The sequence below is a fragment of the Chelonia mydas genome, chromosome 2, assembly GCF_015237465.2.
Source record: "Chelonia mydas isolate rCheMyd1 chromosome 2, rCheMyd1.pri.v2, whole genome shotgun sequence".
NCBI lineage: Eukaryota > Metazoa > Chordata > Testudines > Cheloniidae > Chelonia > Chelonia mydas.
The window spans coordinates 63682586-63826764 of NC_057850.1; the positions used below are offsets into that span (position 1 = coordinate 63682586).

At 42.5% G+C, this 144179-nt stretch overlaps 2 protein-coding genes across 3 annotated transcripts; both read right to left on the reverse strand.

Moving 5' to 3' along the window:
- Nucleotides 1-5002: 5002 nt before the first annotated feature.
- Nucleotides 5003-87626, reverse strand: RAB2A (RAB2A, member RAS oncogene family). Of its 2 annotated transcripts, none has more exons than XM_007059461.4 (8): nt 83043-87626; nt 65670-65741; nt 58040-58107; nt 37056-37138; nt 33420-33512; nt 26624-26735; nt 13130-13198; nt 5003-6619 (listed from the first exon to the last, which is right to left on the reverse strand). In XM_007059461.4, exons 1-8 carry the CDS (start codon nt 83086-83088, stop codon nt 6524-6526), a joined length of 639 nt encoding a protein of 212 aa, XP_007059523.1. In that variant the 5' UTR covers nt 83089-87626; the 3' UTR covers nt 5003-6523. The 2 variants fall into 2 exon arrangements, with proteins under 2 accessions (XP_007059523.1, XP_043395521.1); XM_043539586.1 differs by lacking the exon at nt 5003-6619 and adding an exon at nt 11752-12069.
- On the reverse strand, nt 58072-65650 carry LOC122464464. The gene is made up of 2 exons (XM_043539585.1): nt 62546-65650; nt 58072-61478 (listed from the first exon to the last, which is right to left on the reverse strand). Exon 2 carries the CDS (start codon nt 61392-61394, stop codon nt 60147-60149), a length of 1248 nt encoding a protein of 415 aa, XP_043395520.1. The 5' UTR covers nt 61395-61478; nt 62546-65650; the 3' UTR covers nt 58072-60146.
- Nucleotides 87627-144179: the final 56553 nt, after the last annotated feature.

The following is a 144179-nucleotide window of genomic DNA, read 5'->3' on the forward strand; positions in this document are numbered from 1 at the left end:
TAGACCATCATCGTAGTAAATGATTTTATGAAGTTGTACCATGAAATGACTGTCATAGAAAGCAGGGGTACTGGAACGAGGGGGGCCATGTCCCCTCCTTTAAAATGTGGGAGGGCCATACCTACACAATTTTTAATATGGGCATAGTTTGAGGGCACAGGCCCACATTGCCACCACAAACTGCAAACTTCAGGCAGGCACAGAGCACCAGTGGCAGCCCCCACCCCAGTGCCAACCTCTTCCCGGTGGTTGCGGGGTGAAGTGGGCCTTATCCTCTCCATGCCATGAGGCCAAGCTCCTCTCAGTAGCCCTGCCCCTCCTCTTCCACTCAAGGCCATGCACGAAGCTGGAGCTGTGCAGTGGTAAGAGCTGCCCAGGGAGCCCAGGACCCTCCAGCTGCCCTGGGTGGTGCGCCCTAGGGGGCCATCCCCCCTCAGAGCAGGTGGAGGGTCCAGGGCTCCCCACAGCAGCCCAGGCTCTCTGGGCGGCTCTTACCACAGAGCAGCTCTAGCTTGCTCAGGGCCTGGGGGAGGGAGGAAGAGGAGGAGCAGAGGGTGGGGCCATGGAGACTAGCAGGGCCTCATGGCCCCCCCTTCGATCAACATTCCAGCAGGCCTGATAGAAAGCCTATATGTACGTAGATCAACCTTGAGTTAGCAGGATTGCATCATGATTCTGCCAGGCCAGAGCCAATGTTGAATGATCAGCATTCAACAATGGCTCATTCAAGGTAAACCATTTTGGCACAATGGGTTTGCTGCAGCTGGAAGGAGACACTTCCTCCTCTTAACTGAAAGGAGGTGTGGAACGGAATGGAAAGTTAGCAGGTGACCACAACAGGAGTCTATAAAGGGACTCAGAGGTGAACGGGAGTGAGGGGAGAAGAGCCATTATGCACCAGATTAAGATGAGGGAGGCTAGCGCAGGGGCAGAATAAGCAAGGGAACTGACAACCCTGTCAGCCCCTCATAACACAGATGGATGCCCCAAGGAAAGGGTGGACTATGGAAGGGGATTGTAGTTCTGAATGTTTGTTTTCTATTATCTGTACTCTCCTGCGCTTTCCAGGATTAAATATAACAGAGTATGAAGACTGGACGAGGTGCACACCTGTGTTGACTGTTTCACACGTACTATATGCTCCTGCCAGTTACACTGTAAATTAGAAGCTTCACACCACTGGTTGGAGTTCTGGGCAGTATGTGTAAGTAACCAGGGAGTCTGTGCCCAGAGGGCTTATGGAGCTAGACAGTGGGTTCCAGCAACTGGAAGGGTCCGTGGCAGAGATTGTGCCTAGGGCCCCTGAGATTGGGGCAGTGGCTGGACTCCAATCAGGCTCGAGGACCTTGAAACAGCCCTGGGACTCCAGAGCACAGCAGCTTCGATTCCCCTCACAGCAAACCCAGGGGATGGCCAAGAAGCAGCTGAGACAGAATGGTGATGAGGAAAATTCAAAAAATGTAAGTCCCTTCCCCCGCTTTTAAAAAATAACTGTTGTGGGGTAGGTACACCCTGTCGCAGTGTGTCAGATCACATACAGTCAAAAACAAGTGAGCCTGATTATAAAGCGGCATAGTATGGTCTAGTGACCAGAGTCCCTTGGTCTGCCTTCACTCTCAGGGCAGAGTGGCCTGATATGGTGGCCCAAGTCAATAGGCGGTCCTTTCTTCCAGGCCTGAGTGGCCCAATGGCCAGAGTCATTAAAGCAGTCCATCCTCACAGGGCTGCGTTGGCCTATTGGCTGGAGTCACTAAAGTTGCCTATTTCTGTGAGACTGTGTGGCCTACTGGCCCGTCAGGGAAGTGGACACCACCTAGAGAGTTGTGGCATATGGGGGAGGGAGACTCGGGCCCTCCCTGCTTCTATGACTCCCAGCCCAGGGCCCTGGCAGTGGCGAGGGTACTCATCAATGAGTCAGTGGTGATCCCCTGAAACATGCTGACCTATTTCCTAGTTCTATAACCAGAACAATGTCTAAGTCCCCTGGGCTGCTTCCTACCCTGTCTTCTGCTGCAGTGGTCCGCAGCTCCTGACTCTCGTTTCCCTCTCTGGGTTCTGCAGGCAGGCTAGGATTTGTCTGGAGCTAGGCCTGCCTTGGTTCTGTAGTCCAGAGGCTGTATCAGCTCCTAGGAAAGTGTGTGTAATCTACATGTTTCCCCTTCAGCAGACTACCTGGGCTGCTTCCTTTTATATCCTAGCTCCAGCCTGAGCATGCCCAGCAGGGGTGGAGGGGTGTGGCCTCCTCAGCCTGCAATGTACAGTTAACCCTTTCTGGGACAGGGTGGGGTAGGTACACCCTGTCACAACCACCAAAAATCAGAACAGTATTTTTCTTAGAAGAATTAAGTATTTTAAAATATCACCTAATATATTATCAACATCCACAAAAAAGGGTGTGGGAGTGGGGGTGAAGACAAAGAAAGGAACCGCACACAACGCTCCTCTAACCCAAATGAAGTTACTAAACCGTATGAAGGGGAACAAAGAAGACTAATATTGTGAAGAGCTTTTGTTGGATGAAATTGACAAAAGCTCCACCACGTTTAAATAAACTTTTGCAATATTAAATCATTTCTAAGCAACTCTGAGAAAATTATTTGGCAGATCACAGGTTTCTGCATCTATTAAATGCTACTTAAGCCTTTCTTGCATGTTTACATGTCTGGTACAACAGCACTGTTTAAAAGAGTCTTTTATGGGTGTCTGTCTCTAAAACATTTTGTACTACTGAGTAGAAGCAAAAGCCATTAAAAAGTGGTGTCTATCACTAAATTCTATAATGGTATCTACTGAAAAACTCTATGGCACTAACAAAAGAGCTTGAAAACAAAATCCTACTACACTATGGAACAAAAATGTAATGCTCTGTCACTGGGTGAAGATACATGAAGTTTCTATAGAACAGTTGATGCCGATCCTTGGCAGAGTCATGCCTGAAGTGTTTTTGAAGCAGACCTTGCTATTCTAGAACATCCAGAGCCAACTGGCTTTTAGGATGCTTGTGGCCTCATAACCTCCAACTTTGTTAATTTGTTGTCCTAACCCCCACAAATTCACAGACTATCCAGAGGTCAAACTTATGGAGGTAAATGTACAAAATAAGTATACATGTGGAATACATTACTTTGAGTTATTTTCTTTTCCTGGTAATTATTCAACAGATGGTCTATTCATCCACTTATATAACACTATTCTATGTAACAAATAAGCCCAACAAATTAGTGTATTTAACAGTGTTAGGGAATACTGCTACCTTTAACTAACAAAAGGCCTGAGTCTGATCTCACTGTGGTGTAAAATCAGAGCTAACTATTGAAGTTGTTGGAATTACACTGGCATAAAACCATTGTGGGCAAGAATCTTTAAGTGAGTGTTCCTAGATTCCGGGAGATTAGTTACTAGTCACATTAGGAATGATACAGAAAAGCCTAGAAGTTGCTTGAGGGAATTTGCCATCCTGAATTTACCATTTCTGTACTCAGCAGTATTTTTACTCCATATTGTAAGTTAGGAGAGGGACAGAAACAGTTAGCAAGTTGCATAATAGAGTACCTTGATATGACTTTTCCATTGCTAGTAGTGGCTTTTCATGAGATTACAGCAGCTGTTTAAGTCCCTGATGTACACAAATATTTAAATTCCATTGTCATCCAAGCAATTTCTTGGCCATAAAAATGCAATGGATTTCTTGACTGCAACTAGGAAATTAGACAAATTATCACAGCTAGTAAGGTGTAAATAAAGTTGTAATATTTGTCACAGAATTGTCATAACCTTGGTAAAGTGTGCTGTGTAATTACAACTACCCTAGTCCAGCCTGCTGCTGGTGGGAGTGTTGAATATCCACGAAAAAAATTGGTAATTCCTCAAAACACAAAAGCAACAAAAGGATGCAGATGGTATATTACAGTGAAAAGTATTGGTAGCCGAAGCAGGGCAGCAGGACACCCCCCAGGAACTAACATTAGGCCTGTTCTAGCTCCTCCTTGAAAGTACCAGATTATGACCAGTAACAGGACTAGGAGAGCAGTGGATTCTGTAGCAGAACTCCTACTACATTCTTCTACTGGAGTAGGATTAGCAGCATGATCAAAGTCAAGATTTTATTCCAATCTGCAGACTTCTGAACAATACTAGTATAGTCTGAAAACTAAGGTTGGCTCTCTGTTAGAGACGCTCAGATTTCCAATTCTATAAAATGTAGAGTCCACCAAGCCTTCAACAGGTGAAATGGTTGTCAGATGCTTCTTTAGTTCTACTCCAAAACCTATCACTCATACAGGACATGATCACCCCCTGCCCTTTTCCTGGGGGTGAGGCTGTATTGGAGAAGGGGAAGCTCTTGTCCATTAGACTTCTTATACTGACAATTGCTATGGCCAAGGAAGGCTGGCTCCAATTTCCAAAATGGCCTGAGTTTACTATGGAGCACTGTATTCCTTTCTCACAGCTCCAGGATCAAGCACTTTATCTTTGCAGCACTGCCAGCCCCCAATATCCTGGAAGCAAAAAGACTCTTGGCTCACATAAGGTAGCAAGTTGTATTGCTAGACTACCACTCAGATCCAAGGTAGATTTTTATTCTTAGATTTCTTGTGTGGCTACCCGATCATCACATTGTTTACCACCACTACCCATGTAACTGATTAGAATGGATTCAATCGGTGTAGCACCATACTCTTCAAACCTCTGAGTCAGCACAAGGGAAACCCTTTCTTTTTTGTACTTTATAAAAGTTTCAAGTTGTACACAGTTTTGGCTTCAAATGATGTTATATTACAAATAATTAATATTCATAACTGAGAAATATGGAAGTACATTATAATGGTCTCTCAATGTTCACTAGTTGAAAATATAAGTGAAGGATATAATGTATTACAGACAGATTCCAATACTTCTACAACCATAACTGGGTAGGAACAGGTCTAAAATTAGAATCAGTGATGATCATTTGCTCATTAATAACACCCCCCCTTTATAAAAATTGCAAAAGATACTTTTATCTCACATACTTTTAAACTTTATTTAATCTCAGAACCATTGCTATGTTACACTTCTCAGAGTGAGCTTTATCACTTTTGATGTTAACGTTCCCTTTTGTAGCTTGACAGTAAGTGTGGCTGAATTGAGGGGGGAGTCCACGTCCCCAGATTTATGCCTCAGTCTCTGCTGGTCCATTAAGACAAAACTTGTGGCGGAAATTCTTTCCTTTAGAGAGATATATGAAGCGCGAGCTAGCATCAGTGTCACCCCTTTATTTTTGAATGTATAAATATGAAAAATAATTGGAAGTTTTCCTCATTTGCAGTCAGACCGATATTAATATTCTGCACCTTAACAAGTTTAAATACTTAAACACAGAATTTTATTTTGCACTGTTAACTATTTCATTATGAGAAAAAATAAAATAAACCACCATATTGAGTAAAGTACCAAAGCATTTCCAGTTTTGGCTTTTATCAAGATTTTCAATCTGGCAGATTTATTGTCACACCCCTTTCACAACAGACAAGATGCTTACCATATATTTAGGATTACAAGTTGCCACTGAAAGAAAACTTTACACGGTCACTGTACAACTAGGTTGAAAAACTGTCCTGCATGAAAAATATACTGAGAAATCAAGCGGTAAACAAGAAAAAAATATAAGAAAAGATCAGTCTTCATAATGTGCCATCTTAAAAGGGTATCGATTCCTCCTGTATTTTTCATTCATTATGCTGTGTTTTTACCTACAGTATTCATTAAGGCAAACTGCTAATCCATTTCTGAAGAGGTGCTGTGGAAATTGTGGACAAACAGCAAACATTTGGCATTAAAATAGTTAACACATATGTAGCTTCCAGTAATATACATTAAGCATTTTTCTTGGACTTGAGGATAATGGCAGGAGAGGATGAACATGCTAACAATGTCAAAAAGGTTTAAAATTCAGCATCCAAGCAATTTCTAATAATGTTTCTGTAGTTTTCAAGCTCTAAATAGTATAGAATTTATGCAAATGCATTAAAGAATTCTAGCTTGGCAAATACACCCAAGCAGGTTATTAAACTATATATACAGAAAGTAAATGATAAATACAGAATTAAAAGAGTCCTTCTGCTTTTCTTTATAGCCTTGAAAATTGACAAAAACTTGGACAGCTCTACAATATTAAACATTAGGTAACCACAGTAGTTGGAAACCTAACTACACAAACTGATTAAAATACTCAGATGACTTTGTAGTGTTTAATACAATTCAGTTTGTAGTCAAGGGCACAAGACAACATTTAACAAAAATAATCACATCAACTGAACTAGAAATCAAATGTAAATAGATATGAATACAATCTCCAAAATCTGTCTTTAAGTGAACATTAACCATTTATTCAAAGTTATACAAGAAGTTGAAGGATAAAGTCTTCTTCTGCCGCATGAAACCAACTTACAATAGTTTCATGTCTCAGTTGAGCTGCAGTGGGGGGAGGGTGAAAGAACAAGTTAGTGGGCCCTAGTCGGGCAGCTAGAGAGTAAAAATAGGTTCAACAGCAGCCTCCACCAGCTTGTTGTCCTCCCTGATTGCCTGCAAGTGTTGCATTAGTGGCAGCATGCTGAGGGCCAATTTTAATGCCGTTTGCCTGAAATAAAAAAGTTGAATACACAGCAATTACTATTTTAAAACATTTTAATATGCTGGAAAAGACTAAAATTAGTCCATTAATTTTTGTTTATGCACATGTCTAAAAGAAGTTCTCCTTTTACTTTCATATACAATAAACCACAGAAAAAACTCCTATTTAAAACTGTGCCTGGATGCAAATAAGGAAGTAAAATTAAGGGAAAGATGTTTTCCTTCTTGTTTCAGTTTTTCTCCATTTCACTGCTATAAAACAGAACTCTGCCTGTTATCAAACTGTTAACATAAACACACAGGAAGAATAGTATTTAAATGCTATTCCACATAAAGTAGCAAGCTTTTAAAAATACATATATACATTTCTAATGCACACTTAAAAGAGATGCAAAACTCCACTGGTTTAATACAATGTACAACTTTTCCTCTCTAGACAGCATTTATTTCCATGTTGAATCAGCTGTACAGGCTAAGGGCATACGAGTGTTCTGTGTCATCAATAATTTCTATGATCCCCAAAGACATGGCAACTTGCCAAGAACCCACACACAGCGTAGCTCTTTCATTCATCAAACTCACACTTATATCTTAACCCTCACTCCCTCAAGTGGATTTTACCTAAAAATACAGCACTTTGAGAAAAGTAATACAGTAGCTTCAGAAATTAAGCTCTTAAGGAAACTTTGCGTCACAGTAAATCTCAGATTTATAGTGCTTGGCAGTTGTTCTGCAACAGTAGTAGCCTTGGGGTTTCTGGCACTAGCTCAGTATTGACAGCAGCTGATGTGGTTTCTTTTCGCTCTTTGACTCCTCTTTAATAAAAAGCATGCCCTATGGCTCATTGGTTTTGCCCCCTCTGGGCTGGTAGCAACTTCTTGAGGAATCAAGGAGCCAGACTTGGCATTAAGCCAAATAAATAGCACGGACTGTTGGCTCTTGACAGCATATTGCAATCAAAGCTCCATAAGGCACAGTAAAGCAGTCAGCTAGTATATGAAACTCGACAGATACAATGAGCATGCCTCTTCAGAGGCCCTGATTACTGTCCAATTTATAAAGCATCAGTTTCTAACTGAATGGCATCTCCTTTAAACCAACTCAAGATTTTCTGCTATATTAACCCTGAAGAATTTTGAAAAACTGAACAAGCTGGATGAAAAAAAGGATATCAACATAATGAAATATTAATTAAAATTTACAAATAATTTTTGAGACGCTGGGATCTTTGTTTTAAGAACCTATGCTTAAGACTGAAGTCCTATTTAGCTACAGGTCACATAGTTCAAGCAGCTGGAGTGGTAGTGAAGCTTCTCTCTAATGCCTTACTAATAATGTCTATTACTATAACTAGAAGTAACTTTTTACTTTTTAAGCTTCCATGTGCTGAAACAACTTAATGCAGTTCTGCTAATTCCTTTGTGCCATCTTCCCCAACAGTTCAGTGACTTTCATATCCATTAAAAGCAGTCAGACTGACACTGCTAGAAAATGAAAGCCGTATTCACAGAACAGGTACAGAATGGTTGGTGGCTGTGCACAATCCTCCATGTCGTTCCAACCAACTGGCCTTAGCACTGATCTCAAGGGACATCTCTACCGGTGAAAGAAAGGCTATGTGCCAAGGACATCCCAGACTGCCAACAAGGGTGCCAATTAGTGCTGACTGTGCTGCTGCTTTGTGATGTGGACATTAGTCCACCGAGAACGTGACTGATCCCACCAACTTACTTCAAAAGGGCAATGAAGAGCTATATTAGATGATAACTTTGATTACTAACCTGTACTGAATTTGAACCAGTGATCAGATGTGAAAGGCTCTCTCTCCCTGAGCTACCCAGAGCCCCCTCACATAGTCATATTCAATATAAGGGCATATGATGTATCTGAGAATTTAAGGACATACATCACAGAGATCTACTCTGAGACAGTACACGTTGATCCAGAGCAGAAATTTTCAGTTGTTCCAAGACATACGGGTTTTTTTGGCTTTAAGAATTTCTTTACTACAGAATAAGAACAAGCCATAATCTTTACTTTGCCTACAGAAATTCCTAACAGTGGGCAGTATTTTACTCCCTATAGTAACCAGCTACGTAAGTCTGGATTATTTAGTCATATTTCATGTAATTCTCAAAGTTAATTCTTCCCCCCTCAGTCTGGGAGTACATGTAATTACTGGACAATTATAGGAAGGTGCCATTTGATTTCTAAAAATCTACAGAATCAGTTTCAGTGGTGTCACCCTATCTGGAGTGTATGGGTGTACTTGCTAATCCCCTGGTTGGTGGAAATTTTGATAATATGTCATCAGGGTCAAGCTGGGTATCATTCAAAAGCCCTTTCTCCCACGAACACAATGGTACCAAACATGACAACCCTAGAATAATTCTGTAGATAACATTTGAGAAAATGTTTAAAAATCAAAGCTTTTTAAATTATACTCTAACAGAGGCACGTCAAACATGCAGGCCTCTCAAAGTTAAATTGTGGCTCTCGACTAACAGTACTCTGTTATCAGTTAATGCTCAGAACATAATACCTGATTAAATTTTTTAATGTTACAAATTACTATAAATGGAAGAAGTACCTCAAATTTATTTGCCATTATTGTTAAAAAAGAAGCAGCTCAGTGGTATTGATTATCAGCTTGGTTTATTATGCCAAAAGAGTTGTAATGAGTAAGGCTCCATGTTTGTCACGGATTCTGTGACTTTCCATGACCTCCGTGACTTCTGCAGCAGCTGGTGCGCCTGGCCCGAGGGCCGCCTGGCCACCTTGGGCAGGCCCCGGTACAGGTGCACCGGTCACTGCTGGGGCAGTCTTGGGCTCTCCCGCCCCCCAGCAGCAGGAGTTTGGGTGTGGGGGCACTCAAGGCTGGGAGATAGGGTGCGGGGCAGTGCTTGGGGGAGGGGAAGGGGGGGCGCCTCGCCAGAAGGGTAACAGGAACTCCCCATCCTCAGCTCCTAGCTCCATGTCCTGCCTCCGCCCGCAGGCACCGCCCCTGCAACTCCCATTGGCCGCAGTTCCCAGCCAATGGGAGCTGCAGAACCAAGGCTTGGGGTGGAGGCAGCACATGGAGGCAGCACATGAAGCTAGGGTCGCTGCTTCCCAGGAGCTGGGTTGGGAGTCCGCCCCCACCCCCACAGGACGTTCCCCCCAGCCCCCGTGGGGCCTCCGCCCCAGGTTTTAGTTAGGGGTATATAGCAAAAGTCAGGGACAGGTCACGGGCCGTGAATTTTTGTTTACTGCCCGTGATACGGCCATGACTTTTACTAAAAATACCTGTGACTAAAGTGTAGCCTTAGTAATGAAGTACCGGTTAAGAAGTCAGCATCCAGCCAGAAATTACTGGAATCCGTCCGGAAACAGTATGCACATAATTATATAACATAATTAATTACATTCCTAGAGTAATTTATTACAAAATCCTTGTTTTTACTTTGGTCTTGATAATTTTTAGGCATCAATTGGGAGACGAAGAGTAGCTGACTCTTTGGAGAATACCACTGCAGAGTTAAACACGATGCTCGGTGGCACCTTACTACATAAGGCTATAAGAAGTGCACCCATAAACTGAATCTGACAATGTTGGAGAGGAAGTACGTTGAGCAACAGAAAAAAGTTGAGGATTCTGGGACAAGTGCCAGCTACGGGCAAGACACCTAATAGTAGGTCCCAAGACATACATTTTGAGAACAACAACTGCTTCTTCTGCAGTAAGCAGGAAGCTCAAAGGCAACCATTAAGCACGTTTCAACAGGTGAGAAACTACACGAAGCAGTCACTTTTAGCAAGAGCACTGCAGGGAAAGTAAAGTGGGTACATTGACCCAAAAGACACCCACGCACTTGACATTGCATATCACATCCTACGCCAGAAATGTATGTAATGTGTTACACCAAGCCTTACGCCAGTAACGTATACAATGTGTTATGTCAAAAGGGCAAAGCAACAGAAACCAACACTGATTTTACGACTGCAAACTGTGCGACTCAGCTGGAGTTCATAAATTGCCTCAAAAGCGCTCTAATGGATGGGAAAGTGGTGGTGATGGCCAACGCAGAACTAAGTACAGTGTGCTTTGAAGGGATTGAAGAGGAACAAATGCTTAGCAGAAAGGCTCTTAAGAAACTTATTGAAGATGAACTGTGGGATATGGATGTAGCTTTTTCAATCCTATCTGCAGAAATGCATCATAGCACCACAACTTTTTGCAGCTTTTAAGGATACCAAAAGCAGAAGAAAGCACTGATGTTAATAGTAATATTAAGACTGTTTGCAGCTGCTAAATTTATATGGAAAACTATTCTGTCCTGGAGTATATGGGAGTTTCAGGGATCCGTAATGGAGGACAAACCTAAAAAAAAAATATATATATATATATATATATATACTGTGTGACCTATTCTACCTCTTTAAGAAGTGCATCAGTAGTTTCAATGACTTCAGAACGAGTATATTAATAAGCAAGCATAGCACAAGCCTCATGTACGTGCGTTTGAGCGAAAGGCAGGTTTCCAACACATGCATGACAACTGTGAGACATGTAGTGGTAGATTACACATAAGTAGCTGTTGGTTTATCAATTCATTCCAAAACAGAGTACTCCACCTGGAGACTGCAATTGAAAATTAGGTTCTTTGCCATCTGCTGTATCTTCAAGGAAGTCCAAGTTCTCAACAGCACTAAATATAAAACTATCCTAGACAGGGTCTGGAGGAAGACACAATTCTTCATTCAGTTCCATGTGGCAAAGATATCCTTTATGCCAATGTGATGGTCTGCTATTAGAAGTGAATTAATGGGGTCAGTCCCTTCCTCAAGAGCTATCTGAACCAGCAAAAAACTGGGTCCCTGAAGGAGCTTACTAACTTCATAACTCACTCATTTTCCTATCAAGATCCAAAAATTCTGAAGCCAAGAAGTCCAGTTTTCAATGAAGTAGCAGTTAAATAGACTACAGTAGAGCTTTCTGCATTCACTAATCTTGACCTCACTTGGTTTGTGCAAAAGTCAGATGCACTTCAGAGGCAAAAAAAATAATTGAGTATGGTTTGAGTTGAAGAGATAGAACACACCCTCAAATGAGTTGGAAACCCAGGACACAGCATACCACAACATTCCAAGAGAAAGGTACATTCTCCAACATGGTCAGCCTTTAATACGACATTACAAATAGTGCCAGAGCAGAAGACCCACGTATGCATCCTGCCAATCATACCTGCTAGTTAACATTCTTTATGCAGCTGGAACACATGAACAAATATATCTGAATAACTGAATCAAATATGTCATGACACTAGACATGGTCCTTTACAGGTCTGTTCAACAGCAAACAACATCCTGTGATGATCTTTGTGGATGGTGGAGTCTATGTCCTGGTGAACTGTACATATTCTTTACAGCGATACATATAATTGGATCCTTTGTTGATGGCACTGGTGTTCCTGAGATCTGGGGGGGATTTTAAACAGTGATAGTACTGTAAACCAAATTCTTGAAGAGAAAATGATGTGACACGCTATGGAAGCACACCACTGAATGCTTGTTGCCCTTCAAAAATGCTACCTACAAGTCTTCTTTGACAAGCATACTGATGTGTCTAAAGTAATTTCCCAAAGGGTTCAGGACTTGCAAGACCAGTTTCACAAATCCAATGTACATTCTGCTTATAATGATCTATTGAGCCTGATGGAGAGCTGCATCATCATCATCACAGAACAGATGAAGCAATTCAATGAGGTTGAAATGATGACAAAGCCAACTTTCAGGATGGTGCAGCAATACATGTAGATCAGTGGTTCCCAAACTTGTTCCGCCACTTGTGCAGGGAAAGCCCCTGCCGGGCCGGGCCAGTTTGTTTACCTGCCGCATCCGCAGGTTTGGCTGATTGCGGCTCCCAGTGGCCGCGGTTCGCTGCTCCAGGCCAACACTGTACTATCAAAATTTCCACAAATCGGAGGACGAGGAGCTGGGAGGGCAGTAAGTCCCCACGACATGCCACAAAGGGCAATATCATTGAAATTATGATTCTGTAAGATTTTTATAAATCAAATGACACCTCTCCCTTATTTTTCCAATCACTAATTTGCCCACGGAATGAGATTTTACTACATTATGCTCCCACACCACCTCTTCCACACTGGACAGCTCATGTAGTACATCTGGCACATTAACATGGTCTCCCCATTTACACAGTGGAAAATTATCTTTGAAAGCAGATGACACCATATGGGGAAGTGAATGGAAGTGGATTTTCTTCTCCCTTTTGGGGATTTATATGGTTTTGTGATGTTTCATGAATGGATAGGGCCACTTAATTCTAATCTGTTTAAATCACAATAGTAAGTGAATCTATATAAAAACGGGATGTACAAATGTTTTACTGCAGTGTGAGCAGAATACTGTAATACACGGCTTACAAAAAGTGATCCAAGGTCTTGTAAGTTTTGTGCTTTTTAAAAAAAATAAAGTAACTCACTAGAACATGCTATCAGAATACTATAAATGTTACCTCATTATTAATATCAAAGACTCCTTCTTGGATTTTCTCATAGATTTCTTTTGCTGTATTAATAAATGCCTGAAATGGAAACAATATAAAATTAGATCATATTAACGAGACAAAACAAATATGGACATAACAAGATACTCTACAAAGCCCAATACTCACATGAAAGGTCAAATTCTGCTCCCACTAAAGTCAGTGGGAGTTTTACCACAGATCTCAACAAGGTATGAAGATTAGGGCTGTCAAGCGATTAAAAAAAATTAACCATGAGTAATCTCACTGTTAAACAATAATAGAATACCATTTATTTCAATATTTTTGGATGTTTTCTACATTTTCAAATATATTGATTTCAGTTACAACACAGAACAAAGTGTACAGTGCTTACTTATTTATTTTTGATTACAAGTATTTGCACTGTAAAAAACCCAAAGAAATAGTATTTTTCAATTCACCTAATACAAGTACTGTAGTGCAATCTCGATCATGAAAATTGAACTTACAAATGTAGAATTATGTACAAAAAACTGCATTCAAAAATAAAACAATGTAATATTTTAGAGTCTGCAAGTCCACTCAGTCCTACTTCTTGTTCAGCCAATCACTCAGACTATCAAGTTTGTTTACGTTTGCAGGAGATAATGCTGCCCGCTTCTTGTTTACAATGTCACCTGAAAGTGAGAACAGGCGTTCTCAAGGCACTGTTGTTGCCGGCGTTGCAAGATATTTATGTGCAAGATGTGCTAAAGATTCATATATCCCTTCATGCTTCAACCATCATTCCAGAGGACATGCGTCCATGCTGATGACGGGTTCTGCTTGGTAACAATCCAAAGGAGTGCGGACCAACGCATGTTCATTTTCATCATCTGAGTCAGATGCTACCAGCAGAAGGTTGATTTTCTTTTTTGGTGGTTTGGGTTCTGTAGTTTCCACATCGGAGTGTTGCTCTCTTAAGACTTTTGAAAGGCACTTCAGATTCTTAAAGCTTGGGTCAAGTGCTGTAGCTATCTTTAGAAATCTCACACTGGTACCTTCTTTGTGTTTTGTCAAATCTGCAGCGAAAGTGTTCTTAAAATGAACATGTGCTGGGTCATCATCCCAGACTGCTATAACATGAAATATATTTTACCTGCACTCTGAAATATATATATTTCAGAATGCAGGTAAAACAGAGCAGGAGATATACTACTCTAGCCCAAGGAGTTCAGTCACAAATTTAATTAACACATTTTTTTAATGAGCATCATCAGCATGGAAGTATGTCCTCTGGAATGGTGGCCGAAGCATGAAGGGGCATACAAATGTTTAGCATACCTGGCATGTAAATACCTTGCAATGCCGGCTACAAAAGTGCCATGCAAATGCCTGTTCTCACTTTCTGGTGACATTGTAAAGAAGAGGGTAGCATTACCTCCTGTAAATGGAAACAAACTTGTTTGTCTTAGCGATTGGTTGAACAAGGAGGAGGACTGAGTGGACTTGTAGGCTCTGAAGTTTTACATTTTTGTTACATAACTGCACTCAAAAACAAAACAAAGAAAATCTACATTTGTAAGTTGCACTTTCACGACAAAGAGATTGCACTACAGTACTTGTATGAGGTGAACTGAAAAATACTATTTCTTTTGTTTATCATTTTACAGTGCAAATATTTGTAATAAAAATAATGTACACCTTGATTTTAATTACAGCACAGAACACAGTATATATGAAAATGTAGAAAAACACCCAAAATATTTAATAAATTTCAATTGGTATTCTATTGTTTAACAGTCTGATTAAAACTGCAATGAATTGTGATTAATTTTTTAATCGCGATTATTTTTTGAGTTAATCGCGAGTTAACTGCGATTAATCGACAGCCCTAATGAAGATCATGTCCATTAACACATCCGAAATAGCATGTATCACACACAGCTTACAAAAACAGTGTTTTTTGTAGTAGCATATGTAGCCCAAAATCTGTCGTCCAGTAATTACTGAGAAAAGTGGTTTTTAAAATATGTATAAATTACTCTTAAATAATTTATTTCTGACCCTTATGGACAGATAATGTGGCAGATGGTTCTCCCACCCTTAATATCTTTGTAATATTCCATTCTAGATTAGAGTGCTTAGCAATGTAAAACTACAGGGTGCTTCCAATATGATGTAAGGATGCTCTCTGCCTGTTGTACAAAACCTCATACTATCATTTAATATTCACCCAATTTTAATTTTTTTCTCTTAATTAATCTTGTACTTGGCAGTCATCTGAATAGTAAAAAGCCAAAGACCTGGGCTTTTTATACTGTCTTCAGAAAACGTATCTTTGAATTCAAAGTAACGATTTAGCTATACTACACTTAAGGTCAGAACTAACACATTAGTCAAATGAAAGGAAGTTACTGGAGAAAGATTAGCATTAGTATTGAGATACAAAATGTAATCTTGCCCTATTTAGCTTTATAGGACAAGTAACTCTTGAAAGACAATGTATAATTTAAGGTTTGATTGACAATAGATAATATCTATAATCAATATTACAAATCAAATTCTCTTCAGATTGAAACACCATCTCTGTATAATCATAAAAGGGATTCTATCTTCTGCACAAGCCCACCACAGCTGATGTGGATCTAATTCAAATATAAAAAAGTAAACAGGGTTCATGGAGAGGAACAAATCATACCTTTCCTCATTTCTACACTGGAAGCATTTGACTGCTGAACTTGCCACCAGAGCTTTGTTTCCTAATTAACAGGACTGATATGTTTTCACCTTTAAAGGCCTTACAGCTCCCCAGAGTAATCAATCTACTGCAGCTCAATTACTGCACCAAGCACACACCACAGCCAGTGAAGGAGACTTGAACGACTGCAGCAGGAGCGGAAAGATATGAATATGCATAAACTCTAAGTGGGTGATCGAATCATCACAGAGGGTCATGAGAATTTGCAGCAAAATAATGAGAAGAATTAATCATTGCAGATTCACAGGCACTTAGGAAGAGAGTACGTTTTTCAACCGTGTGTTAGAGTTGAGGAGGAGAAGAAACTGGCTTTCAGCCAACTACGAATTGATTCACATTCCTCAGAAACTGAAGTTTTCAATATAAAGAAGAAACTTATCTTTGTTTCTGATAACGGACTAATTATTGCAATGGCCCTATACACTGGACTAATTGAAAACTATGGTCAAAGCTTGTGAAATTCACACAGCTGGAAGCTCTTATGTGGATATTCACTTGTTTCCATTAAACTAGAACATTAAACAGAACCATGAAGTCCTGAAAATGTGTTATGATAACTTCATGTAAACAAGCACTTAACAATTGGCACATACAAGATGACTAGTCCTAGAAGTCACTGTCTGAGCATGCCTACCTCTTACTGTTAATTCTATTAAAATAAAAGGTAAACTATCAAAGTAAGTTCCAAGGGCTTTGTTTATTTTGGACAAAGAAAATGGCATTGTAATTTATGAGCATAAATCTTACAAAATACAGTGGTAAGTCTCTCTAAAGAAAATATAGGTATTTCAAACTTAACATTCAGCAGATAACCGTTTTAGGAGTACTTCAGTCACTCATATGAAATAATCAAATGTAAAACATTTTTGTTCAGTGACCTTGGAACCCGGATCACAACCAGGGCTCCTACTCTTCAAGGTACTTAAGCATGTGCCTAACATTAAGAATGCGAATAGTCCTTTTGACTTCAATGTGACTACTCATGTGCTTCATGTTAGGCACCCACTTACTGAACTGAGGCCTACAAAAGTGTGTGATTAACAATGGTAGGAAAAAGTAATAAAAATATTCTAATTCAACTGGTTATCTTTAGGAAACTTAAGTAACAGATTAATCACTTGACACCGGTAATTCTGCAGCACCAACTATTAGTGGTAATGCACTGTGCATTAGCCTGCTGCACTGGGAAATAACCACTTCTATGAAGTTATATATTAACTTTAATCCTGATTTCAAAAAAAGTTGGATTTTCATGTACTATAACAATACTTGGTAAGTTTACTTTTTAAAATTTTCTTCGCTGACACTGATTCTGAAAGAACTAGTCAGCTATGGAAGTGAAACACTTCATATCTACCACTAAAAAATAAAGAAACCTACAATTTTCAGTTAATTTCCTAGAAATTCATATGGTTCAAACCATCGGTAGACTTAAAAATATGAGTCTTAAGAAAACTAACTAAAAATTGTAGTTGACTCACATTAAGAGCTCTATACCAATTTCAGGATTCTATAGTGCCCCAATTAGCAAAAGAAAGTGGGTGAACTTAGCATAACTGACTTTCTACCAAAAGTCATTTATATGCTGATTGTACTACGTGAAACATTCAATATATATTTTGAAATTTCATGTGTTTATGTGACCTCCATTTGACTAAAATGTCCCACAACTATTACAAAAAATAATTACAACCAGGGATCTCCATGTGCAAGTTTAAGCCTCAGTTTTTCATCTTCATAATTAAGCATAAAGTCATCAGTGAGATTATATGAACGGTGTTAGATCAGTCTGTATTGGAAAACTATCTGGGGGTGAAAATAAAAAAAACATGATATTTCATGAATTTATGGAGCACATTGACCTTCTGATTCCCTTAAAGCAAACACACATGAATGCTTACTGGATAAGCAATATGAGATCAGTATTTCCAACAATCCAACTCACCTTAATAATCATCTAGGATATCAACTGCAGTAAGTATCTACACTACCAAACAAGCAAGACAGGTAGCCTTTGCTCACTGGACCCTACCACTAACAAGCAGGAAGAATGAACTCGCTCTGCCTATTACTACTGGGAGTCCAGATCTGGAGTAAGTGAATCGCTTGCATGCCGCTGTCTTAATACTTCACGAGTCCACAAATAAAGAAGAATCGATTCATTGAGATATCTTGAGGTTAAGGCACTAGACTGGGACTCAGGAAATCTGGATTTTATTCCTAACTTTGCTGCAGGCTGAGACACACATTGGTCAGGTCACTTAAAAGAGTGGCTTGCTTTTCCAATTTGTAAAGTGGAGATAACATCACCTCTCTACCCTAGAAGTTGATGGCAAGGATAAATCCTGCATAGTGTTTGTGAGGGTCTCAGATGCTAAGATGAGACCTACAGAAAAGCCTATAAATAAATGAATCAATCACTGCTGATTTTTGAAACTTCATGAACACAAAAGCAGTGGAAAAATTAAACAGAAATACAGCAATAAAAGGAAACAAACTCTTCCTTTGCTTAAAACTAAAAAACATCAACCTGTTTTCTGTTCATGTAACATGCTGCCATCTGGTGGCCACATTAAAGTTATCAATTGTTAATTCAAATTTTCAGCTGACCGGGTCAACAATCTGAAATACCGTCAAAAATTTATAGGTAATGTGCTATAACAATTTGAGGATAAATAATCAAGAAAATTTAAAAATAAGTTGGAATTTTAGTTAGCCAGAAATAAATGTCAGATATGATATTCATCTCTATTCAGCCAACTCCTGGAATTAAATGTTCATTCTTATTTTCCACCATTAAATAAGATGCAATTGAGCACAGACTGTCATACATTAATTCTAGAACAAACTAAAGGGCGTGCTTGGAAGCAGAAGTGAAGCTAAATATATCTTCATATTCGAAACAGAGATAACTTGTCAGTGAACATGCATCTATGCATTGTCACTACAAATCTTAAGTGTCACCCATTCTTTAAAAAGTGAATTTAATATGTCTACCTATGAGGTTTAAGACCCCTAATGTTAGCATAGCGTTCTGCAAGTTATATAAACTAGAATCTCTGCTAGCCAAATCAAGATGTTTAATAGCTGTTTATTACTCTCTGATTAAAGTTTAAAAGACATATCCTATCACCCAACCAAGCAAACTGAACTGGCAGAAGTGCAATATAGTGTGCTTTTAAAAAATAAGTTTACTTTGGAGAAAGGCTGGTCTCTGAGAACAGTTCAGTTTTGTTCAGGGTTTGTCAATTTCCCCCTCTTTTTAAATAATATGCATCACTTCTTAATGGAGAGTTTCTAGGGCCACCTTCCATCCCATTTGTTATCAGATATTATCCTTGTGGAAGCTAGACTAATTACTTACATGGATAATTAATATTAGAAAAGAGTAAGGTTTTTTTAGCTTCCTTTAGTGCAATTTAAGAGCTGGAAACAAGAACCAGTACCATGTGACTAGTCAGTTCTCCACTATCAATCTGATAATTACCCAGGTGATTGGTGCCAACATCTGAGTATCTGGGTTAGCCCAGCCTTAGTATGAGCATTCCCACAGCAAAGTCCTCTCCATGTTTCTGTGTCCTTACTGTTTCTACACTTGGTTGTGTGTGTCTGGGGCATATGCAATGGTTCTGTGTGTTGAGATAGTCTAGAATTCTTTCCAGTCAACTGTCAGTTGCAGGAGAACTTGCCTGTGCCCTTGGGGGAGGGGAAACGGTGTGAAGGGCAGTGGAGGACTGGCATTTGCCTGCATCTCACTGCAAAGTGGGCATGTGCTGGCCAAAGCTAAAGCGCAGTTTAGGCTTTAACCATACCCTCAGCCATGAAAGCAAGCATGGGTTCAAAACACAAATGAGCACATACCTGAAAGTTGTGTGTGTAGACAGAAGGAAGGTTTGGGCAAATACAGGAAGGAGCGCAGGCTAAGCCTACCGTGTAGACATACCATGAGACTTGATCCTACACAACTAATCCACTAATATGACGTTACTGATTCAAAACCACTTCTGAACAGCGAGAACTCAAGGTCTATCCCTTTCCCTTAAACAATTCCTTAATATTAACTTCTTAACACCCTCAAGAGAGAGACAATCCTTTACCTTGGGAGACTTCAATATCCATATTGACAGATCACTTTGCCATTAAATTCTATTCCCACTGGACACCGGATTCCTCATAGTTTATCTCCAACTCCCCTACCTACTCTAGGAGGAATATATTCCATCTAACAATATCAAATGTTATTCTCATCTTGTCCATCAGCAGTAACTCACTCATGTTTAACTAGGGGGGAAGGAAGGAGGAAGAAGGGTACTAGCTTAGGATGAACAGTCCCTTTATTGTCCCATAAAATAATGGAACCTAGAATCTGACATCTCCATAATTTTTTAAATATGAATTTAGTACTTGTGAAGACAGTTGAAGCAGCCGCTCTGGAGCCACAAGTACCCATAAAATATGACCAGCATGGACAACTCTTCAATAAACTCCCCTATTCTACCCTGTCAATGTGCGTCAACTCTGTCCCAGTATATTTCACCAGAGTGGAAAGACAGTTCAGTCCTCATGACCATAACCTCATGACTGCGACCTCTCTCCCGGCACTCTCCACAAGTGTACTCTACCAAAAGGTGGTGAATGCAATTCATGTGATGACCCTAACAGGAAGTACTGACCACTAATTTATTTCACAGTAGCCACTGTGCAGTAGTAAGATAGTAGCAACTTTTGGATATTAATGAATTGGGTTGTGTTCAAACTAACAACCTAGATTTTGTATGTGTTACTAGGCCACTGAACTATCCATTCCTCCCTCACGGCCCAGCTATTTGTCTCCCAATGAATCATTTGCTGATCCCTCATTTGCAGATACTAACCCACCATTCAATATGTCAATAACTGCTGTAAAGCTCTATCCCTTCTTGGGTTCTGCTAACTTTGTCCCCCTTCTTCCTCACCACCTGATCATGGTAACATGGAGATAGGGGCATGAGACAGAACGTACTGTTCATCATTACTTGGGATTGCCCAGTGCACTAACCAATGATTCTCTTGGGAGCAGAAACCCAGTCTCTTGAAAGTTCAAGGTCCAGTTGGTGTGAGAGACTCAGTATGTTCAGAACTAATCTACCCTAACATTTCTCTCTCCATTAGATGCTAAGAGGAATTTGTTACTTTACCTTTTAAAAGGAGAGGATATTTAGTTCTTATAAAACACTTTTTACCTATAGCTCTCAAAAAGTTTCAAAGCAGGGTAAAGCATTATCTCCATTTTACATATGAAGAAACTGAAACACAGAGAGGTGAAGCAACTTGCCCAAGATCACACAGCAGGTCAGTAGCAGACCAGGAGGATATAATCAAAGTCTCCTGATTCCTAATCTAATGGACCATGCTGCTTCCCATTAAAATGAGACTATTACTGCTTACAGTCAACACCAACAACTCAACCTGGTGCTCCCTTCATCCAAAATGTTTTTGTCACCTATTAAATGCATAATGCCATGCTAATTCAAGATTATGGCTGTACAGTGCACATTCAAGAAATATATAGGTTGAAGTTAAATTTTACCCCTTTGTACATGTGCATTATATACATGTTCACACACAAAGATCACAATACATATCTAAGGCAATGTGATCAAGAATTGAAAGATCCAGTTGTAATGCATGTATAAGGGAGGAAAAGTTAAGGATTCACAATACAATTTAACACCCAACTGTATGACCTTAATGTGGCATTAGTGTATCTTTCTTTCTTTTTTAAAAAGGAAAAACAGAAAACTCCCTGGCTCTATAACTAGACAAAGGACAACTAGTGCATTAGTATAGTGGACTAACTGTGCATTTCCATACCTATGTAAATACCTGCTATTATAAAATAGCATAAGCATCTCCCAATCCCTCTTGCCAGCTTCCTACGACACTTTTTGTGCCCTCAGTTTTTAACTGCTTTTTGTCTTTTAAATTGAGCTAAGGTCTGTAAAATATATGATGTAAGTTTAAAATGCAAAAAGCCTCCACAAACTGGAATACAAAAAAGGGTCTAGTGGGCTGGCAGGTGCTTATGCTGCTTTAAATATTTCTTAAATTGCATAATTCATATACCTATTAGCTACATAAATATATGGCTTGTGGGTTTTTTTTGGATACTTATAGCACTAAGATCAGGGTTCCCAACCTGGAGGTTGCAACCTCCCTGTTCTTTCCATATTGCTAAATGGGAAGGGATAGAAGGCAGGGGACCACCTACATGGAAAAGATAGTGAACCACCTCTGTAGAGGCTATAATAGCTCTTGGCATAGTTATGGTTAATTAAGTAAAAACGTATCTTGGTTCAATAGTCATTTTGACAATGTCTCTGATAGACAAAAAGTGGAAAGTAGTATAAATCTGTTTTGATGCTTATTTGATGAGAGTTAATTTGGAAATATTAGATGTTACTGTAACAATCCAGACATTTAAAGAAGTTAAATATGGAAAATCTGTTAGGTCATCACATCCATCTCCCTGTCAATGCAGAACTGTTCCAAACAGTACATATACTAAGGCATTTTATAGTCCAAATTTATTTTTCAAGCAATGATGTTTCTTTCCACTATTCCCTTTGGAAAAATAATCTGTAAGTCACCATTAAGATAAACATTCCTGATATCTGACCCACATGACTTTTGCTTTGTTTCATCTCATTAATTCTAGTTGGATTATCTTCAAATACACGTAAACTATCATTTCACCACCTTTCAGTTGTGAAGTCAACTGAAGTCAATGGGAGCTTTGAGTAAAGAGGGCTAGCAAGACCATGTCCCTCTAGTTCTTTATAATTCCTTCCTCATAAATTAATCTCTCCAGGCCAGAAATAACCTCTTTTTGGACACCCTCCAATTTCTTGACATCTTTTTGTTACTGACTGGTATCCAGAATTGAATGCAGGTAAGTGCAGCCTCAACAATGTTTTATGGAAAGCCATTATTCACCTCACTTCTTCACAATGTGACACCTTTTGCCTATGCAGCTCAAAACAGCACTGCCTGCCCATCCTTCAACGTAAAATCAAATTTTACTTGTGTCCACCATCTCACCTAGGCTTCTTTTAGCATCATGCTTTCTTATTTCCCTCATTTTTCCCATACCCATTATCTCGTGTGTTATAAGCCAAAGCTCGTTATTTCCTGCTTACAGTTTTAACTTCTCTAGATCCCTTTGATTATTTCCTGTTCATGCCACCTCTTAACTTAGTACTGCCTGAAAAGATAATTAAAAAGTGCTCTTTACCTCTTTTAGGAAACTCTGCAAAGCCTTCCTATTTCATAAAGCTTTCCTATTATAACTAGGGCTGTCAAGCGATTAAAAAAATTAATCATGATTAATCTCACTGTTAACCAATAACAGAATACCATTTATTTCAATATTTTTGGATGTTTTCTACATTTTCAAATATATTGATTTCAATCACAACACAGAACACAAAGTGTACAGTGCTCACTTTATATTTATTTTTTATTACAAATATTTGTGCTACAAAAAACAAATAGTATTTTTCATTTCACCTCATACAAGTCCTGTAATATAATCTCTATCATGAAAGTTGAACTTACAAATGTAGAATTATGTACAAAAAAAACTGCATTCAAAAATAAAACAATGTAAAACTTTACAGCCTACAAGTCCACTCAGTCCTACTTCTTGTTCAGCCAATCGCTCAGACAATCAAGTTTGTTTACATTTCAGGAGATAATGTTGCCCACTTCTTGTTTACAATGTCACCTGAAAGTGAGAACAGGCATTCACATGGTACAGTTGTAGCCAGCGTCACAAGATATTTACATGCCAGATTCATATGTCCCTTCATGCTTCAACTACCATTCCAGGGGACATGCGTTCATGCTGATGATGGGTTCTGCGCAATAACAATCCAAAGCAGTGCGGACTGACATGTTCATTTTCATCATCTGAGTCAGATGCCACCAGCAGAAGGCTGATTTTCTTTTTTGATGGTTTGGGTTCTGTAGTTTCCGCATCGGAGTGTTGCTCTCTTAAGACTTTTGAAAGGCACTTCAGATTCTTAAAGCTTGGGTCAAGTGCTGTAGCTATCTTTAGAAATCTCACACTGGTACCTTCTTTACATTTTATCAAACCTGTAGCAAAAGTGTTCTTAAAATGAACATGTGCTGGGTCATCATCCGAGACTGCTATAACATGAAATATATGGCAGAATGCAGGTAAAACAGAGCAGGGGACATTGAACTCTTTGGGGGAGAATTGTGTCACAAATTTAATTAGCACATTTTTTTTAACAAGCGTCATCAGCATGGAAGCATGTCCTCTGGAATGGTGGCCGAAGCATGAAGGGGCATACAAATGTTTAGCATATCTGGCATGTAAATACCTTGCAGTGCCGGCTACAAAAGTGCCATGCAAATGCCTGTTCTCACTTTCTGGTGACATTGTAAATAAGAAGCGGGCAGCGTTACCTTCTGTAAATGGAAACAAACTTTTCTGTCTTAGTGACTGGTTGAACAAGGAGGAGGACTGAGTGGACTTGTAGGCTCTGAAGTTTTACATTGTTTTGGTTTTGAGTGCAGTTATGTAACAAAAAAGAAAATCTACATTCATAAGTTGCACTTTCAAGACAAAGAGATTGCACTACAGTACTTGTATAAGCTGAACTGAAAAATACTATTTCTTTTAACATTTTTACAGTGCAAATATTTGTAATAAAAAATAATGTACACCTTGATTTCAATTACAACACAGAATACAATATATATCAAAATGTAGAAAAACATCCAAAATCTTTAATAAATTTCAATTGGTATTCTATTGTTTAACAGTGCGATTAAAACTGCGATTAATCATGATTAATTTTTTTTAATTAATCGCATGAGTTAACTGCAATTAATTGACAGTCCTACTAAATTCACTAGAGACCATCAATAGCCTAATTCTGTTCAAAAAAGTGAGATGATGTCTATTTTATGAATGCATGCTGTTTATTGTTCATGGTACCATTATCCCCTAGAGGCTTACTGATCTCAATATTTCTTCCATTATGTTACTAGCAACTGAAATTGGATTTCCTGGATGGTTATCATCAGGCTCACTGCCCCAAAATTCTTCTGAGGGATTACATGGGGATGGAGAAGAATATCAGTGTCACACTACTTCCCCCACATTCTTCTAATGCCTCCCCATTTTTAGAAATTCTTGCCACTGATGAGGTAAATACATTACAAAATTTGCTCATCTTGGGATGCACATACTCTATACCTGCATATTATGAAGACATGTCGGCTTAGTTAAAGCTGAAGCACGTCTTCACTTATAACCCTGATTTAACACTCACCCTCACACTTCCACCCCAATTTTGCCACTGTGAAACCAAGCCACCTGAAATTTCACAGGCACTGAATTTGCACCATTGTGAAAGTTTCAGTAAATTTAAAGTTTATTTTGGTGAATACATGTGCCTTGGACCAGTAATACTCAAAGTGGTGGTCCGCGGACTGGTGCCAGTCCGCAAGCCATCGGCTGCCGGTCTGTGCGCACATTGGAAAAAAAAAATTGCCGGTCCCCCACATCAGATAGCTTGAGCAATACTGCTTTAGACCACATGAAACATTGACCAGTCTGGGAAAATATAAGTAGGAGCCTGTTTAGTGACTCTAGATGTGAGCCTGACTCATACAAAGTACGGATCCCTCCAGCAGGCAGAGAGAATTTATACCTTACGTAGCTCAGGAAGCTTGTATTCAACTTCGCTAGATAGAACTGGACTACTTCTGATTGCAGCACATGAAAGCCCTATGCCTCAACTGGGAGTAAGAAGGCTGTGATTCTATTTCCAGCTTCCTTCTACGAGAAGTAGTTTTACCTTGTTTTTCCTTGTGATATCCGACAGCTAATGGGCAACAAATCCACTATCAAAAGTGAACACAGTAGGAAAAGTGCCAAAATCAGACTTAACAGTCAGAAATACATACTAGAACAGAAGAGTCTGAGCATTGTCCATCTTGCCCAGTATCCTGTCTCCAACAACGGCCTATATCAGAACTTCAGGGGGAGCATACTGATCACGACAAGTATAGAGTGATCCATTCCCAGCTTCCACTCCCAGATTCTGGTAATCAGAGGTTTAGGGTCATCACTGACCATCTTGGCTACTAGCCATTGATGGATCTATCCTCCATGAACTTATCCAGTTCTTTTTTTAACCCAATTATACTCTTGGCCATCACTAAATCCCATGGCAATGAGTTCCATGGATTAGCTGAGAGTTGTGTGAAAAAGTACTTCCTCTGGTTTGTATTAAACCTGCTGCCTATTAATTTCATCAGGTGACCAATGATTTTTTGCTAACAAAAACTCGAGGAAGAGGCATATGGCAAACTAGGTTTACGACATTCAGTATTTTGACACTATATTTGAAATGCTGTAAATGTACATCTTAGCTTTCTTAAACTGATAAATATCTGTCAATTCTTGTAGAAAGGTAGTATAGCAGGAAAGTTAAACACTGCAATCTCAGCAATTTACTCAGTCTGATGTGTCCACTACATTTTACTGAACTTTGTCTCAGAATATTAAAAAAAAACAAAATAGAAAAATGAAGAGTAGGGTTCAAGTCATATTTCTAAAAGGGAGAGTAAAATGAGATTCCAAAAAATTTCAGGATAAAGGAGTGGGAAAGTATGTTAAAAGATTAAAAGCTTAAAACCAACTGTTTAATTAAAAGGTTATCAAGAACAATTATAAGAGCAGTTACCTCCTCGACATTAGAAGCAGTTTTGGCAGATGTCTCCATAAAAATAAGTCCATGCTCTCGTGCAAATGCTTCACCTTCTTCTTTTTTCACTTCTCTTCTAGACTCTAAGTCACTAAGATGACCAAAGAAGAGACAGAGTTACTTACCTGGACAAGTAAAAAGACTCCAAAAGCAGTTTCTTTAGACGTACCTCACATGGCTTTCATGTGCTTCCCATCAAGGGAACTATTCATATCTATTAGTTAGATCTTTACCTCAAATCAGATATGCAGCAGTGGTACCATAAGGGATAGTCATACCACATCTGTTTGAAGTAATAAGTTATTTTTGACCCAGACTTTAACCATAGCATGAACCTTAATGAACCAGCTTCCAGAAGGAAAATATAGGGGAGCATGCATGCATAGACACTAACTTCAGAGAACTATTGTTAGAGGCAATTATCTCTCCTCTCAAATGTAGCATCATCAATTGATCCACCCTCCAGAAATTTAAACTGGTAAAAAGCATGTATTTATACAAATAAGAGACTTTTTGTGAAATAAAAAGGGACCAGTCATCTTCATTTTCTGGTTCACATGCAGTAACACAACATTGCCATGTGGGGTTTGCAAATGAAACAAAAGAAAGCTTATATTCAGACAAAAAAATTATTATAAATCATAAAGAGAAACATTTCTAAATGATTCTATGTTGCCTTAAACCTTGTTTCTTACAAAATCTAATTGTTGGTCTTGAAGTTTCATACCCATAAAGACTCCTTTACAACAGACAGGTGAGCTTGAGTGATTGATACACAAAACTACTCGTTTTCGACTTCCTAAGAAGTCTAGGTGAAAATTTATTATTGTAGGTTAGGAAATAGTGTACTTGGATTGGACAACTAAAAAAATGACATCAGATTTTGTGAGTTACATAAGGTAATTGTAATAGCTGGGGCTATTTCATTCTTAACTCAGATTTTGTTACGTGTGCAGAGTGATATATTTATTTCCTGTCCATTCTGCTTACCTTCATTTTGGACAGGAGGGATTACACTTTTAAAAAGTTGTACCTAAACTGTGCATGCAAAATATGTATTTGCAAACAGTGTTCCAAGTAAAATAGCTAACTGTAAACTGAACAAACATTTAAAAAGATAAGATCTTGTAGTGGTCAGCCACGGATATTAGTGCCATATTGACTTTATAATGACAATTCTCATGAACACAATGTATACCAGAGTGAAGTATCTGTATAATATTTTATTTACATGTTTACTTTTTAATCACAGCAACTGCACTTCAATTTTGCATCATAAGACAGGTATCTGATATTTTGATGGTCTTGTGTGAATATAACAATTTTGACTGTATACTTTGGCTTAGTACATATACTATGACTATAGCTGCATTTATAAAAGATACTAAGAGATACTGTGTAATGAATAACCAATTTATTTGAGCATAAGCTTTCGTGAGCTACAGCTCACTTCATCGGATGCATTCAGTGGAAAATACAGTGAGGAGACTTATATACACACAGAACATGAAAAAATGGGTGTTATCATACACACTGTAAGGAGAGTGATCACTTAAGATGAGCTACTACCAGCAGGAGAGCGGCGGGGGGGGGGAGGGTGGGGGGGGGAGAAAACCTTTTGTAGTCTTAATCAAGGTGGGCCATTTCCAGCAGTTAACAAGAACGTCTGAGGAACAGTGGGCGGGGGAATTAACATGGGGAAATAGTTTTACTTTGTATAATGACTCATTCACTCCCAGTCTCTATTCAAACCTAAGTTAATTGTACCCAATTTGCAAATTAATTCCAATTCAGCAGTCTCTCTTAGGAGTCTGTTTTTGAAGTCTTTTTGTTGTAATATTGAGACTTTTAGGTCAGAGATCGAGTGACCAGAGAGATTGAAGTGTTCTCCGACTGGTTTATGAATGTTATAATTCTTGACATCTGATTTGTGTCCATTGATTCTTTTACGTAGAGACTGTCCAGTTTGACCAATGTACATGGCAGAGGGGCATTGCTGGCACATGATGGCATATATCACATTGGTAGATGTGCAGGTGAACGAGTCTCTGATAGCGTGGCTGATGTGATTAGGCCCTGTGATAGTGTCCCCTGAATAGCTATGTGGACACAGTTGGCAACGGGCTTTGTTGCAAGGATAGGTTCCTGGGTTAGTGGTTCTGTGGTGCGGTGTGTGGTTGCTGGTGAGTATTTGCTTCAGGTTGGGGGGCTGTCTGTAGGCAAGGACTGGCCTGTCTCCCAAGATTTGTGAGAGTGATGGGTCAACCTTCAGGATAGGTTGTAGATCCTTGATGATGCGTTGGAGACGTTTTAATTGGGGGCTGAAAGTCGCAATATTACAACAAAAAGACTTCAAAAACAGACTCCAACGAGAGACTGCTGAATTTGAATTAATTTGCAAACTGGATACAATTAACTCAGGCTTGAATAGAGACTGGAAGTGGATGAGTCATTACACAAAGTAAAACTATTTCCCCACGTTTATTCCCCCCCCCCCACTGTTCCTCAGACGTTCTTGTTAACTGCTGGAAATGGCCCACCTTGATTATCACTACAAAAGGTTTTCTCTCCCCCCCCCCCCCCCCCCACTCTCCTGCTGGTAGTAGCTCATCTTAAATGATCACTCTCCTTACAGTGTGTATGGTAACACCCATTTTTTCATGTTCTGTGTGTATATAAGTCTCCTCACTGTATTTTCCACTGAATGCATCCGATGAAGTGAAAGCTTATGCTCAAATAAATTGGTTAGTCTCTAAGGTGCCACAAGTCCTCCTTTTCTTTTTGCGAATACAGACTAACACGGCTGCTACTCTGAAACCTGTGTAATGAATATGACTTAAGAAAAAAATTTTCATCATATTAAACATTTGACTCAAAGTTTGGGGCAAGTTAGCAGGGTGTTTGTTCTGGAAGACCTGCCCTGATAACGACTTTGAGGCTTGAGCTAATATGCATATGCAGTGTGTCTGTCAGTCAGTTGAGATCTGCAAGTTTCAAAAGTGGTCTAGAATTTGTAGGCTATTTTAGAATGTCCTTACAATTAATGTGTTAAAACACAAATGCAGAACAAAGCTCTAAATTTAAGTAACCATTTCAAATATTCATGCAAATATCTGACAGAACAGGTTGCTGCCTTGATATTACACACCCACCCACACGCATGCAACGCTGCGTGTGCATCATTATAAAAACAATTCTAAAAACTGAAAATTCTCCTGTACTTTGTTTTCTTAACTTAATGAGTTAAGGCTTCTTTGTTTCCAACTTAATCTTCCTAAGGAGATGTCAGAGTTATTCCCCAAAATTCTACTTATTCACTTTTTTGAAAAGCTAAAGTAAAGGAACATTTCCTAAAATCTGAGGACTGGGGAGGAGAAAGGGGTAACGAAAAGAAATGCTGGGTATTAAGTCTCAGCCACTATAATATAAGATTCACCCATGACAGTGTTATGCCAGTTTTAAACTACTACAACAACTCCATTGATTTCAATGCAGTTGCACCAGTTTAAAATTGGAGTAAGCCGAGGGGTGAATCCAGTCCAAACCCACTATTTCTCAACTTTTTTTTTCTTTTTCCTTTTTTTTTTTGGGGGGGGGGGGGGGGGAGGGCGGGAGGTAAAGTCTTATCTGTATCTTCTGGTACCCCAGGTTGCAATCCTATCCCTACCCACCCATTCCAGTGATTTAAAGTATTTGGTCTTGTCAGAATAGTATAGATATAATGGTTTGCCATTATTTCTTCTTTTGAAAGGATTAAGTGATAGGAACTGTATTGTTTTGGTGCTTTGTTATTGTGCAGATGTAACAATGCAGTTTGCACTGTACAGTCTTATTCTGACTATATTATTTGCATATACTTTATCAAATGTTTACAATGAACCATCAATTTAAGCAATATCTTGGATTGTGGTGTTAGGGATACTTACATATCTTAAGTAATCTTCCCCATTACCAGAATTCAAGAAATAAAACTACTGTTGTAGTATATACATTTCAGCTGGGTGTATTTTTTCCTTTAAAGCCTAGTGAAATCTAAAGAAAAATTAGAAAGGTTGTTTCTTGGAGATTACTGCTCCTTTTGCTTCAGGATTGTAGCTTTCTAAAGGCATTTAAAAAAATCTCACCACATTGTAAAGTAACAAAGTTATGAGATTTCTGTACATTAACAGATTATGTTTAAGCAATAGGAGTTCTAAGTGTGATATTAATTATCGAGGCACGCAAACTAACAGATCATCACACTCCCAGTTGTGTGTTATAGTAAACATATCAGCATAACTGCAAAATAATACATTCAAAATATGCAGTATCTCTTAGCAGAAGAGAAACAGATGAGTCCCCTAGCAGCTTGGGAAAACATGCTCACGGTAGCCTTCATGCAGGAGGTCTTTATCTTGCTGGTTGGTGGAAAAGGGATGCTGCCCCTTTAAGGGATCTCCCTACAATGGGTGGGAAGGAGGCGGAAAGTTTACATGGATGGGCAGGAAGCAGCTGAGGCCAGGTCAGGGTCAGGTCACTGGTTTTCCTGCTGATGAGTTGAGTGTATATGGGGGTTATTTATACCCCAGGCAGCTCCAGAGAAGCACTTTTTACCAGGATTGAGCTGGTAGCACCCATCCACAACTATGCAAAAGGACCAGGTGTTTTTCTCATGACCAGCTGTGGGGATTACAATATTGACCCTTTTCTTTGGGGGCTGGGAAGGAATTTTTTCCTCACTGCCGGACAGGCTGGGACAGGATGTTTTCCTTCGCCTTCCCCATCAGCAGGTCTGGGACCCAGTGAGGTAGAGCACAGGATTTATGGCATAATATTTTGCAACACAGTACATAAAACTCATGGCAGATGTCTAGTGCAGGTCTTTGGTATGCAAGGGATATGGCTATCTGATAAAATGGACTGGAAAAAGGATTTGATGGAAAGCATCCCTTACGGGACCTGAGAAAGGGGTTTTAGGGCTCCTATGACTTGAACAGCAGGGAGCTGATCTTTTATAGCCTCCATTTCATCTTATATGAGGTGACAGAAGAAGGGTCCCAGCAATGGGATGGCTGGGACAAGGTTGGGTATTACGTGGAAATTATTAAGAAAATGATGATGACCTGCACTGTACCGTTTATTGCCAGGTACTCCCAGATATTTTAAGTGAATGAAATTGCAGCCTACCACATTTATCATCTCTTGTCTTTCTTCTAACACGGCTGGACAAAGAGAAAATGTATTACGCAAACTGATGTGGTATTTATATCTCAAATACACACAATACAGATCTAATTTGCCACAAGATATGCTGTTTCCCCCACGGCCATATTTTAGCTCACATGACCGGAAGAATGTGTGACCACTCATTTAAGTAAAACAGGTGTAGTTTGTACATTTCATTCAGTAATGTTAGCATTTGCCAGTTTGACTACTCAATCCATTTCACTGGCTAATGGAAAATTGTCAGTTAGCCATACAGTCCTTTTTCCAAATTATATGCATTATGAAATTTTTAGGCAGCTTTCACAATTACTTGACTTCAGAGCATGTTAAAAGTTAACTTTACAGGGAAATAAGATTTCACGGAAAAATATTAGATGAATGAGCCAGATTGTGAAATGAGCTGGTAGTCAGTTCAACTGAGTGGACAGGTATCCACATTACAAAAATCACCATTACAACTGACACCTTTGTAGAATTGCTCAGGCATGGAGATAGCTTGAGCTCAGACCAAGAAAAGGCAGCTATAACATAGCTGACAGATCACTTAAATCCTGAAATTCTACCTTCTCCTTTAGTATTTGAAATTGAAATTCCAGATTTTTACCAAAAAATCTGTTTGCTAATATGTTTTGTCAGTTCGCTGAATCAAAATGGTAGAAAACTCAAGATGAGAGTTGATTTAATAATTGTCATTGTTCTAAAGACCTACGTTCCTGTTCAACCGTTTCAGAATCAAGAGAGCATTTTTAGTACATTTGGATTGCTTTTGCTGAAAATTAATAGGCTAGGTGTTGAAAATGCAAGTAAGTAGGATAAAAAGTATATCGGTATCTAAGGCCAGACACAAGAAAAATAGGTCTAGATAATCAGTTACTGTGTCAGTTTGTTGCAAACATTTTTTATTTTTCCAACTAGCTTATAGAGATGTACAAGTTTTTTAAAAATGTAACCAGATCTACTTTAGTTTCACTTACTGAACACACTTTTCATTTTGGACAGTGTGTGTGGTGTCTTTTTAATTTTTTCAGAATAAATGTGCTTATGAAGTGAATCACATAGTATGAGTTTTGAGTTTTATATATAAAAATGCTTCTTCTCCCCCTCCTCACCATTCTTTCAGGAAAAGGCACAGATTTTTGTCAAATTTAGGGAAAAACTGTAACCACTCTGGCATAAACATGCAAAAATTTGCATTTCAAGTAGTATTAGAAACAGAAAGAAATGCATATAAGCTTAGAAGATTAATAAACAGCATCAAAAACTAAACCTAAATTACTGGATTTTGTCTTTTTAAATTAAAATGACTTCTGAATGATCTAACCAGAGCAGGAGTGCATACAGCTCATCCACGTATGAGGTTATTACATCCAGACTATTTAAAAAAGGGTTGGGTTTTTTTGTGCACTGAAAAATCTTTATGTTCATTAAAGATTAAAAATGATCTAAAATTACTACATTGATTACAAAGAACCACAAATATCAGAGGAGAACTATTACCTAAACAAGCAGGTCATAAAGCTTTATTACCTGAAAACTCATTAGCTTCTATTTCATAAAGGTTTATTTTTACCTTTTATTTCCAATAAGCATAATGACCATGTTGGAATTGGAATGCTGGCGAGCATCTTCTAACCAGGTTGTCAAGTGATTGAAAGTGTCTCTCCTGAGTTTGAACAAGAATGAAAATTAAGAGTGATGCTTCAAGAAAGAAAAGTATTTGCTCAAATGCGATCACCCACAGATTTTTCTTTAGTAATTTACTTCAGTGATAAAATTTCTTACATTAAGTTCACACAGAAGCCAATATTCTGTAAGCATAATCAAAGCTCAATATACTCTGTGACACATAAGACATAAAGGGTGAAATCCTGGCCCCGATGAAGTCAATGGCAAAGCTTCCACTGACTTCAATGGAGCCAAGATTTCACCCATATTCCGTGGCAAGTACATCTTGGCAGTCTGAAAAATAAAATAAAAGTTTTATAATAGCATGAAATGCATTGAAAAGGATGCAGAAAATGAAGATTTGTTAAACTAATATATATATGAGATATATAGATATATAGATAGATAGATATATATATATATGAGATATATAATATATCATATATATATATATATGTATTGATTGTGTTATTCATGTAGTTTTAATGAAGATTTCCAGTTTGAGTTATGCCACAGGCTGCTGCTCCATTTTGCTGCAAGATCCACTATTTGCCATACCTCCCTCTTCCTTTTCTTGGCCACAAGGAGTATGGGAGGTTTTAACTGCATCTTTCCTTCTTTCTGATAGCTAGGATGTTATCAGCTTAAAGGAGCCAGGGGTAAAGGGATGGGTGAAGGAGGTGGGTGATGGGAAGGAAAGCTCATCAAGTTCAAAGACACCTCAAGTTCAGCGTTCCAGGGTTTTTGTTGTTTCATTAACAGCAGAGAGAGTCAGCATGCAAGGTTCAGGGTTCATAGTGCCAGTTAGAAGACATGCTGCCTCAGAAGCTCCACCTCATGACTCAAGCAGTGAACTCACTGAGCTCTAAAACATGCCTGCTAACAACAGCTAGAATTCCCCCTGGGGGAAAGGAACAGGCAGACAAGAAGCAGTAAACAGTGAAGCAAGGACAAAATGGTGGTTGTCTTCACCTAAAAATCAGCAAGTTTGCTACTAAGTAAGTTCAAACAAGATGCTTTCAGCAATATAACTGTAGATTTCATGACTATAACTTTCATTAAGAGTAATCAATAAAAGGCTCCACACATTGTAAAGAATTCTTCTAAATTACCTAAATAATTCAAACTTTAAAAACAAAACAACACACCAATGCAGTGGATACAATAGCAACTGCTACAGTCAAGATAAAAGATTTCTATTCTACCCCCCATTTTCTGGTGATCAATTTTCCAGGTTTAGTGTCTGCCTAAAAGAACATATATTTTAGGAAGTTTAAGTTTTTTTCTTTTAAGAAAAGTGACAAATTTTACATAGTCTTCACTCTCCTTGTACTAAAACCCACCCCAAAAACAGTTTCTGCACAAAGATGCTTGTTCCATTATAAACAAAATCACAAAAAAATTACAACTCTTTTTGAACAGATGTACAATTGAGGCTGCAAAAGATGAAACTTAGAATGGAAATAGCCCTTATTGAGAAAGCTGCTACCTGTTCTGATGAAATTTGTTTTAACTCAGTAATTATAATCCTTGAAAAAATTTACATACTGCACTTTTCACCTTTTTGTTAGCTTGTAAATGTGAATAAGTTAGATATGTAATGAAAAACTGTAATGAAAACATGCATGAACCACGGCAAGGATTCTGCAAACGTTGTAAGGTGCAAAGGGAGGTCTGCTGCACACTTTGAAAACACTAATGCTTTAATCCTGAATTCAGAACCTCAAGTCTACCTACACAGTTTTCAAGCCAGGAGCAGGGGCTAATGGTGTAAGCCCTTCAGAAGCCTCTGATGTGTCTTAGGGTATATCTACACTGCAACTGGGAGGTGTATAGGCTGACTTGACAATGGACGCAGAGAGCAGCGGTAAAGTTCTGCTTTCAGCATGAACTCTGGTATTTTCTTAGTGCTTACCCATGCAGCTGTAACAACTTTTAAAAGATCTTGTACAGAATTTCCTATAGGGCTGTCATAATATTAAAAAAATAATTGCAATTAATAGAAGCTTTAATCATACTGTTAAACAATAGAATACCAATTAAAATTTATTAAATATTTTTGGATATTTTTCTACATTTTCAAATATATTGATATCAATTACAACACAGAATACAAGTGTGCAATTCTCACTTTATATTATTTTTATTACAAATATTTGCACTGTAAACAAGATAAACAAAAATTGTATTTTTCAGTTCATCTCATTCAAGTACTGCAGTGCAATCTCTATTGTGAAAGTGCAACTTACAAATGTAAAATTATTATTTATTTTTACACAATTGCACTTACAAACTAAATACAGTTGTGCAGTGTAAAACTTTAGAGCCTACAAGTGGAAGCATGAAGGGGTTTACGAATTTTTAGCATATCTGGTACGTAAATACGTTGCATTGCCAGCTACAACAGTGCCATGCGAATGACTGTTCTCACTTTCAGGTGACCTTGTAAACAAGACCTTGTAAATAAGAAGTGGGCAGTATTACCTTCCATAAGACTTATTTGTCTTAGCGATTGGCCGAACAAGAAATAGGACTGAGTGGACTTGTAGGCTCTAAAGTTTTATGCTGTTTTGGTTTTGAGTGCAGTTATGTAAAAAAATCATTCTAAATTTGAAAGTTGCGCTTTCAGGATAAAGAGACTGCACTACGGCACTTGTATGAAGTGAACTGAAAAATACTATTTATTTTGTTTTCTTTTTTACAGTGCAAATATTTGTAATAAAAAAATAATAGAAAGTAAGCACCGTACACTTTGTATTCTGTGTTGTAATCAAAATCAATATATTTGAAAATGTAGTAAAACATCCAAAAATATTTATAATAAATTTAAATTGGTATTTATTAACAGTGTGATTAAAACTGTGATTAATCACAACTATTTTTTTAATCTAGTTAATTTGTTTTTAGTTAATCACTTGCGTTAACTGTGATTGACAGTCCTAATTTCCTAGTTTTCTGGGTTAAAAAAAAAAATGGGCAAAAGAAAAGCTACTGACAAGCACTTTACTCTCCCTAACTTGGAAGCTCCATTGGTTTGCAATAAATGAGCACATAGCATATGTAAATTCCATAATTGGAAATTATTTGATTATACATCCTGCGGGGCTTCTAAGGATATACTGCATAGGAGACATGATTGCAACACATGCAGGTATACCTGAGCTAGTTTTGATTGTGATAGCTCACTAAAAATAGGCGTAAAGTTGTGGCAACACAGATGGCAACAAAGGTTAGCCACCCAAGTACAAGCCCACCTAGGATCCCAGGTGTGTACGTATTGTATTTGAGAAAAAAAAGTAAATCATGAAATTAAAGACCATATGGTACAGAGATAAGGTTCAACCTTCACTTGGCATTTCTTAACTTTTCAACATTTAAACCAGGTGACATTAATACTCCATTTACTACAGTTCTCGCGTGGCTTGTATTTCAGTTTATTTTACTCACTGACATCTAAACGTATCAATAACATTTCTACAGACAAAAAAAATCTAATTGTACATTCTAAAATATTTCTGATGTCCTTCAGTAAGTTTCCCACCTTGTAATGTCATATACTAGTAAAGCCCCTGCTGCCCCTCTGTAGTATGACCTTGTGATGGAACGGAAGGACTCTTGCCCTGCCTGTAGGAAAACAAAGTACAGTTATTTCATTTATTAAATTACCATCTGTGACGAAAGCTACCAACTTATTAATTACATTGAGGGTTTTTTGGGGTGGGAGTGGGGAGGGCTTGCGGAACAAAACCTCACTAGTTCTGGAAAGAAAAGTCACATATAAGAAGATGACTACAGCAGAATGTCATTAATAAAAAAAGAAAAAGAGAGAGAAAGAAAGATCAGGAACAAGACCTCTAAACCTTTTTTGGCAATCCCTGACAACCCAATTTACTGAATGGCTTCACAATACATGAATCATTATTAGAACACAGAATGGACTCCTAGCAACTAAGCTCTGAAGACAAATTTGAAAGGAAGCAAATAACCCAGAGCTTCACATTTGAATTCAATAACCCGCTCCCTGGGGCAGCTGTTGACACTAGAATAAATAAAGCCCATTGTAAATAAATGATGAATGACATCTTTACGCCCACCATCTGCTGGTGTAAAGGTTGTTGGAAGGCCAAGGATGCAGATTTTATCCGTTATATCATAAACTGCAGCCAGCTTTCAACAGTCTTCAGATGGAATTCTTTCAGTAATCATTTTATTATGAAAAACAGAAAATGGTTCAGAATTTAATTTCATATCATTCTGCTCTCCACTTAATCAGTTTCCTATTTGATATATAATGCTTGCCAAAAGGCAACAGGATGTAAGAGTCATCTTCATACCCACTGGTGAAACAAACACCAGAGATCCTGCATATATTAGGCAGTTTCTCTTTTTTGTAGATAAGAATTTCTGTTACAAAGGTATCTCAGCACAAGGGATGTGGCCCACTGATTGATATTTGTGGTCATAGTGAAAGATTCTCCAGTTTATTTTTACCCCTCTGTGCAGACCAAAATGTCCCTAACCCCTTGGAAGTGTCATCATGCAGCTTTCAGAGAAGATTCACCTGTACTATTTCTATTTGTAAAGATCCATTTCTGCATATATGACAGTATTAAATTCTTCAGGGCAAGGGAACTAATGACAAATGTAGTTAGTCAACTGTACAGTAAGTAAACAATTTACAGAAAGTTAAACAGGTTCAGTGGACAGAAGAGTAGACCTAATCAAGATTCAGCCCCTGGAAAATGCAGAAATTCACAGCAGCAGACTCTGAGCTCCCTTCCCCCATTTCCCAAGAGAAATGCTCACCAGCATCTGACAACCATGTTATTATAAATACTGAGATGTGAAACGTTCACCTCCAATTCTAAGCCACATAGTACAATATGTCTTCCAGTGATGTCAGAAAATGCCACTGAGCAGGATTAGGACATACTAACGTTTATCTGGAGAAGGCCCCCACAGGTAGTAAAATATTGTTACTCAGTTGAAATTAAGATAATGATTTTTGAAAAATGAGAACAATATTAAGCATACATGGTATTTTATCGAAAAAGAGAAGCTTCTGCCAGATATGCATACTGGATCTGCAAGGAACTTACTCCCATTGAATAAGCTTATCTTCCAAGAAAGGCCCTCTTGAATCAGGGAGAAGAGTTCACTAGCAAGAGTGACATAGGCCATATCTACTCTACAAAAGAATCCATAATATTAAATCTTTAAAGAAAACAAACTCAAAACCCACACACATTGTTAAGAATATTTTGTTTTAGCAGAGTTTTGCTGTGGTGTACATGGGTTTCTCAAACAACATTATGACCTTCCAGGCTAACCAGTAACAAACAGTTTATTAAAAGCTTATGCCCTAAGCACACTGGGGAAAACACACACATACACACAGACACACACTTAAAATTATACTTTTTAAATTGCTTTCTTGGAACACTTGTAACAAACAGGACTCTAGCCACTCTTCAGGTGCTATGCCCACACATACATCTTTACAAAGTTAAAAACTGCTACTCTCAGTATGCTGTTAAAGTTTATATGTACCACAGACAGGATGCCAATAAGGTTTTACAACTCTGTCCTTAGTTCCAAAACCCAGGCGCTCCATGAACTCTACAAATATAATTTTTGTTTTTCTGAGCAAGTGAATAGTTCTCAAACTCACACACTGGTAAAAAATGGGTTACTTACTGTAACTGATTCTTCGAGATGTGATGTAGACGTTTATTCCACTTAGGTGTGTTTGTGCCAGTGTGCCGAGTAGGAGACTTTTGCCTAGCAGTGCCCTTTGAGGGGTGGTGCTTGCGCCACATGACTGTAGCTCCTCCCCTGCCTATATGAGGTGGTGCCACTCTGATCCCCCTCAGTTGCTTCGCACCAAAAGCCTGAGAGGAGACTCCACACAGATGGATGGAGGGTGGGTCATGGAGTACATCTTGAAGAACCACAGTTACAGTAAGCAACCATTTCTTTTTCTTTGAGTAGATGCAGGCGTGTATTTCAACTAGGTGAGTTGCGAGCAGTACTCGAATCCAGAGAGGTTTGGAGTTTACTGCAATTGGAAGGGCAGTCCTGCAATCCCTACACCTGGATCAGCCTGGAAGATGCAGAAATAGCATAATGGTCCCTAAACAGATGCATGGATGACCACGTGGCTGCTCAGCAAATGTCCAGTATGAAAACATCACTGAGGAATGCTATCGATGTGCTCTTGTGGAGTGAGCCCGTGTGCAATGAGGAGGCATAGCCACAGCTATCTCATATGCAGCCTTGATACAAGACAGTATCCATCTAGAGATTGTCTGTGCAGAGATCGCTTGCCTCTTCATGCGGTCTGCATCTGCCACAAACAAGCAAGGAGAAACACAAAACGGTTTGCTCCTGTCTAGGTAAAAGGCTAGATATCCCCTGACATCCAGAGAATGAAGGCATTGTTCTTCTGGGGAAGAGTCCATCTCAGGGAAAAACACAGGTAAATACAATGCTTGATTCAGATGCAACTGAGAGACTGCCTTGGATAAAAATTTTGGGTGTGGTCACAACATTACCTTGTCTTTGGGGAAATGAGTATAAGGTGCCTCAGCCATTAGGGCCTGCAACTCTCACACCATTCTTTCCAAAGTGATAGCAATCAGAAACATGGTTTTCTGAGACAGGAGGGACAGTGGGCAGGCCGCAAGGGGCCTGAAGGAAGGGCCCATCAGAGCTGCCAGGACTGTGTTCATGTCTCACAAGGGAACTGTTTCTTAGACTGGAGGATGTGAGGAGAGAAGCCCCTTCAGCAGGGTGGATAAAAAATCAATGATAAAAAAAAAAATTAAAAAAAACCCACAGATTTTTTTTATTTAAATCAGATTTTTTTGATAAAATGCTTTTTGAGGGGGAAAAAAAAACCCTATCTAAAGACAGTTTTAATTAAGATACATTATAGCTCAAAGATATCTCATCACGGAATATGGATTATAAATTCTAATTCAGTCACTGAGCTGCTGCTATCAAGGGTAGTGACTCTGGGAAATGTGGTCATAGTGGATGGCTTTGCTGCAATAGGTTCCCTAACTGTGGTGGGGCGATAGACGGAACGCATATCCCTATCTTGGGACCAGACCACCAACGCAGCCAGTACATAAACCGCAAGGGGTACTTTTCAGTGGTGCTGCAAGCACTGGTGGATCACAAGGGATGTTTCACCGACATCAATGTGGGATGGCTGGGAAAGGTTCATGACGCTCGCATCTTCAGGAATTCTGGTCTGTTTGAACAGGTGCAGGAAGGAACTTACTTTCCAGACCAGAAAATTACCCCTGGGGATATTGAAATCCCTATAGTTATCCTTGGGGACCCAGCCTATCCCTTAATACCGTGGCTCATGAAGCCATACACAGGCACCCTGGACAGTAGTAAGGAGCAGTTCAACCATAGACTGAGCAAGTGCAGAATGGTAGAATGGTAGAATGTGCATTTGGAAGTTTAAAAGCTTGCTGGCGCAGTTTACTGACTAGGTTAGACCTCAGCAAAACCAATATTCCCATTGTTATTGCTGCTTGCTGTGTGCTCCACAATCTCTGTGAGAGTAAGGGGAGATGTTTATGGCGGGGTGGGAGGTTGAGGCAAATCCCTTGGCGGCCGATTACGTGCAGCCAGACACCAGGGTGATTAGAAGAGCACAGCTGGGCGCCCTGCACATCAGAGAAGCTTTGAAAACCAGTTTCATGACTGGTCAGGCTACAGTGTGACAGTTTTGATTGTTTCTCCTTCATGAAAACCCACCCCCTTGGTTGACTCTACTTTCTTGTAAGCCAACCAACCTCCCCTCTTTGATCACTGCTTTCAGAGGCAATAAAGTCATTATTGTTTCAAAATCATGCATTCTTTATTAATTCATCACACAAATAGGGGGAAAACTAGCAAGGTAGCCCAGGAGGAGTGGGTGAGGAGGGAAGCACCGGCTGGGGTGATGGATGAGGGGAGGAGAGAAGGACAAGGCCACACTACAGTTCAAAACTTATTGAATGCCAGCCTTCTGTTGCTTGGGCAATGCTATAGAGTGAAGTGGCTGGGTGCCCTTAGCCTCCCCCCCCCATGTTCTTGTGCGTCGGGATGAGGAGGATATGGAACTCGGGGAGGAGGGCAGGTGGTTATACAGAGGCTGCAGCGGCGGCCTTTCCTGCAGCTCCACCAGACACCTAAGCACGTCAGTTTGCTCCCCCATTAGACTCAGCATTGCATCCTGCCTCCTCTTAGCGTGCTCCTCCCTCCTCTCGTCATGTTCATTTAACGCTTTCCTGGACTCTGCCATTGTTTGCCTCCATGCATTCTGCTGAGCTCTTTCAGTGCAAAAGGACTGCATGAGCTCTGAGAACATGTCATCGTGAGTGCGTTTTTTTCACCTTCTAATCTGCCCTAGCCTCTGGGACGGAGATGGTAGGGGGAGCGTAGAAACATTTGCAGCTGCGGGAGGAAAAAAAGGGAGAGTAGTATTTAAAAAGATACATTTTAGAGAACAAAGGGAAGACTATTTCACACTAAATCAAACGATTCACATTACATAGCACATGTGCTTCACCAGGCCCCACCCCACCACCGTGGCTAGTATCAGGGAAGATCCCTCTCAGCCAAACGCGAACAGCTCAGCATGAATAGGCCTCCCTCCACTGCATGGCAAAGGCTTTTAGAGTACCTCCAGGAGAGCTTCATGGAGATGTCCCTGGAGGATTTCCACTCCAACCCCAGACACGTTAACAGACTTTTCCAGTAGCTATACTTGCCGCAAATGCATCCCAAGTCTTCAGGGCAAATTAATCATTAAACACGCTTGCTTTTAAACCCTGTATTATATTTACAAAGGTACACTCACCAGAGGTGCCCTCTCTGGCTTCATGGTCCGGGAGCCCGCCTTGGGAGGGTATTGGCTCCAGGGTGATAAACAGTTCCTGGCTGCCAGGGAGAAGGGATTCTCTGCTTGCCTGCTGTGCACTATCCTCAACCTCCTCCTCATCTTCCTCATCCACAAAATCCTCATCCCTGTTGCGTGAGACTCCCCCCTTACAGATGTCCATGGACAGTGATGGGGTAGTGGTAGGGGCCCACCCTACAATTGCATGCAGCTCATCGTAGAAGCGGCATGTATGGGGCTCTGACCCGGAGAGACCATTTGCATCCTTTGTTTTTTGGTAAGCTTGCCTCAGCTCTTTAACTTTCACGCGGCACTGCTGTGTGTCCCTGTTGTAGCCTCTTTCCAACATGCCTGTGGAGATTTTGGCAAATATATTGGCCAAATATATTGTCTTTTGGAAAGGAGTTCTGCCTGCACGGATTCCTCTCCCCATACAGCGATCAGATCCAGTACCTCCAAGCTGGAGCTCTTTTGCAATTCTGGGACTCCATGGTCACCTGTGCTGATCTTTTCGCCACGCTAGCCAAACAGGAAATGAAATTCAAAAATTCCTGGGGCTTTTCCTGTCTACCTGGCCAGTGCATCTGAGTTGAGAGTGCTGTCCAGAGTGGTCACAATGGAACACTCTGGCATAGCTCCCGGAGGTCAATACTATCGAGTTGCATCCACATTACCCAAATTCGACCCAGCGAGGTCGACCTTAGCGCTAAACCCCCCGCTGGGGAGGAGTACACAAATTGATTTTAAGAGCCCTTTAAGTTGACAAAACAGGCTTGGTCGTGTGGATGGGTGCAGGGTTAAATCAACCTAATGCTGCTAAATTCGACCTAAACTCGTAGTGTAGACCAGGGCTAAAAGTGCAGACTTCCAGAAAGTTCAGTTAATAGAAGACTGTTGGGAGCGGAATAGATCTGGACAATGAGAAGAAGACTGGAGATAAATGTGAGAGGGGAGGGACAGGCAGTAGAAACAAAAGGGAAACTGTTTGAGCAGCATATTCCAGAAGACTTGAGGTCTTTCTGAGTATAGCCTTCATTGATTTGAGATCTACCATACCATTCTCTCACTAGAAGGGAAAACCTATAATGGCAGCAGGCCATAAGAGAGACCCACTTTGGGCCTCATCTATCTCGGAGTTGTGAAAAATATGTATTAAGGTTATAACAACCAACAAGAATGCACTTTTATATAGAAATCCATGATTAAATCGAGTCTTCCTGACTAGTGATTTAAATCATGATTTAAATCAAATCCACCCTGCCCTTCAGAAATCTTGTCCGCATGGCATGGAAAAAAAAATAACTTCCCTTGAGTCAGGGGGTGGAACACAGATATCGCTGTCAAATGCGCTCTCAGTGAACTGAGCGCAAGGCCCAATTTCTGAAGACATAGCAGGTACTCCAAGATGTCCTGGATGGGAGCCCTGTCAGTTGGATCCCACAGGTCAAGGACCACACCAAAAACCTCTTCCACTTCACTAAGTAGACCGTCCTACTGTTGAGGAGAACTTGACGGAAAGCCACCAAGCACTGCTGCTCCTCTTCATTCAACCATGTAGCATACATGCCATAAGTTGCAGGGAGCTGATCGCAGGATGGAGGGTTCAGTCATGGTCCTGAGTGAGGAGGTTGGGATTGAGAGGAAGCAGTACGGGAGGCTGAACTGATAGAGCAAGGAGGTCTGAGAACCAGTACTGTCTTGGCCACACTTGAGCAACGAAGATGACCTTTGGCCTGATCCACCTTGAGCTTGAGGATGACCTGTGGAATGATCGGAATAGGGGGAAAGGCATACAAAAGAGCCCACTGCCAGCTGCAGTGGAAGCTGTTGGAGAGGGAGCCTGGACTGAGACCTCTCCGGGAGCAGAATAGATGACTTCGTTTTCCCTCGTCACAAACAGGTTGATGATGGGGATGCCCCACGTTGCAAAGACGACCCAGAGAACACTTCAAGGACCATTCGTGGCTGAGATGGTTTGCAAGATGATTTTACATTCCTGGCAAATGGATTGCTACTGGAATGTTGTCATCTTTGATGCAAAAACATTGACACAGGTTGACTGCCTCCAGACACAGTAATATGGAATGTTATCCCTGCTTGTTCACATGGTACGTTATTTTGATAGTTTGTGAGTATGCGAACCACTGAGTGTATGATGTAGTCCCAGAAGGCACAACGTGCACTGTGGATGGCCCAAGGTTCCAACACGTTGGTATGGAGTTAGGCTTCCTGTTCTGGACACAGGCCCTGCACCCTCACTGAGTCCAGATGTGCCCCATTTCCCCCAAACCCAGAAGGGAAATGTTGGTAGTCACTGACTTGGTTGGAGAGAGCTGAGTGAAAAGGACTCCTTAGCAACATTGTGTGGGAGTGGGAGCGTGTGTGTGCTACCCTGAGGGGAATCAGTGTGGCACCGCCTTATATAGCCAGGAGAGGGGCCACAGCCACGAGGTACGAGTGCTGACCCTCTCTAGGTAGTGCTAGGCAAAAGTCTCTGGCTCCTGCGTGCTGGGCACACACATCCTTAAGTGAAATACATGTCTGTATCTACTCAAAGAAATTTTCCTCAAACACAGAAATATCAGTGTTCCAAAGTACTGTATGTGATATGCTGAAATCACATCAGACCGTATTTATGCTATTCTGATATGGTTAGGCATTTGCCACAGATACTACTACATTTAGGTTGCCTGTTTGCCACGATCATAAATGCCATCACAAAAAACATGACAGGTTTCTCCCCCCCCCGCCCCCCTGAAAAATCGTAGTCTTGGTCACCCTGTCTAGCCTGCTACTGAGCAAGTGGCTCTATGAAGTTTTACAAATTTGGCTCCATGTACATACAGCACATGCGTTTTGAAGTTATTGTAAACATTTATTGTCAAATATCTGATGTAGTATCATAATTTCCCTTCATGAAAAATATCGTGCACCATGACTTCCCCTTAGAAAAAAGCCACAATAGTCTATACTTTTATTTTATTGCCAGAATAGTCATCACTTTTGCCATTTTTTGCCACAAATAATCAACCCTAGTTATTACCACCACCACCTGACAGAGGTGATAAGTGAATTTACAGCTCATTACTTAATACTTGTTTGAGGGCACAATCATCAGCATTACATCAAGCATGCCCTCATATATATGTTCTCAACACTCTACCTAAATGTAGTTTCTTTTCACCCTACATAGAATAAGAGAGTGGATAAATAAGTTTCTATAGAGAAGACAATTAATTGCATATAAATCTAAATGTATGATCTTGCTCTTTAATAAGTAATGTCTTTTATTCTAAAAAAAGCGTGTATCAAATATCATACTTTTTGAAATGTGTTTCTGCAGAAGGCCAAAATAGCAGGTAGATACACATAGAATACCAAATAAAATGGTCTACAATTGATTTTTAAGTATGCATAATTTTAAGCCCTGCTAATCTGAAACACATACATGTTAAGGCTTCCTGATACCAGCAAAAAAAAAAAAAAAAAAAAAGTAAAGAGAAAAGCAGTGTTTATTAAGCAGCCATAAAATAAGCTTTACATTTTTCCAATAACCTTATATTAAATACATTGATTCAGACATTTATAAAAAGACTTTATGTTACTACTTTGCAAGTCTGATCTGGTGGGACCAATTTGAGTTTAACTACTTATGATGCCAAGAATGACATTTATGAAAATAGCAGACTGGAAGCTGAATCCAAAATTATAAACGGGTCTGACACTATATTATACATTCATATAGAATAGACATAAAGAAATAGGATTAATCAGGCTCCTTGTAAAAGCCAATACAGTATATTCCCATTTATCCAAAACCCTATTATCCAAACCTCCACAGCACGTATCTCATGCTGGAGTACAAGGAAGGGATTTGAATAATACAGAGGTTCAGATAGAGCCGAGATCCCTGGCTAGGACTGCGAGGACGACCCCCCAGCCATGGGGGAAGCTACCCTGCTTCTGAAAGGCTCCAGGTGCAGCACAGGGAGCCCTTTGCAGCCCTGCTGTCACAGCCCCACTGACTCAGGCCTTGTCAGTTTTGTCGACAAAAGTCAACAGGGTCATCTGGTGGCATAGCAAATCAGGACCTCTTTTTGACTTCAGAGGAGTCTAGCCAGTCCCAGCACTCCAGCTCTGGTGCACACAATTCAGGAGGAGGGAACTCCGGTAAGTGCTCATTCTGCTTTAATACTGCATAGTGTATGGAGACTGAGCTCTCATTTACTTTGTTACATGGAAGAGGAGGGATAAGGGTCAGAAATTAACAATACAGCCTGTGGGAGCCAGGCAGAAAAGTTAATGTACACTGGGATGTCCTGGGAATCCTCCATAGTAATCTCTAGGAAACTTTCCCATAGGCATTCTGCAATCTTTTGCCGAAAGCTCCTTGGCACAGCTGTCTTGTTTCTCCCCCACGCTGTAGGAACTTTACCACGCTGTGACGCTCTGTACCTCGGGGGAACACCCAGCACCCCCATGTTCATCCTTGTAAAATGACTGTGTGGTATCCAGTGTAAAGTTTGTCACCTTGGGTGTCTGCGGAAGGCTCATGATGCACCAAGCATTGTTGCTATCGTGATATTAAAGTAATCATTGTTACAATTATATTATAGTAATTGTTGTTATAGTAATGTTACAGGTTATAATTTCATGTATATAGTTATGAGGCGGAAAGTGCATCCTCATGGCTTAAAATAAGTCCAGGCAAAAAACTCTCCTAGAGCAGGGTTAAATTCACCACTGTGCAGAAGGCCAGCATAATACCTACTCATAGATTCCAAGCTCAGAGAGGACCACTGTGATCATCTAGTCTCACCTCCTGTATAGCACAGCCACTGAACTTCCCCAACATAATTCCAAGAGTATATCTTTTAGAAAAACATCCAATCTGGATTTAAAAATTGGCAGTGATGGAGAATCCACAATGTACCTTGATGAATTGATCCAATGCTTAATTACTCTCAGTTAAAAAAATAAAAAATTAAGCCTTATTTCCAGACTGAATTTGTCTAGCTTCAACTCCTAGCCAGTGGACCATGTTATACCTTTATCTGCTAGACTGAAGACCCCATTATTAAATATTTGTTCCCATGTACGTATTTACAGACTATTATCAAGTCACCCCTTAACCTTCTCTTTGTTAAGTTAAACAGATTGAGCTCCTTGAGTCTATCACTAAAAGGCATATTTTCTAATTCTTTAATCATTGTCATGGCTCTTCTCTGAACCCTCTCCAATTTATCAACATCTTTCTTGATTTGTGGACGCTGCAATTGGAATCAGTATTCCAACTGCAACTGCACCAGTGCCAAACAGAGGGATACCCTCTCTACTCATATTCGAGATTCCCCTGTTTATTCATCCAAGGACTGGATTAGCCCTTTTGGCCATAGTGTTGCATTACAAGCTCACGTTCAGCTGATTATCCACCTCAGCTCCCAAATCTTTTTCAGAATCACTGCTTCTGAGGATAGAGTCCTCCATCATGTAAGTATGGCCTACATTTTTTGTTCCTAGATATATACATTTACATTTGGCCATGTTAAAATATATACTGTTTGCTTGTACGCAATTTTCCAAGCAATCCAGATCACTTTGAATCAGTGATCTGACCTCTTAATTTTTTTTACCAACCCACCAATTTGTGTGTCATCTGCAAACTTTATCAGTGATGGTTTTATGTTTTCTTCCAGGTCACTAATAAGGATGTTAAATAGCATAGGACCAAGAACCACAATCCCTGCAGGACCCCTCTAGTAACACACCCATTCAATGATGATTCCCCATTTACATTTTGAGACCTATCAGTTAGCCAGCTTTTATCCATTTAATGTGTGGCATCTTGCCTGAAAAAGTGCTTTTTTACCCACGAAAACTTATGCCAAAATAAATCTGTTAGTCTTTAAGGTGCCACTGGACTCCTTGCTGTTTTAGTGGAATAGAAAGAGTGCTATCATTATAGGACAACATGATCTGTTTCTCCCCGCCCCCCCCCCCCCCAACACAGAACAGAAATATTTATTGAACACTTCAGCCTTTTTTGCATTACTATTGATAATTCTACCTTATCCTTATGGCAATGGACCAATACCAGAGTTAGGATTCTTTTTGTTCCTAATATACTTAAAGGAACTCCTCCTTTTTGTCCTCAAAGCTGCTGGCCATAGATTTCTCGTTGTGTCCCTTTGCTTCTCTTATCAATTTCCCACAATTTCTAGCTTCTGATTTATATTTATTATAATCAACTTCCCCTTTCTTCCATTTGTTATTTTTTAAAGCTTTCTTTATTTTCCCATTACACCTGGCTGCCTCCCTTGATTTTGGGATTATGGCTTTTTGGACATCTAGTAAAGTGTTCTTAAACAATTCAAACTGTCATTCACTAATCCTTCCCTAAGTCCCACCTAAGTTCTATTTTGAGAATTTAAGTGGGATATAAGTGGTGCACTAGACATATGCTGGCCCTCTGCACAGCGGTGAACCTTAACCTTCCTACTGCCCCAGAAAGATGCTTGTCATCAACCATACTGTACGGTGCATAATACACACTTGCAGTTTTCATTTGAGACTATAAATGGATCTTATTGCTTGGCCTTATATGTGCAAACAAGCCTATGCTACTTCCAATCAGACTGCTGTCAGTAAGGATCAAAGACCCTTTTCTTCTCAGTAATCAAGTTTTTGGACACTAGAAATACAAGATGCTGGACACGCTCAAATTACTAGTTTCCTCAGTAAATTTAAAATTGTGCCACTGCTATATTTTTTTTCTTGTGTAGAAAGCTTTATCTTCTGATTTGTGGCATATAATGCATAAAAAAATTATATTGGACATAAGTGACTTACTTGTTTGTACTACAGTAGCGAAGTTGCCCCATTCAGTAGTGGGGTCCCTTTGTGCTACAAGTTATACAAACTTTACAAGACATAGTGAAAGTTCGTGACCTTTAACTGCAAATATTATCTATTCGTAACTGAGATTTTATAATTAATTTACACACATTTTATAAGCTCTCAGTTCACTTGTGTGTGTAAATCTAAAGATAAGCACTAGCCCATGAAATTTGGGCAAAAGGATATCCAAGTTGGCTGCCACTCTGGAACAGTTCTTAAAGTATGATCTGTGGAATAAAATATTTTAGATGGAGTGAAAGGGGAGACAGATATGTGCCCTTAAACTGTAGTTCTGCAATATTTTCTGAAATTTTACACCCAAGATGTGTAAATAAATTAGAGAATCCAACCACACACAAGCCCACACTTTCATGCAATGACTACTCCTGGGGGAATTCTGCACCTCTGCGCACACAGAGATTTTCTGCGCAGAAAATAGATTCTGCCAAAGAAGTGCTGCAGTTCTGCCTTTCTCCCACTAGAGGCTGCTGTGGCGCCAGAACAGCCAGCAGCCAGTTGACCGGCAGTAACGGCCAGCAGCCAGCTATGGCCATCACAGCACCCTGCTTGTGGAACCAGGTTAGGAGGCACAGACTGGGGTTCAGAAGGGCTAGTGGGGCAATAAACTGGGGCATGGACTCAGGAGCTATTGGGGTGACAGCATTGAGACAAGGGCTGAATGGAAGGGGGGCTGCAGGGCCACATGGAAACATGAGACAGGTGGGCTGCAGGGCCACATGGGGACAGGGGCAAATGTGCCTGACTGAATGGGAGAAGCTAGAAGTCAGTCAGGTCAGCATGGGCAAGGCTCCCCAACTCCCTAACAATCCCTCCCTCCCCTGCAAAAAACCTGTTCCATACTTCCCACCCACACCCAACAATCCTCTAGGTTCACTCCCTCTCCCTCAGGTTCTCCATTACCCCGGACTACCCCAAGCCTTTGCACTGCTTCTGAGGGGTGTGGGAAATACCTTTCGATATTGTAGTTTAAATGAATTACTCAAAGTTCTGTATTAATTTGCCTAGTAAGAAATCTATTTGTCAAAAAACATTTCCTGAATCTTTTTTTTTTTGGTCTGTATTGTTACAGATATACTTGCTGACAGGTATTCTGAAATAAATTACCAAAATAATTGAAACTGGCATGATTATATTATGTTATTTTGACAAATAAAATATGCAAAATTTTAAAATATTGTGCACAGAATTTTTAATTTTTTGGCACAGAATTCCACCAGGAGTAAACGACTGATCCACCTTGCAATTATTTATTCCAGAAAAATTTGGTTCACTTCCAACTAATTCAGGGCATTCTCAGAAAACCTGTGTAAAAGCAATGTAACTTACCTGCAAAGTTATTCAAGATACACATTTATCATAAGATTGAGCTTCTTCCTAAAGATTTGTAAAACAAATAGCTGCTGAATTGTCCACAGATATATGTTACTTTCTAGGTACTAAAAAGCGTCTTAAAAAGATAACTTTGATTTCAGAATAATCCTCAGCATTCTCAGGTTTCAGAGTAGCAGCCGTGTTAGTCTGTATCCGCAAAAAGAACAGGAGTATTTGTGGCATTTTAGGGTATGTATGTGATCGATCCGGGGGGGGGGGGAGGAAGGGGCGGCGATTTATCTTGTCTAGTGTAGACATGATAAATTGATCCCTGAGCATTCTCCCGTCGACTCCTGTACTCCACCACTGTGAGAGGAGCAGGCAGAGTCAACGGGGGAGTGGCAGCAGTCGACTTACCGTAGTCGAAGACACCGCGATGCGTAGGTCTAAGTACGTTGACTTCAGCTACATTATTCAGATAGCTGAAGTCGCGTAACTTAGATCGATCCCCCCCCAGTGTAGACCAGGGCTTAGAGACTAACAAATTTATTATAGCATAAGCTTTCGTGGGCTACAGCCCACTTCATCGGATAAATAGAATGGAACGTATAGTAAGATACACACACACACACAGACAGAAGGTGGAAGTTTCCATACAAACTGTAAGAGGCTAATTAAGATGAGCTATTCTTAGCAGGAGGAAAAAAATAAATAAATCTGAGATCCTTATCTCAAAAAAACAGTTTGGATTTCTAGAGTGATAAAGATATCCAAGTGCAAAATCCAGTGCCCATTCTTCCCATCCGAAATTAGATACACTTGTGCTTATTATGTTGAGGTTGTGAAATTAAAATCCATCCTTTTGAACATATTAAAGAGATCTCCTTTAAGTCACAGAAACCAAAAGCTTTTCCTGTTTACTGCTGAGATCACTGTGTGAAAACATGAACACTGTTGAGGTCTTCAGGTTTTAAATAAAGCCTACACTTATCTGCAGAAGCAATTTTAGCTTCCTTAAAAGGTCATGAAGTCCTGATAAGGGCAACAGGAAACATTTTCCCCTCTTCTTCCACCTAAAGCCACATCTTAAGCAAGGACCTGGTTTAATTCTGTTGCTGCCACATACAAGGGAACGTTGGAGAAATTCCTGATGAACACAAGAAGATACAACACCACTGAAGGAACTGGAAAGAATCTTCTTTCATTGTGGAGGTGTTCAGCCAGTTTCTGAAACAGGAACATCTGCTCTCTCAGAGACTGAACCTATATTACAACTACAGTGGATGCCAGTTATTAGCAACCTCTCGGTTGCCAGCAAAAAGTTGCCATTCAATGAAAGCCTGGAGGCAGGGCAACAGCACAGATGCCAGGAGAGCCCCTGACGGAGATCCAGCATTACAGACTGGAAGGGGAGGCTGCCGACAAGGGCTCCCAGGGCTTTCCATTGTCTCTCTCTCTGGAGTACAGGTATTGAAGGGTATGTGCTGTTTAGGAAAGAGAGAACTAAAGGCAAAGGTGGTGGAGCAGCATTGTATATCAATGATGAGGTAGACTGTAAAGAAATAAGAAGCGATGGAATGGATAAGACAGAGTCTGTCTTAATCACATTGGGGAAGAAAATCACAGACTCCCCTGTGAGCGCAAAAATCACACTGGGGAAGAAAGCTACCACAGACTCCCCTGGGACAGCGCTTGGGGTGTGCTATAGACCGCTGGGATCCGATTTGGATACGGATAGAGACCTCCAATGTTTTTAATGAAGTAAACACTAATGGGAATTGTGTGATCATGGGAGACTAACTTCCCAGATATAGACTGGAGGACAAGTGCTCGTAATAATAATATGGCTCAGATTTTCCTGGATGCGATAGTTGCTGGATTCCTTTACCAAGTAGTTGCTGAACCAACAAGAGGGGATGCCATTTTAGATTTGGTTTTGGTGAGTAGGGAAATAATTCTTCTATTAAGGGAAATAGAAGAAGTGGTTGTAGGGGACAACCTTGTTCAAGCGATCATGAGCTAATTCAGTTCAAACTAAATGGAAGGATAAGCAAAAATAGATCTGTGACTAGGGTTTTTGATTTCAAAAGGGGTAACTTTAAAAAATTAAGGAAATTAGTTAGGGAAGTGGATTGGACTGAAGAACTTGTGGATCTAAAGGCAGAGGAGATCTGGAATTACTTCAAGTCAAGGTTGCAGAAACTATCAGAAGCCTACATCCCAAGAAAGGGGAAGGAATTGTAGACCAAGCTGGATGAGCAAGCATCTCAGAGAGGTGACTAAGAAAAAGCAGAAAGCCTACAAGGAGTGGAAGATGGGAGGGATCAGCAAGGAAAGCTACCTTATGGAGGTCAGAACATGTAGGGATAAAGTGAGAAAGGCCAAAAGCCATGTAGAGTTGGACCTTGCAAAGAGAATTAAAACCAATAGTAAAAAAGTTCCATAGCCATATAAATAAGAAGAAAACAAAGAAAGAAAAAGTGGGACCGCTAAACACTGAGGATGGGGTGGAGGTTAAGGATAATTTAGGCATGGCCCAATATCTAAACAAATACTTTGCCTCAGTCTTTAATGAGGCTAATGAGGAGCTTAGGGATAATGGTAGGATGACAAATGGGAATGAGGATATGGAGGTAGATATTACCACATCCGAGGTAGAAGCCAAACTCGAACAGCTTAATGGGACTAAATCGGGGGGCCCAATAATCTTCATCCAAGACTATTAAAGGAACTGGCACATAAAATTGCAAGCTATTAGCAAGAGTTTTTAACGAATCTGTAAACTCAGGGGTTGTACCGTATAACTGGAGAATTGCTAACAAAGTTCCTATTTTTAAGAAAGAAAAAAAAAAGCGATCCGGGTAACTACAGGCCTGTTAGTTTGATATCTGTAGTATTCAAGGTCTTGGAAAAAATTTTGAAGGAGAAAGTAGTTAAGGACTTTGAGGTCAATGGTAATTGGGACAAAATACAACATGGCTTTACAAAAGGTAGACTGTCAAAAAATATGTTACCTTCTCAAAGGAGGAGATCAGGTTGGTTTGGCACAAAGGAAACGCAGTGGATCTAATTTACCTCGATTTCAGTAAGACATCTGATATGGTTCCACATGGGGAATTATTTAGCTAAATTGGAAAAGGTGGGGATCAATATGAAAATTGAAAGGTTGATAAGGAACTGGTTAAAGGGGAGACTACGTGTCATACTGAAAGGTGAACTGTCAGGCTGGAAGGAGGTTACTAGTGGAGTTCCTCAGGGATCGGTTTTGGGACCAATATTATTTAATTTATTACTGACCTTGGCACAAAAAATGGGAATGTTCTAATAAAGTTTGCAGATGACATGATGCTGGGAGATAATGCCAATACAGAGAGCGACTGGGATATCCTACAGGAAGATCTGGATGACCTTGTAAACTGGAGTAATAGTAATTGGATGAAATTTAATAGTGAAAAGTGCAAGGTCATGCATTTAGGGATTAATAATAAGAATTTCTGTTACAAACTGGGGACGCATCACTTGGAAGTAACAGAGGAGGAGAAGGACCTCTGAGTATTGGTTAAACACAGGATGACTAGGAGCCGCCAACGTGATATGGATGTGAAAAAAGCTAATGCGGTCTTGGGATGCATCAGGCGACGTATTTCTAGTAGAGATAAGGAGGTGTTAGTACCGTTATACAAGGCACTGGTGAGACCTCATCTGGAATAGTGTGTGCAGTTCTGGTCTCCCATCTTTAAGAAGCATGAATTCAAACTGGAACAGGTATAGAGAAGGGCTACTAGGATGATCCGAGGAATGGAAAACCTGTCTTATGAAAGGAGACTCAAAGAGCTTGGCTTGTTTAGCTTAACCAAAAGAAGGCTGAGGACAGATATGACTGCTGTCTATAAATACATCAGGGAGGAGAGGAATTATTTAAGCTCAGTACCAATGTGGACACAAGAACAAATGGATATAATCTGGCCATCAGGAAGTTTAGACTTGAAATTAGACGAAGGTTTCTAACCATCAGAGGAGTGAAGTTCTGGAATAGCCTTCCAAGGGACGCATGGGAGACAAAAGACATATCTAGCTTCAAGACTAAGCTTGATAAGTTTATGGAGGGGATGGTATGATGAGATAGCCTTATTTTTGCAATTAACTGATCTTTGACTATTAGCAGTAAATATGCCCAGTGGCCTGTGATGGAACACTAGACAGGGTGGGATCTGAGTTACTACAGAGAATTATTTCCTGGGTGTCTGGACGGTGAGTTTTGCCCACATGCTCAGGGTTTAGCTGATCACCATATTTGGGGTCGGGAAGGAATTTTCCTCCAGGGCAGATTGGCAGAGGCCCTGGGGGTTTTTCACCTTCCTCTGCAGCGTGAGGCACGGGTCACTTGCTGGAGGATTCTCTGCACCTTGAAGTCTTTAAACCACGAGTTGAGGACTTCAATAGCTTAGACATAGGTCAGGGGTTTGTTACAGGAGTGGGTGGGTGAGAATCGGTGGCCTGCGTTGTGCAGGAGGTCAGACTAGAAGATCATAATGGTCCCTTCTGACCTTGAAGTCTATGCGACTCTCTGGAATGCACCCTGCCCTGGCACTGAGGGACCAGGCTTGGCATGTCCCAGTGCTTTCTTTGCTGGCTGCAGCCCTGTAAACCTGCCTGCAGCTGGGACTTTCCATGGGGAACGAGGACACTGAGGGGGGGCCACAAGGCTGCACAGTTCCTCTTCTTGCCATCTCCAGGCTGCAGACTCAGAGCCAATTAATTAATTACTAGTGGAACCCCTCTTCCAAAGAAGTTGTCAATAAGCAGCACGACAGTTGCTAATATCCAAACTCTATTAATGTTCAAGTCAATGGGACAGAATTGGTTCTTGGGAAAACGTTGCTAATAACCAAAAGTTGTCTTCATCAGGATGGCATCCACTGTATAACCAAAACATATGTGAATGCAAAGTTAGAGGATCTCTCACAAGATAGCTGGGATGGAGGTACTTATAGGTGAAATGTGGATTACAACTTAGCTGTAAACCCTCATTGTGGTTCAGACGCTGGTCCTTGCACACAGGCTGTGTGTTGGAAAAAACTATTTGAAGGTACAGACTACTCCTCTTTTGAACTCAGTTTAAAGACAAAATAAACTTACAGTTAGGGCCCTACCAAATTCACAGTCTATTTTGGTCAATTTCACAGTCGTAGGATTTAAAAAATTGTGAATTTCATGATTTCAGCTATTTAAATCTGAAATTTCATGGTGTTGTAATTGTAGGGATCCTGACCCAAAAAGGAGTTGTGGGAGGGTGGGGGGGTCGCAAGGTTATTGTGTGTGTGTCTGTGCGTGCACGTGTGTGTGTGTGTGTGTGTGCGTGCGCGCAAGCGGGGAATGGGGGAGGTGGTACTGCTACCCTTATTTGTGCACTGTTGCTGGTGCTACCTTCAGAGCTGGGCAGCTGCAGAGCAGCAGCTGCTGGCCAGAAGCCCAGCTCTGAAGGCAGAGCCACCAACAGCAGCAGTGCAGAAGGAAGGATGGCATGGTATGGTAGTGCCACCCTTACTTCTGCGCTGCTGCCTGCAGAGCTGGGCCCTCAGTCAGCAACCGCAACTCTCCAACTGCCCAGCTCTGAAGTCAGCACAGAAGTAAGGGTGGCAATACTGCAACCCCCCTAAAATGATCCTGTGACCCCCCCCCCCGCAACATCCTTTTAGGTCAGGACCCCCAATTTGATCAACACTGGTCTCCCCCTTGAAATCTATATAGTATAGGGTAAAAGTACACAGACAACCAGATTTCATGGGAGGAGACCAGATTTCACAGTCCATGAAGCATTTTTCATGCCCATGAATTTGGTAGGGCCCGAATAGCCAGTGGATTCACAACTATACCTGTCCTCTGGCCTATGCCTGCCCCACTCTAAACTCTCAGTGTAGCTTCTTTATACCGACTGTATAAGTTATAAAGCAGAATTACACTAACTAAATTCAGAGCCTTCCACAGCCATAACTTGAGCCAGAGTATTTAGATATAAACCAGTAGCTACCCAAGTTCAGAAGTAAGTCCAAGGCAATAGAATAGGAGTTCTCATACTGTGGTCTACAGAACACTTTCTGGTAGTCCATAGTACCAACAAAAGAGGAAGAAAATACCACAAAATAGGGTGAAGAATTGTAAGGAGGTTTTTACAGGAGGATCACAAAAACTGGTTCACAGAATGAAGACACTCATATGTGTGTTAACTTAGTCTTTTTGTTGGTGAACTTTATCTCATGCTACTAAAAAACTAAAGTGTTACTAATTGATTTTAAGAAACTAGAACTTGAATTAACTGACCTGTCAAAGCCAGCACTGGCATTTCCATCCAAACCCAGAGCATTTGCAAAGTATATTAAGAAAAAAAATCCTACTATGGGTCCCATGAATGGAGACATTTGTGATGGTTATGCTTTTTCTTGCAGAAATTCACTGTTTTTTAAAAAAGGTAATAAATACATACAACAATATTCAGTTGGAGAGTCTCTATTTGGAAATACAGGAAAACGTTGGGTTTGATGCCACAAGCTCCAAGAACAGGAGGGGATTTATTAAAAGAAAGATGTTTTTCTCATTATCTAGTTTATGCAACAAAGATTCTCAAATCACTTATTTCTCAGAGACTTAGAAAAATATGGGACCTTAAACTGAGTGCAGTTTTTAAGTCACTGTCACCATAAATAAACCCCTGACCAACACAAATTCAGGAAAAAGTAACTGAAGTTATATTTTCACAAATTTCAAATAGAAAATAAAAAAATAAACATATGAATGCTGGAAATATTCACATTTAACAAAGTTTAACCAAATGAGGAAACTTGAACTTAGTAAGGGCCACGTGTCTGGCCATCACAAATATGAGAGGTGGGAAAGGAAGGAGACAGAAAAATCCATTATCAGTAGTAAGTCTAAGTTTAAAAAAAAAAATTGTTGAGCACCTCCTGGACAGAATCACAGTGGAGGAAACCACAGTTAAAAGACAAACACTCAGCTGTAATTAAATTGGTTATCCTCATAATGAAATAAAATTGAATATTAAAAATGCAGCATCTCTCCTTAAATACACAGGAAAAAAATATTTCATGTCCACGAAAGGTTCACACCACCACAACATGCTTCAGAGGTACAGCTAGAGATATATTTTATACCTAACACAAGTACTTATTACAGATTTCTATACCTTCCCATCTTCTCACTGAGTTTTGACTTTGTTCCTGAGAGTTACAGTGCTAAATTCATTTAACAGAAGAAACGGCACAATTTTTAAGAAGTACTTTGAATATATAAATTTAGAGGAACCAGTGAATATTTAATCTTTACAGAAAATAAATGCATTTAAATGTATATACAAAGAACTCTTTTATTTTGCTTACCGTATCCCATATCTGAAGTTTTATCTGTTTTCCATCAATTGTTATCATTCGAGCACCAAATTCTACACCTGAAGAGATTTTAAGAGTTACAGTGTTACTACCCAAGTGGGAAAAATCTATCCAACATGAAATTAAAACAGGTGAGGTAGACTTAACTCAACTTTGTAACCATAGGAGGCAACCTTGCAGTGCACTTTTACTTTATATTATACTCTAGTTCAGTGGTTCTCAACACACGGCCCAATCAGCACACAGCTATAGCTCATCGGACATTCTCAGGGCCACACAGAGAGCTGCATATACAGCCCACAATAGGTTGAGAACCACTGCTCTAATTGCTTTCCTATATTGCCTTTACTGCTTTAAATGTACATTGCTTTTTCTAAATCTTCCAAAAGACTTAATAAAAAGGTGTTTGTTTCCTTAGTTCAAGAGGGTGAAAAAAACAAACAAAAAAACCACACCTATGTGTCTGTTTAGGCTTACAGAGGAAATTAAAGATAAACATACAACCGTACTCATTTTTGTTCTCTATACATAAGATTGTTATTGGAATGCTATAATGTTGATTTTCATTATTTTCTCAAAATATAGATTCATACATGTTTTACATAAGCAAGAAATTCAAACAACAGACTGAAAGTAAAAATTCTGACCATTTGCAGTTAGTACAGCAATAAAAGCATGAAGTAAATATTGCTACCACTGTATAATCAATATCTGTAAAGAATTTCACAGTTTCTCACCTGTAAATAGCATTTTTTTTTGATGGACAGGGTCAATTTCTAACTAGAGAAGTTTGTGCTTATATTAGAATTTAATAGCTTGATGAGTCAAAGTAAAATTGTAGAATTTTTGAGCACTAATCAAAGTATCTCAAGGCTGCCATTAGCTTCCTCAACTGTAAGTGCTAAGCAGGGATTTGGAGCAATCACATTTTTGAATTGCTCCATTCCAGATCTGCTCTGGCAACAATAGTGACTGCTCCGACTCCGCTCCGCACTCCGACTCAAATTAAACTAAATAAAAAAAGTGCATACTGTAATTTTGAAAAAAACATTTTTATTCAGACTTTTAAAACAATTTAAATATCCACAATGGTACAAACTAGAATCATTCATAATTCATTCTGTAAAAAGTTATTGCAGCAATCAAGTTGTCTTTCATAACCTGCAGCAAATCATTTAAAATGAACTTTAAAGCTGAAAACAGTCACTTTACACTAGCTTGAGTTGTTGGCATTCTCGAAGCAATTCTACAGCAGCCTGAATGCGGTGTGGGTAGCTGTGAATGGCCTCAAAAACAGACTTAACTTTTAGCCTACCAATAGACTCCATCGCCTCTCAATCTTCCCTAAAGTTTCTCTCGAATAATGCTTCATTACAATTATGAATCGCAGAAACTCGCCAGCGTCTTTCTTGTCTATCCAATTCCTTTTTGAAGGAGTCATCTTCTGAAGAATTGGTGCTTGAATTATCTCCATTTCCCTGTGATGGTTGAAGATGTCTCAGGGATGGACACTCCAACAAATTCAGAGTAGAGACAGAAGCCTGCTATTTCTGATGGATGTGAACTTTCTGAAACTGCAAATTCGACTGTTGATGACTCCTTTTGCTGTATTTCATTTTCTTCAACCTCTTTCACTGAGTTCAAATGTAGCAACAGATTTTGTTTTTCGGGTCGTCGAGCAATATCAAGGAACCCTTCCTTTGCCTTTAGTATTTCCCTTGAGGTAAGAAGAATCCGATACCATGGGTCAACATAAACTCCAACAAGGAAATGAATATTGTCAAAAAGCTTCTCTTCGTGTTTCTGCATGGAGGATATAATTCCTTCTGCAATTTGTCCATTTTCTTGCAAGAATTTTGACAGTTTTCGCCATTCCTTCATTAAAACTCCTGGGGTTACATCAACAGCTTGAAAATTCATGGTTGTTTGGTTTGGCTTTGCCAAGAGGTCTCGCAGGTTCTTCACTTCGTCCGATTCAGCTTTTGTGAACTTGAGTTCTCTTGTTCCAGCAGCAGCCACTTGTTCACCGTAAGATTGAAAAACAAGACACCGATCAATCATCGCAAATGTTGAACCCCAGGTGAATCACAGTATCCAATCATTGAGTTACCCCATGTAGATCAAGCAGAACACTTCGAATACTTGGGGTTTGTAGTTTGACAACGACTTGTTGAATTTTTGCCAGAAATTTCTTCTTATGTTCTTTGTTCAGTACATCCCAGATTGCCAACTGAAGAGCATGAATACCACACCTCATCAGTTGGACTTTTGAGTCGTCCTCATGAAGCCATGTTGGAAGTATGAGGCTAGGGTCATTAACCCATTGCGCAGCAGCATCCATGTTCAGTTCGATTTCATCCCTTCCTTTAGTTCCTTCATCAGGCAAAATAGCTTCAGTTCTGTCCACATCTCTGTTCTCAGAGGTAGAAATGGTTTCATTGTCCTTGCTGAAATTTTTGACGGCACACGTCCTGTTTGCTGCATTGTCAATGCAGATGCTCAGCACTTCCATTTCACTGATCCCAAACTTTTCTAAAATAGCTTTTACTTGACTTTTCATGTACGAAGAATTGTGATGCTCTTCAGTGTTGATTATGTCCAAGGTTTTTACCACAGCTTTATCTTTTCCTTCTTCGTAGTACTGAGCATTGATTGCAAGGAAATTTCTGTTTCCATGGGTTGCCACATCCATTTTCAGGTAGCACAATTTTTGCTCCAAAGCTTTCTTGAGCTCTTCGCAACCAGACTCAGCTGTGCTGACAAGTAAATGATGAACCGCATTGTGCCCCGTCGAAACGCCAAGCTGCCGACCCATTTCGCCTGCAATTTTTTGGAACCCTTTGTTCTTTAGCCTGAAGGTAGTGAGCGGTGTTGAACTCAAGCAAACCATTTCCATCAGCCCTTCACGGAAAGTATTGGCATCCATAGTGACTGTAACCTTTAAGGACTTCAAATATGAGTCAAATTTTGTTTGCTCAATTTTGATTTTCTTTTCAGATGAAGCTCTGCAAAAAGTCTTTTCTCCAGTTTTCAAAGAGCCAGATGAACGTCGTTTAGCTGTGCCAGCTTTCTGTTTTGCCTCATCTTCCTGGTCCCTTTTTGTAACCAGAGCCGCATAGTTTTCAGGATAGTTAAGTTTTACATGCCGCCAAAGATTGAAACTTTTCACGGCACTTGCTTCACTTGTCTTGAAGCTACATGGTTTGAGCTCGCCATTCACTTCCTTTTCCACCTTGCATGTTGCTGATTGCTTCTTTGCTTTTCCCAAAAACCCAAATTTGGGCTTTTCAAATTCAAAAGTAAAGATGTCGTTGAGATCCTTTTCCGTAAATCGGTTATCAATCATGGGGGGGCAGATTTGATTTTTTTGTTGAAGCCATAGCCAAATCTTCTTGTGCTGCTACCGCATCCAAATGTTTCTTGTTATGATCTTTGAAAAGCAATGAACAAAAGCATTATATTTTTTTATAATGTACCTGCTTGTGATATCTTAACCACTTAAGGTACTTCTAATTTATTTTGGATTTCCTGGTCAAAAATGATTGCATTTTCTTTTTACACAAAATTATTATTAAAGTATATTTTAACATGTTTCTTGCAGTTTTAATGAAGTAATAAGTATTTTTAATATACATAATATAAATTTTTATTTATAAATTGCAAGTTAGGTTTTCTTATGAAATTTTGAGGTAAAATATTAGAAATATTTTCCAAGTTTTTAATATCTCAAAAACGCTTTAATATAGATATATCAATGAAATTTGGTATATGCTGTAGCGTTAGTATGTGCTATCGCTGTTCTACAACATTAATTGTTGGGAAGTAACGAGGCTACACGTTACAAGGTTGAAAATAAACTTTAACGGGGAACAAAATATTACCGCTTGTAGCCAGGGGCAGCTGACAACAAGTCTTTCCTGAAATATGAAATAAAAATGACCAACCACCAGTTCGGGATGCCTATGGTTTAAATAATTTTGGATAATGTAATATGGTAGCACATACTAATGCTAAGATACAGACATAAAGTAATGAAGTTATATTAAAAGCATTTTTGAGATATTAATCAGAAATTAACTTTTCATCACCTCCTTGAAGGGACTGTAGCTCCCTTAAGCAGAATTTTAGGACGTGTTCACAGAAACGTTTTTTCTTAAAATGACCTAAGGATTCACCCCCAAAGTTGTGCTAGACATTTTCCACTCACTCTGGATATATCACAAAAATCACTCCTAATTTATGCAAAAATGTTTACTGTATATTTATATGCCTGCTGCATGTGACTTTTCCAGTAAATTTAAAATTACAAACAGTGCTACCAAAAGACCGTTGAACAGATGACATATAAAATAAGTCTGTCAGAGTGATACTGGAGCATGTACAAATGAACAAATGTACCAGTAACGGGAGCCCATGTGAGAAATGCACTTAAGTTGTTAATATCTCTTGCAATATCTTAATATATCAATAAACAAAAACATTTTTTTTGCAATATACCTGTTTGTGATATCTTAAATGTTGCATCTTTCGTCACACTTCTCTGTAATCGCAGCACTCAGGGCGTCTCACTGATCAACCCTTACAAAAGAAGTATCAACACATACTAATCTAACTATCTAATCAATCTATGCGAGTATGTACTCGCCTAACCTTGGCACAAGGGTGGGAGCAGTCTGCAGTGTTGCCCGATGTCTGATAATTATGTTTATTAATAGATATATTAAAGAATCAGATATCTCAAAAAAACTTTGTAATTTTGTATCTGTACATTAAATCTTGATTTCGGCCGAAGCGAAAACAACTGTGACACATTACGTAAAGTGGTAAAGTAGATGTTAATATCAATTGTTATACAATCTGAAACTTTTTGGCACCTTTAAGACTTTTGTGCTAAATATCATTCATTTTGGATTGAAAATGAGAAAAAAAAAACTGGAGCAGTCAAGATTTTCTGTGCTCTGGCTCTGCTCCAGCTCCGGGCAAAAACTTGCAGCTCCACTGCTCTGCGCTCCAGCTCCAGGCTCCGCTCCAAAGCCCTGGTGCTAAGTACCCAAAATAAAAAAAAAAAAAAAAACAACCTTGGTGAGACAGTGGTAAAAATGAGATTTGTTTGAAAAAGAAATGAATTCTGCTCAAGGTTGGATTAAGCTGGCAATGTTTATTGGTGAGTGTAAGGTATAGTGAAAGTGACCATAGTCAAGGAGATATATTTCACTAACAGGCCAGTTTAACAAACATTATAAACTATACCAATAATACTAACACATCATAACAGCAAAAGATTGATGCTGCCCATCCGAGCAGCGCTATTTACAAGTAAAAGAGACCTGTTGAGTGGACATGGCACATCAACAGGTTGGGATCTGGGGCATTTCTTCAGTACATAAGCACAGGACTATTTCTTAAGAACAGATGCTTCAACAGTTTTGGTAAATACTGTGGGCAAAGTTTTCAAACTTGGGTGTGAAATTATGCTCCTCAACTCAGGGTTAGGCACCTAAATAGAAGTGACTTTACTTTTAAAACTACTGAACTCTCCCTGTCATAACAAAGTCAATGGGTTCTGCAGGTACTCACTACTACTGGAAAATAAGGATTTAATAGTTTAGTTTTAGGAACTTAATTTGAAAATTTTGGCTAGTGTCTGCAGACATGCAAGGGTGGGATTTTCAAAGGAGCTTAAGGAAGTTATACACCAAATCCCACTGAAAGTTGGAACTGTAATACCCAGAGGTACATTTGAAAATCCCAGCCTAAGTGTCTTTCTATAGCAGTGATATTCAGACCTCAGTGGTTCAGGAGCCAAATTAGCGATCAACCTTACCCCAAAGAGCCAAGCAGCGTGAAGTCCCTGTTTCATTTACTATATTACTTGATGTTCATATTTAAACAGTATGACAGGGGAAATTTTTTTTTATAAATATATTGCTATTTTATTAACTATAATTGGTTAACAACATAGTAAAAGCATGCTGGGAGAAAGTACATGTGGGTGGCACAGCCTGAAAATTGTGGTGGGTGGGTAGAGTACCTGGGGCAAACTTTTCCCATTCTTTCCTTTCCCCACCATGCTCCTAAGTTCTGTTCCTATCCCCCATTTTGTCCTCGGATAGGCCCAGACCTTTTAACAACTCCAGATCCCAACCCCCGCCCCCCTCCTGCCAGCAACTGCCTTCCCTCAGGTCTCCAATGCTGGCTGCTGGTGAGATAGGCAGAGCAGGCACTGTAGTCATCATGGGAACCGCAGCTCTTTACCATCACCCAGACAGATACAGGAGAATCCAGCTAGCTGCAGAAATACGTGACAGGGTGGCAAATGTGTGAATCTTATTCAAGATTTCACATACTTGACAGCCCTGGTCTTGAAAGAAAGATGACAAGAAATCTGCCTCCAAAGACCAAGTCCCGGTTCCTTATTCAACCAGCCTACCTGGTTCCAAAACTAGGGGGAACAAAGCTGCTGCTAAGGCTGACAGTTTGAAGTACTTCAGAGACAGCTGCGTACAATGTCTGGGAGGTCTGTCAAGAGACAGACCATCTTGCACTCTTCTGCTAAAAGAGAAACGATTGTTTGTTTTGCACACGTCAATTTTAAGTACTCCCACAGGAGAGGAGCTTCATTAATCTACGAGAAACTATACCAGAGGGTGGGAAGCAAAAGTGGGTACAGCCTCATGTTGTCCATCCTGTGGAAGGCTGAGCATAACTGGGGAGGCTACCTTAACAGGGACTTTGAAATAACCTGAATTGTAGTTAAAAAATTCTGCAATTTCATTGTTGGCTGGTGCCTGTTCAAGCATAGCCTAAGTAAAACTCATCTGAAGACCAGCCTTGTCCACAAGAGAAAAACGACTTCTCATACCATGCATCAGAAGTATCCATCTGCTTCACAGCAGAAAGTAAAAAATTGCACATTTGTTTCATACAAAAAAAGAAAAAAAAAAGTCAGGTCATAGCTAATACATTCCCTCCCAGCTCACTCATTTCATCTAGCTCTCCCACCAACAGACACACCTCACACACACACGCAACCCCCCCATCATGCCCGTCCAGCTACACAACCAGGCCTCAAACCTTGCCCTTCCAGATGATAATCATATCCACAATTCAACCTTTCACCATCAGGAAACTCTATACAATTTCTCATCTAGTAAACAAAGGTTTCTATTTGTTGAAGTCTGCTTTATTTTTAATCTTAATTTTATGCTCATGGCAAATGGCAGAGAGCCCTGGAGACTGAAGTCTAACCCACTGAGCAAATGCAAGCTCTCCACAGCATTCTACTAATGTGCTTCAAGCCTGACCAGTTTCTGTGCCCACTCAATCTATGGCCTTCCTACAGAGGCAACCAAGGAGGTTGCAAATTATGATTGTGGAGCACTTCTGTGATGTGAATATTTACTCACTAGGAACTGGATTATCTTATTTCACATCAGTTATGATACAGGCAGCAGACAGCAAAGACTTATGATTTGTGCCACAATAAAACAAATGGCAATTAAGTGAAAGGATATACAACCCGTAACCAACATGCTGAGGCATCTAGCTGTCCTTCACCTTTAAAAATAGATCCTTATTTTTAAATACTCTTTCAATAGAATATTTAATAGGAAGAACTTACCAATAGTAAGGTCATGCACTGGTTGAAACCTCTTGTCTGTAAACTGTAACAATAAACATGATTTCCCAACACCTGAAAGAGAGAATATTTTCTTCAAGCAAATTCAAAAACTCTACTTAAGCTGCAGCAATTAAAACCTAATTTATAACACATCTAAAACAATATATATCATTAGACAATTTATCATTAGACCCATTTTGATATACAGGCCCTGACATTTGTTTATCCTTGTCATATTATATTATTATATCCTTGTCTTACATATTTTAAGACAATTTCACAAGTGTCTGGAAAGTGACAACCACAATTCGAAGATTAACAGTTAAAATAATACACTTTATCTTTCATTCTCTCACTCTAATGCGAATGGCACTTTTTCCTCTCAGTACCCAACAAACAGTTTCTCTATCACTTCCACTTGTACTTTTACCTTTCTCTCTTCCATATCCCTTCCTTCATGCTGCTTACACACTGCCAGATACATGCCTGCTACCTTTAAAAATGTGGCCAGAATAATCTGATCATCAACCTACCAAACAGAGAAAAAGCAGAGCGCACCAGGAACTCCAAGGGGGTTAGAGAGAGAAGGGGGGATAGAGAGAGAAGAGAATTGGTACACACAGGTGAGCCACACAGGCACCAGGCGGAAGCCGCAGGCTTGGGGAAGACCCTCCCCTGATTCACTGCTCACCCTCATTAGCGAGATATCTTCCATAATGATCACCCCCTGTGGAAAGTGTGGGGACAGGAATGATTATCAGGCCCCCCCCTACAGTGCTGGTTCTCCCCAAGAGCTACGTGCACAGTGTACAGCAGGGTATGGGAAGAGTAATTTACCCTGCCCCTGCAACTACTCACCATTTTGTGGGTCTTGTGGCTCATGTGTGCTTTCCCGCGGTCAGCCAGTTAGTGACAAGTGTGAGTACTGGCTGTGTTTTAAAGCACTGAATCAGTGTTGTCTGTGTTGCAAACAATACTGCTTCTGTAAAAGGTTGCATTTAAACTTCACAGAGATGACCTTAGGAGTCTAGCCTCCCTCTTTGTTATTGGCGGCAGAACAGCTGCGCAGAATTAGAAAGGAGGACTAAGGAGGACTTTCTCCGTGAGGTTATGATGCACTCCGCTGCCAAGAAAAAGGAATTGAAGAAGTGGCGGGACAACAAGAAGAGGGACCGAAAGGAGAACGCAGCACACCAGAAAGAAGCCACAGAGCGGCTCTTAAATGTTATGGAGCGCCAAGTGGACAGGCTCCAGGAGATACTAGCTCTTCAAACATAGCAGCTTCGCGCCCGCCCTCCCCTGCAGCCGCAGAACTCTTTCCCATGCATCCTCAACACACTGCCAACACACTTATCAACCTCCTGGCTCCACTCTCTACCCACAGCATTCCACTCCTCCCTCCTCACAGTCCAGCACTGTGGACTCGCACTACACTCAACACCCATCCCGCTGCAGTTTGGCCCTGCTGAAGTACAGTACCTGCTGCTGTACTCCAAAGGAGAAAGTTGGGTACGATCTGTAGCCATCCCGGGACCCCTCCTCCTCTTGAGACCTTCCCTTCCCCCACCCCGTCCCCCTCCCTGCTGAAGAATATTTTCGTGTGACTCTCTCCTTCGGTTATTGTCTTTTAATAAAAGATTTGTGTTGGTCTCAAAGCAATCTTTATTCTATTAAGTGAAAGCAAAAAGAGCACTGCAAAGCAACATACAATAATGTCAAGCCCCCTTCTTGCATCATATGTACCAATCACCTCCTAGAATTACAAGCACTGCAATCCCGAACACAGCAACAAATATCAGTGGCTTTCAGCTTCAAATTGCTGCATCAAGGCATCCCTGATCCTTACGGCTCCACGCTTTGCCCTCTAATAGCCCTGGTCTCTAGCTGTTCAAACTCAGCCTCCAGGCACTGAGCCTCTGCGGTTCAGCCCTGAGTGAAGCTTTCACCCGTCCCTTCACAAGTATTACGGTGTGTATAGCACCCAGCGGTAAGCATAGGAATATTGTCATCAGCCATGTCCAGCTTCCCATAGAGGCACTGCCAGTGGACTTTTAAACAGCCAAATGCACACTCAACAGTCATTCTGCACTTGCTCAGCCTGTTGTTGAACCGCTCCTTGCTGCTCTCAAGTTGCCCCATGTATGGCTTCATGAGCCATGGCATTAAGGGGTAGGCGGTGTCTCCCAGGATCACAATGGGCATTTTGACTTCCCCTACAGTGATCTCCTGGTCAGCGAAGAAAGTCCCTGCTTGCAGCTTCTTGAACAGGTCAGTGTTCTAAAAGATGCGTACATCATGCACCTTTCTAGACCAGCCTGCGTTAATGTCTGTGAAATGCCCACGGTGATCCACAAGTGCCTGGAGAAACATTGAGAAATACCCTTTGCCATTAATGTACTCGTGGCTAGGTGGTCTGGTGGCAGAATTGGAATCGCTATCTATTGCCCCTAGGCATTAGGGAAGCCCATTTGTGCAAAGCCATCCACGTCATGCATGCTGCCCTAAGTCACGGTCTTTCGGAGCAGGATGGGATTAATGGCCCTGCACACTTCCATCAACACAACTTCAATGGTCAACTTTCCCACTCTGAACTGGTTAGTGACCTATCGGTAGCAGTGTGGAGTAGCCAGCTTCCACAGTGCAATCGCCACGTGCTTCTCCAGCGACAGGGCAGCTCTCATTCTTGTGTCCTAGCGCCACAGGGCTGGGGCGAGCTCATCACAGTCCCATGAATGTGGCTTTCCTCATGCAAAAGTTCTGCAGCCATTGCTCGTCATCCCAGACGTGTATCACAATGTGATCCTACCACTCAGTGCTTGTTTCCCGAGCCCAAAAGTGGCGTTTCACTGTGGTCAGCACCTCTGGGAATGCCACAAGCAATCTCATGTCGTAGCTGCTACGTATGGCAAGATCAATATCGCACTCCTCTTGCCTTTGTAGTTTAAGGAATAACTCCACTGCCACTCGTGACGTGTTGCTCAGAGCGAGCAGCATACTGGTCAACAGCTCAGGACCCATTCCTGCAGCCCGAAAGAGGCAGGGCGCACAGTACACAAACTGCTGAAAGATCGTGCCAAATGCAGATGGAAGCACAGGGATTGTTGGGATGGGAAGCAATGCATCACAGGGCATTGGGACAGGACCCAGGATGCTATGCGACCCCCTCCGCCTTCCCACAACTCTTAGCTGCAAAAGAGAAAAAGGGGCTCTGTGGGATAAGTGCCCAGAGTACACCACTCCAAATAGCGCTGCAGGTGCCGGAAGTGCGAACACGCTATTGAGCAGGTAGTTGTCAGTGTGAATGTACAACAGTGGTTTTCCTTCTGTGCTCTCTAAGCAGCGCTGTAACTGCCGTCGCTGTAACTTTGCCAGTGTAGACATGCCCTAACAAAACTCTGGTTAGTTCCACTCTTGCTATTCAAAACCTTGTGAACAGCAGTGAAACTGTCAAAAATCACATCAACAAACAGTCACAAGGGTGAAATGCCTGCAAGGAAACTATTTAAAAACACCATAGTATAGGCTCAAACTAAACACATACCCCAAAATTAAAAAAAACAAAAAAAAACAAAAAAAAAAAACAGTAAGAGGAACAAAAAAAAAAATGCAATCATAGGTAAACAGCAGAGTAAACAAGGCGGTTAAGGCAAAAAGGCATCCTTTAAAAATTGGAAGTCATATACTACTGAGAAAAATAGAAAGGACCACACTCTGGCAAGTCAAGCATAGAAGTATAATTAGGCAGGTCAAAAAAATTTGAAGAGCAAATACCAAAAAACACAAAAACTAACAGGTTTTTTTTTTGTTGTTGTTTTTTTTTTTAAAGTACACCAGAAGCAGGAAGCCTGCCAAACAATCAGTTGGGGCACTAGACAATAAAGGTGCTAACAGAAAACTTAAGGAAGACAAGGCCATTGAGAAGCTAAATGAAATCTTTGCATCGGTCTTCATTGCAGAGGATGCGAGGGAGATCCCCACATACATGAACCATTCTTTTTAGGTGACAATCCTGAGGAACTGTCCCAAATTGAGGTGTCAATACAGGAAATTTTGGAACAAAATGATTAAACAAACAGTGATGAGTCACCAGGACCAGACAGGATTCACTCAAGAGTTCTGAAGAAACTCAAATATGAAATCACAGAACTACTAACTACAGTATGTAACCTATTGCTTAAATCAGCCCCGTACCAGATGACAGGCAGATAACTAATGTAACTCCGTTTTTTAAAAAGGCTCCAGAGGTAATTCTGGCAATTACAGGCCAGTAAGCCTAACTTTAGCATCAGGCAAATTAGCTGAAACTGTAGTACAGAACAACACACAGATGAACATGATATGTTGGGGAAGAGTTAACATGGCTCTTGTAAAGGGAAATCATGCCTCACCAATCTATTAGAGTTCTTTGAGAGTGTCAACAAGCATGTGGACAAGTGTGATTCAGCTGATATAATGTACCTGGACTTTCAGAAAGCCTGTCATAAGGTCCCACACCAAAAGCTCTTAAGCAAAGTAAGCAGTCATGGGACAAGACAGAAGATCCTCTCATGCATCAGTATCTGGTTAAAAGATAGGAAAGAGAGGGTAGGAACAAATGGTCAGTTTTCAAACTAGAAAGTGATAAATAGGATCTGCACTGGGACCAGTACCGTTCAACATGTTCATAAATGATCTGGAAAAAGAGTAAACAGCGCAGATGACACTAACTTATGCAAGATCATTAAGTCCAAAGCTGACTGCAAAGAATTACAAAGGGATCTCACAAAACTGGGTGACTGGACAACAAAATGGCAGATGAAATTCAGTGTTGATAAGTGCAAAGTAGTGCACGTTGGAAAACAATCCAAACTCTACATACAAAAATGATGGGTTCTAAAAAGATCTTGGCGTCATCATGGATAGTTCTCTGAGAACATCTGCTCAATGTCCAGCAGCAGTCAAAAAAACTATGTTAGGAACCATTAGGAAAGAGAAACTAAGACAGAAAATATCAGAATGCCATGTTTTGAATGCAAGCTAAACATTGTAGCATTAATCTATCCCATGAAGACAAGAAAGTGAAACTAACTAGTGTGTGTTTTTATTGTCAAACTGATAGAAAGGCAAATCACCAACAGCATAAATAATGAAAAGTAAGTAAGTTTTCAACATAGTCATTCCATTTTAATTATAGGAAATTTTAGAGGTGATGAATCCTCCCCCCACTCCACATGTTTCTTTGAAGTATAAAGACAACATGGAAGGTTGGTGGGAGGAGGGGGCCCTACTTGTTTTGATGGAAGACTTGGAGACATCATTTGTTCTGCCACCTCAACTAAAAGGGCAAGTGTGCTGAATCTTCAGCCAAGACTTCCTTTTTTACCATATTAGTCACTCAATCAAGTAGGTGTTAAAAAAAAATTTAAAAAATGTTAAAGTCTGACTAAAAATCTCTTTCCCTCAACTGCTCAGTTTCCACTCTTGGCTCTTGTGGAGACATCTGACTAGCTCTCCTGTCAGAGAATTTTAGACTACACTGTACCTAAATTTACAATGTAAAACAAGCAGAACACACTTAAAAAAACAGCCTTTCAGGTGTCTGTCCTTTTTTGTTTATGATGTATATCAGTGGTGGGCAACCTGCAGTGGCCACAAGACTGTTTGTTTACATTGACTGTCCACAGGCACGGCTGCCCACAGCTCCCAGTGGCTGTAGTTCGCCCTTCCTGGACAGTGGTATGATATGGTATTTTTGGTACAGAATTCCCTCAAAAGTATCAGGGTTCTGTGTAGTGCAACATGGGTGCACGCAGCTCGGGGGGGGGGGGGGGGGGGGGGGCGTGTCCAGGGGGATCTGGATGCACAAGGGCTTCTTGGGTTGTTCTGGGTGCAGGGAGAATGGGCCCCTGCAGGGAAGTCCAGATGAAGGTGGTTAGGGCTCAGCAGGGGGTGGGGGGCTCAGGGTGCAGCTGGTTGGGACTAAGTGGGATGGGGGACTCCCAATGCCAGGGGTGAGGTGGGGTTCTGGGGGGGTCAAAGGCTCCTGATGCAGGGGTGAGGCTCGGCAGGGGGATTCTGGTTGCAGGGGGAGGTGAGGCTCGGCAGGAGGCGCTGGGTGCAGAGGGAGATATCCAGATGCATGGGGGTTGGGTGGACAGGAGGAGCAGCTCCCCGTACAGTGACCCCTCCTTCCGTAGTTGAGGCGCAATAGGGTAAGGAAGTGGGGGAAGGGGTCAATGTAGGGGAACTGCTCGCGCTGTCTGCCCAACCCGTGCATCTGGATTTCCCCCCCCCACCAAGTCTCTCCCCCTGCACCCGAAACCCCCACCCCACGAGCGTCACCCCTTGCACTCAGATCCCCCTGACAAATCCCCACCAATGCAGAGTTTCCTGCAGCTGGCAGAGGTTTTTGGGGGTTGATATGACCCAGCCCCGCCTGCTCTGTGCAGGGGAGAGGGAACTCCATTTCCCTCGTCGTCCTCCTCCCATCTCCCCACAGCTGGGACTAATATCCCTGGTCAGCTGGGCATCCCCAGACCCTCCTTCCTTCCATTCCCTCCCCCAGGGTGACTTACCTCTCCCCTGCCTGTGCTGCCCAGAAGGGGTGAATGAGCACTGGTGCAGCTTCTCTTTGCTTCCCCACAGAAACCATTTTTCTGCAGGGAAGCAAAGAGAATTTAAGGGAGCGGGGGTGTCCTGCATGTGCACAGTGGTGCAGAATTCCCCCAGGAGTAACAATACCATCAAGCCTATGGAAAGGACACTGGACAAGTGGAAATCCACTGAGATGAAGCATTTCTTCTGTAAAGATATACAAGTAATTCTCTTCTGTCAAGAAAAGAAACCAATCTCAGTGGATTCCTCATCTTCAAGATTAAAGTGTACACTATGTTAATAATTACTTTGCTACAGTAATGCCTAGATGCCCCAGCTTAGATCAGGCCTCATTATGCCAGGCACTATTCAGACGCAGAGTAAAAAACAGTTGCTACCCCATAGATTAGGGATCAGCAACCTTTGGCAAGTGGCCCATCAGGGAAATCTGCTGGCAGGCCGGGATGGTTTACTTGCACCGTCCACAGGTTTGGCCGATCACAGCTCCCACTGGCCACGGTTCGCCATTCCAGGCCAATGGTGGCTGCAGGAAGAGGCAGCCAGCACATCCCTTGGTCCACGCCGCACCCTGCAGCCCCCATTGGCCTGGAACGGCGAACCCCCGCGGCCAGTGGGAGCTGCAATCAGCTGAACCTGTGGACGGTGCAGGTAAACAAACTGTCCCGGACCGCCAGCGGATTTCCCTGACCCGCCACGTGCCAAAGGTTGCCAATCCCTGCCATAGATGGACAAGACAGACAAAAGATGGGGAACATAGTATCTTTATAGATAGGAAACAGACACAGAGATATGAATGACTTATCCAAGGTCACACAATGAGTCTGTAGCAAAGCCAGGAACTGAACACACATCTCCTGAGTCCCAGTCCAGAGTCTTAACTACAAGACAGTTCTTCCTCTCATTATTCGCCTTTCTAATAGTCAGTGACACATATAATTAAAGTTGCACAAGCATTTCTATTCTGAGGGATCACTTACATTTTCAACTGCTTATAACTTTAAAAAAAATCAAAGTTTGAACAAAAGTGGAGTAAAAATATACCTTTCCAAGTTATCAAGTATTTGCTACTTTGGTTTTTTTGTGCAGGGGGTGGGGAGGGAGGATGACAGCTATAGTGACTTGGCAATTTGAATTTGTATAAGACTGTCTATGGGGCATATATGCCTTTCTGTAGTCTGGGAAAAGTAAATTGTGATTTTTGAAAATCATAAAGGTTTCTAAGAAGGATGTTACACATACTCACTAGATCAATGGTACTAGATCAGTGGTGGGCAACCTGCGGCCCATCAGGGTAATCTCATTGCCGGCTGCAAGACATTTTGCTGACGTTGCCCGTCCACAGGCATGACCCTCTGCAGCTCCCAGTGGCCACGGTTCGCCGTTCCCGGCCAATGGGAGCTGCGGGAAGGGGTGGGCTGCAGGGATGCTCGGAACTGTGGGGAAACATGCCTGCGGACGGTCAATGTTAGCAAAACGTCTCGCGGCCCGCAATGAGATTACCCTGATGGGTCGCAGGTTGCCCACCACTGCACTAGATTTTATAATACACCTCCTAGTGGTTTGTCAACATTCTATGCAAATATTGTTTAAGCAAATTTGAATGAAGATATAGAGGGAGGAAGACAGATCTCAAATGAGAACTAGTGCAGAAAGGTGTGCATGAATCAAGATAAAGTCTTTTGCCTTATTAACTGCACAGCTAGATATGGTAAACCCCACAAAATTTTATACCCAAAGAACTCAAATGAACATTGAGTTTGCAAAATGAAGCACTCAAAAGTCAGGACATAACAAAGATAAGATGGCCTACCCAAACTTAACTATGCCCTCTTGTATGTATACACAATGACACAATCTTTAATTACATAATCATATTAGACCAAGAATTAGGCAGAGCTATATAGTGAATTGTTCCAAGATGCAGAGCATGCCTACCGCTTTTGTTGCAGTTGTATTTTGGATACTAGAGGTTGAGAACAATCCAGGGATGATATGCTAGACTGGAAACCAGAAAAATCATGTTCTATCCCTGCCGCTGCAACAGACTCCCCATGCAACTTGGGAGTCAATTTTCCTGTACCTCAGTTAAGCATCTCTAAAATGATGATTGCATTTTATGACCTCACAGGGGTGTCGTGAGGATAGATTCATTAGTGTTTGTGAGGCAGCAAACTATATGGCCCTGCAATGTTTGAAACAGCTGTCTCATTCATTCAGCAGTGTTATTTTGTATGTGAAATGAGGCAGAGGTTCTGGGGAAAAAAATAGTATGTGATCTTGTAATAAATTACTATCATAATACATAAAAACAAAGGGGCAGATTTAAAAGTGCACAGGCCTTAACTCTGTTATTTCCTAATTGGTGTGCTCTTCACTTTGTTGCCATAACATTCTTTTAATGTTGTTATACATATTTGGTTAAGACACACCCTGAAGGGGTGTGAACATTTGAGATATCCTGAGTGCCTGCTTAATTCAAGACAGAGACCAATAGTTTGGACACACCTTGCCAAGAAAGAAAGTAAACCTGAACTCGTTTATAAACCAAATCTAAACAATAATGCTTGGTTACATACTAAGAGTTTACCATTTGGCATCTCTGAAATCTATTGAACAACAGACTTGAGGCTGGCAGCTGAAGCATATTCAATCATGTTCTTCCACTAGTCCCTCAATAGTGAGGGCAGAAGGAAATTCCAACTAACCTTATAGCTTGCAGTTCTAGTGTCAGACCCTGAATTCAAGGCAACAGTCTTGATTTGTTCCCTAAATTCTCCTGCCTGCCTACAACTACTTCCTCCTCCTCAGTCTCTGCTTCTCTTGGTCTCTGTCCCACAGTATGTGTAACCTGAAATGTTGTTTCAGCGCATTTGTTTTCTTCTTCGGAACAAGTAAAAAGTATTTAATCAGGCAGCAGTCTTTGTATTGCCTCTTCTAGAAAGAGAGAAAACAAAACTTTCAAAGACTACCAAACAAAATAGTTTATAAAAAAACCCTTAACTGCCTTTAAACAAAACCAGATTAGTAGTGTTATCTTCATGAAAAGTAGATTTCCAGTCCAGCTGCTGAGGCTTGGTCTACACTTAAAAGTTATGTCAGCAGCTACGTCTGTCAGAGGTGTGAAAAAACAACACCCCGGACCAACATAGGTATGCCGACAAAACCTCTAGTGTAGACGCAATCATGTTGATGGAAGGACTTCTGTCAGCGTAGCAACCGTCATTCAGGGAGGTTGATGACATTTCTACACCAACAGAAAACTCCTGTTGGCATACGCCATGTCTTTACTAAGGAGCTACACATGCACAGCTATGCCAGTATGGGTTCTGTACTGCAGACATAACCGGAGAAACCCATACTCCGAAGCTCCTTATTAGCTTGCACTTCCTCTCCTGTGCTCCAGGCTGGCTTTCTGTGAGGTTAATGTGCTCTAGGTATTGCATGATCCTGCTAGCTAACTCTTGCTTCCTTGCATAGAAACCAGGAGACCCCAACACTTTCTAACCTGGTCACCTGTCTAGAACCCAGAAAGGTAGCATAACCTCTCACAGCCCCAAATGGAATGAGACTTGACATGATGCTCAAGTTTCAAGACTGTCAGGCTGCAAGAGAAAGATACAATCAGCAGATTGTTTACAGATAGGATTTCATGTTACCAAGAGAACTATTTTTTGTATTTGATGTTAAAAAGATGGGTGGACTCCGGAATTTCAATAAACCTATTGATAAAAGTGAAGGGACCTTCAAGTTTATGGTGGGGGAGGGGAGAAGTACCTTTCCAGGATGAATGACTCTATAAGATGGGACACCATCACCACATTTGGAAGGAATTCATGATGTATCCACAGAACCTTGAAAAGGTTACTGTAAGATGATCAATCACTACAACACTACGTTTATACACTGTAAGATGAAGTCACTGCCATCAGGAAAATAACCTTTCTACATTAGGAACTTGATGCCTGTGTTACATGTAAACTTAAAAGGACTTCCTTCATCTTAATCGGGTCTGATTTAGTATGTGCAGTTTAAAAGGAGCTGTTCAATAGTTTTTTTTTTTTTAAATGCATCAGGCCCCTCATGCATTGACATAGAGCTGCAGAGAAACTAGTTTATGTTTGATGCGTCCTCTGTTACAGATTCAAATGTGAAACAACTGAAACAGAACACTGTTTAATAACCACCTGCCAGTTTAAAAGTCTGACTGAAATGATCTGATACAGAGCGCTTAGTTATCCATTAATATAGAAACACAATATTTTTATTTTACCTTAAACTTTTACTACCTGCTTCGGGAAGCCACTACTGCTAGCTAATTCAATGTCTTTGAAAACTGAATCCAAGTAATTCTAGAATGCTATAAAATAGAGGCCTATTTCCTCTAGTAATTGCTGTTTAGAAGCAGGTTTCAGAGTAGCAGCCGTGTTAGTCTGTATTCGCAAAAAGAAAAGGAGGACTTGTGGCACCTTAGAGACTAACAAATTTATTTGAGCATAAGCTTTCGTGAGCAACAGCTCACTTCATCAGATGCATTCAGTGGAAAATACAGTGGGGAGATTTATATACATAGAGAACATGAAACAATGGGTGTTACCATACACACTGTAAGGAGAGTGATCACTTAAGGTGAGCTATTACCAGCAGGAGAGCGGGGGCGGGCGGGGGGGATTTTTTGTAGTGATAATCAAGGTGAGCCATTTCCAGCACTTGACAAGAATGTCTGAGGAATGGGGGGGGGGGGGGGGGAATTGGTTTACTTTGTGTAATGACCCATCCACTCCCAGTCTCTATTCAAGTCTAAGTTAATTGTATCCAGTTTGCAAATTAATTCCAATTCAGCAGTCTCTCGTTGGAGTCTGTCTCTGAAGTTTTTTTGTTGAAGAATTGCAACTTTTAGGTCTGTAATCGAGTGACCAAAGAGATTGAAGTGTTCTCCGACTGGTTTTTGAATGTTATAATTCTTGACGTCTGATTTGTGTCCATTGATTCTTTTACGTAGAGACTGTCCAGTTTGACCAATGTACGTGGCAGAGGAGCATTGCTTGGCACATGATGGCATATATCACATTGGTAGATGTGCAGGTGAACGAGCCTCTGATAGTGTGGCTGATGTGATTAGGCCCTATGATGGTGTCCCCCGAATAGATATGTGGACACAGTTGGCAACGGGCTTTGTTGCAATGATAGGTTCCTGGGTTAGTGGTTCTGTGGTGTGGTGTGTGGTTGCTGGTGAGTATTTGCTTCAGGTTGCGGGGCTGTCTGTAAGCAAGGACTGGCCTGTCTCCCGAGATCTGCGAGAGTGATGGGTCGTCCTTCAGGATAGGGTTGTAGATCCCTGATGATGCGTTGGCGAGGTTTTAGTTGGGGGCTGAAGGTGATGGCTAGTGGCGTTCTGTTAGTTTCTTTTTTGGGCCTGTCCTGTAATAGGTGACTTCTGGGTACTCTTCTGGTTCTGTCAATCTGTTTCTTTGCTTCAGCAGATGGGTATTGTATGTAGTTGAAGGATGCTTGATAGAGATCTTGTAGGTGTTTGTCTCTGTCTGAGGGGTTCAACGTCTCCGACTCAAGGAATATTTCCAACACACCTCTGAACAACATAATAACCCACAGAGACCTTCCTACCAAGACTACAAAAAAAAGGAATCTGGGTGGACTCCTCCTGAAGGTCGAAACCACAGACTGGACTTCTACATAGAGTGCTTCCACCGACGTTCACGGTCTGAAACTGTGGAAAAGCAGCATCACTTGCCCCATAACCTCAGCCATGCAGAACACAATGCCACCCAGAGCCTCAGAAACAACTTTGACTTCGTAATCAAAAAGGCTGACAAAGGAGGTGCTGTCGTCATTGTGAATAAGTCGGAATATGAACAAGAGGCTGCTAGGCAGCTCTCCAACACCATTTTCTACAAGCCATTACCCTCTGATCCCTCTAGGGTTACCAAAAGAAACTACACCATTTGCTCAAGAAACTCCCTAAAAAAGCATAAGGACAAAACCGCACAGACACACCCCTGGAACTGCGACCTAGGGTATTCTATCTGCTACCCAAGATCCATAAACCTGGAAATCCTGGGCGCCCCATCATCTCAGGCATTGGCGCCCTGACAGCAGGATTGTCTGGCTATGTAGACTCCCTCCTCAGGCCCTACGCTACCAGCACTCCCAGCTATCTTCGAGACACCACTGACTTCCTGATGAAACTACAATCCATTGGTGATCTTCCTGAAAACACCATCCTGGCCACTATGGATGTAGAAGCCATCTACACCAACATTCAACACAAAGATGGACTACAAGCCATCAGGAACAGTATCCCCGATAATGTCACAGCAAACCTGGTGGCTGAATTTTGTGTCTTTGTCCTCACCCATAACTATTTCACATTTGGGGACAATGCATACCTTCAAATCAGCGGCACTGCTATGGGTACCCGCATGGCCCCACAGTATGCCAACATTTTTATGGCTGACTTAGAACAACGTTTCCTCAGCTCTCGTCCCCTAATGCCCCTACTCTACTTGCGCTACACTGATGACATCTTCATCATCTGGACCTATGGAAAAGAAGCCCTTGAGGAATTCCACCATGATTTCAACAATTTCCATCCCACCATCAACCTCAGCCTGGACCAGTCCACACAAGAGATCCACTTCCTGGACACTACGGTGCTAGTAAGTGATCGTCACATCAACACCACCCTACACCGGAAACCTATTGACCACTATGCCTACCTACATGCCTCCAGCTTTCATCCAGATCACACCACACGATCCATTGTCTACAGCCAAGCTCTACGATACAACTGCATTTGCTCCAACCCCTCAGACAGAGACAAACACCTACAAGATCTCTATCAAGCATTCTTACAACTACAATACCCACCTGCTGAAGTGAAGAAACAGATTGACAGAGCCAGAAGTCACCAGAAGTCACCTACTACAGGACAGGCCCAAAAAAGAAAACAACAGAACGCCACTAGCCGTCACCTTCAGCCCCCAACTAAAACCCCTCCAACGCATCATCAAGGATCTACAAACTATCCTGAAGGACGACCCATCACTCTCACAAATCTCGGGAGACAGGCCAGTCCTTGCTTACAGACAGCCCCCCAACCTGAAGCAAATACTCACCAGCAACCACATACCACACAACAGAACCACTAACCCAGGAATCTATCATTGCAACAAAGCCCGTTGCCAACTGTGTCCACATATCTATTCAGGGGACACCATCATAGGGCCTAATCACATCAGTCACACTATCAGAGGCTCGTTCACCTGCACATCTACCAATGTGATATATGCCATCATGTGCCAGCAATGCCCCTCTGCCATGTACATTGGTCAAACTGGACAGTCTCTACGTAAAAGAATCAATGGACACAAATCAGACGTCAAGAATTATAACATTCAAAAACCAGTCGGAGAACACTTCAATCTCTTTGGTCACTCGATTACAGACCTAAAAGTTGCAATTCTTCAACAAAAAAACTTCAGAGACAGACTCCAATGAGAGACTGCTGAATTGGAATTAATTTGCAAACTGGATACAATTAACTTAGACTTGAATAGAGACTGGGAGTGGATGGGTCATTACACAAAGTAAAACTATTTCCCCGTGTTTATTTCCCCCCTTCCCCCCGGTTCTTCAGACGTTCTTGTCAAGTGCTGGAAATGGCCCACCTTGATTATCACTACAAAAAAATCCCCTCCCCGCCCCGCTCTCCTGCTGGTAATAGCTCACCTTAAGTGATCACTCTCCTTACAGTGTGTATGGTAACACCCATTGTTTCATGTTCTCTATGTATATAAATCTCCGCACTGTATTTTCCACTGAATGCATCCGATGAAGTGAGCTGTAGGTCACGAGAGCTTATGATCAAATAAATTTGTTAGTCTCTAAGGTGCCACAAGTACTTCTTTTCTTTTTGTTTCAAAGCAATGATACTTCAAGTATCTCTATTGAAAAATGACTAAAAATTATATCATAGGGTTCCATGCTTGCTCCCTCTCTTATTTCAGATAAAATCTGTTCAGTTTTATAAATATGTTGTATTTTCCTAGCTCCCAGTCCTTCAAACACAACCTGGGATCTGAAAGCCAAGATATATTATTTTTGGCATGTGCCTCACCCACAACAGAAACTCTGCAACTGGACATTAACAATTCTGTCTGAGATATGATCTAGAACAGAATCCATATCACTCTACCAAAACTGTTATTGTCTGAAGCTAACAGAAGGAAGAAGTCACTAGAGTAAGGAGAACACACAAACCAATGAGATCGGTTGAGTAAAAAGTGCCAACTTTACAATCAATTTTCTGTAGCTACAATTTCAATTTTTTTTTTTTTAAAAAAGCACTTATGATACCTGCACTTCAGTGAATAAAAGCACTCGGCATCATGATTCAGATCAGAGACATGCAGTTTTGGTATAACTGCATACCATTTTTGTTACTACTTGCATAACCTGCTTTCTGTTACAAAGTAATGAGCAATGGAGATCAACTTAATTTCAGTCTTTTGGGAGGGTTCAATAACGTCTCCCTTTAATTTTTCTTTTTACAACACACTGAAAAATAATTGCCGAATCACCATCCAACTGATCCAATTCTGAAGACTCTACATGGAAATCCCTGAAATAATCTCTGGATCAGTATGAAAACACTAGTGCAGATAAGCCGGTTCCTTGATGGCATACTAGAATTCTTAAAGTGTTCACAAGAGGTCTAAACACCACAAACTCTCAAAAGATTTTCCACAATACACCTATTTCAGCCATTTACAAAAATATGACTCTCCTTCCTTTACAAGCGGAACCCCTCATTTTAAAAGTAAATTTATTTTAGCCATGATTTTGTCTCCTTTATAAGCTTCCATCAGAAATTCTGAATCCTGAAACTGAAATTATAATAAATAGTTTTAAATTAATAACTTGTTTCTATCACAGGTATTTTCCTCCATCTTAGACTTTGTCATATTGTGCCACATTCAGCATTTAAAGTTAAAATAGACTCAGGATCGGGTGGGCTCAGGCTTCAGTCCCCCATTCTGGGGTCATGTAGTAATTTTAATGGTCAGACAGGGGTTGCTGTGCAATGAAGTTTGAGAATCCCTGGTCTAAATGCCTTTTTTTATTTAGTAAGGTATTTTAAAGCACTTACACATTTGTTAAAATACCTTAAAGAAAATCTTGCCAGATAGATACACCATAGATTTTTTTTTTTTAAAGTTAGCCACAATCAAAATATGATACCTTACCATGCCAAATAATTGTGTGGAATTTTGATTAGCTGTAGGCGCTGCCCACACTGGGGAGGAAAGCACATTCACTTGGGAAGCTTGATATTAACACCCATGGCTAGCTGTTTTCAGCCCTAACATGGAGAGCGGCCTCATATATTAAGGCCTCTCAAAGCTCAAGATGAGCCCACACTGGCCACAGCAGTGCCACTGGGCTATGGAAAGGAGCCAGGGTGTGCCTGACCAAGAGAAAGGGACCAAGTCAGATGGTGATCTGGCATAAGGCAACATCTGAAGTCTATAAATAGGAACATTTGGTGACAGAAGCAGAGGTGGAACTAAAATGATTAGGGGTTTGGAACGGGTCCCATATGAGGAGAGATTAAAGAGGCTAGGACTTTTCAGCTTGGAAAAGAGATTACGGGGGGATATGATAGAGGCATATAAAATCATGAGTGGTGTGGAGAAAGTGAATAAGGAAGTTATGTACTTGTTCCCATAATATAAGAACTAGGGGCCACTAAATGTAATTAATGGGTACCAGGTTTAAAACAAATAAAAGGAAGTTCTTCTTCACTCAGCGCACAGTCAACCAGTGGAACTCCTTGCCTGAGGAGGTTGTGAAGGCTAGGACTATAACAGGGTTTAAAAGAGAACTGGATAAATTCATGGAGGTTAAGTCCATTAATGGCTATTAGCCAGGATGGGTAAAGCATGGTGTCCCTAGCCTCTGTTTGTCAGAGGCTGGAGATGGATGGCAGGAGAGAGATCACTAGATCATTACCTCTTCGGTTCACTCCCTCTGGGGCACCTGGCATTGGCAGGCTACCGGGCTGGATGGACCTTTGGTCTGACCCAGTGTGGCCATTCTTACATTCTTAGGTGCATTTTAGCTCCCTGAAGTAGTTGGACTAGGTGCTTATTGGTGCCAGGCGGAAAAAATAACACACCTGATTAAATGGCAGGTGCTGTTACACTGCATGGGGGGGGGGGGGGTGCTAGTGCCCTGGAGCGCCATGGCTCTTGCACATGGAGCCTCGTTGGGGCAGGGGCCTTGCCACACGCTTCTGCAAGGCCCCTGGGAGCCGAACAGCATCAGCCACACCCGAGCCGCCGGGAAGGCAGCTCCCGTGTCGTATGTTTCCGGCGTGACACCCTTCCCTCCCCTAGCACTCGGGGTTCCAGCGCCCCAGGCCTGACCCCGGCCGGGCCGCCTCCCCACCACGAAGGGCCGGGCCCGGAGCAGAGTCAGGCCCTGCACACGCCTCGGAGAGGCAGCAGGCCCCAGCGCCTGCGACCGCGGACTCTTGCAGGGCTGGGGCAACCGGGTGCGGGGCTGATCAGCACAGGCCAAAGGCACGTCGGGCGGGGCCCGCTGCCGAGCGCAGGGCGGGGGAAGTCACCACGTCGGCGACGCCACCACTGCGGAAATGGGACAGCCGGGGTCGGGCTTAGCGCGGACGCTCTCGCTCTCCCCGCCTCGCAACCCTCCCCCATTTCCGCAGTAAAGGTCTCCGCTCCCCTGCCCTCTTACCTGTGTCCCCAATGATGATATATTTGAAGAGATACGCGTAGGCCATGGCCGCCCAATCCCCGCCCTCGCCGCCTCTCGGTCTCTCTCTCTCTCGCTCCTCAGTGACGCGCACTCTCCCCCCACCCGCGCTGTCAGGGCTCGCGCAGCGGAGAGTTCGAAACCGTTAACAGCCACCTAACGGAGCCCTCTCCCCTCTTCTCAAGCGCTCCGTGCGCTGTCCCCCCTCTCGAGCTGCTCCGCGTCCGGAGGCGGCAACCCGCAAGAGCAGGAACAATAACAGGCAGCGGCGGCAGCAGCCCGAACCCTTCAGCAACGTCACGCAAGGCGACCTCCTCCTCCGCCCCGCCCCCGCCGACCCGGAAGTGCTGAGGCAGCCGGTGCTTGGGGAGGTCCCGTGTGACAGGCAGCTCTTACCCCTGCCCTACCCCTGAGGAGTCCTGCAGCTGCCTGAGGCTCGGAGAGAAAAGCTTCTGGTGGGGCTGCCCCCCCAGTGCCTGAGGGGAGAGAGAATCCTTCGGGGGGGGGGCGCCCTCCGTGAGTGAGGCAGGTGCCCTGTCTGGCTGTGCCTCCCCCACTCCCTCCTGCCCTCCCGGTGACTGGGGTCGGGAGCGAGGCTGTGGTGCCCTACCGCCCTGTGGCATACCCGGCGCTGCCATTCGCTGTGCAGGGGGCGAGCGTGGCAGCCCCCTCCCGGGAGTGGAGGGAAGGGGCCGTGGATGTCGGTGTCCCTCCCGCTCGGGAATGTCGCTGTTTGGTCTGACGGCTAAGATCCGTTGTGGTATGTTGTTAGTATTGCTGCGGCGGCCTAGGACACTGTGCGGGGGGGCCAGGACCCCGCCGTGCTAGGCGCTGGCCAAACACAGACCAAAAAGATGCTTCTTGCCCCAGAGTGGCTACGCGCGATGGCCTGGTCTACACCTGAAACTTAGATCAACCTGCGCTGTGAAAATTCTGTGCCCTGTGTGATGTAGGTGGGCGATCGATCCCCTTCTGGAAACACAGCTACGTTAATGGGCAAATTTTTCCCCTCATGGGGGTGGGTTTACTACAGTGATGGAACAACCCCTTCCGGCCCTGTAGCAATGGACTACGTTAGGGTGGCGGAGCTGCAGCTGGGCTGCTATAGCACACGTAGTGTAGGCGTATCCTAAGTGGCCGTTCTTTTTAATTTTGCTATCAGGAAGTAAAGAGTCAAACCCCTTTCCCTGGTCTTGCAGTTGGATTTTTCCTACGACTTTTATGTGGAGGAGGGTGTCACACTGTCTGGAGGTGCTCACAGTTGTGAGTGCCTACATCAGGGCAGACAACCCAAACTGGTAGTGTGTTTTATAATTGGATTTCACGAAGCTTGGATCGCTATAACAATCTTACCATCACAGACAGTCCCTACACTCTCCTGTCTAGCTTGCCACCCATACAAACTGGATTTAGTGATAAATGGTCATTTACACCAAAAATCGCACCACATTTAGGTTACTTCCAGTCCCAAGAGACCAGTCACTTGCACCAGATTAGTTGATACTCTAGATCCTACACCAAAGACAATGCCTGTAGAAATCCTGTAATAAACTGTCTAAAGGCTTATTAACAAGGAAAAAGGAAGAAGAGAGTTATTTACAGGTTAAAGCAAGTAAACATATACACACAAATGAGTTATCATTTAAATCCTAAGAGTGACAGAGTTGTAGTGTTCTGTCTATTCAAAGTGGCTTTCAGGGCAGACCCAGGAGGCAAACTCTGGGGATCTCTGGCTTCAGTTTAGTCTCTAGCCCTTCAGAGTTCAAACAGCCAAAAAAGATGCAGTTCCTTCTAGTCAGGAATTTTTATTCCCTTCTCCCAGAATTCAAGATGATGGGATGAGTTCATGTGCACATCTCTTCTTCATGGGGCATAGTGGGGGAGGGTGGGAGCAATCAACAAAATCTTTTGTCCTCTGATGTTCCACAATGGTTTGTCTGATGTTTATGGGCCTTCTTTTGTTGAGCGGGAGATAACACCTCTTGTGGCAAACGAGTATTTCACATTTGGTAATGGTTCTCTCCTGACTATGGGGGTTTACAGTTTCAGAGCAAACACTTAAATATTACCTTATAACATGGGATATAGAATTATAAGTGAGATTAATACATGCAGCAACATACAAGTTTTCATAGAGTCTAAACACTAAATACATTCTTATAAGGCTAATACCTATTTTGAGCAAAACTAACATAACAGGTGACCTGGTCTGGTCTCCAGCTACAAGTCAGTTCTTAATGCCTGCAGCCTAGGCAAGATCTGGCATCTGGCTTGCCAGCATTACAGAGGGATAAAATATCCCCTAGCATCAGCTCATGAGAGGGATCCTTGAAAAGGGGCAGCAAGGAACATCATGGTGTGAATAACAATGTCCTTCTCTGTGATTTTCAAGGTTCATGGGTTCATAGTAATTCCATTCCATGTCACAAGGGGGAAAAAAAGATGGTTGCCAAAGGTGGAGGATAGGAAAGTGTCTGTCTCTAAGGTCAGTTTGAGGCTCTCAAGCAGTTTGATAAATCTGGTATCTTGTACCAACTGCAGAAGACGCTGACTGAATTATAGTCGTTTATGGAAGACTTTGTATTTCTGCTTCAGGAAGGTAGCTTGCTTTGGGGTGTGTTTCTAGCCTAGTATCTGGGTTCTGATGATATTAGGCCATCTCCTAGCATGAGAAAATAGAGATGACTTTTAAGTCCTTCAGCTTTTGCATAAACTCACTTGTTTTTTCCAATTAACAGATATGAGTCCTTGAATGGTGTTGGGGTTCCCCTGAGACCTCTTCCACTCTGTTCCCTAAGAACTCAGTTCAACTCCATTCTCGTCACTCAGGTTTCTTTATTGGCATACAATTAAACTACACTTGAGTTGACCAGGCTCAGTGTAGGGGATGGATACAGGGTATACCACAGATCCAGAATTATACAGCAAACCTCTTATTTTCTCCAAATGTACACATTGCATTGTATTTACTGTACATTGCATCACAAGCTTTGGGATTGGCTTTGTTACTTTATAGGAACTAATTCCTGTACAGCATGCTCTGTCCACACGCTGTTGCTGCATGACTTACTCTCTACCTCATCTTTACATTCCTGACTTATGTTGTCCATTGTTATCTTACATATTGTAAATGGATCCCTGGGTGTTCCTCCTTATCCTAGCTAGTATAGACATTCTGTTTTGAGACTGCTGATTTATTTACCTCTTAGTCCTGTCTCCCAACAAATGGGGCCTCACTCATGTCCAATTACTCACGTCAATCCATGCCTACATTCCACTGCTTTTGTTTTTCTTATTTATATTAGCATTTCTTTCATTTGCATCATATTCATGTCTTTCTATGCTTTCTTTTTTAAGTTCATTACCCAGAAACATATTCCCAAGACCATAGTAGTTGTAATCATTTGAACCACCATTAATACTATATTAGATAGCACTCCATCATATAGTTTTGTTTTTACCCTCTTAGTACCATTTATTTTACCCTGAAGTTAAACAGAACTTTTCAATGGTTGGGGGTTTTGTTATTTTTTTGAATGACCACTGCACCATTCAAAGTAGCTTCATCATTCATAATTAATAACCTGTTAAAAGAAAATAGAATTTAGATGGCACTTTTGAATAGGATTTTGGTGGTTGGGCTTTACTCCTTATATTTGCTGGGTTGGTTTCTGCTCTTAAAGTACACTGCCACCAGAAAAAGAATACACAAACTGTCATAGATCCTCTTTGGAAACCTTATAGGATTTTAATTAAATAGCATGTCTTGTTTACCTTTCTTTTACCCTTTTTATTATATACACTGCATGGTCAATAGGAATGCACACTCCTTTCTTGATTTAACTTCCACTTTTTATTTGCTATAACATTACATTGGCCATGTATATTTACATAATTATATATTATATGTTATTAATATTTATTTTTCTTTTGAAGCTCTTAGCTGTTGCTTTACTGATCTCCCTACTGTCCTGGCTCCGGCCACCCTTTCGTCCTAATTTTAATTTACTAATGCAAAATACCAAAGCTGCCTAATTGCATTCTGAGCTCCCTCGAAGGAACACCGCCCATAGCCAGGAATGATCAGTTCCTATTGTCTAGCCTGAATAAAACAACTTTGGTGTACTCCTTTGAGCTGTCAGTTTGCCCATAAACAAATCTAGTGTTCTCCCTTGAACCATTGATGTATCCCTACAAAAAACCCCTACCCATGCTCAAGTAAGTGTTCTGATGTTTGGATCCAAAATCTGCATCAGTTCCATTAGGACTTCATCTGCTCCTGACTGATCATGATCACTGCTCCTCACTGATCACTCCAGACTCAGCTACCACTACCACCTAGCAACCCTGACTGGTTCAAGCTTCCTGGACTGATGAGAACCCAACTCTCTCTCTCTCTTTTTTTTTTTCTACTATAGGTATAGCTTTTTAACCCTGACTTGTGTGATCAGGTATAGTTTTCTAAACCTGACTTTTGTAATCAAATTTAAGCTAGATTTAATATTGTAACTGTTTTGTTTGTTTGACTCTCCTTGTATGGTTATTACCTGGCAATAAATAACTTTTATGGTTAAACTGGTTGCTTCCCTCCCTCTCTCTCTTTTGTGTTTTTGACTTCTCCATTTGCTCTGCAGCAATGCTCCTCTTACTTAAGCTAAAGATCCCTGTAGCGCCCAAAAATCCTGTGGGGATTGCTCATCAAGTGGGTTACTACCAGAACAATTGTAATGTGAAAGTGGGGATAGGGACGTGCTGAACCTGTGGAATAGGAGGATGGCAGCTTGGAAGTGCTGCTCGACCCAACCTGCGGAGTCAGGGACATATAAGGGTGGCACTTGAAGGTGCTGCTTGACTAAGCCTTCTCAAGCATACTCTGTTCTGGTGCGGTGCCCATGGCATATGAGGGTGGCAGCTTGGAAGTGTTGCTTGACCCAGCCTGCTGAGTCCAGGGACATATAAGGGGTCAGCTTGGGAGTGCTGATTGATCTGGTCTGCTCAGACATGCTCTGTTAATGTGTGTGTGTGTTCATCTGATTCTGCAGCTGGAAGAACCCAGCCCTGGGGAACCTAGGTCCTGCAGGATAGCTCTGTTGGGAGGGAACTTGCAGAAGGGAGAAGTAGAGCTCCCTATGAAAACACAAGTGACACAAGCAATACATTGATAGGATTACAGAACACCCCCCCACCCAGAAAAGTAACCCTAATAAATGAGCATACCCCAAAGTAATGGACAAATCTGGTAACAAATTGGTGGAGAGCATGGGTAGCACATGACCCTAATCGTGCTAATTGTTGAGTAGTTGCTGCTGAGTGGGGAAACTGAGGCACAGATCTGAGCAAACTGTCTCTTCCTTTTTCAGATTAAGCTCCTTTAGCAAGGTCTCTCTCTCATAGAATATTTGGTAACATCCTGTAACTTTTAAGTTAAGAATCGTGCTTAGAATAGCTGTAGGACCATGCAATAAGGAGTTAAGAGTTGTGCCTTAAAAATAAAGAAGATTTTAGAGCAATACTGTGACTGCGTGAAAGGGCTTTTGCTAGGGATCATTAGTGAGCTAAGGAAGTAGAGATGGCTGAAAAAAAACCCTTGGCTGCTTGTTTGAGACAGGAGAAAACCAACAGGTTAGAGAGATGGGTAATGAAGAAGGGGAAATGCTCCTGGGAAATGGGGTGCTTTATGGGTGAGAATCCCCTGATTGAAGCAAGTCTGAGCTTTGAACAACATTGCACAACCATTATGCCACGTGGTAGAGCAAAGGATGCGGCTGCTGCATGAGCATTATTTTATGCATGTCTGGACATGGTTGAAATGGTAAAGGGAAGGCTGGAGCTGGAGAAAAAACAGTTACAACAGCGTTTGAACAAATGTGAGACAGACAAGTGTGAATTTATAGCAGAAAAGCTTAAAATGATGACTGTATTTAGAAATATGCAAGAAGAGAGAGACAAGGCAAGCAGGAATGAAGAACAGTATAGGAAAGAGTTAACACACACACAAATTTTGTTAGAATAAGTGAGAGCAGCAACTTGCTTCCTGGCAGATGAGAATAAGGCAGCCAAGGCAGCAACAGGCCATCAGGAGTGTGAGGCAGAGATCAGTAAATTGTGTGCCCAAGTTAGCGCCCATAAGGGGGTGGTAGCAGCTATAAGGTTGAGAGAGGATTGCGATTTGGAGCCCCCTGAGAAAGTAGAGATACCCGCTGATGTTGGCCCCAAAAACCCATTCAACCCCGATAGGCCACACATGCATAATGTTTTCCCTGTTTCCACCAGGGAGGTTAAACGCATAGTTGCAGGAGCAATCTTCCCACAACGGAGCTGGTCACAGATGTAGTAAGATGGTCTCCTAGTCAAGACAAGGCTATTGCTGAGAGAATGGGGCCACTGAACCATGACACTGTCATTGCGTAGCTGGCTCGCATTTGGCAAATGTACCCCTCTGCTGACGGCATGGACTTAACCCAGTTGGCTCAGTTATGTGCATCTCCTTGTGATGCAGATGCTCTGGACATAGGCACAGGTTCTTGGGAGCAGACTGCTGCTGGGCCCCGGGAATGGATGATAAGTGCTCTTAAAATATTACTGCCTGCTTCTTCCCTTAAGAAACTATATATAAGAGAAGAGCAGACACCAGAAGAGGCCCCAGAAGCTTACCTGATTTGAAAGAAGATGCTGGCAGTTCTCTCTGATTCATTACACAAGACAGAAGAGAATGGGATTATCACTTCCCATTATCAGGGACCCGAATTAATACAGAGTACTTATGGACATAGGCGCCAACTCCGTGGGTGCTCCGGGGCTGGAGCACCCACGGGGAAAAATTGATGGGTGCTCTGCACCCAGCAGCAGCTCTCCACCCTGCCCCCCACCCCAGCTCACCTCTGCCTCCGCTCCGCCTCCTCCCCTGAGCATGCCGCTGGGTCCTCCTTTTCCCCGCTCCCTCCCAGCGCTTGCTCCGCGAAACAACTGTTTAGCGCGGCAAGCCTGGGAGGGAGGGGGAGGAGGCGGAAGGCGGCGAGCTTGGGGGAGGAGGCGGGGCCGGGGTGGGGATGGGATGCGGGAGGGGCGGAGTTGGGGTGGGGGTAGGGGGACACGAGCACCCACCAGCGCTGACAAAAGTTGGCGCCTGTGCTTATGGAGGACTAAATTCTCAGACAAAAATGACCTTGGGGGCTGTGGATGTAGAATACCTAACCTGGAATGAACTAGTGGCAAAAATCAAGCAGGCTTCAAGACTATCTCAGAACCTGTGCAGGCTCTCACATTTGCAAATAATGGTCCTCACTCTGCCAGTCGCCCTCCCAATTCTAATCCCTCTGCCTCCCACAACCCTGGGCAACGCTGACCCAAGGAGACCCTTAGAAACATGATTTGGAAGGAGCTGCTGAACTTAGGGGAGGATATGGGAAAATATGATCACCAGCCCCTCAGCATCCTGATTAATGCTTTATCTCAGGTCATGCAGAGAACAGAGTTAATGCAGAGAGCACCCACTCAGCCCACTGCCCTGGTATGGAGTGCGTCTCCCATGTCCACTCCCTGTCAAAACCAGATCCCTGCCCCCTCTTCTGAGTGGAGGCTCTCGAGGGAGTCTGCCGATCAGTAGGGGTGCCCGGTGCCCAGTGGGCCTCCCCAGCTGATTGCAAGACTTCAGTGCGACATATGAGGGAGACCCACTGTGAAGGCTACAGTGGGGAACCCAGGGATGTTAGCCCAATTGCTAGTGGACACCGGAGCACCAGTAAATATTCTAAGTCACCAGTGGATCTCTGGAGGGAGACCCACCGCTAAACAGGTTCAGCTCAGCAGGTATGGGGGAGAAATCCAGGAAGTTCCGGTCTGGCAGGATATTCCCTTGCAAATTGACAGACTATAGGGACAAGTAGAATTCTGTGCTCAGAAGGGAAACGAGAAGAGAATCTTAGGTGTTCCTTTCCTCCAAACATTTCAGCTAACTGTGGATCTAGCTAATGGTGTGTTACAGCAGTTAGAAGGGGGGCCTGCAGAGATCTCTGCTGTGCATCGTTGTGCTGCTATAAAGGCACCCACAGCCACCCTGACCTCCGTTAGTGATCCATGGGTATAAGAATTTCCCAGTGTATGGACTGAAAATAAGACGGAGTGTGGAAAAATAGATGCTGAAGTTTTGATTGTGGGAAAAAATCCCCCTCTTCAAAGGCAATATAAATACCCAGCTGCAGCAGAGGAGGGCATTAAAAATACTGTAGACTGTCTCTCGGAACAAGGGGTGCTCATGCCTATGCAAAGTATCTGCAGTTCACCAGTATGACTAGTCCTTAAGGCGGATGGGGTCACATACAGAATGACAGTAGACTTCTCTGCATTAAATGCAGCCACCCCTGCAGCAGCCCCTGTGGTAGCTAAATACAATGAAATCATAGCAGCGGAGGCAGCTGGCTCAAAATGGTTCTCTGTGATCGATTTGGCTAATGCTTTCGTGCCCATACCCCTCCATCCTTCATGTTCGTATAAGTTTGCTTTTACCTATGGGACAACAATATGCTTTCAGCCGGATTCCCCAAGATTTCCATTCTTCCCCTTGTATTTGTCATGCCCACATCACTAAGATGTGGAACCATTTGTGCCCTGACCACCACCCACACGGAATTTCATACATGGATGACATTTTAATACACACCCCCACTTCGGAAATGAACAAGTAAATCACCAGGGAGGTGTTGACTGTAGTGCAGGAAACCAGATTTAAGGTAAATCGAAAAAAGGCTCAGTACAGCAACAAGTGAAATACCTGGGGGTTTGTCTTGGGGAGGATGGCCGGATTCCTGATCAACAAACGGTAGGAATGATAGGAAAGCTACTTGTTCCCACTGACACACACACCCTACAAGCTCTCTTGGGAACTTTTAATTTCTCCAGAGAGTTAATTGAAATGTTCTCTGACAAAGCCAAGCCTCTGTACCAATTATTAAAGAAATACAGGATTTGGGAATGGGGACCAGACCAACAGACTGCCCTGGCCACCTTGAAACAAGGTTTGGCTAGTGCTCCTGCTCTGGTTTATCCGGACTCTGCCCTGCCCTTTGTGATTCAATTGGCCTCCTCAGAGACAAGCGTTGGAGTTATTCTCAACCAAAGGCAATGCGACAAGTTCAGAGTCATCACATATGCCTCCAGGCTCCTGGATCAAACAGAGCAAGGCTTTACCCCCTGTGAAAAAGAGTGTCTTGCATTGGTCTGGAGCCTCACGGATTGGGAATTTATTATTGTAGGGTCAAAGGTCATTGTTCAGACTGTGCATTCCCCACTCAAATACATCACATTGAGGAAAATACAGGATGGCCAGGTCTCTAACCCCTGCATTGCTCAATGGACCCTCAGCCTAGTAAACTGAGGAGTTGAGTTTAAAAAAGAGCAAGCCGTTTTGCCACCCCCGTAAGGGCTAGAAGGAGAGGAGCATACCTGTGCCCTCCCCCTTGTAAAACACCTTGAGTGGCCAGTCAAGGGAGGCATGAGGCTTGCAGATGCTAAACAGAAGGGGTTTGCAATTTGGTTTACAGATGGCTCAAGTTTCTACCATATGGGTCATCCCCAAACAGGGTATGGAGCCATCTGCGTAAATGAGAGAGAGATGCTCCAAAGACCAGCTCGCCCCCATTCTGCCCAAGCAGCTGAGATGGAGGCAGTTAGAGCTGTCCTAGCTTATGAATCTCGGGACACTTCTGTTACTATTTACACTGACTCTGACTGGCCAGCCAGAGCCATCATTGTGTAGCTCCTCCTTTGGTTGAGTAGAAAAATGGTAGCCACAGATGGGCGCTCCATTTCTCATTCAGACAAATTGCAAATCTGATCAAGGAAAGAACTGGAGACACCTGGGTGACTCACAAAAAGGGGCATCAGAAAAGCACACTGGAACAATAGAGCTGATGCCTTAGCCAAAGCTGCTGCTACTAGTAACCACACTAGAGACACGGACCAGGTAGAACAAATAGAGGCAGTAACTGGAGAAAAACTTTAGGCAAAGGAATAGATACCTTGGACTTAAGTACCCTTCAAGATGGGGATACAGAAATCCAGTCCTTAGCCAAGACAGGGAAAGATCCCACAGGAAAATATAGGATTGAGCAGGTTGGAGATGTCTGGTGGGTAGTGGATGCAGATGGTCAAAGGCACTGGGTAGTCCCCAGCCAGGTACAGTGGGGACCTGATTCAGTTTGTGCATGAGGAAGGGCATAGAGGATAACAGGATCTTTAAATAGGGTTAAAGATACAGGGTGGCGGCCCGGCATGAAAGCAGATATAGATCAGTCGTGTGATAATTGTTTGCAGTACGCCCTGGTTAATACTGATCGCCAGGTTCAAAAAAATGCATTGGGGCACCAAATAATAGAGGGTCCCTGGTCTCGGATTCAGATAGATTACATGAGCCCTTTACCCACCACCAGCAGAGGGAATAAATACTGCCTGGTAATAGTAGATCCCTTCTTCAAAAGGGTGGAAGCCATCCCTACTAAAACCAACACTGCCTCTGTCACTGCTAAGCAGCTCTTTAACATGGTTTTCTCAAGAATGGGACTTCCCAGAGCAATTTATTCAGATTTGGGACCCCATTTTGTGCGAGATGTTATGCAAGAGCTATGTAAGGCTTTAGGCATTAAGCGATGTTTCCACATAGCTGGACACCCTGAGTCCTCTGGCCAAGTTGAATGAACCAATCACACGCTAAAGGAAGCTTTGAGAAAACAAGTAAAGAGCTCAGGGAGGGATTGGGATGAAAAGCTTCCAATCATCTTAATGGCTCTAAGAGGCTCTAAGGTGATACATGGGTATACTCCCTTTGAAGTTATGACTGGAAGGCAAATGTGCATGCCTGAAAGTTGGTGATTGGGAGTGGAACTGCCTAGTGCCTGGGAAGGGAAGATGATAACAGATGAATGGGTACAAACCTAAGTAGAGACGATAGCTGCTCTACACAAGCAAATGGCAGCACAGCTGGGCATAGTACAGCAAAACACGGACAAAGAAACTAGGCTGGAAAAAACCTTCTTTGATATGGAAATTAGACCAACCAGTAATGTACAGAAGGTTTTCAGCGAAGGAGTACTCTTTGACACACACCTGGGATGGCCCCTGCTTTATTGTGAATCGGGCCAGCCCCAGTGTTTATCAGGTAGAAATCCTGAATGGAAAAAATGGGAAACCCTGGCGGAAATGGTTTCATTCCTCACAGCTCAAAGAGAGGAAGGGTAAACCTCCTGACCCACAAGGAATAGTATAACTGTCTTCTCCATCCTGCCAGCCACCCTTCTTGGCTAGCAAGAAGGAATGGCTTGGGGCCATTGGAAAATACACATCAAGTGGGCTTGTCAGTGCCTACCCTGATCTTGAGGCAGGAAAAGGCCAAAGGAGTCCTTGACTTATTATGGCCACCCTCACAAAGGTCACTGCTTCATGTTCACCCTGCAATATTGGTCCCAGATTCTCCCAGTATATACGTGGGGAGTGTGGGAGTTTTTTCTCTCTTCTCTGCCCCCTCATAGGTCCCAAACACAAGCCATGACATCCTACCGTTGCACTGGCACCCTGCTGTTCATAAGTGTCTGGAGTCTGATGCTGTCCAGGTTCTATGCTGAACCTGTGATCCCTCTAAACCTCTGGAGGTGCTTTCTAGCTGGAGCCCAGGAAGTAAAATTGCTGTGCCACATACATGGATTCTATGGGAATGGGAGCAACCCCCTGGCCCTGCAGCGTCGCTGTCAGTTTTACACTGTCGGCAACTCCTTGGGTTGCCCTGGGAAAGCGTTGCCAATTGCACGCAGAGTGCCACCGGGGAGTCACTCAAGTTTTATTATGAATCTAAGACCATACCAGACTCCATCCCATTTTTCTGTAAGTCGTTGTGGTCCCAAAAGGGATGTACACCATCAGATGCAACCAGTGACAGCGTTCCGGGTAGCGGAAGGTTCAGGATAGTCCTGGTTTCCTCCGCAGTTTGGGGAGCAACCATGCCCCTACATGTCATAATTGTTGTCGGAACCCAGATGCCTCCATTACCTGGAGATGAACTGCACCTGTCTCTGATTACACCAGCAGGCAAGAATATCATGTGGTTCCTCATAAATTGGGAACTGCTGAACTAGACTTTAGCTGGACATGACCTGATTCAGCAAGGTCCCCCAGACCGGGTAGTCCCATTAAAAGGCACACATTGTGACAAGCTCATGCCAATAATTTGGTTTTAATTGTATGGGCACATTGCCATTTCGGAGGGATTCCATGAGCCCGGATTGTACAGAATGGAATTGGGCCAACAACAAAAAACAGTTTTAAATTTCGACGCCCTGATCATAAACCTCGCTCCCCTCCAACATTTAAGAGTCCCAATTTCCGGGTCCCTTGTGTTGAAATTGGATCAACAAGAACATTTGGTTCTTCAACCTCAGACTTCTCTGAAGGAGGTTCAAATCCACTTAGAAGGCATGAATATCTCTCACATTGCACCTGTATGTGCTCCCTTAATTGGAACTAGCTATAAGGGTTGGGATGAATGGATAAGAATGTTGCAAGGGGCCGACCATGTAAATAGAGTAAAAAGGGAATTAAGTGATTGGATTGCACCTGTAGGAACAGGAATCTCTTTGGTTGATGCCGCAAACATAGAAGTTCTGGCTAATAAATGATCATATGCCACCGAAAATATAAAAAAGATGGGAACCCCATTAACAGCATCTTTGACACAGTTAAGTGAGGAACAGCAGGTAATAAGTAAGGTACTTCTTGGGTAGGAAAGACTCATAGAAAAAGATGAAGAGTTAATAATGTGTGGTGTACAGTCCCTGCAGAACGGGAGTGGGCAAACTTTTTGACCCGAGGGCCAAAACTGGGTGGGGAAATTGCTTGCAGGGCCATGAATGTAGGGCTGGGGCAGGGGGTTGGGGTGCGGGAGAGAGTGTGGGGTGTTGGAGGGGGTGCAATGTGCAGGAAGGGGCTCAGGGCAGGGGGTTGGGGCGGAGGAGGGGTGCAGGGTGCGGCAGGGGACTCAGGCAGGGGGTTGGGGTACAGGAGGGGTGTGGGGTGTGGCAGGGGGCTCAGGGCAAGGGGTTGGGGGCGCAGGGCAGGAGGTTGAGGTGCAGGAGGGGTGCAGCAGGGGCCTCAGGGCAGGGGGTTGAGGTGCAGGAGGGATGCGTGGTGCGGCAGGGGGTTGGGATGTGGGGTGCAGGAGGAGTTTGGAGTGCGGGTTCTGGCCCCGTGCTGCTTACCTGGAGTGGCTCCAGGGTGACAGCAGTGTGCAGCGGAGTTAATGCAGGCTGCCTGCCTGCCCTGGCCCTGTACCACTCACGGAAGTGGCCAGCACCACGTCGCTGCAGCCCCTGGGGGAGGGAGGGCAGAGTGCTCCATGCGCTGCCCTTGCCTGCAGGTACCTCGCCCGAAGCTCCATTGTCCACAGTTCCCCGTTCCCAGCCAATGGGAGCTGCGGGGGATGGTGCCTGGGACGTGGTACCTGCCACTTTTGGGAGCAGCACAAGGCCCGCGGCACCACGGGGGTGGCAATCCTATGGGCCAGATCCAAAGCCCTGATGGGCCAGATCCAGCCCGCGGACTGCAGTTTGCCCTTCCCTGCTCCAGAATAATGTCTCATTGACCTCGGCGTGTGAGCAAGCTCAGGCTCTCACCCAGAACATAATCATGGGAATGATTTGGCAAGCCATAGCAGGACATATTCCTATGGAGGCAATCAGCTTGATTCGGCCCCATGTAACGGAGGAAGAATTAGTCCTCCAGCACTGGTGGAGACTAGTTAATGCTTCATACAATCACCACCAACAAAGTTTGCAGTTATTCTTGATAACTGGCAGGCAAAAAAATTAGAGTAATCCACCCAGTAGTCCTACTGCGATTACAGATTAATGGTAACTCAGTAATGTACTCCAGAGATCCTAACCCTTGGGCCTGGTGGAAAGATAATGTGTGGAACACAGTAAATATAAAAGGGTGTAGGAAAAAAGAAGGTTTGAGCTGTATTTGTGAAGACCAAGCATTGGAGGGACATGATGAATGCTTCTTCCCACAACCTGGGAATAAGTCTCACTGTTCCTTCAATGTTATCCAGGAAGAGGGGTCTGTTATTGTCTATGTTGGTAAAGCATACGTGTGTGTGAGAACGAGATGTAATATTGTATTGATTAATGGACATTGGATTCAACCCATGGTGCCTTACGTTAATTCCTGTTTCTGTAATGTAAACACCATGGTTAGTTGTGATATTAAGTTTGCTGTACCTGTATGGACTGTACAACATTTGAATGCCTATCCAGAGCTCTACAAGGGGGTTTCCCCCATTTCACTGGGAATGGGTCTCACTCCCATTAAGGGACAATTAACTCATCCCTCCTTACAAGCTGAGCTGCAAAGGCTCCAAACTTAGGGGGAGAATGGCCTCCGTTAGTGATCCATGGGTATAAGAATTTCCCAGTGTATGGACTAAACATAAGCCACAAGCGCCGGCTGCCGCAGCTCCCATTAGTCAGGAACCACAGCCAATGGGAGCTGCATGGGTGGGGCCTGCGGGCATGGGCAGCGTGTGGCATGGTACTCCCCCAGCCCCTCTGTTGCCTAGGAGTTGCAGAGCCATGCCAGTGGGAGCCAGGGGGCACCCCACCCCGAGGTAAGTGCCCCCCCTGCACCTTTTAACCCCCTGCCCCAGCCCTGAGCCCCCTCCCACACACCCAAACTGCTGCCGCTGGCTCAGGGGTTGCTCAGCTCCAGCTGCCCCTGAGCCAGCACCAGCTGCTGCAGAAGTCACGGAGGTCACGGAATCTGTGACCTCCATGACAGACTTGCAGCCTTAATCAAAAGTGGCTCAGAGTATATATTTCTTGACCTGTTGACCTACAATCATAATGACTTTGGCCTCCTTAAAGCAGCTCATCATATAAAGAGGGCAGCTTTTTCCAAGTCATTAAGTCATACTTGCCCAGGACAGCTTGGTAATTGGCTATGTGAAACTGAAGGGTTCAAAGTACAGCTTCCTGTCCAGGAGAACCAGGCACTTTGTTGGATCATATTAAAGAAGTTCTGTATTAAAATCACAAATGAGTTTGATTCCCCATAGTTTAAATTCCAGGGTATTACTAATTAAGAGGTTTCTCAAAGCAATTCTTTGTAATAACAACTACTCACACAGAAAGAGACTCAAAGCAATACTCTGTAACAACAGAAACAGCACCCAGAGACTCCCCGCCCTTTTGTGGTATTCATCTCGCTTTGTTAACAATTGTGATTAAAATAGAGATAGAGGATGTATGTGGATGGATGCTTGGTGTGGATAATAACTGAATGATCAGGGAGGTGCCAGCCTAAGAATCCAGTGTCCATCAGCTGAAGAAGGCGTCAAGTGGAAATAACCAGAGGACCCCCGGAGGGCAGGCTGGAATCCACCCAACAGCCTCAAGGATGAGAGAACCAAAGAACAAGATAACATCTGGCAGCACGGAGCCGTCAGGAATGTGCTATCTGCTGATTGATTCAGCAACAGCATGATGAAGCAATTCCCATAGACTGGCATAGGAAGAAATTCCTATAAAAATGGACTCTAGAAAGTGAGAACTTTGGGGTCTGATTCTGCAAACCAACTTCCAGGAGCATCAGATGAGCATTTGACAAGGCCCTGCTCCCTCCTCATGTCCACGCCACCTGGCCAGTAGCTTAGCATGAGCAACTCTAAGGCTGGTAACTATGATAACAACCTTGCAGAACCTCTGTGTGTGTGTTTATGAATGAATGTGTGAATAAATATGAAATTGAATGGAATGTTATAGCTATAACTAACTGCTTACTATGATTCTTTCTGTATTCACAATAAATGTGGCATTTTGCCTTTTCCCCTTTAATAAGATCCTGCTGGTTTTTATTTTATTGGTATAACAACTTTGCTTTGTTGAGAGGGGTGAGCTAAGCTGACTATTTCGTCTTGACCTCTCATGAGCTACCAGAAAACAAGTGGTGTGACAAAATACTCAAACTCCTTCTGTGAGAGCTGGTAGAGAAATAGAGAGCTGCCTTCCTGGAAATGGGAGTACTGGGTGCCAGAGTCAGCTCAAAGTCCTCATTGATAGGAAGGACCACTTTCCAGTTGCTTGAACTGCAGGATGTTGAAGAGTCAGTAGTATTTTTCAGTCATTACTGACAATTCCTGCCCCAGAATATGCCTCTTCTGAAGATCCTGGACTTTTTCTTTAAGTATTTCAGGACAGATTTCAGATCGTGTAACAGCTTTTGGGGAGGAAGGTGGTGGCACTGACTCATGTGTTGTGGCCTCTTCCACCACATCGTAAGAACATAAAAATGGCCATACTGGGGTCAAACCAATCGTCCATCTAGCCTAGTACCTTGTCATCCAACAGTGGCCAGTGCCAGAAGCTTCAGGGAATGAACAGAATAGGGCAATTATCAACTATTGTCCAGACCTAGCTTCTGGCAGTCAGAGGTTTAGGGACACCCAGAGCATGGGATTGCACCCTTCATCATCTTGGCTAATAGCCATGGATGGACTTATTTTTCATAAACTTATCTAATTTTTTTTTGAACCCAGCTATACTTTTGGCCTTCACCACATCCCCTGGCAATGAGTTCCACAGGTGGACTGTGTATTGTGTGAAGAATGACTTCCTTATGTTTGTTTTAACCCTACTGCCTATTAAATCGACATCCTAATTCTCCAAGTAGTTACAAGGAGACAGCTCTTAAGGGACCTTGACTTCAAGATGAAATTGACATGGAAGTGGTCTCCTAGTTGCCTTTCCTGGGGAACTGCCTCTGCACATCAGGCTGCACATTTGGCTAGTAGGACAGGAGAGCTAGTGATGCATAGGATGAGATGAAGCTAACCCATTCTGATTCCCGTTTACAGATATAAACTTGCAGTCAAAGCTTGTTTTCTTGGTTGACATTGGGGAATACTTTAGGCATCAGCTCCTTTTAGAGCAATAAAGTTGCCCATTACCAGCATCAGACTCAGTGGACCAGAATAGGTATCTGGACGTTGAAACACCTTAGTATTCAACATGATGGGTAAGTGGGAAATGAAGTCTTCATAGTGATGTCAAACAGGTGAAGTTTGAGGCAGATTTCTTAAGGACTTTGTGCGGTTAGAGAAGGCCTCACATGAAACATCAATTGGCAATATGCCCCTCCCTTGGGCAGAACAATAAAAGTGCGCTGGTCCATTTTGGACATAGGTTCCTCACAGGAGAGGCATGGCTGACTTGGTATCAGCCATCCCAACAAGAGTAGGTTCACAATGGAGAGACTGAGGCTCAGCAGGGCCCCAAACAATGAAAAAGGAAAGCCCATTAGGGCAAAAACTTGGGAAAATGGAGGCAAAGTTTGTGAACTAGAGCTGGCTGGAAAAGGGAATTTCCATTTCACTGGAAATTCTGGGTTCTCAACGTTTTGTTTTACATTGGAACAAAACATCAACATAGCAGAATTTCCCACAGACTAGAAGGATCCATTTTGGCATATGCCTGTCTGCCAGCTGGGAAACTAACCATCTTGCCTGCTGACTGGCTGCCCAGCAAGGTAGCCAGGCAGCTCACGTGCCAGCCAAGAGGCCAGCAAGCTGGCTGGGGAGCCAGGAAGCCTGCCTAGTCAGCTGCCAGGGAGCAGGGTGGTTGGCCAGCTTGCTGGCTCTCTGGCAAGCCAGCCAGGGAGCCAAGTGAGGTGCTGGCCAATTAGCTGGTTCCCCAGCCATCAAGTCAGGCAGCTGCCCACTCATTGGGTGGATAGCTTGCGGAGGCAGTGAGCCAAGCAGCCCACCTGCCATGCAGGCAGCTGGGGAGCAGGCCACCTGGAGTTGGGCTGCCTAGAAAACCAGCTTGGCAAGGAGGTGGGCTGGCCAGCCTGCCTGATTTCTGTCAAAAGGTTCAGCAGAATCAACACATTCCTGTGAAACTTTTCAGTTCTGTCAAATCAGTATTTTCCAATGGAAAATTTCCAATCTGGTCTATTCTGACTTGCTGAGGACATTGATGGTGAATAGTGGTTCTCTGACCCGCGGACCCAGTCTAAGAGTGGAATGAACTGCAGGACTCTGCCCCAAGAGAAGACCATGCGTGGGCCTGTCATTTGGACAGGTTGCCCACAGAGAGACTAAGCAAGAGGGATCAAAGAAGACATCTCCATGAATAAAGAAGTGAATATGTAATTGAAGACATACTGAATACATACAAGGGGGCAGAATTAAGATTGCATGGGCAACTGTAAATATGGCATTTGCTAACATTTAAATACATTGACTTTGCATTCTAAATATCATTCTTTTAAAATAGGGTTTTAAAATGTAATTCTTCAATGTGTGTAGTTGTGTGGGAGGGGAGTTGTGTGGGAGGGGAGTTGTGTTAAGGAAAAAGGTAAACAGTCCTATTCTCTTCTGAATGTGAGGATCCCCATATAGCAGTCCCCCATCATCACCACTTGGTGTTAACCAGGAATAATCTCTGCTTATATCTTGCCAGTGGTTAACTGGATATGCCCTAGGTTCCACACCTTAAAGCCCCACCCAGCAGACTCATTCCCCCAACCTATATCTATCATCGACGAGAAACTACAGACAGGCCTAACTATGAAACAGATTGATTTGTTTAACAAAGACTAAAACAGTAACTAATAGGACCCCCAAATAAGAGAGTACACAAAGGGTATTCAGGTACAAGTTGGCTTAACAAGCTGACATGAAGTCAAGGTCCCAAACTCACAAGACAAGGAAGTTTACCACAGATAAGGTACAGACATACTACACCAGGTTCAGAGGAATGGTCCCATGACAATGGACTTCATGGACCAGGTACACAGGATTCTTGAACACAGGTAAGACAGGAACTAATCAGGAACAGGTAACTGGAACAGGAGTTTGGTTCTTCTTTTGGTATCTTCTGTAGATCCCTCGTAGTCTTGGCTACGACGTGCATTATGCTGCCACCAGGAAGGACAGCCCCTTCTCTCAGGTGCACCAGTCTTTTATGTTCTCCTGTTACTAGGCAGAACACATACCATGTGACCCTTGCTCTTTTCCCACCTCAGAGGGAAAAAGGTGTCAATTGTCTCAAGAAGAAAGTCATCAACATGGTGGACAAACAACAACTATTCACAAACAAAATGGCGAAGTGCCTAAGCAAAATGGAACTTGTAGATTTCCCTCTACGTTTGGTTTGAAGTCTGAACTTTCATCATTACAGAACATATCATATGAGGTACAACAGAGACTGCTTTAGATGGTAGCAGGATAAGACTATCTCAGTCGGGGGGTAGGCCATTTGGTGCAGGGACAGAGAGGGAGTTGTGCCCCCATGGGAAGCCATGGGCCTCTGAGGCTATGGGCAAGTCTGGGAGGGGAGCTACAGAATGGTGGCAACACCCCACCATCCTCAGTAAGGTATCATCATCATAATGAGCCCAATCTTAGAATGATCATGTGTTTAGTTATTTTGGTGTTGTGCCAAAGTTTTCCCAAGGAATGTATGTCAGAGATGGGCAGTGGCAATTTATAACATTTTTATATCAGTAAAAAATGAAAAGTGTGTCATACAACAAAAAAAAACAACAACTAAAAAACCCAACACATTTCTGTAGCTTCAGGGCATTCTCCTTGCTGAATGATCAAAGGTCTGCTACAACAATAGAGGTGAGAGCTTTTCAAAGGAAAGGTTGTAAGAATCCCAGTATATAGACTTCTTCTACCACCCCTATAATATTGTTTAAATATATTATTTTAACCTTCTAAAAAAATCTTACACTTCAATTCCTCATATGGTTGTAGCCGATGGACCTCTGTCATCCATCACAGGCTTCTGTAATTCATTATATATTTGATGCATTATATGTTTGTATTTTCCAGTTGTATTTCTAAGATGTTCAGTTCCCTCAGTAGTCTCCACACATTTCAAACACTTCCAACCAGAAACTAATGAAAAATTGATTCTCCTCTATCTTATATATACTTTATCCCTACGTAAAGGGCATTAATTGACTCCCCTGAAAATATGCATTGAATTTGCTTCCTTTTTACCTCTGGTTCAAGTTTCTGCTAGAGAAATAAGGTGGGTGAGGTAATATCTTTTAGTGAGCCAACTTCTGTTGGTGAAAGAAACAGGCTTCCAAGCTTTATGAAGCTGTTTCACTCTGAATAAACATGTTAATAATCATTGGCCCAGAGAGAGTGAGCAGAATGATGCTATAGCCTGGTGGTTAGGGCACCTACCTGGGAGGCTGGAAACCCAGAGTCTTGTCCTCCTGCTCCAATGACTTTATCTAGAGTTCAACAGCAGAGATTGAGGGAACCCCATACCAGAATATTCCATATCCAAATGGCTAGGGTATTCCCCTGAGAGATGAGAGACACCTGTTAAAATCTCTTCTTCCCATCAAGCAGTGCGGAGGATTGAAACGGGGTCTCCTGCAATCTGGTGAGTGCTCTAACTCCTAGGCTAAGAGTTTGAATCAAGTCCCCTTCAGAAAGTGTGTGAAGCAGTGAACATACCCAGAGGCAAAAACTTAGATATCTAGAGGACTCTTAGAACAAAAATTTAGGCACCAAGTGATTTGAGCACATATAGGGTTCAGCAATAGCCAAGCAGGGTCTTTCTGGATTGCAGTAGTGCCTAAAATTGGTGCTTATGTGCCTTAATGTGGGGTTTAGGCACCTAAGTGTTCTTGCAGATCTGGGCCCATGTAACTATATTTTACATAAGGACCATGATAGTAGCTCTTCACATGTGTATCATGGTTTCATGTGCAAGGTAAAATCAGTGATGGGCCAGTGAAAGTGCAGTTCTCTGAAATGTGACTATGAAAAAAAACAAAACCCTGCTACCTTCTTATTCAAGTGCTCTGTTCCTGTGTGTGTATGTACAGAACAGGGGTGGCCAAACTTACTGACTGTCCAAATCACATACAGCAATCTTCAGAAGTTTGAAAGCTGAGGCACACCTGCTGGGGCTTGGGGCTTCAGCCCCACTCCTGATGAAGCCCCAAGCCATGGCAAGTGTGCCCCATGGGGCTAAAGCCCCGAGACCCCTCTCCCCTCTGGACAGAAGCCAGAGGTGACACGTGGGGGGGCACATGTGGTAATGTGCCCCCCCAGATTTTTGCTAGGGCTTGCTGGCCTCGCTTAGTCACATGGTGCCGGCTGCCAGGTCCTCTCCCTGCACAGAAGCTGCTGGAGGTGGCAAACTGGGAGCTGTGGCTGTGGGGAGAGGGAGTGGCAAACAGCTGGGAGTTGCAGGGAGAGTAACAGCTTTTGTTGCTGTCTCTCCCCACTGAACTAAAGCAGTAGCCCCTTCCTGCAGCTCCCAACTCTTTCCTGCTACTTCTCCACAAGGAGCTAACTCCTGGGAGCTGCAGGGAGGCGCCGCTGAGGGTAAGAGGGGGTGTGTGTCTTGGGGGGCATGATTCAATCTGTTGGGGGTAGTGAACCTTTAAATTGTGCCTCCCACTCTCCAGCAGACTTCCAGACTCTCCACTTTCTCAGCAGACACCAGCCGTCTCTGGCAAAAGCCCATAGCTCCACCACCCTGCTGCAGGGCAGAAGCTCCGAGCCTCCCCCAACCTCCCAGTCTGGTAGGTGGAGAATAGGCGGGGGGCTCCGTGAGCTGCACTTTAACTGTAAAAGAGCCACATGAGGCTCGCGAGCCACAGTTTGGCCACCCCTGGTATAGAGTTTTATTTCTTAAGAGAAGTTTCCTTCTTAAGTGAAGAAATGAGATTTTACTGGTTAGTGTTGCGGAAACAACACTGCTGAGAAAACTCACTTCTGTTCTTCCATCTGTATCAACATAATTCTCTTCTAAATTCCAATCATTTACAAAATGTGCAAAACTTATTCAGAGGACGAGGCTGGGCTGGTGTAGATAAGGATCTAGTTTGGCTTGCAGAGCCTTTGCTAGAGGTGATGCTCAAAAGAGAACCTAATGTAACTTTCAAAGCTGAAGCTGATTTTGCAGAGCAAGCACTTAGAAGAAATCATTTGTACACTTAGCTCATTTGTTATGGAAATTTCAAACACAACTGGAACCTGATTATGACACTTCAAAATCTAACCACACTAACTGCAATTTCTGTGGCACTAGCAGTTAGAGGTCAATCGTCACCTGCTTTACAAATAAGCTTAAACGTTTGAAAATAATTCTCTTTAAGCTATTAATCTATTTTACCAGGTATTGAGCACTAAGTGTTATTGTGCAGTGACTAATTGATCTATGAGCTATTTCTACATTTGAATATTAAGTGTTCGCTTAATGATTGTTAAACAAATTTCACAAAGATATATGAGAATAGGTTCATCTTCTGCCTAAGCAATAAGGCAACAACTTGACTTACTCATTCATTATTAAATTTCAAGAGGAGGACCATGCCCGAGATGGAAATGTGTACAGTAGCCACTGTGGGAGGAGACACAACTGTAGAAAAGGGTGGGAGTATAATCACATATTTGAGGGAGCACTACCTCCTGATAGGTGGTGCTTTCAAAGGTCACCATTTAGGGAGGCTAGCCCCTTGCCCTGCCTCTTTCCGCTCAAGGCCCTGCCCCTTCCCCCCCCGCTCTCATTGGCACAGCCCCGTACCTCGGCCAGTTCCCAGAACACCGCTGAGCTCAGCCCAGCCCACTGGCACCCGGAGCAGCCCCGAGCCCCGGCCAGCACACGGAGCAGCCCCGGGTTGGCCTGCCAGTTCCTGAATAGCCCTGAACCCTGGATGGCCAGTACCCAGAGCAGCCCTGAACCCGAGCTGGGCCGCCGGCACCCGGAATAGTCCAGAGGAGTCCTGGCCAGCCGGTCAGCCAACTAGGGCTGAGCCCTGAGCCCAGGCCGCTCAGAGGAGCTCTGAGCTCCACCGTGGCCTGGCCTCGGGGCTGCGGCAGGGAGCATTAGGGGAGGTTTGGGGAGGCTTAGCCTCCCCCAGCCTCATGGGTGGCGGGTGAAGCTTCCCCTCAGGGAGGCTAGCTCCCCATCCCGCCTCTTCCACTTGTGGCCCCGCCCACACTCCACCCCAGGCCCACCCCTGCTCTACTCCAGGCCCCACTCCATTCCCCGCTTGGCTCCCTCCCTGCTCACAGCATGTGTCCCTCCTCTTCTCCTCCCACCCCCCACTCGAGTGGCACATCCCTAAGTGACTTACCTTACGTCGACTTAAACGGTAGTGTAGACAAGCCCTTACTCAGAGAATCATAGAATCATAGAAGATTAGGGTTGGAAGAGACCTCAGGAGGTCATCTAGTCCAGCCCCCTGCTCAAAGTAGGACCAACCCCAACTAAATCATCCCAGCCAGGGCTTTGTCAAGCCAGACCTTAAAAACGTCTAAGGATGGAGATTCCACCACCTCCCTAGGTAACGCATTCCAGTGTTTCACCACCCTTATAGTGAAAAAGTTTTTCCTAATATCCAACCTAAACCTCCTCCACTGCAACTTGAGACCATTACTCCTTGTTCTGTCATCAGCTACCACTGAGAACAGTCTAGATCCATCTTCTTTGGAACCCCCTTTCAGGTAGTTGAAAGCAGGAATCAAATCCCCCCTCATTCTTCTCTTCCGCAGACTAAACAATCCCCGTTCCCTCAGCCTCTCCTCATAAGTCATGTGTTCCAGTCCCCTAATCATTTTTGTTGCCCTCCGCTGGACTCTTTCCAATTTTTCCACATCCTTCTTGTAGTGTGGGGCCCAAAACTGGACACAGTACTACAGATGAGGCCTCACCAATGTCGAATAGAGGGGAACGATCACATCCCTCAATCTTGTAGCAATTAGCAATGCCCCTACTTATACATCCCAAAATTCCATTGATCTTCTTGGCAACAAGGGCACACCGCTGACTCATATCCAGCTTCTCATCCACTGTAATCCCCAGGTCCTTTTCTGCAGAACTGCTGTTTAGCCAGTGGGTCCCCAGCCTGTAGCAGTGCATGGGATTCTTCCGTCCTAAGTGCAGGACTCTGCACATGTCCTTGTTGAACCTCATCAGTTTCTTTTGGCTGAATCCTCCAATTTGTCTAGATCACTCTCGAGCCTGTCCCTACCCTTCAGCTTATCTACCTCTCCCCCCAGCTTAGTATAATCTGCAAACTTGCTGAGGGTGCAGTCCATCCCATCATCCAGATCATTAATAAAGATGTTGAACAAAACCAGCCCCAGGACTGACCCCTGGGGTACTCTGCTTGATACTGGCTGCCAACTAGACATTGAGCCGTTGATCATTACCCTTTGAGCCTGACAATCTAGCCAGCTTTCTATCCACCTTATAGTCCAGTCATCCAATCCATACTTGTTTAACTTGCTGGGAAGAATACTGTGGGAGACGGTATCAAAAGCTTTGCTAAAGTCAAGATATATCATTTCCACAGCTTTCCCCATATCCACAGAGCCAGTTATCTCATCATAGAAGGCAATAAGGTTGGTCAGGCATGACTTTCCCTTGGTGAATCCATGTTGACTGTTCCTGATCACCTTCCTCTCCTCCAAGTGCTTCAAAATGGTTTCCTTGAGGACCTGCTCCATGATTTTTCCAGGGACTGAGGTGAGGCTTACCCATCTGTAGTTCTCCAGGTTCTCCTTCTTCCCCTTTTTAAAGATGGGCACTATATTTGCTTTTTTCCAATAGTCCGGGACCACCCCCGATCACCATGAGTTTTCAAAGATAATGGCCAATGGTTCTGCAATCACATCAGCCAATTCCCTCAGCACCCTTGGATGCATTAGATCTGGACCCATGGACTTGTGCACGTTCAGATTTTCTAAATAGTCCTTAACCTGTTCTTTTACCACTGAGGGCTGCTCACCTCCTACCCATACTGTGTTGCACAGGACAGCAGTGTGGGAGCTGACTTTGTCTGTGAAGACCAAGGCAAAAAAAGCATTGAGTACTTCAGCTTTTTCCACATCATCTGTCATTAGATTGCCTCCCCCATTCATTGAGGGTCACTTTCCCTGACCTTTTTCTTGTTGCTAACATACCTGTAGAAACCCTTCTCATTACCCTTCACATTCCTTGCTAGCTGCAACTTCAGTTGTGTTTTGGCCTTCCTGATTACACCCCTGCATGCTCGAGCAATATTTTTATACTCCTCCCTAGTCATCTGTCCAAGTTTCCACTTCTTGTAAGCTTCCTTTTTGTGTTTAAGCTCACTGAAGATTTCACTGTTAAGCCAAGCTGGTCGCCTGCCATATTTGCTACTCTTTCTGTACATTGGGATGGTCTGTTCCTGCATCCTCAATAAGGCTTCTTTAAAATACAGCCAGCTCTCCTGGACACCTTTCCCCCTCATATTAGCCTCCCAGGGGATCCTGCCCATCAGTTCCCTAAGTAACTGAACAATTCTCCAGAAGAGACAGAGGAATAATATTTGAAGAATTCCATGAAGAATTGACCTCTTTCAAAAAGGCTGCCAAGTTCCTGTCTCAGTGAGACTCAGGCCAGAGACTGCCTTTTGAAAAATGGTCATTGACTCTATTCACCTCCTCCTCATAATGTTCTTTTTGACTTCCTGACAGCATCCAGTGCTACCATCTTTCCCACAAACAGCTTGGATTCACTTCTATTTGGAACAATGGGAGGTGCTGTCCTTTTTGAAAGAGGGCATTATCACAGGAAAGCCTGTGGTCTATGTTTAGAGCACAAAGCTGATTTTAAAACTACAGTGATGTCATAGATGTCTCCACACAAGTACTGGATGTCTCTCCACTTATCCACTGGATTTGTAGAGGGTTAATTTGGTATATTACAAACACCTGTTTTATTATTCTCTCAGAGCAATCTCCCCTCAGATGTTGTCCTTGTGCTTCTTTCTTTAATGTATGGAAGCATGTCTGTAAATTAGGCTCAATTTCACCACGTATAACTTTGTCACAACAGCTTTTAGTTTATATTAACACTTTCAAACATTAAAAGAAGAGGCAACATATAAAACCATAGATAGATTAAAACAGATATTTATTAAAGTTTTCATATATTTATCTAAATTCATAAGAAAAAAATCTCTTCAGTTCTCTTAAACTTACAGCTAATGTAGATATTTTCAGAAACCTGTTACTTCTAGAAATTGCTCAGTCAATAGACCTCTCAATCAAGACTGCGGCAAGGCGAGGAGTTACAATATTCAAGGCACAATAGTCTATGGTAAGCCGCCGCATCTTTTTGTCCACCTTCAAGACGGGCCATATGGATGTGTTTCAGATGCTCTCAGTTGGGATCAGCAACCCTTGTGCCTTTAGGGCCTCTATGGTTGACCTGATGCCTTCCTTGGCCTCCAGCGGATATTTATACCGCCGCTGGGACTTAGGGTCTAAGCCTAATAGCAGGATCTATCTTTCCACAGTCCATTTCGTCTCATGCAAAAACTTTCCTATGTCTATTTGTGATCAGCATCACATGTTTTTCCCAGGTTGGCAAGTTCAGTTTAGTTGGCACCTTTAGGGCATTTACCCTGTGTGCCTTGGGAATGACCAGTCCGTGTTCTTCACTAGGATTCCTGCACAGCATTTTATTGGGTAGGTCTATGATGACTTTTAAATCCTTTAGGATGTTGGCTCCCAGGATCCCATACCCGTCTAAAGCTTTCAGTCCTAATGAAGCTTTAGTCACCAGAGGGCCTACTGTGCAAAACAGTGGCACAGTGAATGGTACCACTCTCTTTCTTATTGTAGCTCTCCAGGGTCTTAATTTCCCTGACAGGGATCTTTCCTGCTTGTGGAGCAGCTCGGGTACATATTAAGGACATAGAGGCTCCAGTGTCCACCAGTATGTTTTGCTCTAACTGTCCAAACTCCCCTGCCAGTATGATGGAACTAACTAGGCCTCCCCCACTTATCGTTGTTAAGTGGAGCCACAAATCCAGGGGGAGGGAGAGCTTGGCCTCCTCAAAAGGCATGCTGGGGTGGTGCTCCTGGGTTAAACTGGGCACCTGTTCCTGGCTGTCCACTCCCGTCGTGTCTGGAGAATCTCTGGAAAAGCTCCTCGGTTGACAAACCATTTATTTGAGCTTTCGGCTCATACTTCACCATCCTTTTCCAGAGCATGTTTCAAAACACTCAGTTCCTCTGCAATGCTCTGGTATGGGCCAACTGCTTTCCAGTTTGCAGGCTTGGTGACTATCTCCTTATTGAAAGACGTTTTTCCCTTGTAATTGGGACTAGAACTGCTGCTGTTCTGGTTCTTGTTCCTGGAATCATTAGGCCTTTTGGCAACAGAGGTGTTAAAAGCTGCTATTTTTTTCTTGCCACCTAGTCCAGGGTAAGCTTCTTTGTTTAGCCCATAGGCCTCATGGGCCCTGTCCTCTAGTTCTTTAAGACCCACAACCCGTGGGTTTACTGGACTCATTGATAGTCTCAAAGCAGGTAGCTGTCCCTGCATATATAGTTCTCTAAACTCAGGAGTGTCATGCGTCACCACCCCGTTTACTACAGGGGCCAGTCCAGTAAGCCAACACAAGAGCCTTTTCCTGGCTAGATATCTTTCTGGGTGTTCGGAGGGCTTCTGCCTCTCCAGTTATAGTTTCCCCATCAATTTCTTGTGTGGGAAGTATAGTTTGACTATGACCAAGTAAATGTCCACCATCTCAGTTACATTGCCCATTGGTATCTCATGAGGCAGTGCATTAAAACCCTCACTCCCAATACACTCCTTTACCATGGTGACCACATCCTCTTTGCTGAGACCCAGGGTGCTGCTCAGTTGGGCAAGCCAATCGAGTGCACTTTCTCTGTTGAGAGGGCCCATCTGCTTCCCAACCACCCTTGCTTGTTCAGGAGACAGCAATTTAATTTCGTACCTGGTTTCAGGTGGCCGATTTGGGCCAAATTGCACTACCGTGGTAGTGATTGGGGCAAACGGAGGGTATCGCCTCCCCTCCTGGCTTTCCTCATGACTAACAGGGGCTGATGGTATTGAGCCAATGCCATGGATAGGTGATGAATAGCCAGGTGGTTATCTTTCACTCTTAGAGTCCTCTCTCTCTGACTCCTACCCATCTGTGGTGAATCCAGCTCGAGGACTAGCCTTGGTAGCATGGATCGCCCCCTGTGATCTCTGAAGCTGCTCTTTCAGCTTCTGTAGCCTTTTCAGGCAGGCCTCGTGGTTGGTGATGCCTTCCCCAGACCACTTAGCTTCCTTAAGCAGCTGTCTCACAGCGGCTTGTGACTCCTTCAGCTTCTTGCTGAGGATGAAACCTTCCCACTCAGATGACAGCAATCTCTCATTCAATTCATGCACCTGTGTCAGCTGCAGAGTCTGATTAGTAAACTGTGCAGCTGCTGCACTGTACTTTACTGACAGCTTTAGTTCTAGATCTTTACCCTTTAATTGGGCTTGGGTAGTTGACTCTTTAAGCAGCTTCACCTGCTTCTCTAGCTCTTTCCCAGCCATCGTGAGCCTGTATAACAGAGCTCTCTTCTGAACCCTCATTTTGGGCGGCGGTTTACAGATCGTGTACTGCTCCCATGCCCTTCCCAGTTTCTGAAGGGCATCCTCCCTGGAAAATAACCCCCTCCCAAGGGGTTGTGCCCTTTACCAAATAAAGAAACACAATACTCTAAAGATGTTTTGAGTTGCTGTGTCCAACCTGATAGTCCGAAGACCTTCTCCATTGCTGGTGGTTGACTCATCACCAACCAGTACAGTCCCAAATAGGTAGCTCCCTAGCAGGCGAGCCTACCTTAGCCCACCACACTGCTTACGGTCAGGGCTTTTGCTGCCAACTCCCCGGGCCTTGATGAGGACCCTTGTTGCAGCCACGTCCCTCGGACCCCCTTGGGCTGGGAAACATTAACAGCACTAAGTGGGGGCCTCACTTAATCTGTGCTGCTGCTCGCAAGCTCCTATGGGCAGACAGGCCGGTCATGCCTTCTCCCTGGAACCCAAGCCTTCACTTAAAAAAAACAGACCAACGCCTGCTTCTCTGCCATGTAGGCCGATGGGACTGGTTCCTCAACACCTTGTGTGGTTAGCCAGATCCCTGGGATGCTCTCCAGCCAAGGGGTCACAGCCCCCAGTTGCCAAACTGTAGAAGGGTGGTAGCAACCTTAGCCACCCGGCAGCTTGTCTTTGACTGCTGATCCCCTCTTGGGATTTCCCTCTCTGAGTTGATGGACTGATGCAACCACAAAGCAAATAATAAAGGGACAAAACAAAACCAAGCAGACTGGCAGATGCTAGGACTTATTCTTCTGCCAGTCCTGCCGCGGTCGCCACAACTGTTACATGATCTCAGGTAACAGGGCCAGGTTCTTTGACTGGCAATAACAGTATCTAATCACCTGCGGAGTAAGTTAACTAAAATCTTCCCACCGACCACCAGGTAGGTAACAGAAGACCAGAGAGCAAAATTCTTCAAAAACAAACAGGAAATTTATTAAAAGCATTACTAACAATGTCAGGGAGAAGAGGGGTGGGGAGAGAATAAAACAGATTAAAACCATAAAACGGCAATGTGGTTGCCCAACGATGGGTCTGAAGCCCGGTCCCCAATACAACCCTTGGCAATTTACACTTCTAACAAAACAAACTAAACCAAGGTACCCCAGAACTGTACTGTATTTCAAAGGATGGATCTCAACTGGGATCAGGTGTGGGTGTTAAGTGACAGTCTCTCTGTTGCTTGGGTTCGTAGGGACCTGGACCTGCAACTGTGCACGCAGTGGTTACTGGGGCCAGGAGGAGCTAAGGACCGTCACTGGGTTGGAACCAGGAGACCACTGGTGTTGGCAATCACTGGAAACAGGAACAAGGTAAGTAGATTCAGGTGGAAGATACCCAGATTGGTGAGATAGATAAGGTAAGATGGTGAAGGAAGTTCTCGATGCCCGCACAGACATGACAATCACTGGCTGCCTCTCAGATGCACAGCCCCACTGCAGGGTGTGCAGCCCTTTTACGCCTTCTGTGTCATGAAAGTTCTAGTCCAGACCGGTTTGATCCAGTCTCCTCAGAGGCAGTTTCTGTGGCAAACCCTGTTTCCCGCGCCAAACAAAAAGTTGTGAAAGTGAATTGTAAACAACCAAAACTGGACTCCATTTTAAAAGATGGATTCCATTGTCCAAAATGCCTTGTAACTAATTATTTTAATACAAATGTACAGTAAATTCAAATGTGAACAGTGAAACAAGCATAAGTAAGCATGACTAAATATATATAGGGAACTCTGCCCTACACCAGGGCCTTTTCACTCAGCTGAAGCTCTAAGTTATGGGACATCTTCAATTCTTTTAATAGCTCTTTTTGAGTTGTAGTTAAACTTGAGTTTTCTGTCCAACAGCCTTTAACAGTTTATCCTGTGCCAGGCCAACTCCCTTCTTCTAAAACATATGTGGCAAAAAATAGTCAGAAATGCAGACTTGGTAGTTGACATGACAATTCCTGGTGTTGCCCCTAGAATGGAAAGACCAGGTGATTCATAAGGAGCATTGTTAGCACCCTGAATACATACATAGTTTCAGCTTGTTAGAGCACGTCCAAGCTACTGTATAATGTTGGTACTTTTAGTTTGGAGATAAAAATATGCCTGAATAAAGTGTTTGTACTTAAAGTTTCCATCCAGAATAATTTGTCTTTGTGTTAAATTGCTAAAAATAAGAGAAATGCATTCTGAGATACCCTTTAAATATTCTAGCACCAGTGTAATTACTGACTTTTGTGTTTTGTATAATCCATTACTGTTAATAAATTATAGTTTAGAAAGCAAGTCTCTTTATTAAAATATGTTGCTTTAAAGATATAATTTGAAGACCACAATCTCAGGCCAGTGCAATGAGAGAGCGCAGTGTAAAAGTATAGTTTTTCTACACAATTTTATGTTTCCTAGCCATTTGAAGCTGCGGAACAACTCTCGAGAGCAACATTAAGCCTACTTATTTACTAATGGATCTTGAATGTAGTCAGCACATTCCCTTTATCCCTTCAAGTAACCATGTGATTTACTGCCTTGAGATCTAAAAACAAACAGTTTGATAAAACAGCAAAGGAGACATATACTTTAATATTTTCCCCTCTCAAACAGTAGGAAAACATGAGAGTCCTTGGAATAATCTTGAGATGGCTAAAGCACCAATAGGAAAGGATAGCCTGGGGCTTGGAAACTTAAGACATTTTACTCACAATAGTGTAAGAAAATGATGTGTATTCACATCTTTTAAAAAATCACAAGAATATGCAGGATTAGTGTTATGCAGGAGAAACCAGAGATCAATACAATAATCTACCTATACATTAATTAGGGCAGGCATTCAATTCTTTATTTCCAAACCTCAAGATCTCTAATTTCCTTTTTAATATTGTCCTGGCAAGTCTATGTAAAGGAGTGTGGTGAGGGAGGGCAAACAAAAGAACCAAAAGTCACACACATGGTTTGCACAAAGTGGAGTGACCAAAACATGGTGATTCAGCCATGGAAGGAGCAAGAAGTCTCTAGGGACCTGGTAGCATAGATTTAAATGAGAAGGGGAAAACTGGTTGTGGGTCTGAAGGGAGTTTGCTTGCATTATAAGGGAGTAGGAGTAACTGGGAAGAAACTGGATGGGATAAAGATAACTGAAAATTGCAAAGGGCTTCAAAGTTTGCTGCAAGAGAGTGGAGAATTGCACAAAACTTTTTTGGTTAAAAATGGCTTTTAATATTTTGTGAAACTGGATTTGAACTTTTTTTCCCTCAGTTTTTTTTTTTTTTTTTGCTCATACCAAAAATGCTATCAAGGCTTTCTGTTTACAAAACCCACCTATTTTCAGTACAGTAAACTTTTTAAAAATAGAAAAAACCTTCCAAAATGGATCTGTTTTGGAAAATGAAAGTTTCAGCATTTTTTCCCTTCATTTTTCTGCATCTCTATTGAGTGAGTGGATGTGGTTGCTGCAGAAGGAGTAAGGAATTGTCTAGACTAAGATTTGGGGAATCAATTGAGTTGGTAGAGAACTTCGGACAGGACAATTTTAGGGTGTGAATGGGGAAAGTGGCAGTGAAGGGAAGTGACAGGTGCCGCTTTTGTGGACTTACAAGAGGATCTGGATGGGGAAATTAGGCGACTATCTGGTGGATGGATGGTGAAGTAAAATAGGAAATATTTCTGACAACTATGGTGCAGTGATAAAAGCACCATACTTAAGATTGCGTAGCAAAGTTCTGTTCTGACAGGAGCTTTCTACCTTTATTCTGTAAAAATCTCATTGAAATTGCCAAAACCAGAACATAGAATTATGTTTAACACTATTTGAATTTTTCACAGTGATTTCATGGAAAAAAAATTGATAGAGAATAATAAATTTTAACATCACTATTTATGGCAGTTTTTCACTGGATTGATCAAAAGGGGTACAAAGAAAAGTGAGACACTTTCCCAAACTGCAAAATGGGGGTAATGAAACTGACCTCCTTTGTAAACCACTGAGATCTGCTGATAAAAAGAGTGGCTTGTAGGTGTTGTTATTGCAAGAAATGTAAGACACTCTTGACCTATCCTTTACCATATTGGGACTCCTTGCAGAATTGCACTTGCTCTCTACAGCAAACTCCTTGTCTACACAAGGATAAAAAAACCCATGGCTGGCCCAGGTCAGCTGACTCAGGCTTGCAGGGCTCAGGCTTTGGGGCTGAAAACTGCTGTGTAGACTTTTGGGCTTGCGCTGGAGCCCAAGTTCTGGGACCCTCCAGTCCAAGCCTGAACATCTACAGAGTGATTTTTAGCCCTGCAGCCCAAGGCCCGCAAGCCTGAGTCAACTGACCCAAGCCAGCCGTGACTGTGCCACAGGGCTTTTATCCCTGTGTAGACCTACCCAAACAGGGACTTCAGTAGTGGTAAGGAAGAACATGTTCCCAAATGCATGGAAGGTATGTTAATAAGATGTGCTGATCTGTGTATAGCTGATATCAAAGTATATGAGGTCACTGTTAATGTTTTGCACTGGTATGTTACTTTTTGGTATCTGTTGGAGATGGAACTGAAAGCCAGAGAGAGTGTTGGACTGAGTTACTGATATACTGACAGCAGTACAAAGATGGAAAGGAATACACGTCTTTCCCGTTAACTTATCTCCATTCTTTTAAAGTGTTGGGTGGATGGAATGTATCCTGCCTCAATCTTCTCTGCTACCACACACAATTTTAGTTCGCTAGTGTGTATTAAGAATTCTAATGAACTCTATTTCCTCATTCATCTCTCCGCATTTATAATGTAGCAACTTGCAACATTTCAAAGTGTGTCACGTACTATTTTTTTCGCGTGTGAAAGGAAAAAGTGCTCATAAGTTTACAGAGCACTGAATGAGTGTGATGATGCATCCTGTGGTTGCACGAGCAGCAAATACATCAGCTTCTACATATTGTTCTTATTTAAACAGTGACAATGACCACTAGACTTAATAGTTCCTCATAAATCAATCCTCATAGCATTCTATTATTTATGTGACCAATTATTTGCCGCTCTTCTCTGAATTACCTCCAAGTTTGTCAGTATCTTTCTTGCAATGTAGTGCCCTGACATAAATGTAATATTCAAGATGCGATTGCACCAATACCAATGTCCTCTGATGGAGGATATCTTTGTGTTTTCAGCCCAAGTTTGCTTCCCTTCCACCACCCGCCCCCCACCCCCAGCCATATTGCATCTTAAACCCATGTCTAATTAAATGTGTATGCTCAGAACCAATCATTCCACACACAGAAACACCTATCCTTAAGTCTCTTTTCAGCACTTCAGCTTCTTAGGGGTCTCCCTTCCATTGCATTTACTTTCTTTGGATTATTTTTCCTTTTCTAAAGTTGAATCTCATTTTTAAAATTGCAAAACTTTTTTAAAGTGAAAGATGACTTTTCAGGCAAAACAAAGTTTTTCCACAGAAAATTTTCATTTTGGTTAAAGTTTAACAATATTTTTGTATGAAAAACTGAAAACCAAAAGTTTCAGTAAACGTTTTTGGTTAAAAATAGGGTTTTGGTAGGTTTGTCTTTCAGCAAAACAGTTTTTGTAGGACATTTAGAAAAAAACATGTTTATCACAAAAAAGGGATGTTGTGACCAGCTACACTCATTTGTTATTTTTGCCCATATTTCTCGCTAGTGACCAGAAGATAAAATTCAGTCTCTGATAAAAAAACAGAACTCTGTTGTATCACATGAAAATAGTAGGGCTATCAAGCTATTTAAAAAATTAATTGTGATTAATTGTACTGTTAAACAATAACAGAATACCATTTATTTAAATATTTTTGGATGTTTTCTACATTTTCAAATATATTGATTTCTATTGTATTCAAAACAGAATACAAAGTGTTCACTTTATATTTTTTGACTACAAGTATTTCCACTGTAAAAATAACAAAAGAAATAGTATTTTTCAATTCACCTAATACAAGTACTGTAGTGCAATCTCTTTATCATGAAAGTTGAACTTACAAATGTAGAATTATGTACAAAACTGCATTCAAAAACAAAACAATGTAAAACTTTAGCACCTGCAAGTCCACTCAGTCCTACTTCTTGTTCAGCCAATTGCTCAGACAAACAAATTTGTTTACATTTGCAGGAGATAATGCTGCCCTCTTCTTGTTCACAATGTCACCTGAAAGTGAGAACAGGCATTTGCATGGCACTGTTGTAGCCGGTGTCACAATACATTTACATGCCAGATGCACTGAAGATTCATATGTCCCTTCATGCTTCAACCACCATTCCAGGGGACATGCTGATGACAGGTTCTGCTCAGTAACAATCCAAAGCAGAGCGGACTGATACATGTTCATTTTCATTATCTGAGTCAGATGCCACCAGCAGAAGGTTGATTTTCTTTTTTTGGTGGTTTGGATTCTGTAGTTTCCGCATCAGAGTGTTGCTCTTTTAAAATTTCTGAAAACATGCTCCACACCTTGTTCCTCTCAGATTTTGGAAGGCACTTCAGATTCTTAAACCTTGCTGTAGCTATCTTTAGAAATCTCACACTGCTTCTTTACATTTTATAAAACCTGTAGTGAAAGTGTTCTTAAAATGAACAACATGTGCTGGGTCATCATCCAAGACTGCTATAACATGAAATATGTGGCAGAATGCAGTAAAACAGAGCAGGGGACATACAGTTCTCCCCCAAGGAGTTATGATTCAAGGAGTTATCCCCCAAGCAATAATTAATGCATTATTTTTTTAACGAGCGTCATCGGCATGGAAACATGTCCTCTGGAATGGTGACCAAAGTACGAAGGGGCATACGAATGTTTAGCATATCTGGCAAATAAATAGTTTGCAGTGCCAGCTACAAAAGTGCAAATGCCTGTTCTCACTTTTTGGTGACATTGTAAATTAGAAGAGGGAAGCATTATCTCATGTAAATGTGAACAAACTTGTTTGTCTTAGCGATTGGCTGAACAAGAAGTAGGACTGAGTGGACTTGTAGGCACTGAAGTTTTACATTGTTTTGTTTTTGACCGCAGTTATGTAACAAAAAACCCCCTACGTTTGTAAATTGCACTTTCATGACAAAGAGATTGTGCTACAGTATTTGTATGAGGTGAATTGAAAAATACTATTTGGGAAAGGCACTGTCTTCATATAGGATATCAGCTGTCAAGTGAGATCAATGACTATTATGTTGGAGACCTACATAAAATAGCTAAGTCATTTGAATTTGAACAATTAAAAATTGGACTAAGCAAAGAACAGGTTATTTGTGATATTATGAGTCAAAACAAGACTTTAAAGTATTCCTCCAAATGAAAGCAGTGAAAGAAGTGCATCTTATAAAATGCATAAAGGCAGAAGACGAGTACAAGAATGGGCATATGGCAAATACAGTATTAAAATGTAACACATAATGTATGCATCTGATGAAGTGAGCTGTAGCTCACGCAAGCTTATGCTCTAATAAATTTGTTGGTCTGTAAGGTTCCACAAGTACTCCTTTTCTTTTTACGGATACAGACTAACACGGCTGCTACTCTGAAACCTTTCAGTACAGGGAGTACGTCAGGCATACCATAAAAATAACTATTTTTGCAGAACTGTTTATTCTCAGCGTAAATTGGAAAAAAGCAGAAAGCAAAAGCAAAATACATTCATTGTGACATGCCAATTGTACAAGTGGAATGACCCCAAAACAAGTAGACTATACAGAGATTCATAGGCTTGCTAACATATCCAAGTGAATTCATCCTTAATTTGTCACAATGAAGCATGCCTCTCTCCTGCCCCTTAATGGAGGAAAAAATGTAAGAGATCTTTTGGGGCACCAGTGGGTTTCATGAATATCCTACCCTTTTTTTTGTTGCTCATTTTTCTAGGTTTCAGGTTAGGATGTTTACTTGTTTTGTCAATTAGTAGCATTTATTTTTGCTATAAATATAAGAAATGTCATATACTTAAAATATTCCTAGAAAAGGCTTTCATGATAATTCCAAAGAGTTTATACAGTCTTGCAGAAGTCACTTTGCAGACTAACCGTCCTGCTCTTCAGAGCACCTTACCAGTTCCTCAACTAAACTTACCAATGGCTTTTAAAGTGAAAACAGAAGGATTCTATGCAACAGTTTATCCTATCCCTCAGATAAGGATCAAATAGGTCTAATGCCATATTTTGCAGTAAACAGATGCTTGACCTTATGTCCTAGGATGAGTAAATTCCTCACATTTTTGTACATATAAATTGGTCTCTGGCTTTTACATAAAAAAGAATCAGAGAATGTCTAATTTATGCTGATGAGTACTGTGATCTAGCTGGGGTTTATGTAAATGCAAACTTCTAGTTAAGAACCAACTACAGGTTATGGAGGCAGAATAGAATACGTATTCCTGTGCAAGAACAGTTAACTTGATAACTAGCAAAGTTCTTGCTAATTATTTCTGTATGTGGAATTATTGCCTCTGAGCATACAAATTTAATTCCTATGAGTGTAGTGGAGTGCTAGGGAAAAACACCATATTAAGAGAGTGAGACAGTGATTAACATATAATAAACAAGAGTTGTAACAAAGGAAACAAAGCTTTTTGACACTTGTGTATATGTAGGCTTTATATGTTGGTAAGTGCAAAACATACTGTAATGTGCTGAAGGATGCTGCAAATCTCCGCTAGTAAAGTTTTGCCACAAAACTGAGGGAAAGGTTGAGGTGATTTATCTCTGTGGCTCATAAAAATAGCTCTTAAAAGCAAACGGTTTGCTCTTGGAAGAGATAAAATTGCTCCCCATGGCTGGTGGTGTAAAAATGAATAACCAAGAAGGTCTCTTTTATTACATTCCCAACCCATTTCAAATGACACACAACAAATGCTGTGCTCTACTGACAATATACGCAGTACACCTTTTCAGCAGAGAGCACTTGACATGTTTTTGCCAAGTGCTGTTTCTTCTGTACTGGCTTATGAGAAAATATTTTTGCTTATGTCAGAAAATACATAAATTCTTCAGTCTCCCACCCCTCCTCTTTGTGAGCAATCAGTGAAACCATATCTGAAATGCCCATGTATTCAGCTCCTGATTTTCAATAGTATTTGAAAACAAATATTTTCAATATTATTCTAAAATTACTCACACACTGTAGGTGCAGTCATAATGTTCTATCAAAGGTCCCCAAACTGTGGGGTTCCCCCCCGCCCCAGGGGTGGCTAAGAGGAACATTTGTGGGGGAGGCGTGGCAGGGCCTGGGCTACTCCCCCTAGGAGGCATGGATAATGCCACTCAGCCCTACTCCACTCCCAGCCCCAGCCCTGGCTCCACCCCCAGTTCCCAACCCTGCCCCTAGTCTCGGCCCCCAACCATGGGCTGGCTGCATCTCAACACCTGGTCCCGGCCCCACCCCCAGCTTCGGTCCCTGGCTACAGCTCCATTCCCAGCCCCAGACCTTCCCCCAGCTGCAGCCCCAGCCTTGGCCCCCTTACCCCTGTCTGCACCTCCACCCCCTTCCCCAGGAGCCGTGACCCAGCTCCTGGCCCTGGCGCCAGGAGGCAGGGAGGCATGGATGGGGTAAGGGGGGGGTGATGCTGAAAAGTTTGGGGTGATAAAATGCAGATAAATTTAACATGGTGGAGAATGCACTGGACAAAACAGCTTGTGAATTCTAGAAAGGAACTGGAAAAGGTATCTAAGAAGCATCTGGACCAGGAATTCATGCTTTTGTAATCACATTGGTTGAACTGGCCCTGAAATGGATGCAGCCTACCTTGAATACAGTCAGAACACTGATGAAGAACTGAAACTGAAAGAACTGACACTTCCCATAAGATCATTCCTATAAGTACAGTGATAAGACCACGCTTTTAGGTTTGAGTTGAAATAAGTTTAAACTCCATGTTGCACAACAAACTCTCTTCACAGCTATTCTGACCAAAGGAACCATTATCAGGAATAGGGCAGCAGTAGCAGGGGGGAAGGAGAACTCCAAATGGAGGAGGCTGCACCAGAGGAAGTGCTTTGGAAGACTGAGAAAAAGAGTGCCACAGCGGAAGAGCAGTTTCCAGCAGGAGCCTCTGAGATTCCTTCCCTTTCAGGGGTAGAAGGGTGGGGAAGAGGAAGAGAAGTAGTCCAAGAACAGCTCTTCCCATGGTCAAGAGGAGCAGCAGAGAGAAGGGGAGCTTTGGAGCCTTTTAATCCCATCAGAAGCAGCAAGTGGGAAGAGAAGCTTTTTCTACCCAGTCAGGAGTAGCAGCATCCATAGGGAGGAGGAGCCACTTGATCTGGGGAGTGCAGCTGGAACATGGTCGTCCTTTCAAATAGGATGTTCCTGGAGAATAAGGACATGGGGTTTGCCAAGATCTGATGTCTGGACAGGCATCTAACTAATTCTCATTGAAATGCTTAAGAGTTGCTGGTCTAATAAGGACCCTTTGTGAACGAAGAGTTAACCCAGGAGGGATCATATTAGCCTGAGGAATGTTTGTGGGTGCCAGGAAGGATTTGAGAAGCAGAGGGACCAACCACTTGGGATGAAGTAGCAGAAGTCCCTTTTTTAATTGGATTGAGATGTCCTCACAGAGTCACAGTTTTAGGGGTTCCTTCTTAGCTAGAATCCAGACACATGCCCACAGAGCCCACCTATCTGTATACTGTGTAGACACCCATTCATAATTGATTCATGGGGCAGCACTGAAGGTACATTTTGCCCCATATATTCTTTCCAATACATTACACAACACTGAAGCTGTTAGTTAAAATATCATCAGGTTTTTATCTAACAAGAAGCATGTCTGCTTGCCATAGTTGGGTGGATTTAGCACAGGGGCGGGCAAACTTTTTGGTCTGAGGGCCACATGGGTTTCCGAAATTGTATGGAGGGCCAGTTAGGGGAGGCTGTTCCCCCCCAAACAGCCAGGCATGTCCTGGCCCCTGCACCCTATCCGACCCTCCCGGCTTCTTGCCCCCTGATGGCCCCCCCCCAGGACTCCTGCCCCATCCAACCCCCCTTGTTCCCTGACGGCCCCCCAGGACCCCTGCCCCATCCAACTACTCCTTCTCCCTGTCCCCTGACTGCCCCCAGAACCCCTGCCACTGACTGCCCCCCGCTGCCCCATCCAACCCCCCCTTTCTTCCTGACTGCTCCCCCGGAACCCCTGCCCCCATTCAACCCGCTCTGTTCCCCGCCCTCTGACCGCCCCGACTCCTATCCACACCCCCGCCCCCTGACCTCCACCCCACTCCCCTGCCCTCTATCCAACTCCCCCTGCTCCTTGCCCCTTACTGCGCTGCCTGGAGCACTGGTGACTGGCAGCGCTACAGCCACGCTGCCCAGAGCACCAGGACAGGCAGCCGTACCGCCTGGCTGAAGCCAGCCACGCCACCGTGCAGCACAGAGCACTGGGTCAGGCTGCAGCTCTGCAGCTGCGCTGCCCAGCAGGAGCTCCCAGCCCCGCCGCTCAGAGCATTGCACTGGCGGCGCAGTGAGCTGAGGCTGCGAGGGAGGGAGGACAGCAGGGGAGGGGAAGAGGGCTAGCCTCCCAGGCCAGGAGTTCAGGGGCCGGGCAGGATGGTCCCGCGGGCCAGATGTGGCCTGCGGGCTGTAGTTTGCCCACCTCTGATTTAGCACACCTCTAGCTCCCTGTATTTACTTGCACAAAGGACCAAAAGGAGAAGCAACTCAGAGCCTGATTTCTCCCAGTTTCTGGCAATTTGCAGCCTGCTCTTCTGAATCATGAAGTCAATCCAGTGTAATAATTTTTGATTAATGAAAGTTCAGCTGATCCCTGCCCCTAGCAGTAGAATGATCATGAGAACCTTCGGAAATGTAATAGAACGAATCATAAAAGAACACAAGAACAGCATCAATGGATACCACCCATGGTTCAAGCAGATCTGCCCTGGAAGTCCACAAATATTTTTCTCAAGGTGAAAAGCACTCATCACTCTTTTGCATGCAACAGCAATCTTTTAGCTATTCATCTTTTCACTTGCAAGTGTGTCAGCATATTTATACATGAAATATTCAGGTTAATGATATTTATTTATTAAAAATATACCAGATGCACGAGTGCATCCTACCAAGAATAAAAATGGTTACATTAAAATAGATGAGATATTGTGGTTCAGGATTTAGGAAACTAACTGGATCATGCAACTCTTATTCACTTTAGTGAGATTACTTGTGAAAGTTGGTGCTCACCAGTATGAATAAAGGCTGAATAGTATGGTCCTAATTTAGTAAAGGTCAGATGAAGGATTATCTTGATGTATTAGGACCAGATTCTGATAGCCTTATTCACAAGAAGTGTGCTTTGCTCTGCACACAGTTCAATTGATTTTAATGGAATTACTCAGAGGCACTACTTGAAGTGAGTAAGGCACCAAGTGCTCAGAATCTGATCCATCTGACTCCAACACTTGTGAGAAATCCCTCCCCAGTGAAACTTGAACAGGAAACCTTTGGTTACTGAATGATAGTGTTACCCAACTAAAGTGAAAGGAGATATCCATGAGCTGTCTATAATGGAAGCAGCCATAATATGCTTTGTCAAGCTTCCAGAAAGGGAGAAACTCTGGATACCACCAGACCCAGCACTTAAAAATTATTTTGACTCATTCAGATGTATTCATCCTAGGTTGCTCTTGGATCTACTATTTTGGTTTACTTCCAGTTTCCAATATTATAAATAGCAGCACAGATGGCAGGCTAAATTCAGACCTATGTAAGCAGGAGCTGCACCCATTTACATCTGGTCTGATTCTAGCCCAGTAAGTTATGAGGAGTTATGGTCCTTGATAATAGGTATTAAGTAGCACTCATCCCCACAAGCGAAACTGGTAAGCTTTGCAGAGATTATATAAAGGTGTATTACCTTGAGTGCTAGACCATTCTGTTTGCATGCCTCCCATAGTAAGGGGTGGTGCATAGGGACACCAGTTACCAAGGAATCCCCTATTGTAGCTGGGGGAAGGGGAAGGAGAAGGCATGGGGAAATAATTTGCTACACTCTTTTATGGGGTGCAGCATACTTCTGCTCTGTGCCATCAGCAAGTTCCAATGGTTATGGTGTACAAGAGGGGACCTGTGAACCCACCTACTTGTTCCTTGTAGGATGGGACAAGAGTATCTGTAGTACTTCCCCAAACCATGGGTTTGTCCAGACTAGAGTTTGATGTCCTGTTTTAACTCTAGTTAATTTGTTGCTAATTAAGGTGAGTTGACTCACACAATTGTAAATGCTAATCTAGTTACTCCACAAATGTTTGATCCAGGACACAAGCTCCAGTCCAGACATACCATATGTGATCACATAAGGGCTAAATACAATATAGCTATTAAGTAGTTCCAGCACAAGAACATTAAACAACAATTAGTAGCTACTTTGATATTTAATGATATGGGGTGTGTCATGTTTGCTTTCCCAAAAATCAAGTGAAATTATCAAGGTTAATTCTCTGCACAGTTCCCTCAATGAGTATAAAGTTTGATCTGCATTTCAAAATAATAGCAGCACATAGTCTTCAATTCAGACTGATTTAAGTTAATCTTACACGTTGACAGTTATTCAAAAGAACGATGTTTTGACATTGCATTTGTTCCAGATATCTGGGGAGTTATCTTTGACTCATTTCGAAGAAGCCTTGAGAAAGGTCGCTAGTCATGGCTAAAACATTAGTTTACTGAATGACTGTCAAAATAAAAGTGTTTAAATAAAACTAGCATGGATTATTGAAGCTAGTGCTTGTGACACAGAATCTCATTAGCCAAGGGTCCCCTGTTCTTTGAAAACAACTCTATGGACTTGTAAGAGTTAGTCACCAGGAGATAATTACTCCTGGGGGAATTGTGTGCCACTGGGTGCTTGCAGAATCTGTGTCCCCTGCAGATTTCTTTGCAGAAAATGACAGGGAAGCAAAGGGAAGCCACAACATTTTGGGCACCCAGAGCAGCTGGTGGAGAGGTAAATCACCACAGGGGAGGGTGTGGCATGTGGGGGGATGGTGCCCTGGCTGGGCTCAGCTGCTGGTCCTGTCTGGGCTGGGGAGGACAGGACTTCCTCTGCCCTTGCAAGGAGCAGCCAGGGCTGGGACCAGGCAGACCCATGCCTAGGAACCTCCCCCAGTTGTAGGAAGCTCCCCACCCCACTCCACTTCCTGGCATCATCACTCCTCAGCTACAGGGGGAGGGGTCACTGTAGGGGGAGCTGCTCCCTGTCCATCCAACCCCTGTGCATCTAGACTCCCCCATACCCAGAACCCCCTGCTAAGCCTCAGCCTCACACACCTGAATCCCCACCCTGCCGAGCCTCATCTTCTGAATCCAGAGTCTCCCTGTACCCAGACCTTCCCACAGAGACCCCCCCTCTACATCTGGACCCCCACCCTACACCCAAGACCACTTCCTGCTGAGCGCCCCGCACTTGAACCCCCTCACCAATGAGCCAAACTCCCTCAGCACCTGGACAACCCCGACGAGCCACCTGGACCCTCATCCCTGTGAGCCCCAACCAGTTCACCCAAACCCTCACCCCACCAAGTCCCACTCCACCACACCCAGACCCCCCCCGCCACGGAGCCCCAAGCACCTTCACCTGGATCCCCCTGCAAAGTCTCATTCCCCCGTACCCAGAACTCCGCAACAAGCCCCGGTGCATCCAGATCCCAACTGACTCCCCACCAAGCTACCCACATCCAGATTGCCCCTTACAGAAACCTCTCACCCCACACTAAGCCCCTTCACACTTGGATCCTACTGGGCTGAGCTTGCCTGCTCTGGATCTGGATCGGGGGCCAGGGCCGGGTGTGTGTTCAAGACTCTGTCCCTCTCACTTGCTATCATTAGCCAGGGCCCTGGGGTGTTTCTGGAGAGGTCCAAGGCTGCATGGAGATATATTATTGACAAATAAAATATGCAGAATTTTAAAATATTGTGCTCAGATTTTTTGGGGGCACAGAATTCCCACAGGAGTAGATAATACATCTCAGTGATGGCCTATTCAAGTAGGATGGAGTTGTCACCCTGCCATAGTTAGCCAGTGATGTAATGCAAGGCTCAATTGTCTAACCTTGCTCCATCCAAGACTATCAGAGACCACTGCAAACAATTGAAACAACTTGGAGGTAAAAAAGGAACATTGCAACAGACAGAGGTTTCATGTCTATGAATAGAGACAAAAGACTGTTTCAGTATAACACAAGATGGGGAGAGGCACTCTCTGTCCATTCACTGAGGAAACAACTTGTGGAGGGGAGGTGGTTTCATAAAGTTTGGATCCTGGTTCATGTAAAACCAGCTGGCCTTGCAATATACTGAACTTTATGGGGAAAACCTACTTTATTAGCTAAGAAAGGTAACTATTAAGTGTAAGCCCTATGTGGTATTTTATTATTTTGTTTTGTATTGTAATAATTTGTTTCCACCACTCTCTTGTTTGTCGTTGAATCTCTGTTCTTTCTGAATTATGCCTTCTTTTGTTTCATTACAAGTGCTGTGTGTATTACTGGAGTGGTGATTTAAGGTAAAACTAAGAAACTGGGGTACACTGCTCCTTTGGGGGCTGAGGATTTGGGATTTTTGTGAGTAACCACTGTCAGGGGAATGATTCAAAGGAACTCAGGGACTGGAATGCATGTATTGTTAACCTGCAATGGAAAGACAGTGCTGGCATAGCCAGAGGAGAGTGCTGGAGTGGCTAACAGGCTGGTGGTGTTAGGGAGCTAACAGTGAGTCACCACAGGCAAGGCTACTTCTCATTAGAGAGATGGGGTAACAAGATGATTCTCAGTCCTGGATACCCCAAGAACAGTCATCGTTGCTTATTGCAGTATTTTATATTAATTGAGAGGGCTGTGGTACTGAACTTACCTGTATTAGACACGGAAGTCTCAAGGTCACTTCTCCCCTTCTGTCACCTCTCCCTGCTTAAAAAAGTGTATAAAACAGGAAAGAAATTTGCTACTGCCACAGTCAGTTTCTCCTGTCCCCAAAACTGCAACACAACAAAGGAACTAGAGGTTATCTAGAGAAAAATTAGCAGAGAGATGAATCCTGAATTGATATGATGTGGTTGGTGTGTTTTGAAGGTATTTTTTTTTTAGGATTAATGATCATTTCCCCTTTATTCTTCATAATTTAAAGTTTCACTTTCAGCAGTGGCTGAAGACTAATATTCTCCTTCAGAAAAACTCTAAGAATTTTCTTCTTTCAAAATACTTGCCACCTCTCATGACTGCTAATGGAACTAAGACCATCAGTTAAGATGATTTCCTCAAAATGGCCACCACCTTCATTGTTCACAAGTTCACAAGGGACTGAGGCCACAAGTTGCTTTTAGCATAAATGGCTACTGCCTCCACCCACCTGCCTTGATAGTTTTTCTCTCCTCCTTGAGAGTATACAGGGCCACCATCTTCCTTGAGGGCAGGTTTGCTTCACTGCAGAGGCCGTATTTGCTAAGGAAAATCTGTGGTCTCAGTCATCAGCCAATAGGGGAGGCCAGGGGCCATGGCCCTCCTGTTTTTTGAAAGTGGTTGGGCCTGGCCCCCCAACACCCACCCATCCTCTTTCCCCCGAGCTGGTACGGGGTAAGAGCCGTGCAGCCCGGCAGCTGTGAGGAGCTACGAATCCTCCAGCTGCTCTGGGTGGGGGGCCCACAGGTCAGGGACACAGGCTGAGGGCTGCTCTCAGCCTCCTCACCCTGGGCAGGTGTAGGGTCCATGGGTCCCAGCCTGCTCTGGTTTCCGGCTTGGCCAGGGGTGGGGCCTCCAATAGAGGGGGAGGGTTGGGGCCACAAAGGGGGTAGGGCCCCTGCACACCCGACTTTTGGGAAGGCTCCACTGAGGCTGATCTCAGTGCCATTGAGAGAAATGAGGAAACAGTGGACATTTTTTAAAGAAAGGACAAATCTGAAGGAGATTTTATGTGCCAATTTCTGTTTAGGGAGAAACTTTTTGTTATTAAGAATAAGGGGCACCAACTCAAGGTTAGGGAGGAGGTGTAACTTGCCTGTTGCAATAGTAAATGAAGAATGAATGTAGGATGAGTGGAGTGGCTGCCTCCCTTAACTGTTCATTTACAGATGTACATCCCAGGTATTGTTTGAGACAGGAGAATTATTCTGTGGCAATTATAATAACCAGAAAATGTGTTAGGTAGACTCCACTGATAAGACACTTCAGTATTAACTATTTCCTAGTTAGTTTTGTTCATATATATATAAACAAAACTAACTAGGAAATAGTTTATATATACTATTTCCAAGTTAGTATATATATATAAACAAACTATATATATAAACGTTTATATATTATGTTTATATATTATGTTTATATATATAATATAAATGTTTATATATTAAATCCAAAACTAACTAGGAAATAGTTAATATATATGTTACACATGCCAAGATTTTTGAGACATGATTAGTGATTTGGGATATCTTAGTGTTGGGGTACCTAACTGTAGACACCTTAAAAAGGCCTATTTTTCAGAAAGTGCTAAGCATCTCTCTCTCTCTCTCTCTCTCTGTACGATATTAAAATTATTTGACCATATTGAGCATACCTCTTTGTTGGTTTTCTGTGTAATATTATTGCAGTGATCCCTGCTTTTCTTTCCCCATGTCCATTCTTCTGTGTTGTCACATCAAGTGTGAAATTATATTGTAAACTCTTTAGGGCAAAGGGATATGTGAAAATTTTCTATACTGGGAGGCACTGAGTATACTTTTGGGTGTTGTAAAATAATGCTTAAATTCATATGCAAAGATACCTAGACTCCTCATATGATCACATGGGCCAAAAGTTATGGTTGTTGGGGGAACCATAACTATATATTTCCTTACTTTGTGCAAAGTCTTGGGCATAATTTTGCATTAATGTAGCTTTTGCATTTAAGAGCAATATTGGCAATTGGCAAGCATGAGGCCTATGCACCACAAAACCCTCAGAGTCCAGGGCAAGTAGAACATAAATGTGGCATAAGCCTTGTGCTGTCACTCTGCTCAGGTGTGAAGTTCACTCATTGAGCCTAATAGGTAAAAAAGAGTTCAAGTCTTCCAAATGAGCTAGAGGGACTCATTCACAAGGGACCAAATCTCTGGCAAACTTCTTGCTGCAACTCTAGTTCAAACTAAGCATTTTAATAAATTAGTTATTGCAGTCTAAGTCCTTCTTGCTGTTGTAACTCCATGTACTATACAGACCCAGTGTGTTTCAATAAATGCAAAGGACTGAATCAGTCTTTGTCCAAATTTCTGGAAAAATATCCAAGATTGCCTGAGTTATGTGGGGCAAAAGGACGCAACAGTGACATCTGCAGAGCTAGCACTGTCACTATCAGCAGCACAAATGTGTTTGTGCCACTTAATCAGTTAAGGATAGAAGAGAGCTTTTGACAAATGCTGTACTACAATTGCAAGTCTGTTGGTCAAAGAGAACACTGTTTATTGAACTGAGAACTCAGAGACCAGCTTTGCTTATCTGTGGACTAGGCTGCTACAGTAATTTAACACTGAAGCAAGGAACACTATCAGATTATAGTAAGTAATAGCTACATCATATTGATTGCTTTTCTAAATAGTGTGTTTTGGAATCCTTTAGGACAAGAGGAGGTATACGTATAAAATAATAAATAAAATACTGAAGTGACCTGATCACTGCTTGGGACGTAAGGGAACACAATACTTTCATTTATGTTTCTTGGCAATCTTGTTATTCCGGTCTAGAATGTGATGTCATGGTATCCAGTACAGCTATAACAACAACAAAAGGAATAAAATGAAAGATAATGATTAGTGATATATAACTGGTTATTTTTTCAACCTCCTAATCTAGTGTGGGAGTGGTAGGCAAAGGTCTCCTGGGAAAACAGAGAAGAGGTTGTGGGGTGTGGTGCCAAAGGTGTTTTCCAATATGGAAGAATGAGACCTGAAGAGGGGGTAAAATTCTACAAAAATGAAAAGATTGATTGGTGTTTAAAGTAATTTTTAGTTGAGAAATTAGTGCATCTGAAATTTAGTGCATTATTACACAAAAAAAAGGGAAAGTCAAAGCCTCAACTCTTGTAAATCAGAAGAGCACCACTGAATTAATTAAAGCTGTGAAGCCAACTTATACCTGATGAGGTTTTGGCCCTCTTTGATTAACCGGACATTTAGTAAGACTTCTCAGATAGCTGTGGTGAGATCCAGAAGAGTTCTGGGGATTGTGGTCAGATTAATATCTGAAAGTTTGTCTACACAGAAAGTTGCACTCATTTAACTTAAAGCTTAACTTAATTTAAATAGATTTAGCTAAACCCAGTGTAGATTAAAACATTTGTTCCTCAGAGCCTTGTCCCTAACTATGCTCCCAAACTAGGGTTCTCCTACTGTCGAACTCAAGGCCAGTATTTTTCCCAGCATTAAGGATACAGAGTTTCCCTCTATATGAATCCCGTTTCTTTGTGTGGACAGGGTGGTCAGTTGTCTTCATAGATTTGCCCTCCTGTTCCAGCCATTTGGATTCTCTTCCACAGGGCTGGAAAGTCTGTGGCTAGTCAAAGATTAGACAGAGTAGCATGTGTGAATGACATCCTTCTTCCAAATGCTGAAGAAGAGCAGGCAAAAGTAATGTACCTTGTGGCTGCTTTCTCTCTTCTATAGTCCCCTCCGAGCTAGTGTCTTTGCTAATACCCCACATTTGTGGGGATAGTGGAGTGGCATGGAAGCCCAGGGACTACCTGAAAGGCAGGTTCTGTGCACAACTACAAGCCATTCCACTGGGGAGCAACCATGACAGAACAGCCCCAAAGAATTGCCACCTAGGGGATCCATGTGCCCCCCCTTCCATTCACGCACACACCATGCACTCTCCCGGAGGTATTTCCATGGAAGAGGTGATCTGGGCTTGGGGCTGTAAAAGTGAAAGTGCTTTTCCTTTGTAGCCCAACAGTCAAATTCAGCGCTGGACCTATTATTCATTTCCTGGGGCAATTGAGTCTGCTCTAACTGACTATCTTTCCCCAAGAAAGCTTCTAGAATCTGCTTTCTCTGAGTTTCATTGTCAGCGGACACACTGAGAGCATAACATTCAATAGCTCTTTCTCATTAATCTTTGCATCCTCCGTATGGGAAAGATTCTGTGTTGAGTTGCTTGCCTTCCACTAGTCACACAACATGAAATGTAGTGCAGTGCTGCTAGTGGCGTTGTTCTAATAAGACAGTGATGAATCCTTGGCGTTGTAGAATGAAAGCCGAAAGTGTCACTCTCTAGAACTTAAGGTGGAAACCTTCAGTGTGGTAGGAGTACAGATCAGATGAAAACACCAAGTCAAATACACAAATAATCAGTCTACATGCCTCTCACAATTTACAACATTTTAACAGAGTATAATCCTTGCCAGCGAACAAATTGAGATAGTGAAAGACCTTTTAGAATTTTTGTAATTACTCAACGGTCAGCTCATAAAGGAACATTTTCTTACATATTGTACATGAAAAAAAAGGGACAGCTGCTATTTAAAGTGCTGTGTGTGTCCATCATCTATCATCTTTAGGAAAAAAAAAACACCCTGAATTTGGAATCACAATCCAGTTCCAAGGAAAGCTTATTTATGTCCAATGTGTCCCTAATTATAATGATAATATAATGAAGCAATGTTCCCTCCCTTCCTCTAGCTGCACAGTAGCAATCTGGTGCAAATTGCTTTCAGCTGTAAATATATGAATAAGTGTTTTGGAGCTGCAAGTTGCACTTCTGCTATAGCATGGGTTTTTATTTTTTGTTTTTTGGGGGGGTTTTTGTGTGGAGGTGGGTGGTTTTAAGAACATCAGCAAAGACAAGGGAAATCCCCCATTATCAAAAGGTTAGCAAAGTAGTTTGAGGTCAAAGCAAAATGCCAGTTCAGTTTTAAATTAATGCAAAGGAAAGTACACTAGCATTAATAATAGTTGAGCCACAGCCTTATACCAATGTCAGTGACTATTTTAAACAATTTAGCATACAATAGCTGGAACATTAGCAACAAACATGGTTAAGGATGTCTAAGCATTTCCATTCTAACCTACTATTTCCAGTGGCTCATTGCTTTCTGAAACTTTCACTTACCGCACTGAAATTTTCCAGGCTCAGTCTCTACGCAAGGGTCATGGCTTTTTGTACAGATTGAGAAAGACAATTCAGTCTTCTTTGGCAACAAGGAAAGTGGAAAAAATATTTTCCTCCCACAATAAAAAATCTTTGTAACAGTTCTAGTGCCAAAACATTTGGGGGTAAGGAAGCTAAAATTTGGCAGGGAAATAGCTCTTTAGTGTGCTGCCAAAAATCATTTTGATTTGGCCAATTTGAGTTGTTAGGAGTGTTGAAAATTTGGTATTATTTCCTAGGAAGATTTGAAAACTAGAGTTTGCACAAGTACAGGAGTCTTTATTTCTAAAACAGTACTTTTTTTACTACCTCCCTATAAATCAAGCTGCCCATCACCAGTCTATCAGTGCCAAGAGACCTCCCAGCCACCTGTGTACCTGGGTTAGGAAGTGTTGGGTTGATTTTTACTGTCTGTAACCATTGTGGCTAGGCTATTTGCACCTCTTAATTTCTGGCAGGCATTTCTAGTAAGGGAATCCTTCTACCTGAAGCATGTGAGTGCTTATTGGAACCCACAAAAGGGTAGAGCCTGTACAACCCAGTCTTGCATCAAATCTCATGCAACTCAGAGCATACTACCAGACAACCAGAGGGGACTGCTATCCCACAATACTCACAGTAACATCCAGAACAGGGTCAGTTACAGTATTTACCCAAACACCATCTTAAAACAAAGTGAAAGCTTACAGTGATGAGGCCCAGATCTTCCTTAGCCCAGTCACTACTGGCTGTTAAGCCATTTTCCAAAGCCCCTGCCATAGGCTTGTACTTCCTCTTATGAGCACCAAGAAGCTTAGACTTTCCAGCTACTTAACTCTTGCCTTCCCTTTCTGGGGCTCCAGGGCTTTGAGCCCATCACACTCCCAACATTATAAAAAAGAGAGAAGTGCACTGTGTGTGTGTCATGCAAATAATTTAGGCTCCTAGTAAAGAGACTACGGAGCTTGTAGTGAGTGCTGCCTCATTCAGTGCAATAGGACTTAGGTGCTAAGGGAGCTCAGCAACTTTGAAAGAAAGCAGCCACAAAACTCTGCAAGCTGTATAGAGCTGCATTTCTCCTCTTTCTTTAAAAACAAGGAAATTAAATGCAATAAACTAGTGTTAATTTAATATTGAGATTGAGACACCAAGGACTCAAAAGTGACAGAATTCCAGTAGTTAATGTTTTTCCCACAATACCAACTCAGCCTTAGTAAGGGATTGTACTTCCCATGAGCACCTGTAATTTTTGCCAAAGCTCCCCATGGGGCAGCATACAACCGTATCAGCCCCTACAGGGATCTGGGCAAATCTGGCATGACCTGGCCTTAGGGTTGCCAATCCTGCAGGATTGGCCTGCAGTCTCCTAGAATTAAAGATTAATCTTTAATTAAAGATTATGTCATGTGATGAAATCTCCAGGAATATATCTAACCAAAATTAGCAACCTTACCTGGCCTATAAGGAATAACTTCTGTACAGGGCTATGGCTGCAGGTACTATCCTCTTTCCTGGTTGGAATAAAAGTCTGATGTTTTGGAAGGGAGTGCGATCAAGTGACTAGAGTACGGGAATAGAATCCGCTAACTCCTGAATCCTATTTCCTGCTCTGCCTCTGATTCGTTGTTCTTTCCCAGGTAAATCTTAACCTCCTAGAGTGTCAGTTTCCATTTTTAAGCAATAGGAACAATGATACCGACTTACATGGGTATATGGAAGATTAGCGAATATTTGTATAATGCAGTGGTTCCCAAACTTGTTCCACCGCTTGTGCAGGGTAAGCCCCTGGTGGGCCGGGCTGGTTTGTTTACCTGCCGCGTCCGCAGGTTCGGCTGATCACGGCTCCCAGGGGCCACAGTTCTGCTCCAGGCCAATGGGAGCTGCTGGAAGCAGCAGCCAGTACGTCCCTCGGCCCGCGCTGCTTCCAGCAGCTCCCATTGGCCTGGAGCAGTGAATTGCGGCCACTGGGAGCCGCGATCAGCCGAACCTGCGGACGCGGCAGGTAAACAAACCGGTCCGGTCCGCCAGGGGCTTTCCCTGCACAAGCGGTGGAACAAATTTGGGAACCACTGGTGTAATGCTTTAAACATATAAAGCTTTATAGAAGTGCTAAGAATTATTTGAGTTCCCCTCCCCCCACACACACTGAAAGTAATTTTATAGCTGACATGAGAGACATTTTTGTTCACAAAATTGTGAACTTGAAACATATTCCAAGCACATGCTAAAAGTAAACGATAATCCTTGGCTATTTTTCTATAGTCTTTAAATGTTTTTAGCTTGTTCTGCTTTGCTACAATTGCTCCTCTGCCCCAAGGACAGGGTACTGAGGGATCTATATTCTAACATTTCCTGTTGAATATGTATATGAAGCCATCAGGAGGGTTAGTGAAGGAACGTGGGGTGCCGTACTGTAAATACAGGATGGTGAAACCTAGCTCCACAACTCCATCACAACCGATATGCCTGATGCAGGAGAACAAATAGCCCAGTGTCTGTGAGACTGCATGCTGGATAGGAGCAAATTAAGTGTGACTAAACCAGATAAAATTTTGATAAGACTTGGTGAGTTGGCGGAAGCTGCTAATAAAGATTATATTGAGATCTCCTTCAACTGTGGGAGTGTAGCCAATGTTGGAAACACAAGTTCTCAGGTTAGTATTATTAGATTCTGTATGAGGAGGTTCAGATAGTTTGTTAGCCCAAGTGTACGGTTTGATCTGAACCTGTTCAGAATATTGAGACCTTTTCTCTCTGCCACAGTAATCCTTACCTTTGGGACCTCAATATTGAATGACTAACGCACTCTGGGTGCGGCTGCACCTAGAGAACACTCCGAAACCAAGGGTAGTTCAACATGCAGCCACACAACTATTACGTGGTGTGTCATACAGGGATGGGAACACATTACAGCAGTGCTCTGGGATCTGCATTGGATGTGAATAAATATCTTGGTGCAATTCTTCAAGTTATTGGTTTTGACTAGGTCCCCAGACATTTAGCAGGGGTTAAGTTACCTGAGGGAACACTTCTCTTCTTGTGTGATACTGCCACAACTGTGATCAACCGAGGCACTTGAGCAGGAACCCCACCCATTTTAATGAGGGGAGACTGCTTGTAGGGTGATCTCCATGAAGTTTCCTTATATTTATTAATTTTCCCAGAGACTACCTCTCTTCTCAGACATCTAATTTTGATCTAAAGACTTCAAGTGATACAGAATCCACCACATGCCTTGGTAAATTGCTCTATGTATTAACCGTTACTCTAATGGGCTGATGGGCTTGTTTTATTATTGAGATATGAGCAAATATACAAATATATTTACAGTCTAAAATTGTATAAAATGTTTGATTTTAGTATTTGAAACACCTAGGAATTTCAAATAGATGCTAGGGGGAAAAAAAAAACTAACTAAAGACCTGCCAGACAGTCAACCTCTGGGTGAATAAAGTATCTTGGAGCAGTGTTTCTTTAAGTTATGCTGTGGATAGACTGTAGTTTTTAGTAAGTGTGTTGTTTATTTAAAGTTGTCTTAGCTTTTATGTTTTTGAAATAAAATATAATTCTCCTTTCATAAACATTATGTACAGAAATGCATTTTTATTTTGGAAATATTTGTAATATTGCATAAATACTTAAAATATTATATGAATGAAAAACATAACTATTATGGGCCTTGCATTGCTCAAAAATACAAGTTATCCCATACAATGAATTATGAATCAATTACATGGAATTTAAAATTAGTCCACTAGGTGGAGAACTTGCATCAAATATGTACCTAAATTGTTAATTCTAGTGAAAATCATAGTTACCATTACACAGATTAATTTTTTAGTAAATGAATCATTTTTGTGTCAATGTCTCTTTTCAATTCTGATCTCAAGGACAACTTTTAATTTTTTCTATAAAATTTCAGTGACCTTTTGGAAATATACATTAATTTATAAATAGTTTATAAATACTTTCAGGTTAATAAAACAGTCAACTTATATTCCCTGACAAAAACACAACAGTTAAAGGAGATGATTTTTGTCATTTTCAAACTTGCTGTGAAATTGTTCACTCAAGACATTTTTATTGGCTGTCCAGTTAAGTCTAATGAGCTGGTTTACCGTGCAAAAGCAGAGTAAGTGAAAAATGTGTGCCAAGGGAGGAATAGTTATTTCAGCAAAACAGCATGTAACTGGATCCCAGTTAACGGAAAATCCAAGTATAGTGGTATTTAGTTATTCTCCCTAGCTCTGCAAATCTGGTCAGCTGATATACAAGATCTGCACCAAACTCTAAGTAAAGGTAAAGCTCATCTGTGCAGGAGACAACTTTCTTGAGGGCTGGTTCAAGACTGTGGAATGAACTTCCCCAAGAATTAAGGACCGTTAGAAACCTCACCACTTTCCAAGTGCAAGATGGATTTGGCCTTTGATATTGCTTTCTCTTTCATAAACACATAACATGTATTAAAAAACAAACAAAACAAAAAGCCCTCCAAAAATAAATAAAACCACACAAAAACTAGACACTTCACTGCACACACTTCTTCCCCTGGGGAGAGGATGAGAGAACAAACAACATGTGACAGATGTTAGTCTTGTTGCTTAATGCACTACTGGAAGGTGCTCAGATACTATGGTGATGAACATGGTTTAAGAACCTGTGTAGAATACAATAAATTCTGGGCTTGGGAGCCACAGCATGAGCTTTTCAAAACTGGCCAGCCAGAAACATGGTGATTAGAAGTTTCATCTCCCCCTGTGTAGTGGAGGATATGGAAACCTTTAGCAAAACAGGCTTGTATTTATTTTCATACCCATTTACCCCCCAAAATACCCATTTCTCATATTTAATCTGGCCTGCTAAATACCCATAACAGTTTCTGATGTAAAAAAAAATTAGTTTAAACACGCACATGGAATAAATTTGTGTAATGCTTGCAATATTCATATCTCCATTTAATGATCTTCCTCCATATTCATTATCAGAGGCGTAGCTGTGTTAGTCTGTATCCACAAAAACAATGAGGATTCTGGTGGCACCTTAAAGACTAACAGACTTATTTGGGAATAAATAAATCTGCCCAAATAAATCTGTTAGTGTTTAAGGTGCCACCGGACTCCTCGTTGTCTCCGTATTCTTTATATTTCTAGGTTCCCTCAGCAAATGGAGGGAAGTCTAACACTTGAGCAGGGTATATCTTGAGCAGTCTGACCAGGGCCTGCTCTACTGTTTTTGCCGCCCCAAGCAGGACGTCTGAAGACAGAAGCTGCCGCCGAATTGCCGCCGCAGCACAGCCTGCCGAGTAAAGTTGCCGCTGAATTGCCGCAGCCGCGGAAAGAAGAGTGCCGCCCTAATGGCACACGGACTGCTGCCCCTTTCACAGTGCCGCCCCAAGGACCTGCTTGGAATGCTGGTGCCTGGAGCCGGCCCTGAGTCTGACTACCAGTCTTGCTCTGTGTGTGTGCCTGTAGAGCCTAAGAAAGGAGCAGCATTACCTTGGATATAGTAAAGATCTGTGGCTGTATTACTGTTACAGACGAACAGTGTTGATGCCATATAGACAAAAGTGGACAAGGAAATTAGGACAAGGTAGTAGCTTAATTAAGTGATTCAGATTAACTTGTCTGCCAGTTTCCATATGAACTATTTTTTGATCTTTAAAATTTACAAGGGTTGCTCAGTTTGTTTCATTATAGCTTTCTTGGCCTGTAGCAACACCACCTTGGACTATGATCCTGTCAGATTATATGCAGGGTCAGGCTTGGTCAGTATTTGAGCGCGAGACTGCTGAGGAAAGGCTTGGTGTGGCAAAAAGTGGTGGTGATTCAGCAGGTAATACTTTTTGTCTTAATTAGCACAGAATTAATGCACCAGCATGATGGTGAAGGACACAGAGCTGTGGAGGTGCTGTTTTCATGTGAGATATAAAAACAAGGTTCTAAGTACCTGAGGTCATTACAGATTCTATTACACTCTAAAAGAACAGGAGTACTTGTGGCACCTTAGAGACTAACAAATTTATTTGAGCATAAGCTTTCCTGGGCTAAAACTTTTAGCCCACGAAAGCTTATGCTCAAATAAATTTGTTAGTCTCTAAGGTGCCACAAGTACTCCTGTTCTTTTTGCGGATACAGACTAACACGGCTGCTACTCTGCAACCTGTTATTACACTCTAGAGTCTTGGTCAAATTCCAGCTTAGATAATTATTTTCACCTAGACTTCCTTACTTCATCCCACAATGCAGGGTCTCAAATTTCAGTGAATGCCCTGTACTTAAGTGTCCTCAGCATTCAGTGCTCCCTATGTCACATATCAATGGGTAACTCTGCCTGTGATAACTGGAAGTCCATTACAAGCATATAATGCCCAGCATCTCCTGACAGGTGATACAGATATTTAGCACACATAGAAAGCTTATCTTAAGTTTATTCTTTCTCCAGCGTTCAGCTGTCAGCATGGTATATTTCTCAGTTATCCATTCTTCCAAGTTTGTGACCAGATTACACAGTAAATTATCTTTCCCTGCCAGCCATTACAATAACATGTTTACTTCACAGTGGCAGGGTACAAGTCAAGATCAATATTTTAAAAAGTTAAAATCCAGATTTATCTGATCATCTTCTGACTGTACCAAAACAGGGAGCATGGAACACAGGGAAGAATATTCATCATGGCAATGTCTGCCAGTGTCTTTTGGTCAGCTGACTAAGCAAAGATAACCTTTAAGGTTCCAAACTGAAAACAGGTAATTTTTGAGAAACTATTCATCATAATTGTTTGTACTCATTTCCCTGTTTTTCCCTCCAAGTATGTTAGGCAAGAATGAAACTTTTGCTTTTAAAAAGCAATTGCAGTTAGGAAAAGGTACACTGTGTATGTCGGGGGCAGGGAGGGAAGGGGGTTGCTCCTCAAGAAAGGATTTTAGAGAATTCAGCGTTTGAGACAATCTGTGCATTCTAAGCAACATTATAATCATGCAACTTTAATATGGCTGAGAAGTCACTTAGCCTCTCTATTCTCCAGTTTCCCATATGTAAAATGTAATATTTCCCTTCCTCACAGAGGTGTTTTCTGGATAAATACATTAAAGATTGTGAAATGGTTTGAGAGCTACTGATGAAAAGTGCTAAGAGCTAGGTATTATTCTTTTCTCATTCTATGGCAGAGGCAGTAAGGTCAATTAACATTATGGCATTGAGTCCTAGCATCAGTTCTGTTCTCCTTCTGTCTTTAATTCTTGTTCCTTTTCCTCCAAGGATAACAGGGATGCAAGAATGGATGAAAGAGTAGAGGAGAAATGGAGAAGATAAACTTCACAAAGAAAAGAGATGAAACAGAGGGAGAGCATGGAAATCACCGTAGCCCGCTCTTCTTCTAAGTCCCTTTGTGCAGAGGGACACAGATGAGCCAGCAAGTTTTTATATGAGCTGTTATATGGCTTACTTGGTCTACCTGCCTCAATTTCCCTCTTCTTTATAGAATAGTTTGTCTCTTTGGCCAAACTAAAACAATTTCACTTTCTTAGGTAAATGAAAGTCCAAATGCAAATACCACAAATCCCAACCATCACCCCTTGGTTCAGGAGGCAGTGAAACTCCTTTGGCCTTCCTGGGCCACAGCCCTCTTTATGTGACCTCACCTGTCACCCCTTGCATGAGGGGTACCATGTCTTGCTGTCAGGGGTCCACAAAGTCCCCTTCTTTAGATGCAACTGTAACAGCTCACCACTTTCTGGTGGCAGCTGAGTATCGGGGAGTGCAATATGGAGCTCAGTGAGCTGGGCAGCCTAGTGATTAGCACATCCAACAACTTCTAGTCCCTTGTCTCTCTGTCCAGGCAGTAGAAGCACCTGTTCCTGACCTTAAGCTAGGCATTGGCTTTCCACCTACATCTGGGTCTACGCCCTTAAGGAGTTTGGTAGGGGGACCCGGGCCTTCCATCTCCACCTAGTCCCAGCTCAGGACCCTGCAGGAAGCAGCACAAGCAGGGTCCTCTCTGCAATGAGTCTAAGTTGCTTCCCTGGGCTACTTCCTACCAATAGATCCCTTTAGTTTGGGGCATAGTCCTTATAGTCCAAAAGTACAGTATAGTAAAACCGAAAGAGTCAAAAGGAGCAAGGCCCTACCTGACCTTGGCATTTTCAAAGGGGATGGTAGTTAGAAAAGGCTCTGCCTGTGGGGCTTTCCTGCTCTGTGGTCCCTGTTCAGGATCACTCTTCTGTCTGACTTCCTGGAGAAGGATTACTCTTTCCTGCAGCCTGTCCACCACCCTTTCTTTGGACTTCTTAACCTGCTCCTCTGTGGTTGGAGCATGCTTAGCAGGTTTAGGGGTAGGTTTACCACCTTTGAAATGCAAAAAAACTTGCACCCCCCCAACAAGGCAAGCCTGCTGCAACCCCAACCCCCAACCCCAAGGCAACTCCGCAGCCCTCCACCCTTCAACAGCCACTTATAGAATCTAGAGGGATAATACATATAGATAAAAAGAAAAGGAGGACTTGTGGCACCTTAGAGACTAACAAATTTATTTGAGCATAAGCTTTCGTGAGCTACAGCTCACTTCATTGGATGCATTCAGTGGAATTCATCTGATGAAGTGAGCGGTAGCTCATGAAAGCTTATGCTCAAATAAATTTGTTAGTCTCTAAGGTGCCACAAGTCTTCCTTTTCTTTTTGCAGATACAGACGAACACGGCTGCTACTCTGAAACATATAGATAAGGTTGATAACATAATTTTCTTACCTTGGTTGTGTTTCTCCAATCTGCTTTGTTTGTACCCATCTTCACTGAGATTATTTTTTCCCAAACTGCATTGATTTGACATACCTGCTTCAGCCAGTCTTTCAATGCTTTGAATGCCTCCTCACAGCTTTTTGTCCAACAGATTTTTTTGGGTGCTGAATCCTTTACTCGATCCATCCAAGGGATGGCAACAGTAGCAAAGTTTGGGATGAATTGCTGATAGTGTCCCGCCAATCCCAAGAAACGGCAAACTTGCTTCTTGGTGGAAGAGACAGGGCAGTCTGCTAGGGCTTAGACTTTGCCCACCAGGGGTTGTAACTGTCTTCCTCCCACTGTATACCCCAGGTAAGTGACTTCTTGGGCAGCTAGGCGGCACATGGTTGTGTTGGCCATTAGTCCTGCCTCCTTCAAAGTTTGTAATATCATTTAATGGTGCCTTATATGGTCCGCCCACCCTTCATTGTCTAAGATGCTGTCATTGATGTAGGTGTCAGCGTATGCCCCGTGCAACCATAGCATTCTATCCATCAGCCACTGAAAGGTGGGAGCAGCCCTGTGGAGCCTGAAGGATGTGGTCTTGAATTGATACAACCCAAATGGGGGTGAAGAAGGCAGTCCTCTCTTTAGACTCAGGTGTCAAAGGAATCTGCCAATACCCCCTTGTTAGGCTGAGATATATACTTGGCCGCCCCCAGTTTTTCTAATAGTTCATCAACCCTTGGCGTGGAGTATGCATTGAATTTTGATATGGCATTCACCTTGCAGAAGTCAATGCAGAACTATGTCGACCCATCCTGTTTGGGCATGAGCACAATGAGGCTTTTCCATTTGCTGTGTAACTCTTCCATGACCCCTAGATATACTATAGCCCGGAACTCCTGGTGCACTGTCTCCCACAGCTTCTTTGGAAGGAGACAGACCCTCGCACAACTTTCTTCTGGGTTCAGTGTCATTTTGGTGGGATACCAGATGTGTTTGCTTGGGCAACACCAAGAATATCTTCAGAATGAGGCAACCAGCCAACAAATTTGTTGCACTTGGTTGGTCCACAGATGTCTCCATACTGGAGCAGGGGTAGAATCTTGGAGCCTGTAGGCCAAGTTCGGGGTTGGGGGGAATGTGGTGATGAGGAAACCTTCATGGCCCTTACGTGCCTTCAACAGGTTGGTGTGATACACCTGGGTCACTTGCTCTTCCCAGTTGTTGGGACATGTAGTCTCCTTCCCCCACTCATCTTACCACCTCGAAGAAGCCCTGCCATTGGGCCAATAGCTTTGATTCTGATGTTGGCAGCAGGAGCAACACTCAGTCCCCTGGCTGGAACTTGTGTAGATGGGCTCCCTTATTCTAAAATAAGTTTGGCCTTTGGGACATTTTTGGGATCTGTCCACTGGCACTTGGGGCATGACTTCTGAGTGAATGCCTGGCCAGTAGAACCACACAGTCACTCTGTCAAGTGTCATTTCTCTCCTCAAGTGGCACCTGCGTAGTATTGCTTGGACCAATTGGAGCACCGCCCCCGCACCGAACTTCCTGGGCCTGAGCAGCTGCATTCTCACCTCCTCCATCTTGGTGTCCTTCATGGCCTCATATGCCCTTTCCTCAACCAGCTCAAAATGGAGCATTGATTTCAAAAGTTGAGGGTCTAGTACTGTGTCATCCATGCAAGTGACATGTTCATAAATCTGGTCCAAAGTCAAGTCAGTCCTTTGTTCTTCTACAAAGTCTATCTCGTCAGATAGCAACTCCTTGTTGAGGGGTGGTGGTGGGCCCTTACTGCTCCGGTTAGGCACAGGTTCATGGTCGTTCACCCCCAAGAACGGTCCTCCCCAGGTCCTTGACTTTCCCTAGGGCACTCCCTTGGCCACTGCAGCCATTTCTGATCTTCTGGAGTCTTTGGCCTTGGCTCTGTCTCTGCTAGGGATTCACCATCCCATCTCTGGACAAATGGAGTCAGTTATTGACACCCATTCAAATATCTCCCCACACTGAAGAACATGACCTGCGTTTATATTACCATATCTCCATCTTCAGCAGGCCCTTGGATAGCAGACAGTTACATGATACCTGGAAACTACAAGGCCAACAATCTGTTCAATACGGGAGGAAATCAGGTACAGATCAGAGCAGGGATTCACAACTCTCCTAAAGGCCCAGATCACCCTGTGACACAGTTGAATAGACAAGGAAAGTAAGGAAGGCCCATCTTCCTAGGTAGCTGATCAAGAGTTTTACTGCTACTATGAGAAACAAACAAGGACATGCCCACGGACATCAGCCACCCATTACCTTCCACTAGCCTTTACCACAGCATTTTGCTTCATACTTTTCAGATCAGTCATCCTACCTCTTAGCCCCCTACCTACCTCCCGTACTTCTTAGGCACTACAGGTCCTGGTTCTATGACACTATAGACTACTTACACCTCTGAATCTAATTCATGATTAGAAGCTTTCTTTTAAAGTATGCTGCAATATTTTTATTAGTCTGTGAAAAAAATAAATGTCCTGATATCTGAAGTGGTTTAGTAAGTGTCAAAGCTAAAGGAATCACATGACTGAAGTTTAAGCATTGCAATTTCCCTCACATGCACCACACCAAATATGATGAAATAATTCAGGAAGCAGGTATGTAAAAGTTAAATAATACTTAGTAGGATTTGTGGCCCATAGCAGCCACTATTGGCCATTTGATTTCAGTTAATGCTTTTCTTCCCTTTTGCTGATGCAAGTTGAAAAGTATTGTCAGAGGGCCTCCTATATCATATTGGCTTTCCTGACACTTGCACAGTGCTGAGCTCTTGCATCTCAGGGGTTCTGAGGTAGTGAAATACAGTAGCTCTTTCAGCCTTTGTATTCCTATCCCTGTGGAAAAAACCTCAGTTG

Bases quoted from the DNA above. Each gene is read 5' to 3' on its own strand.
- LOC122464464 (XM_043539585.1), bottom strand. From the start codon at position 61,394: ATGATTGATAACCGATTTACGGAAAAGGATCTCAACGACATCTTTACT.
- RAB2A (XM_043539586.1), bottom strand. From the start codon at position 83,088: ATGGCCTACGCGTATCTCTTCAAATATATCATCATTGGGGACACAG. The intron at 65,742-83,042 runs GTAAGAGGGCAG...TCTCTCTTTCAG, and splicing joins TATCATCATTGGGGACACAG to GTGTTGGGAAATCATGTTTA. The intron at 12,070-13,129 runs GTAACATTTATA...AATCCCCCCCAG, and splicing joins TCTTTGATATTAATAATGAG to ATCTCAGGAACACCAGTGCC.